At 37.9% G+C, this 144,179-nt stretch overlaps 5 protein-coding genes, 2 long non-coding RNA genes, 1 other non-coding gene and 1 pseudogene across 11 annotated transcripts in view; 5 read left to right on the forward strand and 4 right to left on the reverse strand.

Annotated features, from left to right (window-relative positions):
* The first annotated feature begins 39,158 nt into the window (after positions 1–39,158).
* On the forward strand, positions 39,159–42,979 carry LOC103964303 (U-box domain-containing protein 52-like). The gene is made up of 8 exons (XM_048576758.1): positions 39,159–39,392; positions 39,612–39,733; positions 39,928–40,140; positions 40,578–40,851; positions 40,966–41,067; positions 41,141–41,563; positions 42,011–42,769; positions 42,890–42,979. Exons 1-8 carry the CDS (start codon positions 39,159–39,161, stop codon positions 42,977–42,979), a joined length of 2,217 nt encoding a protein of 738 aa, XP_048432715.1.
* A 1,069-nt stretch (positions 42,980–44,048) lies between these two features.
* LOC103964290 lies at positions 44,049–90,331 on the forward strand (annotated as a pseudogene).
* On the reverse strand, positions 65,200–65,307 carry LOC125473655. Its single transcript, XR_007255477.1, has one exon. It is a non-coding gene; the product is annotated as a small nucleolar RNA R71 (small nucleolar RNA).
* Positions 69,457–70,865, reverse strand: LOC103964289. Its single transcript, XR_007255465.1, has 5 exons — positions 70,607–70,865; positions 70,424–70,502; positions 70,226–70,293; positions 70,028–70,130; positions 69,457–69,645 (listed from the first exon to the last, which is right to left on the reverse strand). It is a non-coding gene; the product is annotated as an uncharacterized LOC103964289 (long non-coding RNA).
* Positions 83,374–87,120, reverse strand: LOC103964296 (FT-interacting protein 3-like). The gene has a single exon (XM_009377217.2). It carries the CDS (start codon positions 85,874–85,876, stop codon positions 83,570–83,572), a length of 2,307 nt encoding a protein of 768 aa, XP_009375492.2. The 5' UTR covers positions 85,877–87,120; the 3' UTR covers positions 83,374–83,569.
* Positions 90,332–130,134: 39,803 nt separating the features above from the next.
* LOC103964291 (chaperone protein dnaJ 8, chloroplastic-like) lies at positions 130,135–132,731 on the forward strand. Of its 2 annotated transcripts, XM_048576721.1 has the most exons (4): positions 130,135–130,671; positions 130,876–130,944; positions 132,368–132,574; positions 132,689–132,715. In XM_048576721.1, the coding sequence occupies exons 1-3, from the start codon at positions 130,456–130,458 to the stop codon at positions 132,551–132,553; spliced, it is 471 nt and encodes a 156-aa protein (XP_048432678.1). In that variant the 5' UTR covers positions 130,135–130,455; the 3' UTR covers positions 132,554–132,574; positions 132,689–132,715. The 2 variants fall into 2 exon arrangements, with proteins under 2 accessions (XP_048432678.1, XP_048432679.1); XM_048576722.1 differs by having other exon boundaries at positions 130,136–130,671; positions 132,368–132,731.
* A 2,091-nt stretch (positions 132,732–134,822) lies between these two features.
* LOC103964292 (magnesium transporter MRS2-1) lies at positions 134,823–139,675 on the forward strand. 3 transcript variants are annotated; one of them, XM_048576762.1, is made up of 7 exons: positions 134,824–135,107; positions 135,217–135,270; positions 135,617–136,235; positions 138,100–138,228; positions 138,330–138,662; positions 138,790–138,837; positions 139,208–139,675. In XM_048576762.1, the coding sequence occupies exons 3-7, from the start codon at positions 135,636–135,638 to the stop codon at positions 139,436–139,438; spliced, it is 1,341 nt and encodes a 446-aa protein (XP_048432719.1). In that variant the 5' UTR covers positions 134,824–135,107; positions 135,217–135,270; positions 135,617–135,635; the 3' UTR covers positions 139,439–139,675. The 3 variants fall into 3 exon arrangements, with proteins under 3 accessions (XP_048432720.1, XP_048432719.1, XP_048432718.1); XM_048576763.1 differs by lacking the exons at positions 135,217–135,270; positions 139,208–139,675 and adding an exon at positions 139,022–139,192 and having other exon boundaries at positions 134,823–135,107; XM_048576761.1 differs by lacking the exon at positions 135,217–135,270.
* Positions 139,676–140,305: 630 nt separating this feature from the next.
* On the reverse strand, positions 140,306–141,726 carry LOC103964293. The gene is made up of 2 exons (XM_009377215.3): positions 141,460–141,726; positions 140,306–140,817 (listed from the first exon to the last, which is right to left on the reverse strand). Exons 1-2 carry the CDS (start codon positions 141,638–141,640, stop codon positions 140,723–140,725), a joined length of 276 nt encoding a protein of 91 aa, XP_009375490.1. The 5' UTR covers positions 141,641–141,726; the 3' UTR covers positions 140,306–140,722.
* A 1,489-nt stretch (positions 141,727–143,215) lies between these two features.
* LOC125473632 overlaps positions 143,216–144,179 on the forward strand; it is a 2,228-nt gene continuing 1,264 nt past the window's right edge. Inside the window, exon 1 of the long non-coding RNA XR_007255464.1 lies at positions 143,216–143,667. This is a non-coding gene — a long non-coding RNA (uncharacterized LOC125473632). The remainder of the gene's footprint in view (positions 143,668–144,179) is intronic.

The raw sequence follows: 144,179 nt of genomic DNA on the forward strand, positions 1-144,179 counted from the left end.
GATAGATTAAGACTAAACAAAATATGGGGGGGGGTTGAGGTTTTGACGAAATTAAACTAAAATGCACAGATTGTAATTAAGGGCAAAATGTAAATATGAATGTGATGAAAATATGGATGAATGCTAGCTAGAAGGTTCTTCTCCACACATGTTACACTTGCATACAAGATGATTTTCGGTTGGTCCTTCGATGAATTATGAAACTCAACACCCCGGGTTAATTAGGTCCGCTTAAATCAACCGTCAAGTTTTCCTTAAGTTAATGAATTGGATGATTGCATGCGACAACCCAAAGCATTCCCCACAAGTTCCCTACATGAATTGCATAATAGAGATACAAGCAAGAATCATTAAGCATCATGAAAACTATAAGTGTTGACGAGGCATTCGTTACTATGATGAGCATGAAACTAGTGCCAAGAATTCATTTAACGCGATTGTTTATAAGCAACCTCCACTACTTGTGAATATAAGTTCATAACTATTAGGTGAAACTCACTTATATTCTAGCGTCATATTCATGCATGAAAATTAAGCGTGCACTCTCAATAAACATACATAAATAAATTATTAATTAAACAGTTAAACAAATTGAATCCACAACTTATGAAATTTCAACCAAAGGTAGTCAATTCATATTGCAAGCATAAACATGGTTTCGAATCACCCCTAGCTAATGGGGGGTTTAGTTCCTCATACGTACAAAACAAAGATAAGTAAATTTAACCATTGAAATCAAGGAAAAGAAACACCTAAAAATTCCAACAACTCAAGCTTGAATTGTATGAACGTTTAGGCCCTTCTCTTCCTCTTTGTTACGGCACAAGGTCTAAAGATAGGTTTTGGGGTGGTATTTGTATGGAGGAATGGTTGTGTGATGGTAGGATAGTGTTTTGGAGGGATGGGGGGTGCTGGAAAATGGAAGGGGATGCTGGAAATGGAAGTGGGGTGCACGTCAAAGCTGGAAGTGTTTGTGTTTGTGTTGTGGTAATGAGAATTTCTGTGGTGAATGGAGGTGTGGAATGGTTGGATGTGTGATGGGATTGCATGGTTTTATAGGGAGAGAATGGGAGAGAATGTGAGAGAATGTGGCTGAATGATTAAAGAGGGAATGCATGTGGAATGACAGCTAGGTTGGTTGGTGGAAAGCTGGAATTGCAAGGGGGGGTGCACGGCAATGAATTTGTGTTAGGTGATGGGTGCATGTGTTGGCTGAATTCTTTGTTGGGAAAGCATGTGAGGGAATGATTATGGTGAATGATGATGAATGCATGTGGAAGTGTGGCTGAAATGAAGGAGTGGGAAGGCTGGAAAGTGGAAAGGGGGTGCACGGCAATGAATTGTTTTGGGTGCATGTGGCTGAATTGGTAGGTTATGCATGGGTTAGGGATTGTTATATGGCTTGGGTGATTAATCCATGGGAGAATATATACGGTTTAATGATGAAGAGTGCATGTGGTTGAAATGATAGAATGGGAAACAAGGCCCTTCCTTGCACGGCAAGGAGGGCAAACACGGCAAGGAGGGCAAACACGGCAAGGACTTTGATTATGCAAGAGACTTTGTTTTGTGACTTAGAATAGATAGGAGTCTTCAATGTTGCTCAAACATGAGGTCTTTTAGGATTTAACTTTCCTACTTCAAGTAGGAATCATCATCTTCAAGTCTTCAATTTCGTCCATCCTTTTGGCTCCAAGTATGATATCCATTCCAATCTCTAATTTGCTCCAAAAGGTTCCAAAATGCATCCTTTTGCATACTTTGCCCTTAAATCCTAAAAATACATAAAACTAGCTTAAAAGACTACTTTACTAAGGAAAAACACTTTAAATGCACAAGACAAGCTAAACTAAGGTGCATAAATATGCCCCTATCAGTAACTATGAATTGCATGATACTCTTGCCTAGAATTTACTTAATACAATCATGACTAGTGATTTCCATTACTTATGAATATAAGGTCATAACGATTACGTGAAATTTCCTTATATCCTAGCATCAAGTTCATGTATGAAAACTAAGTATGCATACTTAATCAACACACAAGAACAAGTTCTCAATAAATCAATTAAGTAAATCACATCCACAATTCAAGAAACAAAATCTGGAGGAAACCAATTCATATAAAACATATGCCCATGGCTTTGAATTCACCCCTAACTAAGAAAAACTTAGTTACACATGTTCATAACAATTGAAAAGTAAATTAAAATAAACATGGAAACGAAACGAGGGAAGGAAGAACTCCCAAGGTCTCCAATGGATGCAGGTTTCTTGCGGCACAAGGTCTCCTCCTCCTATGGAAGCCACGGCACTCCTTCTTCTCCCTAGGACTTGCGGCACAAGTGTATTTCCGAATGATTGGTGGATGTTGTGAATGGATGAATGAATTGAAGGAAGGATGGCTGCCTAGGGTGTCTCCTAGGGTGTGGCAACTTTAGGTTATATATATATATAGCATGGCAAAACCCTAGCAATCAGATTTAGGGTTAAACCTAGCCAATATAAGTGTTTAAGGCCCCTAAGTTGCGGCATGGGTTTGGGGAATTAAGTCCTAGCCCAATCAATCTCAGATATGGACTTATACAATCCAAATCCAAGAGAAAAAGGGCCAAATAAAATCAGAATCCAATCAGAAATAGGTTTAAGAATTTTCGTCCAAAAATAGGCCTTCTAGAAACTAAGTGTCTTATGGCTGATTTTGGGTGTTCTAGAAGGCATAAAAGGGGGGGAAGGTGTGGCACCCTTTTAGGGTCAGATAGGGCTTCTAGAAATTAGGTTTTTAGGTCCAATTGCAGCTAGGATTAAGGTGGAACAAGATTAAGTTAGGATAAGATAGGATAAGGTTTGGATAAGATAAGGTTGGATAAGGTTTTGGATAATGTTTCCTCTTCTCTTGCACTTTCCTTATCTTCTTTGTCATGAACTTTCCTTTTCTGATTCGTAGCATGTTTCTAACCTCTTTTGACTCCAAATTCATCCATCCAAGTTGCTCCATGTACAAGCTATCCAAAATAAGCCCAAAACTGCTCTAAAAGACTCAAAATTGCCTTTTCTTGCCAAGTTTGTCAATAGGACCTACAAACAAACGAAAATAGCTCAAAACACTATAATAAGTATTAATTAGCTCACTAAATGCAAGGAAATAACATAACTAAGTAGCATAAATATGCTTCTATCATGCATTGCATAAGCTGAAACATGTGCCTCATCAAGAATATCTTTCTTTAGCGCAGCAATATTCGGTACGTACATCCGTTTCTCCTGCATAAGCATTCCATTAGATTCCCGCACTTTGAGATCTTTCTTTTTCCCCTATGACATTGCCTGAATTAATTCCTGAATTTCTTCATCATTCACCTGAGCCTCGAGTATACGATCAATCAAAATCGGCCTGACTTGAAAGTTAGCAAGTAAGCTTTCTCCCGATCTTCGACCCCTAACTTCACTCCAGTGGATCTCAATCTGCAAGAATAGGAGCAAGAAAAGCATATAAAGCATTAACTTGACCTCGGGATTTTCTACTAAGCGCGTCTGCCACTACATTTGCACGACTAAGGTGATACTCAATTGTGCAATCATAATCGCTGAGCAACTTTATCCACCTCCGTTCTCGAAGGTTAAGATCTCTCTGGGTGAAAAGATACTAAAGACTCTTATGATCTTTAAAAATCTTACACTTTTCTCCATATAGGTAATGCCTCCAAATCTTCAAGGCAAAGATAATGGCTGCTAACTCAAGATTGTGCGTTGGATAATTCATCTCATGAGGCTTCAACTGTCACGAAGCATAAGCAATCACCCTTTCATGCTGGATCAACACACAACCTAAACCATTCAAGAAAGCGTCACTGTAAATCTCAAAATTACCACCGTCGTCTGGAAGTGCCAAAACAGGTACGTGAGTGAGTCAATACTTTAGCTATTGGAAACACTGTTCACAATTATCATCCCACTCAAATTTAACATCTTTCCTTATCAACCTTGTCAGTGGTAATGCTATAACTGAGAAATCTTTAACAAAATGTCTATAATAACCTGCCACGCCCATAAAACTTTGCACCTCAATGACGGTTCGTGGTTGCTCCCATTTTTCAACGGCAGTTAATTTCTGAAGGTCCACCTAAATACCCTAGGGCGATATTACATGCCCCAAAAATGCCACTTGATCTAACCAAAATTGGCATTTGCTAAATTTAGCATACAATTGGTGTTCCCTTAATTTCTTCAAAACCAAAATGAGATGTCGAACGTGTTCTGCCTTAGACTTGGAATACACCAAAATGTCATCAATAAAAATAATGACAAACCTGTCAAGGTATGGCTTGAATACCCGATTCATCATATCCATAAAAGTTGAGGGTGCATTAGTTAACCCGAATGGCATCACGAGGAACTCGTAATGACCATATCGAGTCCTAAAAGCTGTCTTAGGAAAATCCTCACTTCTGATCTTTAATTGATAATATCCAGACCTCAAATCAATCTTAGAAAACATGCAGGCACCTCGAAGCTAATCAAATAGATCATCTATACGCGGCAACGGATAACAGTTTTTAATTGTTACCCGATTCAACTGTTGATAATCTATACACAGCCTCAAAGTCCCGTCTTTCTTTCATACAAATAAAATTAGAGCTCCCCAAGGTGAAGTACTAGGTTGAATAAAACCTTTATCAACCAATTCCTGCAACTGGGCTTTTAATTCCCTCAACTCAGCAAGAGCCATTCGATAAGGAGTTAAGGAAATAGGATCAGTACCTGGAAGTAAGTCAATAGTGAATTCTACTTCTCAATCTGGCGGTAATCCAGGTAAATCTTCAAGAAATGCATCAGGGAAATGCCTAACTACTTGAACATCCTCTACTCAGACAAAAGTATCATCATTCAATACCACGTGAGCCAAATACGCCTAACAACCTTTCCTTAACAACCTTCTAACTCTCACGATAGAGATAATGTCATGTCTCAGTCTGCCACACTCGCCCACAAATGTAACCATAGGCAAGCCCGAACGATGGAAAGTAACCGTTTTCTCATAACAATCCAACTGAGCATAATTGTAATGTAACCAATCCATGCCCAAAATTACATCAAAATCCACAATATCTAGTGGAACCAGGTTAGCTGGCATGACAACATCCTCCACTAAGACAGGACATCCTTGATATGTCTAGCTAACATAACATGTCTCACCCCTAGGCATCGAAAACTCTAATTCATAACCAAGATGTGTAGGGTAGAGTTGTGCCTTCTGAGCAAATGTATGAGAAATAAGAGAGTGTGTGGCACCAGAATCAATTAATATCCTAGCAAAATAACCAAGAATGTTCAACATACCTATAATAAGATCAGGATTGTTCTGTGCCTCCTACAGGGTGATATGATGGATGCGACCCTGAGCCTATTGTCGTCCTCCATGACCTCTGTTAGCCTAATTCCCGCATCCCTATGAGCTACGTCCTAGACCAGACTGATTAGGCTGCCTCGATGATCCTGCATTGCTAGAAGCAACCTCTATGTTCTGGGTTTGTCCCCTAGAATACCACTGTGATCCACTAGCTGGATATGGTGGATATGGTGTGTAACCTCCTGAATACTGAGTGTAACCACTCTGCTGATACGGATTGTGTAGGTATGGATATTATTCTCCAGAATATGGGGCTATATCCCCCTGATAATGATATACTTCACCATAACTTGTCTGGTATAACCACTAAACCCTAAAATCTATTGGATAGGAACTGGTGGTGGTAAGGCAGATAACTGAGGCTTCTGCTGATTTTGTGGGCACTGAATAGCCCGTTGTCCCATTTGGCCACAAACAAAACATCCTCTACTACCCTGTCTACACTCTCCAAAATGTCGATTATTACATCTCCGCTATGCAGTGGAACTCAAACCCCCACTCGAAGAACTGGAACTAGTACCACCCATCTTACAGATTTGTTTGCTAGTCCCAAAGATGACTGGCATTTATCTTTACTATCATTTTTCTTCTGGCAATTATATTTTTCTTCCTCTACATCACTATTACTGGGCATATTTTCAGAATCCTCAATCCTCAGTAAAATCTTATAAAACTCTTGGTACATCAAACAGGGAGAGGTAGTCGCCATAGACCGTCATTTCTTTCTAGTACACAACTTAAATCATCGAAGTATCTCTATGGGATGCTCAGTAATCTCCGGACAATAACGAGACAAATCAGTAAACTTCTAATAATACTCATTAGTTGACATCTTCCCTTGCTTTAAACGCGTGAATTCTTATTGTCTATATACGATGGGGGTACTGATAGGAGCATATTTAGGCGACTTACTTAGCTTGTTTTCGTGCATCTATGTTGTTAATTCATAGTTGTTTTAGTAGTTTAAGCCATTTTCGTGTGTTTTTAGGTTCATATGGCTAAGGAAGCAAAAAGATGCATTTTGGAGCAAAATTGGGCTTGGAATGGATAGCATATGCTTGGAGCCAAAGTGTTGGACGAATTTGAAAGCCTTGTATGCACTTTGGACATAAAACAAAGGGCCTAGCCCAATCAAACAATCCTTTGAGCCATGCAAAACCTCTAGCCCAATCAACAACCCTTAACCACATGCATTCACATGCATCACAACCTCTAGCCCAGTCTTCTGATCTGGAACCAACTACCTGGAATCTATTCCCTGGTTGCTTACATAGCGTTGCTCTCGAGTAGTCATCTTCAAAGGTTGATACACTTCGAGAGAAGGGACCACATCGGCTTGGAGAACAGCTAAGACGAGTGACGAGGAAACATCAATCTTGTGGATAGTCAACAAACGCAACAACTGCATATGCTGAGTTATCCTCTAACCCTCTTCAATACGAATTGGAAAGATTGAACAAAGAAACAGGTCATCACCTCCACCTCGTGCTTGCCTGCCATGTGTCAGAATCCTCCAGCTCAGTTCAAGAGTAGCACAAAGGAAAATCAACGATTGGAGGAAACCAAAAGAATCTTCAGCCCAGTTCAAGAGTAAGCTTGTGGAATCACCAAGATCATGCCCATGCATTCAACAAAGGAAGGCCGAGAAAGCACTTCAATTCCAGATTTGCATCCCTAAACTCTTCTCTTTGTTAGATACATTCTGCCATGTTGAGTATGTTTAGTTGCTTTTTATATGTTTACTTTTGTTTGGTGTGTTTTAAGCTTAAAACATTGAGGACAATGTTTGATTGAAGTGTGGGGGGGGGGGGGGGGGGGTAACTAATGTTGATGCAAATTCGTTGGATTTTATCACCCATAACTTCAAGTGTTGTTCCTTGCTGTTTTAAAATGTTTTTAAACTGTTTTAGTGTGTTTTGACTTAAAAATTTGAAAAATTGTTTTGAAAAACCCAAAAAGAGTTGTTTTAAAGTTGTTTTTGTGTGTGTGTTTGTGTCTTAGGGTACCTTCCAACACAATGATAAGGATTTGGTTTATAAGTGCATGACTGTTAAAAACAGTTATAAACATAGAAATTCAGTTTTATTTACTCTTGGTATATGCTTGGTTATGGTTATAATGTATGACTTCACATGCAATCATAAAAGAAAAATTCGTTTTTGTAACATGCTTGAAGGAAGGAACTCAAACAAACGCTACAACCCTGAGAGACTTGAGCCTATAACGTTCTTTGGAGAGTATAATCTGTGATTTCTTGTTTTCTAAAGTCGTTGCATGATCTCATTATTCTTTGCTTGGTTACTACTTAGAAGGCGTTTCATCATATAGTTCCAAATGCTAGAACTCATGCCCATTTCATTCAAAGCATGTTATTGATTTGCATAACATATATCAAGATGAAGTTGTGTAGTTGCCACCATAGCCAAATAGCCTCACTTCCCATATTTCGTATATGTTGTAAGTTTTACCCCCGTTGAGCTTTGTTTAGCCTTTATTCTTTGTTAACCCACATTATCCTCACCTAGCCTAGTTTAGGACAATCCACACCCTTGTTCTTAAAAGATAGTGAGCATGACTTAAATGAATTCCTTTTGAGTTACATTATGCAAGAAAATGAGTGTGGGGGAAGGAATGCTTGTTCTTGAGTATGTTTTGAGATTCAAAAGAAAAGAAAAACAGAAAAGAAAAGAAAGAAAGAAAGAAAAAAGAGCTTGAAAAAAATGAAAGAATGAGTGATTGAAGAAAGGGTTCAAAACACCAATTCTAGCCCTAAATTGTCTAAATTCTCCCTTTTTGTTCAAAAGTTGAGTTTTCATTCAAAAGTGAATTCTAAGTTGATTCAATTGCCTTGCTCACTATTTCTTTAAGAACCTTTGTTTTCCATATCCCTTCTTTGTTATCCACATACCCCAAGCCCCGTTACAACCCTTGACTTCTATCTTGAGTGTTGTGCATTTCAATTGTGGAGTTTGAACTTGGTATGAGCATATGGTGTCACTGGTTCTCGCATCTAAGTCGTAGCATTCCATTCATGAGATCATATCTAAACATGCTTATTAACTCCAGAAATTGCTTTCTTTGTGATATATATATATGTGAGTGTTCGTTTTCATTAATCTTCTCACATATGACTAGATTAGGGTGTGTAGTTAGAAAATCTAAGTGAAAATCGAGTGCAAATCTTGTAAGGAATTGAGCAAATTCTCTAAGGCATGTTACTACATTCAAAACATGGTTTTAAATGCTTAATTGTGAAATAGTATGTGGTGACTATGATTAAGAATGTACTTAAGTGTGAAGATGACTAAAATCTGTGGGAATGATGATTTTTAACATGTCATGTGCATTGGAAATCCCTAAGACGGTTGTTGGAAGGTTTAGGTTGTGTTTTACTTGTTTAGTGTCATTTTGTTTATTTGTTATTATTTTGTTTTGCTCGAGGACTAGCAAAAGCTAAGTGTGGGGGAATTTGATAGGAGCATATTTAGGCGACTTACTTAGCTTGTTTTCTTGCATCTATGTTGTTAATTCATAGTTGTTTGAGTAGTTTAAGCCATTTTCGTGTGTTTTTAGGTTCATATGGCTAAGGAAGCAAAAAGATGCATTTTGGAGCATTTTGGAGCAAAATTGGGCTTGGAATGGATAGCATATGCTTGGAGCCAAAGTGTTGGACGAATTTGAAAGCGTTGTATGCACTTTGGACATAAAACAAAGGGCCTAGCCCAATCAAACAATCCTTTGAGCCATGCAAAACCTCTAGCCCAATCAACAACCCTTAGCCACATGCATTCACATGCATCACAACCCCAAAACCATCAAGAAACACCCATTGCCGTGCCTTGAACTCCCCCTTGCATTTTCAGCCATTCCACTTCATCATTACACCACCTTCTCCATCTTTATTCCACATGCATTCATTATAATTCACCCTAGCTACCACCATTCACACACACATGCACTTATTCTTTCATCATTGCACCACCAATTCAACACATGCATTCACACACCAACAACATCTCCCTTGTGTCGTGCATTCCCCCTAATTCCATCCATCTTCCACACCTTTCCAACCTAGCCACACCCTTTAATCATCCCCCCTTTAAGTTATGATTTTATTTCCTAACCCTACATGCATTATTTATTAACTCTTTATCATGCATCCACATTTTAAATCATCAAAAACATCCCCCATTGCCGTGCCTTCCCTTGCCATTTTCAGCCATCACACTTCATCATTGCAGCCACCATTCACCCTAGTTGTCAATCACATACTTTCCCATTGTATAATTCATCCACATGCATCTTTAATCATTCACTCACAAGCTTTAACCAAGAAACAAATCAGCCACAACACACAAACACACCCATGTCGTGGCCACCCTTGCATTTCTAGCATTCCCATTTGCATTTTCAGATTTCCACCAACCAATCTAGTTGTCATTACACATGCATTCCATTCTTTAATCATTCCTAGCTGCCATTCACATGTTCTCCCATCCATTCTCTCCCTATAAAACCATGCATTGCATTCATACAATGGATTCATTCAATTCACAACTCATTTTTCATACACAACACACCACAAAAACATCCATTCTTCCATTGCCGTGAGTCCCACTTCCATTTCTTGCATCTTCTCTTCCATTTCCATCACTTCCCATCCCTCTAAAACACTATCCAACAATCAACATATCCTTAGACCTTGTGCTACAACGAAGGGGAGGAGAAGAGTGCCTAAACGTTCATACAATTCAAGTTTGAGTTGTTGGAATTTTTAGGTGTTGCTTTTCCTCGATTCCAATGTTTAATTTCAATTCTCTTTGCCTTGTACGTATGAGGAACTAAACCCCCCTTGGCTAGGGGGGGATTCGAAATACATGTTTATGCTTGCAATATGATTTGATTACTTCTAATTGCGTTTCATAAGTTGTGAATTCAATTTGTTTAACTATTTGATTGATAACCTATTTATGTATGTTTATTGAGAGTGCACGCTTAATTTTCATGCATGAATATGACACTAGAATATAAGTGAGTTTCACGTACTAGTTATGAACTTATATTCACAAGTAGTGGAGGTTGCTTATAAACAATCGCGTTAAATAAATTCTTGGCATAAGTTTCATGCAATCATAGTAACGAATGCCTCGTCAACACTTATAGTTTTCAAAGAACTTAATGATTCTTGCTTGTATCTCTATTATGCAATTCATGTAGGGAACTTGTGGGGAATGCTTTGGGTTGTCGTATGCAATCATCCAATTCATTAACTTAAGGAAAACTTGACGGTTAATTTAAGCGGACCTAATTAACCCGGGGTGTTGAGAATTCATGGTTTATTGAAAAGCAATTAGAAATCGTTTTGTATGCAAGTATAACATGTGTGGAGATGAACCCCTTAGCTAGCTTCCCATCCATTCATTTCCGTCAAATTCGTATTTACAATTTGTTTTCTATGCAATCTATCCATTTTAGTTTAATCTCGTCCAAACCTAAATCCCCCCCCCCATATTTTGTTTAAGTCTTAGTCTTAATCTTTCTTATTTTTAGTTTTGCATTCTTCGCATCAAATAGTGTTTTAAACTTGTTTTTACGTTTTTGAAGTCAAATCCAAGTGATTAACAATCCCTCCTAATCCCCGGTCCAGAACGATCCCTACTTATACTTATACTACAATTGTCAAAAAGAGGGTTTAATTTGTGTGCGTATAATACTCGCATCAGGTACAAATCTCTTTTGGAATAACTGCTTAAAAACCTCCCAGTCAACAGCTTCCTCTGGTGACAACTGAAAAGATTCTTGCCTCCACCAGGATACAGGCTCCTCACCCAAAAACCAAATAGTCATCTCAACCCACTTATCATCAAGGATATTTCTCTGTCGCTGCATTAATCGAAAAGTTTTCTTCACATGATTGAGCCAACGCTCAGCTCTCTTAAGCCCCTTATTACCACTAAAATGATTCAACTTCAAATTATATACCACTTCCAAGGGAGTCCTCTGGGGAGGATGAAATGAGGACTGAATGGCACTAGCAATAACCTCCCCAAGTTGGGTAATATCAAGGAAATTAGACTCAGACATAACACGTGACTCTCTACGAGGTGGCATGGTTCTGACATAAGACATCAAATGATTAGAATATTCATAAAATATACAGGACTGCGAAACCTAGGCTTTGATACCAAACTGACACACCACGACCTCAATCGAGGCGTGCTGGCCGTCACGTGAAGGTGATGTAACCATGTGCGTTGTGCGAAAGTGGTAATGATATGAAAATGTGAATAAATAAAAACCACTAGTTATCTTACCTTAAACTAGCCTATAAGTACAAGTGAAAGTGACTAGAGTATAGATACACATAACCAGAGTATAGGTATTGAAGTGCAGTCCAAAAGACTAAGTAATAATTATATAGAACATAAAGAAACCCTACATTGATGGATGTCTGTCAGAACTGCTGAAGATTCCTCGTAAGCCACCAACGTCGAAGTTTACCTAGAACCTGGAGGGGCGCAAAACAGAAAATGAGAGTGGGCAAAAACAAAGCTTTTCAAAACCATTTATCTTCCCAAAAGTAATGACCCCTCACCATAAAACCCGTATAAGTTTCCCAAAAAATACCGTTGTGTGTGTGTGTGTGTATATATATATAAATTATGCTCGAGAATAACAAACCATGTGTATGCCATGTCAATCATCTCAACCATGAATAAGTGAGCCAAGTGAATTGTACTAATATAAAGTGACATATTAGCTGGCGTCACCTAACGTGACCTATATGGTTGAAATCTATAAGTAAACAATCAAATCAAATCCTGCACACGAGTCAGAACCACCAATGTGGTCTGTATGACAGGCTAGCTGGAAATAAATATGCTCAAGTACTACGATCACGTGAAGGCTGTATGAAGTATCGCAAGTCACCTACAAGTTGAAACCACCTAATGTGGTCTGTACAATAGGCTGGCACCTGCCTTGGATCCAAGGTGAGCATGTGGTGCGGAAGGTGAATGATCACGTGAAGGCTAGGCCCTAACATCGGGCGGAGCACTAACACCAGGGTGTAGGATATAAATCACTAAATGCAATCCAACATAATCATACACAACATCATCACTACCCATTAAAATATACTCACCTGAGGCTTACCCAAGCATTCGCAGCGTCAAGCAGTAATATACACAACTATACGAATACATATTCTAGTATGTAATGCATACGACATGGCATGTAAAATGTAAAAACCATTTAAATAGTTTCTGGGAAACATAAGGCGCGCGCGCACACACACACACACACACACATATATATATATATAACCAAAAGCCCACTCATTGATATGTAGCCGAGTCGTAACCCTCAAGTCTCACCTGGCTGCGCTTGTCCTTTGGAAACGTTTCACCTATATGTGAAACAACTATTTTAACGTTACATTTAAGCACATAACCAACACTTTGTAATAACTTCTCATACGTTGCTCAATTAGGGTGTTTGAATTTACCATCGTGGCCTACTCAACACCATGAGCATGCCTATATTTTTAGAAAAAAATTTCAACATCCCACGTGCCTGGCACACTGACGGATTCCCTAACGGCGTTGGGGAATATTCTGTTAAGTAATAGCATATACCATTAACTTTACCTGATGCCGTTAGTATATTCCAATAACTTTGATGGAATAGTCCCCCTTCTTCTTCGTTGGTTCGTCGGATTCCGACGCCAGCCTCCACTGCACTCTCCAGGTTCTAGAAAAACTTTAAACCTTAATATCTTCGTTTTTTCAACACCAAATTTGATGGAATTTGTACTAAAATGAAGCTCTCAACTAGGAGAACACATCCATACCTGTTTGAGGCCCTAAATTCAATGTAAAATGACTGGAAAAATCCTTCAAAAAAGCTGGCTATTCCTACACGCCCACTATCGAGCTTATTATGATGTCTAAACTTAAACAAAAGTAGTCTAAAACACTTGAGAAGTTGTAATAATACATTTTTAACTCTCAAAACTAGCTAAGACCTTCGTGATCACGTCGGAGAAATTACACTCCTTGTCGGGGCTTGGGTATCTCGAGTTTCCATGGTCATTTCGTCAAACCAAGGGTACGGCTCGACTCATGAGGTCGAGGGAAACACTATAATACCAACCTTACAGTCGATTTGTGAGTGTGTGACAAGATTCGAAGGTTAGGGGGTTTGGTTGTACGGACTCAAAGAGGATTCGAGAAAGGAAGAGAGAAATGGATTCGAAGGTTGCATGTGTGTGTAAAGTATGTGTGTCCTACAGGAATGATCATTTTAAATTGTCCTAAATCCTAATTGGGCTGCATGACTAAACTCATGCAATTTGGGTTCAACCCAATTTCCTCTTTTCTTTAGTAATTTTTCCACTGCAAACCCGACTTAGCCCTGAATTGTGTCGACATTCTCGTGACGTTGAGAATAATTTAATTATATCAACGGGAAAAATAAATTTAAAATTTTCTAGTACCACCACGTCACATGGCCCACGAGGTAAAAATAGTCATTTCCACACATTCGAGGATAAAATATATATTAATTCGGGACGGTTCGTCACAACGCCTATACACAATATGCACTTGTCATGTCAAGGAATTAAAAAAGTAGAAATAATAGTCAAGGATGGGTGTGATAGGTTTGGTGGTTGGGTCGTTTTCTCTAGGGTTGTGCTAATTATAATTTATGATAGTTGCATGCATGCTTGGGTAAGTTTTAATTAATTGATTTGGTTATTGTGCATGGATGACTTTTGGGTTGCATGAGAGGTGGTGTATTTGTTGAGGCTTCTCAAAGCACAAACCACCCCATCAAGTTGTAGAATGATGAAGAGAGGGAGGAGTATGAAGAAAGGAAGAAGTACAAAGAAACCTAGAGTGATTCATCAAGGCACAACCATCCTAAGTTTCATAAAAGCTCTTCCGGATTAGATTTTTTTGGAAATATTAACGAAGGTTGCTTCTAGGTCTTTTCATGACTTGTATTCAGTCAAAATGGTATGCAAGAAGTTCAACCAACTGGGCCAACATGATCGCACATTCGAAGAAATCAACATTCGGACTTTTGACAGGGTAACCCACTGACTTCATGGACCACAGATAAACAAGTGTTCAAGTTCTTCAAACGGTGCAAGGAGTGGAACAATTCTGAGGCCCTTATACCTATGCCATGGAATGCTACTTCGAAGACAATAATTTCTTATTAGGAATTGAGTATTTCAAGACGGCCATCTCTAATGGTCATTAAGCGTCAACATATGTCTATGGTGTGCTCATGGTTTGCCATGTGGGGAGGAAAAAGAGAATGGCCTCGAGCTTCTGCATTCTCGAACCATCAGAAATTGGTGATCGAAATGCAGTCTAAGGAAAGAGCTTAGCGATCTTTATCATTAATTTGCATGAAGAAAGAAGTTAGAGAAAGAAAAATAAAACTACACGAGGACAATGATGTTGTCAAAGCATGCACCAACTATGGAAGTGCACTGGGGCCGTTCACACTTCGATCCCATTGGGATTAATGGAGCTATGACAAATTTAGTACCTGTAATTTGCGCAGCTAGCAACATGAAATGAACAATTTTTGTGATATGTTAAATGGATATAATAGGGACTAAATTTTCCTGTTTTCCTTTACTTTTCTTCAAATTTAGTTCTGATGTACTTTTTATTAGTGAATAGGAAAGGGACCACTTTTTGGTAACATTAACAATGTTTGCTTTCTCCAAAACCCGATGTCGTAGGTTCAAATCCTACAACGCATGATTTTGTGTTCTTGTTAATAGTTCAAAATTAGATTCACATAAATGAGTAGAAACCAAAATTTGAGCTCCCTTAATGCGTAGAACATGATCAAGATATGCACATAGCATGTACCCACCATGCTCACATTATGCGCACAATATGCACATTTGAACTGTACAAAAAATAACACTTTGAAATATCACTAATCCTGCCACCATTCCTCATTGATAAATCAATTATAGGGGCTACAAAAGAGACGGAACAAACTGAAATGGACAGTAACACCCCATAAAAGAACCGAGTAGCGAATTTACAAAAGATATAAGAAAATAAACGAAAACATTCATTTGAATACAAACTTTTCAAAGTTTCTTCAGTACAAGAGCCTTTAACAAAGGCTACAACATTCAAATTGTCAACAATGTTTCCATAAAATTCTCGAAAGTTGTCTTTTTATTCTAAAATAACAAATCCATCTTGTACAATAATAAATGTGCCTCCTCAAGCTCAGACGGCTTACAAAGTCTATCAATAAGAACATTGAGTCCAAGGGCATAACCATCCCTCTTAAATGACCTCAAAGCGCATAAGCGTCACCAATAGAAATTTGTCTTACCTAAGCATCAAGTAAAGCAATGTAAGTAATCAAATTAGAACACCACCCACTTCCCAAAATCAAAATTCGTAAATATAAATCTCCTCAGTTCTTTATCCATAAACACATAATTACCATTTGTACAACGAAAACAAAAGAAATAATACTGAAGAAATGTACTATCAATCAAGGCACGTTATTGGATTTACAAACTGGATAGTCAATGCACCTCATGGAACAGTCAACGTGCATGATGAACTTAACTAAGTGATTATGATTATTTCACAATTCACATTGTTTCAGGAGAGTGGAAGAACTTTAGCTAGTCACTTGTAGCTAGCATAGTAGCTAGTATTAAGAAAACCCCTTGCATATGAGACATTACATGTCAACTCACTAACAAGAAAATAGTGATCCATAAGCACATTTGCACATAGTTTCCTAGTCTAACAAAGGCATTTTCACTTGGTGCCATGTCTACCTAAATTCATTTGAAACATCGAAACCAAGTTCGAAAATCACACAGACTAGCTAGCATACCTAGTTTTGGTGCATTAAATAGAATAAAAAGAAAAACTATCAAGTTGACAAGAGAAAGGACGCTATAGTTGATAAAAGCATGACAAACCAAGATGTAATTCACATAACCCTAAATAAGTTCCAAATCATAACAACCCGTATAAACAAGTTCCAATTCACACAACCTAAAATTCTTCCCTAATTCTAACGACCCAGAATTCAATTCCACATATCAACTAAAATCAACTTCTCTCTAACAAAGTCACATCTTGAAGAGTGCAACTAAACAAGAAATCACCATAAACTCAACCCCATTGCTACAATTCAAAACATCAAATTTCATTACAAATACAACAATTTGTTGAATTTAAGCCAAACATAAAAGCGAGATGTAGAAAGAAAGAGTGATAAAGATGATAAGAACCAAAACCGGGGAAAAATAAAAGATGGGTTTTACCTGTGCGTTGTGCAAGTCGCTGACACATTTCGTGAAGGCAACAGAGTTTTTTCTCTCTCTCCTCTCTGTTTTTCTTTTTGAAAAATGAGAAATGAGGGTTCGAATTTTTGTCCTGTTATTGTATATTGCGTGTGCATGGCTTGTGCATGGTCGGTTTGTCCTATTTTAGTCCTAAGATTAAGAAAATAGGTCATTTTTACAATTTCCTTTAATAATATCCCTATAAAAAGATATAAATCCAGACAAGCCATAAAAAAATTTCCCTTTATCAACTAAAGGGATAAAGTTGGAAATTAACATATAGTATTTTCATTTAAAAAACAAAAAAACTAATGACATGTAATAAAATAAATTTAAAAATGCTTCGGTGGACAAATGTTTAATAAAAATTTTGTAAAAAAGAGTGGGGAATTCTAATGTTCTCATATTTTATTTCAGGAGAAAATGAAGACAACTCAAACAAGAAGTTTGCCACAAGAGTACATTAATTACCAATGAAGACACACATTTTATTTTTAGGCTGATGAATAAACTTGTCACACATTTGATTTCCTCATATGTCATACAAGAACTTGGCAAATGATTTCATATGGTCAAACTGCGTGGAAATGGCCACTGATAAACTCCCATCACTTGTTAGACTTGGTAACACAAACGTCAAACCCTCGTATCCAATTCCACCAGGTCCTATAAACATAGGTTGACTCCAACAAAATCTTCATCATATATCAGCAATCTCCCCCAACTAATTATCCCAAGTTTCGAGCATCGAAAAGTATGAGCTCTGCGAACAAGGGCCAACATATCTGGATGAACCTTCAGATAGTCAAGAGCTGACCTAAGGTAATCGTTCTTCATGTGCACCATAACATCATGTATACGGTTTGTAGCATACCATGTTGGTTTTGATTTGAGATCCCCCGTTGTAGCAAATGGTGTGCTTGCGAAAATCACATTGCCAAAGAAACCAAGTGAGAGTGGGGGTTGTAGTCTGGACCGTCCATCAATTGTAATATGCAGTTTGGTCACTTAATCATTGGGAAGATTACGTGCCTTGGATGCACATCTCCAAACATGGCCTGCCAACATCTCATATATGCTATAGTTGATTGTGCTCCCTTCTTCTTTAGACTTGGCTTTCAAGATGTTAAGTTGCTCCCGTGTCAATCTAAAAATGGACATTCTCACACCCTTGGCATCTATAAATTTCCTAGCTTTTAGTTTCAATGTATTTTCATATATTCAAATGTACAAGTGACAAGGTATATATGAGAAAGGAGAGGGAAGAGATGTCCGAGTTGTTAGCTGCTGCAAGCAGCTAACTAGGAGGAAGAAAAGAATGATTTCTATCACAGCCAACTAGAGCTCACCTACTTAACCCAATTTGTCATCTTCCTTAGATCAAGGAAAAGCTTTATCTACTTTACACTAATCAGTCACTTCCCTTAAAATAAGGAAAAGTTGATTTACAACAATATAGCCTTAAGCTTACCCTAGAGATATGATAGGAGCATATTTATGCTACTTAGTTATGTTGTTTCCTTGCATTTAGTTAGTTAATTACTATCTATTTTGGTATTTTAAGCTATTTTCGTATGTCTTTAGGTCCTAATGGCAAAAGGAGCAAGAAAGTGCATTTTGAGGCTATTTGGAGCAGTTTTGGGCATGGATTGGATAGCTTAACTATGGAGCAATGTGGATGGACGAAATTGAAGTCAAGAGAAGCTAGGAAAGGCTAAAAATCTAGAGAAAGAAGTCCAAATGCAAAGAAGATAAGGAAAAAGCAAGAAATAAGGAACCTTATCCAAATTTCCTTATCTTATCCAAACCTTATCCATCCTTATCTTATCTTATCCTATCCTAATCTTTTCCTACCTTAATCCCAACTTCAAAGAGGACTCATTTTCACATTAAATCACCTAAATATCAAGTTCTAGAAGCCCTATTCTCGTGCATTAAGTTTATACCACATGTAACCCTTCTAGAAGTTCTAGAATCTGCCACAAGGACCATTCCTTGTCCTCCTTGGAATCTGATTGAAAGTGTCCTTGTTCTTTGGTGATTTGGAGTCCTAATTCCTCTCCTTTTTCAGCCTAATTTCGTGCCTCCCCTTCACCCTATAAATACATGATACCACAACACTCAAAAAACACCACCCTCTACCACAAATTCACACCACACCATCCACCACACCTCAAGAGCCTCAATTCACACAAATCCCTATTGTTGGCAGCAAGGAAGGAAGGAGGAGCCACCTGGAGTGTTTCTAGGTGTATTCTATCTTTGTTTTTAATGTTTAAGTTTAATTATCTTTGTTTTGCGAACCTGTGGAACTAACTTCTTTTTAGTTGAAGGTGAATTCGAAGCCATGATTATATGTTTTATATGAATTGATTTCATCCAGTTATTGTTTTTTAAGGCATGAATGTGATTTGCTTACCTAAGTTATTAAAACTTGTTTATGTATGTGGGTTGGGGGTCGACATTTAATTTCCATGCATGAATTTGATGCTAGAGTATAAGGGGGTTTCACGTAATAGTTATTCACATATATTCACAAGTAGTGGAGGTTGCTAGTCACAATCGCGTTAAGTAAATCCTTGGTATGAGTCTCATGTGTTTCATAGTGATGAATGCCTTGTCAATGCTTAAGATTTTCACAAAACTTAATGACTTTTGATATGTATCTTTATTATGCGTTTCATATAAAGAACTTGAGAAAGATAATTTGGTTGTGATGCGTATTCCATCTAATTCAATGAAATAAGGAAATCTGATGGTTAGTTGCGCGATGCAATTAACTTGGGGCGTTGTCATTCATAATCTAAAGGAATAATAACTGGAAATTGGTTCATATGCATACGTGTCATGTGTGGAGAAGGACCCTCTAGCTAGCTTATCACCCATAGTTTTCCCTAATTTCGTCCAAGTTGTTTAGAGTCTTTATAATCTGTTTGTTTTTACCTTAATTTCGTCCAAAATCCAATCCCCCTTTACTTTGTTGTGTCAAATTAGTTAGAATCTGTCCAAGTTGTGTTTTTAAGTGTTTTGAGTCAAGTTAAAAGTAATTTTCGTCCAAATCACCTTTAGAGTCTAGTTTGAGTCCTTTTGATTGTTTTGTGTTGTTTTGAGTCTTTTTAGTTTGTTTTGAGTCTTATAAGTCTAGTTAAGTGTTTTTAAGTGTAGTTTTGTGTTTTTAAGTCAGTTTAGAGTAGATGAGCATCCCTTCTAATCCCCGGCCTAAAACGATCCCTACTTTCATATACTACAATCATAGGGTTTTAATTTGAGTGTTAGAATATTTCATATCAAATTTTGGCGCCGTTGTCGGGGATTAGTAAACTTGCTAATCCCTCTGTTTGTTTATTTTTCTTTTGATATTTGATTTAGTTTTATTTCTTTGATTTCAGGTACTAGAGAAGTAAGACATGACAATTGCTAATCTTCAAGCTCAATTAGCGAATCTTACTTGTCAGTTATCACAGTATGCCGAAGGGTCCACAATGCAAAGTGTCCCTACATTTGGTGCTTCTTATAGGCAAGAATATCAAGCAAATCAATGTCCACAAAGAGATTGGAGTGATCATTCAAACTCTATGTGGTGGGAAACAAGTTGAACATAAAGGATATTGGCAGCCATATGAGGAGTTCTATTCAATGCCTATGCAGCCACCACAACCTCATATACAATATGCCCAACCAAACTTAGGCTCTTCAATAGATTATGATCAAATTCTTAATGAATTAATTTCTTTGGTGCAGGGCTCACAAAATCAAGCCAAGGAGGCTCAACAAGGAGGATATTGGCAGCCATATGAGGAGTTCTATTCAACACCTACACAGCCATTGATCTTCTTCAATTCATCATATCCGACGGCCGAAAACTAAAAAGGTGTGGGAGAAGTAAAAAAGGTGTGTGGATATCACACCCCTATATTGTAAGATTAAGTCATGCTCAAAAGAACTTCCCAAAATTGCATTCTAATTTTGTGGCAAAAGTTAGTTTTATAGTGATGATTTTGCTTCAAACGAATCTCCCACAATTATACACATTAATGGTATGAAGTTATCAATTGAAAAACTACTTTTTAATTTTAGAGAAGTTAGTCCCAGACCATCATGCGCTTGCACCAATTATATTTGACCTTAAGGTCTGAGAGCTATTTAATCTGCATTCACGCTCTAGCTCGTCATAGTATAAAATCTGAGGGTCTTATCTTTTTGGATGAATTTTCTTTTATGGCTTATTCAATTAATGTATCCATGATGAAATCATAGTCGCTGAATAGTTTTCTTTGGTGTCAAGACAAAGGTGCAAACAGACAAGAAAAGCGATACTGATCTCTCTCCCCCAGTAACCTTAGTCACCAATGTCTCTCAAACCCTCTCTAAACTATCTCAGACTCGTTCTCAACCCGTCTTCCACGACACCGTCGTGTCGTTCTCTCAAATCCTCTCCTAGTTGCTTTGTTCAAGTTGAGTTTTTCTGGCGAACCCTAGAAAATTAGAAATTGGGGTTTTTTTTTTCCTTTGTTCAAATTGGTCCTAAAATTTAATATTAGAAAATTAGAAATTAGATTTTCTGTGAACCTTAAAAAATTAAAATTAGAAGGTGGTCCTACTAATTATCTGCGGAAATATGGAAATATGCGTATCAGTGTGTGTGTGTGTGTGTGTGTGTGTGTGCTTATGAACTAAGCATTGTGATTACCTCGATCATAAGGATAAATAGTTGTTTTTGTAATTGGACTAAATTGTAATGGGTTAAACATTATGGGGAACTGTTTAATTAGTTTGTTAAGAATTGTACAGCTGGCACTAGAATGCCAACGAAAAGGGTATATCTTGCTCCGAAATGGTTGTGGCAGTTACATTTGAGAGCAATATTATATTCCTTATTTTCCAACTGCTGAGATTGGACCAATTTTATTGAAAAGTTAGCTTTCTGTGAGGTCTTAATAAGGAATTAAAGTATGATGTGAAGCTTTTGAAACCTGCAAATGTGCATGAGGCTATTGTTATTGCAGTACAACTTGATCCTAAACTCTCTGATTTTAAACCCCCATTCAGTAGACCAACTACAGTAGCTAAACCTCATAATACTATAGCTGCACCTACTACTCACATTGTGCCTAGAATTGGTAACTTGCCTATTAAGAAACTCTCACGTGAGGAGATTCAGAAGACATGTGAGAGGGGTAAATGTTGGTTTTGTTCTGATAAATGGGTTAGAGGATATAAATGTAATCTTAAACAATTGCTGATGTTAGATGTTGTGGAGTCTGATGGCCTTGAGGAAGAAATAATTGCAGGACAACCTGAGTTCCAACACATGAAGCACAGTTAGTCATGTGTTGTGGGACTTTCAGCTACTCACAATGAAGTTCACTAGGAATCATCAAACCTATAAATTGTCTCATAGTGTTTCCACTGAGCCAATGATTCCAACACCTAGAAAAGAAAATCTTCAATTCCAATTTAGGATTATTCTTGTATTCAATGGAGGACAAGAAGTTTGAGGCATGTGATTTCAATTCAATGCAACTCCAAGACCTTCAGAATTTACTTGGAGATTTTGAGGAGATTTTTGTATTGCCTACCAAGCTACCTTTATACACAGAGCATGACCACCATATTCCATTGGTGCAGGATGCCAAACCTCCCAATATTAGGCCATATTATTATGGTCCCTTATAGAAAACATGGATAGAAAAAGCAGTCTAAGAGTTATTTGTTGTAGGGTTTATAAGGCAAAGTCACAGTCCATTTTCTTTTCATATTCCTTTAGTAAGGAACAAAGAGGGCGTTTGGAGGATGTGCATAGATTACAAGGAACTCAATACACTCACTAAGAACAAGTAGCCCATTCCTCTCATAGATGACATCTTGGATGAATTATTTAGAGCAATTTACGTCTCTAAGCTAGATTGAGGTTTGGATATCACCAAATTTTAATGCAGCATGAAAATGTGGAAAAGACTACTTCTAGGACTCATGAAGGGCATTTTGAGTTCCTAGTAATGCCATTTGGCCTCACAAATGCTCTTGCAACATTCCAAAGTTTGATGAACGACTTGTTTAAACCATACTTGAGAAAACTTGTTCGGGATTTCGTTGATGATATCTTGATTTACAGTAAGTTATGGGAAGAACTTTTATCTCATTTGCAAGTTGTGTTTGAAATTCTAAAGGAGAATCAATTCTACGTCTAAAAGTCCGAAGTGTTAATTTGGGCAGAGAACTATGGAGCACCTAGGGCACATTGTGTCTTAGGAGGGTGTAGCAGTTGATCCCTTTAAGCTTCAAGCAATACAAGAGTGGTCTGCCCAAAGAATGTAAAGGAGTTGAGAGGATTTCTGTTCTAGTGCTCGACTTTCAAACACTCAAGCCCACTATGGTTTCTCTTCTAGTGCTCGACTTTCTAGATTTTTCAAAACCATTTGAACTTGAATGTGATACTTCAGGTTGTGGTATTGGTGTTGTGCTTCAACAAAGGGGTATACCAATTGCCTTCACTACTCAATCTCTAGGGCCTTAGAAATTAGGCATTATCTACATTTCAACTATTAAAAAGTGGCAAAAGTATCTTCAAGGCAGGCATTTCATTATCAAGACTGATCATAACAGGCTCAAGAAATTTTTGCACCAGAAAGCCATTACTTCATTCCAATAGAAGTGGATGTCTAAGTTGATGGGGTATGACTATGAAATCCAATACAAAAATGGATCTCAAAATGTGGTTGCAAATGCTTTATCTAGACGACAAGGTACACCACAGCTCCAGGAATCACCCTTTCAAAACCTTGATCTTTCTAAGGAGCACACTGCCATATTATATCCTTATTTTGGTTGGATAGATGATTTAAGGAGGTACAATGAACAAGATGAATGGATTTCAGAAAAGAAAAGATAAGTGATCAATTCTGCACAACATGGAATAGACAGTCCTCACTGGGAAAATGCTTCATTGACAATGGATTCTTGTGCTACAACAAAAAGGTAGTACGAAGCCCTTCCTCAGAATGGAGAAAGAAAATCTTGGAAGAACATCACTCTACTTAGACCTGGTTTGGTACTGAGGTGATTCTGAAAAAAGCTGCTATCAAAAAAAGCTGGGAGCTGTTTTTGTGTTTGGTAAACACTCAGCTTCAGTTTTTTTTCACAGTTTTGGATGAAAAAAAGCCAAAAACAAGAAGCTGCAAAACCTAGCTTTGAAAAACCAGCTTTTTTTCACATCTGTTTTACATAAAAGTTTACCAAACACTCTAATACTGCTTTTTTTTTTTCAAAAGCACTTTTACAAAAAAGTTTACCAAACACTCTGCTGCTTTATTTCACAGCTGCTTATTCTCACAGCACAGCAGAAGCAGTTTTTTTTCAAAGCACAGCAATACCAAACCAGCCCTTAATCTGCTGGTCATCAGGGAGTTAGGAAGACATATCAATGGATCAAGAAAAGCTTTTATAGGCAAGGAATGAAAACTGATATCAAGCACTTTGTTGTTGAATGTCATGTTTGGTTTGCCAATAGAATAAGATTGAAAGTATTTCACCATCTGGACTGCTGCAACCATTACCTATTCCTCCTAATGTATGAATTAATATTAGTCAAGATTTCAAAACAGGATTGCCTACTTGTAGAGGGAAGCTTGTGAATTAGTGGTGGTTCACTAATTATCCAAATATACACATTTTGTAGCTTTGGCTCATCCCTATATTGCATCCACAGTGGAACAGATTTTTTAGACAACGTGTTCAAGTTGCACGGCATGCCTATTTCAATTGTCAATGATAGGGATCCCATTTTCATCAGTGCATTTTGGAGAGAGCTTTTTAAATTACAAAACTCCAAGTTATGTATAAGCTCTAGGTACCATCCACAGAGTGATGGGCAAACAGAAGTAATAAATACGTGTCTTGAAACCAATCTCAGGTGCTTTGTAGGAGGGCAACCAAGGAAATGGGTTCAATGGTTTGCTTGGGCCGAGTAGCGATTCAACACCTACTACCACACTTCATCAAAATTCACTCCATTCGAAATGGTGCATGGTCACCCTTCTCCCTATGTAATTTCTTATGAATCGGGCACTGCAAGAGTAGAGTCTATAGAGTAAAGTTTGCTCGAAAGAGATAAGGTGATGTTTGTACTTAAAACCAACTTGCAGGTTGCTTAGAATAGTGAATTTACAAGGTAATAAGAAATTAACGGAAAGGCAATTTGATGTAAGAGACTTTGTATATCTGAAACTAGTCCCTTATCAATTGTAATCTCTAGCTCCTCATGGCTACCACACGCTATGATAGGGATTTTGCCACCCGCAAAAGTAGGGATCAAAACATTTAAAAATACTTGCAAGAGTACAAGAATGTCGTAGTACAGCAGCTTAAGCAAGGTCATTTTCCACAGGGATTGAATGAATAATTTATGTTAAAACCAAATTGTAATTAATTATTTGAAAACAAAGTTTAGAAAATGTTGATTTTATGACCTAAAATATTAAAAACCAATTTAATTAAAAAAAACAATTAAATAAATTGGGAAAGTAAAGAAAACAAAAGAAAATAGTTTTGAAAATAAATTTGAGTACTAGGGTTCCGCCGTCACCTAAACAATCCTATGTAGTTCTTTCAAATACTTATCAATTACACATGCATACTGTGAAGGTTAGGTTTTCCCAAAGTATGCCCTACTTGGAACTTCCAACACCTAATGTATATCTAACATGCAACTCATCCGTGGTGTCAAGATCGAATGTGAAAATGCAAGACTCATTAAGTTTTGTGAAAACCTTTGGAAAAACCACATAACCCTTAAGACGTGTCGTCTATCCAAAGAAGTTACACATATTAACCAAAAGAAGCCATCACCAATTTCAAGGATAGCTCTCCTCCAAAATTGCATCAAATTACTTTTCTAAATATCCTAATGGTGGCCAATCATCAAGACAAATAGATAGTTTAAAGCATAGTGATTAACAATTCAAAACCTGCATGCATAATATCATAATTAAATCGAAAAGAAACTACATATTCTTGCTAAGGCTTGTGGCCTCGCCCTAGCAAACGAAACTAGTTACTAACAACCATAAAACAAAATATTATTAAGAATATGGATAGAAAACATCTTGAAAATAAACTTGAATTGTCAAAAGCTCTCCAAAGCCAAAGTATTGTGTTCTTCCCCCCTTCCTAGAAAGGTCTTAGAATAAAACTAGGAAACTAATAAAATAATAAAACAGAAAATAAAAGTTTTCCTATTTAAAAAAAAAATTTGGACTTCTCATAAAATCACACTTTTGACTAACCAAATCAACTCTGATTTGGTTCCAAAAGGTTCTTTTTTAAAAGCTAAAGATGTCCCCTACAAATTCTCAGAAGGAATCTTCCTCAAAATACACCACCTTGACCTCCAAAATACCTAAAACGTCCAAAAATGTCAATCTGGGAAAGCTATGCGCTGGGCCTTAATTTCATTGCCATGGCCAAACGGCTTGGTAGAAGAATCTGGAATTTTAGACACAGTCATCTTGAAAGGCACACAAACATCCTCCAACTGGAATCACTCCAAATTCATCTGTTTGATCACTTTTTGCTTCAGAGGAAGTCAAATGTACTACATTGAAAATATAATCCACAGTATCAAAATTCTACCAAAATAACCAATAAATTAATACTAAGATTAGGGTAAAATATATAGTATAATATGGACTCATCACGCTACAACCACAGTACTATGGACCTTATGAGATAAGTTCAAGGATAAGAGTTGTAGCTTACAAGCTCAATTTAGGGTACAAAAATCCACCTAGTGTTCCATGTTAGATATGTGAAAAAGCAATTGGGTTCCAACATTGTCCCACAAGCACTGCCTCTAGTAATGGAAGATGGATTGGTTCACAACATCCCTTAGGCAGTCATAGCTAGAAGGAAGTACAAGCAAGGGAATTCTGCAGAAGTTCAAGGGCAAGATCAAGAAAGCAATGATGCCACTTAGGAGGATTTTGATGAATTCCTAGCCAAGTTTCCCGAATTTCTTCTCTAAACCTTGTGGACAAGGTTCTCTTAAGGAGCAAATATTGTTCTGAACTGAGAATTGTGATTGCTTCGATCACAAGGAAGAATAGTTGTTTTTGTAATTGGACTAAATTGTAAGTCATTTAGGACTAAATTGTAATGGTTTAGAAGTTTGTGGTTTATAATGGGTTAAAAGTTGTAGGGAACCTTTAAATTAGTTTGTTGAGAATTGTCCAGCTGGCATTCACACATTGGAATGCCTGTAAAAGGGGTATATCATGATCCAAAATGGTTGTAACGGTCGAAAACAATATTATATTCCTCATTTTCCAACTTCATCATCTTCCTTGCTTCACTGCCATAGCTACTAGCTCAGCAGCTAATTTAGGTTGATTCCGAGTAGAGGATTCGTGATTCTACCAAATGCATGATTTTGTACTGACTGTAATGCTTCTTAGTTAAACCGTGCAATTATTTTTATTTCGTGGTAGTCAAATTTCACTCAAGTTGCTCTCTTACAAGGAAATTTCATACATGGGTTGCCGAAATTAATTTGATGCCTTTAATCTGCAAGGAAGAGGCAGAGCTGGTCGTGTGTGTGTTTGTATCTGTGGAAATATGGAAATATGCATATCTGTTGCTTTTCAAAGGTGAATTGTATTTTTCATTATGAAATGATACAAGAAAAAGAAGATCAGTCTTATAGAGGATCAAGAGGAAAAGCTACCAGAAAAGTAGACAAAACACAATCCCTAAGAAACTGCCCTTTCACCCGTGGAAAAGCAAAACAACTTAATTAAGTAAAGAAGCTCCTACAAGCAAGAAGGTAGACCTAAGAGGTAAGGGAAAAGACAAGGTATGGGAAGACAAGAGAGTAGGGTTGAGACCATCACTTTAGCCCATGACTTAGCTAAAGTGAGGATGACAACCCATCCTTGAGATCCTTACAAAACACTTTAGGAAGCTAAATACCAACTCCTTGAATTAAGGGAGTCCTTGAATTAAGGGAGTTGACAACTTATCACAAGGAAACCGACCTCCACCATGTAGGAAACCCTAATATCCATTCGACAACTTCCAATACTCCCCCTCAAGCTAGATCCAGAAGGTTGATGGATCCAAGCTTGGACAGAAGCCGCTGAAACTGATGAGAAGCTAAGGGCTTTGTGAAAATGTCGGCCAGTTGGTCGGAGCTTCTTGTGTAGTGTGTCTGAATTACTTGCGATTACACCTGTTCACGAACGTAATGGCAGTCAACTTCAATGTGTTTCGTTCGTTCGTGAAACACGGGATTGGATGCTATATGCATGGCAGCTTGGTTGTCATAGAATAGGGACATAGGAAGGGTTGCAGGAAACCCTAAATCACACAGAAGACCCTTGAGCCAAATTAATTCACATGCTGTTGAAGCCATTGCACGATACTTAGCTTCAGCACTGGATCTGGCGATGACAGTTTGCTTCTTACTTTTCCAGGTGACCAAGTTTCCACCAACAAAGCTGCAGTAACCACAAGTGGAATTGCGATCGATGGCATTGCCTGCCCAATCTGCATCGCAGTACCCCATGATGTGAGTGTGGTCGTTCTTTGTCATGAGAATACCACAACCAACAGACCCTTTCAAGTAATGTAAGATCCTCTTTACAAGGTTCAAATGCTCGATGGTGGGAGTGTGCATGAATTGACTGACAATACTCACTGCATATGAGATATCTGGTCTAGTGATCGTTAGGTAGATCAACTTACCAACAAGCCTCTGATAGGAGCTGATATTCGAGAGTGGAGTTCCTCCCAAATTAAGTTTGAGCTTGCTATCGAGAGGAGTAATGGCAGGCTTAGCATCACTCATATTAGCATCCTTGAGGAGATCCATGACATATTTCCGTTGATTAAGAAATAAACCCTTATGAGAAGATGCCATTTCGATCCCAAGGAAATATTTCAACACCCCAAGGTCTTTAATCGCAAATCTTTGTTGAAGTGACTGTTTGAGTTTGGAGATCTCTGCAGCATTATCACCAGTAATTATTAAGTCATCCACATATATCAACACAACTAATTTTCCACCAGCTCTAGTGCGAACAAATAATGACGAATCGGCACCACTCCTTTTGAAACCAACACTATGAAGAACTAAACTTAGTTTAGCATACCAAGCACGAGGCGATTGCTTCAGTCCATAAATAGACTTATGTAACTTACATGCCAAATCAGGGTCCTGACTTTGAGGATGTCCGAGGGGCAATCGCATGTAGACTTCTTCTTCGAGATCACCATGTAGAAAGGCGTTCTTCACGTCCATTTGATACATAGACCAACCCTTATTGACAGCAACAGACAATAACACCCTAACTGAGTTCATTTTTGCAACAGGCGCGAATGTTTCTTTATAGTCCACCTCAAATGTTTGAGTGAATCCGCGAGCCACTAGCCTGGCTTTATGCCTCTCAATTGAACCAACTGAATTAAACTTGATCTTATAGATCCATTTGCAACCCACTGCCCTTTTTCCTTTTGGAAGTTTGGTGATGCTCCAGGTGTTTTGTTGATCTAGAGCTTTGAGTTCATCTCGCATTGCTTCTTGCCACACAACATGATTATTAGCTTCATGGAAGTTTTGAGGCTCACTGTGACTGGAGATGGTGTTAAGAAAGGCAGCATGTGATGGAGTCACCTTTTGATACGACACATAATTTGATATTGGATGCCTCGGTTTATATATGTCAAAGTCTTGAAACCTTGTAGGAGGCTGCGTATCACGCCAAGGATTGCATCGAGGTTCTGGGAGAGTTGGCCCACTATCGTTCAAATTTTCAGCCACACTTTGAAGGTTTTCTTGGTTACCGCTGTCATCATCATGCATGGAACCATCAGGGTGAGGGCATTCATGGTTATCTTCATTGAGATAAGAATCAGTGTTGACATGACTGAGCTCTCGTTGTTGCAGACCCTCAGGTTCGATTCTTGGTAATGGGAACAGGTCCAAGATGTCATCCCCTTGGTCTATGATTTCACTTGTCTTGTCAAAAAAAGGGTTAGTCTCTTGAAATCGAACGTCTTTGGACACAATCACTCTCCTTAGTTGAGGATTATAACACTTAATCCCTTTTGAGTAGATGAATAACCAATGAAGATACATTTAGCAGTTCTAGGATCCAATTTATCTCGGTGTTGAGATTGAACATGCACAAAACAGATGCAACCAAACACTCTAAGATGTGAGAGATCAATTTTCCTTCCTTTCAGGACCTCTAGGGGAGACTTGAATTCCAAGACTCAGCTAGGTAACCTATTGATGATATATGCAGCTGCCATAACACCTTGAGACCAAAAACTCTTTGGTACATTCATTTGTAGCATTAGTGCTCTTGTTTTCTCAAGTAGGTCACGGTTTTTACGTTCAGCTACCCCATTTTGTTGAGGGGTTCCAACGCAACTTGTTTGATGCATGATGCCATGAGTGCTCAAATATTGTTTCATGATATGGGACATGTATTCGGTGCCATTGTCAGATCGTAAGGTTTGTATTTGAGATGAGAAATGGTTTTTAACAAGGTTATGGAAGTCCTTAAACACTTCTACAACTTCACTCTTAGACTTTAGAAGACACAACCATGTGACTCGAGAGAAATCATCCACAAAAATCACAAAATACTTGTAGCCATCAAAAGATTCACTAGTTGGACCCCATACATCTGAATGAACTAGTTCAAAACACTTACTTGTCCTAGACAGAGAATAGTTAAAAGGTAATCTAGTGGCCTTAGACAAGTGGCATGTTTCACAAAAAATAGCATCATTTCCTAAGTTTGGAAATAAAGATGACAAAATGGGTGAGGAAGGGTGAGCTAAATGTTGATGCCACAATTGATTATTGTGAATTGAGTCAAACTTGGCTTGAAACCCTCTGGGATTGCTCTTTGACATGTAATAAGGACCATCTAAATAAAACCCTTCACCAATCATCTTTTTGGTGGCACAATCCTAAAAAATCACATTGTGAGGAGAAAAAATGGCTAAGCAATTCAAGGTATTTGTGATCCTTCCCACAGATAGAAGTTGAAATAGGAAGGAAGGAACATACAAAGTTACTGACTCAATTTCATCAGACGTCAACTTTATTTTTTCTCTTCCTAAAACTTTTACATGCTTTCCATTTGCAATTGAAACTTGAGAAGGCTTTGTCAATTTTTCAACTTTTGAGATTTAGACACATGGTTGGTCATATGATCTGTGGCACCTGAATCTACAACCCAAAAACCATGCAACATATTTAATTTGAGAGCAGTTTTAAAGGCTTTCATAATACCTTGCATATCCTCTTAGGGTACAGGTTTTGTGTCTGCCAAGAAACCTGTGAACTTGCCTAGCATTGCTGTTGAGGTCCCTTCTTCCATGTTATCTGTACGATCAATTCCAGCACCTCCTTTCTTGCCTTGAATGTACGACATAAACTCATTCATGAGTTCTGCTGGGTTTGCTGTGAAGTTCTTGAATGGATCTGACCTATTGGAGATGGAGGTAGACGCATGATTTGCTCGATGTAGAGTACGATTCACCCTTTGTATGCCCTTGTTGTCTTTCATGAAGTTAGGCTTTAATTTTGGATGTAAAATCTAGCATGTGTCTCTAACGTGACCTGTATTGTTGCAGTGCTGACACTTTAAGTGAGGATGCTTTCCTTTGTACCTTCTTTCGTTGGTTACATATGCCCTGGCCTCAGGTACATTAGACATTGTACTCATGTTCATGAATTTCCTCCTTACTTCCTCACGTTGAATCGTTGCACACATGCTTGTGAAGAAAGGCAGTTCAGTGTTCATGAGCATGTGACATCGTAGATCTTCATATGTTGAGTCAAGACTGGACAAGAGTTGGAATATCTTGTCTTCTTCTGCTCTCTTTTGTAGCAGTGCTGCATCGGTCGTATAAGGACGATAGATTTCCAACTCGTTCCATATGTTTTTCATGCTTCCTAGGAGTTGCACAAATGGCTTACCATCTTGTTACAGATCGGAGATGTCCTTCTTTAATTGAAAAAATCGAGTAGCATTATTCTGGCTACCATACATTTCCTTGATTGCTTCCCATAGTTGATACGAGGATTCTGAGTAGCTGAAAATTTCAGCTAACTTTCGTTCCATGGAATTCAAGAGCCATGACATAACTAGTTGATCCTTGCTAAGCCAGGATTCATAGTTTGGCGAGGAAGTATCAGGTACTTTGATGCTTCCATTTATGAACCCTAACTTGGACCTACCACCCAGCGCTAAAGACACAGCTCTTAACCATGGCAAGTAATTAAGCTCATTCAGTACGACTGAGCTTAACCTCTGATTTGGGTTGACATCCACCTTATGCACATTTACGGAGGAAAGCTCCGGGGAGCTATTAACTTCTGATGCTAACGTATTTTCTTCAGACATTTTGGAGATTGAATACTCTTGGAAAGCAGTATAGCAGAAGCAGGTTAATTTCCCTGCTCTGATACCATGTTGCTTTTCAAAGGTGAATTGTATTTTTCATTATGAAATGATACAAAGAAAAAGATCACTCTTATAGAGGATCAAGAGGAAAAGCTACCAGAAAAGTAGACAAAACACAATCCCTAAGAAACTGCCCTTTCATCCGTGGAAAAGCAAAACAACTTAATTAAGTAAAAAAGCTCCTACAAGCAAGAAGGTAGACCTAAGAGGTAAGAGAAAAGACAAGGTATGGGAAGACAAGAGAGTAGGGTTGAGACCATCACTTTAGCCCATGACTTAGCTAAAGTGAGGATGACAACCCATCCTTGAGATCCTTACAAAACACTTTGGGAAGCTAAATACCAACTCCTTGAATTAAGGGAGTTGACAACTTATCACAAGGAAACCGACCTCCACCATGCAGGAAACCCTAATATCCATTCGACAACTTTCAATAATATCAATATGTGTTCATAATTGTATAAGTGTATGTAATGTATCTCAGTCTCTGTGTGCGTGTTTCAGTGTGTCAGGGGTGTCAAACTCTTATGTATCAGTATGTGTGTGTTTCAGTGTGTCGGGGGGTGTAAAACTCTTATGTATCAGTGTGTGTGTGTGTGTGTTTTTTTATAAATGTATGTGTGTTTGTGTGGCAGCAATTGAAAATGGGCAACAATTGAGTCACATCTCTTATGTATCACAATATCAGTGTATGTGTGTCAATTACCAAAGCTTTTGTGTTTAATATTTTGGTATTGATTGTTACAGGCTTCACCGTGTAAAGGTTGATTTGTAAAAAAAATGAATCGATAGGAGCCAAAAGTGAGGTTGAAAGTGAACGAGGTCATGATGAGGTAAGTGATTCTTGTTAGGGATGGGTTCGAAAACTGAAAATCGAAAATAAATAAATAAATAAACTGAAAACTGAACTGAAACTAGAAAATCGAATCGAAAAAAAAATCGAACCAAAACAAAAAAAAACCCGAAACAAACCAAAATGGATTGGTTCGGTTTCAGTCTTCATAGTTTGGAAACCAAACCAAACCAAACTTATTAAATATCGTTTTTACCCTTAATCGATACAACGTGGTTTTAACAACCTCGTAACCCTACGTCTTTCCATTTCCATTTTTTCCTTCTTCGTTTTGTTACTTTTGTAAACTACGCATTCTCACTCTCATAGTCTCTCTTAAAAACTCAAGCCTCAGCAGCCTGACTCGCGCCTCATCCTTATCCTTAATAACCATAATGTACATGTGGCAATAGATAGAACATTTGGTTGCTATAAGTTGGTTATATGGATTATGCTTGTTAAAAACTGGTGGAATGTAAAAAGGGTAGTATTGTAATTCTGTTATAGTTAGTTTTACTACAAAAGCAAACTTGTAAGGCATTTGCCATTCATATTGTAACTTCTCTCAAAAGTATTCAATACAACAGCTTTCTCTTTCTCTCTTCTCTCTAAACTTCTCTGAGATTTCTCATAAGTTTTTTTCCCTTGATTTCCATAAATATGGTATCATCATCGAAAATGGTTCATCACCAATTCCGATCCTGACTTGTTCCATTGCTATTGATGCTTCAGTTATTCGTATTGGTGTTGTAGTTGCCGCGATTCATCAGAGTTGTTCTTTCTGTGATTTCTGATGACGTTGATGGGAACTTTGGAGTTCATGGGTAGATTTCTAGATTGTCCATGGATTCTGTTATTCTCTCAGGTGTTACTATTCTTAGCTTTTCGTTAGTTTCTTGAATTCGAAGCATATGGCTGATTTATGCAAATTCTTGATTTGGGTTGCTTTTCATGATTTGGGATGTTTTTGTTAATCTGTATATGTTAATTCATATCTGATGTGATTGTTTGTATCGTTCTTGTGAAAGTGTTATTCTTTCACGAATTCAAGAAAGTGTCACTCTAAGTCAAGAAGCTGTTTGTTAAGGAAAGTGTCATTCTTCCTTGGTTATTTACAATCAGAGTGACAATTTATGGGTATAATTCGATTTGGTGATTAGCTGTTTCTTTTTGAAGATAATCATGAGTACTTCAAACTTTAAAGTTGATGGACTTTTGGGTATGCTTACCATAAAGCTAAGAGATGATAATTTCGTCAATTAGGCATTTCAATTTTAATCTATTTTAAAAGGGGTACAAATTGTTAGTCATTTCGATGGTACAACTGTGTGTCCATCAAAGTATGTTGTTAGTGCGGAAGGTAGGGTTACAAAGGATATTACTGTGGCTTTTATGGATTAGGAATCTACATATATGGCATTACTAACTTCGTTACTTGCTACCTTAACTGATGAGGCAATGGAGTATGTTCTTTGTTGTACAACTGCTCATGAAGCATGGACCAATCTTGTTGATAGATATGCATCTGTTTCTAAGTCTAGTGTCAATCATCTAAAAATAGAGTTGCACACAATTCAGAGAGGAACTGATACAATTGATGAGTTTCTTTTGAAGTTGAAAAGTATTAAGGAGCAACTAACTCATGCAGGTGAATTTGTGTATAATAATGATATAATGATTGTTGGTCATGTTGGTTTACCTAAGGAGTATGGTGTCATTCACACAGTTATATTGGCTAGGGAGTCATTGATTACCTTGAAGGAGTTTCGAGCACAATTATTGGGTGCAGGATGGGAAATTGAAGGGGAGATTAATGTCTTATGCTTATATGTATATTCTCATATCACCTAGGGGAGTGGATCCTATAAGCCTTATATGTATATTCTCATCTCTACCTAGCATGAGGCCTTTTAGGAGCTCGCTAGCTTCGAGTTCCATCGGAACTCCGAAGTTAAACGAGTTCGCGTGAGAGCAATCCTATGATGGGTGACTCACCGGGAAGTTCTCGTGTGAGTTCCCAGAAACAAAACCGTAAGGGCATGGTCGGGGCCCAAAGCGGATAATATCCTGTTACGGTGGAGTCGAGCCCGGGATGTGATGGGGGCCCAGGCCGAGATGTGACATGGTTAGTGTTTTCTCCATGGCGATATAGATATGGAGATTTACATGTAAGTTCTTAAAGAATTACATGGACTGGATCAAATAGTTCCAAACCATGGAACACCCTTTTAACTTGTTTAAGGCGTTCATTTACAGATTGAAACAATTTAACGTATGTGGTATACCCAATTGATTATTTGATCAGTTAAGGATATGAATGAATGCCATTGCGTGCTAAACTGTGAAGTCTAATTCCAAATTACTAGAGTTACAGTTTATGTCATTGACATGAATCTCACTAAAACTCTAGAAGAGCTTGACAAAATTGCCTCGCACTTGAAGACGGAATTTGAGATGAAGGGTATTGGGAAAACTTGTTTATGCCTTGACCTGAAGTTCAAGCATTGTTCTAAAGGTACTTTGGTCTACCGGTCGAACTACACCCTGATGTTCAAGTATTGTTCTGACGTTATATACAAATAAGACCCTTGAAGAGGTTATGGAATCCAAAATTCCATATCTAAGTTCAACTTTGCACTTCGTTATACTTAGCTCATTGTATTAGATAGAAAATCTCCTTTGTTGTTGATCTATTGGTAAAGATGCAGCACCGCTTTTACACGCAACCACTGAATTGGTATTAAAGATGTACCCTGAAGGTATTACGAATTTGGGCAAATCTCAACGCATCTCAAACGGATCCGACCCCCCTGATCCTCGGAATGATGCTTGCCTTGTTTGTTATGCTGACACTGGTTACTTATCAAACCCACACAAGGCAAAATCCCTTAATGGTTATGTCTTTCCCGTTAGGGGTATCGCAATATCTTGGAGGTCTCACGATATGACCTTAGTTGTGAAATCTTCGAATCGTTCCAAGACTGACCTCACTTCACTACACCACACATGAGACATCGTTAGGAGTTCTTGTTGACCATATTTGAAGTATTTGCTGTTTTCATCCATCGTTAAGTCCCGACGATGATCCATGAAGATTATGCTGCATCCATCAACCCAACCAAGACATGATACATCAACGAAGTCAACACCAAGACATATTGTGTCTATATCTATATCAGCAAAGCATTAGGAGATTGAAGTCATGCAAGCCGATTCTAGACAACCTTGCCAACCTCTACACAATGTCACTGCCGAAGTCAACCTTCCAGAAGCTTGTCTGAGGAATTGGTATGCTTAACTATTCATATGCAATGCTTATAATTCTCATTTGGAAGTTTTGTCAAACTCAGGGGGAGTATCCAGAAGTATACTCACTTGATCTTAATGTACTCTTTTTCCCTAAGATTAGGACGATTTTTCCCACTAGGTTTTTGCTACATAACTAGGTTTTAACGAGGCACCCATCCTGGGCTGATCATACCATTGTGAGTTCTTCTACTTGTGTCCATAAGACATATAATTTTGACTTAATGCAACTTCTCACTTTTCTCCTTAGTATATGGGTTTTCCTCCCACCTTAGGTTTTACCATAGCGAGATTTTGTGAGTTTTACCTTTTATGCATTCTTCCGTTGCTTTGAGACTCGCATTCGCTCATTGTGCCAACAACTTCATCAACTGTACTTAGTTCATCACTGAAGACCTAATGCGCCATTTTTTTTAGTATTTACACACTCAAGGGGGAGTGTTGCAATCCTATTAGATTGGGACTGTGACTGTGTAAATCCTAACATATCTAGGATATCCTTATAGGATTCTACCATATCTCTTACACTAGATATTATCCTATTAGAGTTGTAATCCTATTAGGGTAAGGAATTAACCTTCCCTACTACTATAAATAAAGGCATAATAGGATGGAATAAAACACACCTCACAATTACACATCTCTCTCTTTCTCTCTACTATTGCCCCACCCCTTTCTCTCTAGCCTCCATAATTGTTCAAGTAAATTATGCCTACAACAAATACTATGTTTTGAATTATTATTTTATCTTTATAACTTAAATTGTTTTACTTGAAAACTCTAAATAAGAAAGAATTTTTTTAAATATTTTGAAAGGGTAATGCTAGGGAAACTAAATTTGGAGACTAAATTTGCAAACTAAATGATGTGTCACCAATAAGAATAAGCACGTTTATCAACATTTAAGTAATAAACCAATCATCAACTTACTTGTCTTTTAGTTTTCAAAACTTTGTCTACAAATTTAATAGCATTACCCATTTTGAAAACTTCACATTTTTTACCTTGTCACTATTATATTATACATACTGTTTGGGTATCACTGTTTCCTTTTAAAACAAAACCATGTTATATATACTTCAATTCCTCACTTTATATAATATTATTCTTTTCCAAAAATCACATATTACTCAATGTTATGTATATATTATAAAGTAAATTTTTTTAATTTATAAAAATTTATTCAAATCCGCCTAATCCGCCTAGGCTCGTACCTAGCCGTCTAGGTGCTAGGCCACAACCCATCGCCCGACTAGCGCCTAGTAACTTTTAGAACCTTGGTATTCATCAAGGGACGACTCTTTATCTTGTCTATTAGACTACTATATCTTTTCTTGTACACACCACCGTCTATGTGTAGACACGTCTATGGAGAACCCATCTGCTTAACGCCCCTCCATAGGTTATTCGCCAATGATGGTACACGATGTGTTGCTCATCACACCATTATTTCTTAGAACTACACCCATGGTTTGATTCCCCTTCCCGGAGATATCTAGGCTGTCTAATTTGGATTCAACCTCACCTCACAGTCAACCCCATTCGCCCATCTCTAGGGATCATGGGCAATTTCAATTGGATTTCGCCTCCATTCGTGGATCTGCGCGAATTTAGTTCCAACCATTAGTTTCTTGGTTAAGGTCCTTTTCTACCTAAAAGATCTCCCTTATTGATTGCTTAAAAAACTACTCGGTTAAGATTGTCACATCAGCAAATAACAGAATTTTGGAAAGAATTTTGACGGAAGGATCACCTTGATTTATGACACTCATTTTCAAGGACTACATTATTGATCGATTTTCAATTTCAGGAACTATCTTGATAAGTGAGTCAATTTCAAAGACCATTTGTGATAAAAACCCAAAAAATACCATATCTAATTACAAAAGAAAGTATTTTCTTTGAAGCAAAATTTGTTAATGTATATGTTCTATCAAGAACTCTAGAACTTGCTACCGAAAAAAAAAAAAAAAAAAAAAAAAAAAAAGGAAAAAAACTTCTAGAACCATGCAAATGCAATGACAACGAATAAAGTAGCTATTTTTGAACTTACCAACTTATAGATTTTCCTATTATGCAAGTCACAAAATTTGGCAAGACAAGACAATAGTTACAACGACTCAAAACAGTCCCTAAAGGATGAGAAGAGATTATAGTTGCTGATCATCATGTTAGTTGAATACATTATACTCTTCACTGGCTCTGATCTCATCAGACTCGTATCCGGCCTCTCTTTCCTCGGTCTCGGTGCTCGGTCCAGGAGAAGAGAAAGACTCGGATCCAGGGAGGAAAAAATACCGGTATCCCAGCTCCATTTCAAGCCTAAGCTCTCCCTCCGCTTCTCGATCCCCAGCTTCCGCTGCTAAGCAACCATCTTCTCTCTCTTCGTCTCCCACTCCTTACAGTTGATATATGTTTATAATTCATAAGTCGCCATGATAGTCGGTAAAAATAAATTTAACCAACGAGACTTCGTTCTACAAATTCAAGAAAATCAACTTTAAATAGAAGATACAAATTCGTCTTAAGGATGTTAGAAGATGTAGTTAATTGGTTTGAGCATTTATGTTTTTCTTCCAAGGCAATGCCAACCGATGCCAGCACGAATTAAGTATACTAGAAACTGATCTCTAAATTTAATAAGAAGCTTAATTGCTTAATTTCTGAGTTTCTTAAACCTAGTTCAGCAGCTGCTGAATTGTTAATTGGAGAGCTTTGAAAGAATTAATTTTTTATAGAAATAAATTAAGAGAGAGAAAAGAATAACTAAAGGTAATGTCGAGGATTGTTAGAGGCCAAGGAGAAAGGAGAGAGGAGTCGGTGGCCGTGGCCATAGACAAGGACAAAGGAAGTGAACATGCAATCAAATGGGCGGTTGATCATCTTCTCGCCAGAGGCCGGCCTCTCACATTGCTCCATGTTGATCAAACATCCTCCCCTGAAGGCTCCGACCCCCAACAAACCCAAGGGCTCTTTCTTTCTTTCCGTTCCTTCTGCTCCAAAAAGAATGTGAGTCCTTTCCTACTATATTTATGCTTCTTCATTAGTTTCTATTTCTATCTCCTACGTCATAATCATGCACCCGATATGTTTACTTACCTGGAATGAGAATAGGTTAGTAGGCGAGAAAGAATTTGGAATTAGTATCTCATCCAAGACTGAGAGACGAGATACAAGAATAACTTTTTCGAAATGTCAGTAACAACTTCCTTGTAATGTTTGAAACAGATAAAATGCAATGAAGTTGTAATCAAGGACAATGACATTCCAAACGCAATCATCGATTATGTTATGGTTAACACTATCGAGATTTTGGTACTTGGCACACCGTCCAAAAGCGGAATTTTCAGGTGATCATTAACTATTTCCTCATCATTTTCTTATACATCTGTTTGAGATTTTTCTTTTGTATATAACCTATACCCCTTAATCAATTCTAATATTCTTTTTGGGCAATATCAGTTCTAATATTGGAACCCTAATTGCATAAACTGCTTTTTTTTTTTTCTTTTTTTTTTTTTTTATACGTTCTGTTCCACAAAAGATTTAAGCTCACAGACGTTCCAAGCACAGTGTCAAAAAGGGCACCGGATTTTTGCTCTGTTTATGTGATTGGCAGAGGAAAGGTGTCGTACATGCGATATGCTACTTCCACACCCCAAAATTTTGCCCAACCTGGTCAAGTTCAACACCAACCAAGCTCTGTTTCTGAAGCCAGATCTTCAGGTTTATTTCCACCTCACGATAATCATATATCGTGTTTTTCATTAGTTGCTAATTGACTGAAGTTTTTTTATTAATGCAGCATCGGATAGGGTGCAGTACTGTTCTACTCGTAACCAGCCAGATTGTGACATTCAAATCAAGTAAGCCCTAATCTCCTAGTCCTATCGCATTTGAGTGAATAGGCATATCTATGTTCTAGAAATGCATATATGTATATATGTTGAGAGTTTATCCATCATTGGCAACTAATTGGTCTTGGATTTGGATGCTTTTATTCTCTGAATACAATGCGTACGTGGATGACTTCTTTTAGGGTACGCTGTAGATATACATATGCTATGCCTTTTTCGGTCGGAGTTCTAAAAGCCTATATCTTTGTGTGAACAACTATGAAAAAGGGAATACATGATCAATGAGAGGGGCTAACCCAACGAAAATGATTTACAGGTCACCGTTCGCAAGAGGAAGACCCTCAATGGACAAATCATATGAGCTTTCACCAGAAACTGATATATCATTTGTAAGTATTGGAAGGCCAAGCATTGATCGTATGTCACCTCGCTGCGACTTTGGTGTAGAATCAGGAATAAACTCTCGACTTTCAATCGGCTCGGACGGGGACAACAGAAGCCCTACATCATCTTACTCAAGACACAAGTTTTTAGATATGGGCTCTCTGCAATGTGAAATGTCATCATGTTCAGTTGACAGTGGAAAATCATCGTCATCATCACAAAATATGGTACTTCAGATAATTCCCAGCATATATTGTAAACATTGGAATCTGCAAGGCCTCCTACTATATAAACCTTTCGTCAAAATCTAATACCATTCTCATTTGCATCGACAATAACAGGACGATGTGGAAGCTGAGATGAGGAGGCTCAAGCTAGAGCTGAAACAAACAATGGAAATGTACAGTACAGCGTGCAAGGAAGCTCTGATAGCAAAACACAAGGTCTATACTTTACGATACCTTAATCGAGCATAGAATTTGTTTAACATATGTTCTAACCAAAAAATCATCACAGGAAAAAGAAATTAACCAGTGGAAAATGGAAGATGAACAAAGGCTAGAAGTGGCACGACATGCTGAGGAAGTTGCATTGGCACTTGTGGAGAAGGAGAAAGCAAAATGTAAGGCAGCCATTGAGGCAGCTGAAGCAGCTCAAAGGATTGCTGAATTGGAAGCACAAAAAAGAAGGGTTGCAGAAATGAAAGCTTTTAAAGAATCCGAAGAGAAGAAGGCACTTCAAGCAAGGTCATATGATCTTAGGTACAGGAAATACACAATTCAGGAGATTGAAAAGGCAACGAATGATTTCTCACAAGATCGAAAGATTGGTGAAGGAGGCTATGGGCCAGTATACAGAGGTGAACTAGACCATACAACAGTGGCAATAAAAATTCTACGTCCAGATGCAGCTCAAGGACAGTCGCAGTTCAAGCAGGAGGTCTGTGACATGGAACATGATCAATTTTTAACTACTATATATATATTCTAGTATACAACCCTCTCTTCATATCATAAACAATAAATTAACCATTAAGTAATTACTATGTTGAATCTGATCATGAATTAATTAAAGAGTGAACTTCATATTTGTTTCCAGAATGGGACCATATTGTTCGAAAATAAGACTGATCGAGTGGTTTTCCTGTGGCAGAACTAAAAGAAAATATAGATAATGTTAGAAAAATATTACGAAAGTAAAATGAGATGGAATATAATATGAACTTCACTCATGCGAGTAGTTTCTGATGCAGTGATCCTCTTAGGTCTCATTATTTAACTATGAATTCTAGGATTATTGATACTCATTAATTTAATCTAAATGGGGATTCAATTTGTTGATCATATATTAGTGTGGATATTTATCTGACTGACCTAAGTTGTTCAGGTTGAGGTATTAAGCTGTATACGACATCCAAACATGGTTTTACTCCTTGGAGCTTGCCCAGATTACGGTTGCTTGGTATATGAGTACATGGGTAATGGGAGCTTGGAAGATCGTCTCTTCCGCACAGGTAACACCCCAGTTATTCCTTGGCAAATAAGGTTCCGAATTGCTGCAGAAATTGGGACAGGGCTTTTGTTCCTTCATCAGACCAAGCCAGAACCCCTTGTACATCGTGACCTAAAACCCGGCAACATCTTGCTAGACCATAACTATGTGAGCAAGATCAGTGATGTAGGTTTAGCTAGGCTTGTCCCTCCATCTGTAGCCAACGCCGTCACTCAGTATCACATGACATCAACAGCTGGAACATTTTGCTACATCGATCCAGAGTATCAGCAAACTGGCTTGCTTGGGACAAAATCTGATATCTACTCACTTGGTGTCATGTTTCTACAAATTATAACAGCCAAGCCACCAATGGGGTTGACTCATCACATTGAACGGGCTATTGAGACGGGGACTTTTGCTGAGATGCTTGACCCTGCTGTTCCTGATTGGCCAGTTGAGGAAGCCTTGAAGTTTGCCAAGCTCTGTTTACAGTGTGCTGAAATGAGGCGAAAGGACAGGCCAGATCTTGGCAAGGTTGTGCTGCCTGAACTTAACAGATTGAGAGCACTTGCCGATGAGAGCTTGAATTGTGTCATGGCTTGTGCTACTGGAGTATTCTCACCGAGACAACGCTCGAATCCTTTGATACAAGTGAGTTGCATAACATAAAACCTGAACTGCATACATGCCATAACGCTTGTGTTTGTGCTTTTCTATTTCTATGTTTTCTTCAAGTTTATTTGTTTATTCATTCCTTCATTTGTGTTTAAGGATGTGATAAGTCAACCATCTGGAAGTGAAAGCTCAAGGAGCCGTTCAAGCACATCATCATTTCCTGGAAAGATGGAGTTCTCAAGTTGACAAAACATTCCTCATTCACAGGGAAACAAATTCACATGTACATTATCTTATTGTCATTGTCACTAGTCGGCATCGTGATCAGCTCATAATCGGAGTTGTTCTCTAGTACGTTGTAAAAGTTTTTACTGTAAGTAGTTTCAGGAAAAGAGGGAAAGCTTGTATGAAAGAGAAATCAACTGTGTGTTTGGAACTCACTGATTATTTGATGATATAGAAATTTGAATTTCGTTGACACGTCCCAATCCCGATATCCCCAAATATCAGGATAGGCACATGCTGGCCAACACCCGAGGGTGGCAAAGCCATTTTAACATGCATGCAAATTAAAATGTGTGATCAGAAAGAAATATACTAATGCAGAACCGTGTTCAGAGCATACAACTAATCAAGAATAATATGAAAGATTTATTATGAAAAGGTACGAACCAAGGAATGGGTCCTACACAGAGGAGACTCGAAGATACCTAAGCGGAAGTGCCCTGACGCCAGGATTGTGTGCCTCGAATCTAAATCCTAAAGGGGGAGCAAAACCAAAGAGTGAGTGGACCAAAGTTTATAATAATAGTACTAATAATAAGAAAACCATTTTCTTTATGAACATACTAACCCCCTGTTTTGAAAACACATATAATACTACATAATAGTTTTTCTGAAACTCTAGCATGCAATGCAAAACGTTCATAAAACGTGTGCGTGTAAACCGGTGCTTAGTAAAGGTAGTATAGCCATCCGAAGGTAAATCTGTAAATCTCATTCATCATGTACTCAACTAGGGGTATCATAGTGGCCTGAAGGCATAACCATCACCAAAGGTGAAGCTGTAAGACACTGGGTTACGCCAATGAAGAAACCATGGTCCATCACCTGAAGGTGAAGCTGTACCACTCTGGGTAACGCCAGAGAAGATGATATAACTTATATATGTATATGTAGTGGGTCCATCACCCGAAGGTGAAGCTGTATGACTTCGGGTTATGCTAGAGAAGAAACAAAACCACATGCCGAGATGAGTTGTCAGAAAGTTCGCCGGAAAAGTCTTCGGCGCCACTAAGGGTCACCGCCGTGGACAATGGCGAAGCATAGTACCTCCGTCAGAGGCACGTGTGCTCCACGCGCCGACCATGATGCGCACCTACTCGCAAGTCACGTGCCGACCCAGGAAACTGGAACTAGGTCCAGGTCGAGTCAGATCTAGGCTTGGGTTCCTGGGATAGGCCAAATTTCAAATCGGGTTATTGGGTTTGGATTTGATTTAGGGTGAATGGGTTGGGCTTGATACTGGTTTGGGCTTGGGTTACCTAGGCCAAAGGTTTGGGCCTGGTTTTGGATTGGGTTTGGTTGGATTCAATTGGTCTACGAGTCGGGTCGACCCGATTTCAGATCGTGGGTCAGCCAAACTCCACGAAGAAGAAAACCAAAGCTTCTCAAGCTCCGATCATCCGCAAGTCTTAACTAAAACTAATCATTCTATACACCAAAATGAAGCCCAAGGAACAAGGATTTGAAATGTACCATTAGTTTCCTCGACCGTGGCCGGCATTGGTCGGAAAAGGCCTCAAAGCCAATGGATTCCTTGCCGAAAAAATGGGGAAATTCCCTCGTGCCATTTCTGCATCAAACTCACCCATTCGTGCATGTAGGCTCATCAATCGCATAACAACGTCAAAATGAATAGAATGAAGGTGTCCCCAAGGCTTACCTAGGTCGGGATCGTGGAGAATTCGTTGGAATAATTTTGGCAACAATGGTGGTGCCACTGTGTAGGGAAACAGAAGAAATGAGGGACCTCTGTCAGCTCTGGGTTCATGATGGAGGGATCTCGAGGGTTTTGAGATCGCCGAGTAAGAGCCACAAAGGTGATTGGTCTAGTTGTCATTGTGGTGCTTGTGTGTGTGTGTTTATAGAGAATGAGAGAACAAGGTAGCTGAGAGAGAAAATATGAGAACTAAGGGAGGAGAGCCATGAAGAGAAGGTGATGAGAAAGAGGTTTCGAGAGAGTGAAAGGAGAGAGAGAAGCTCATGGGAGAGAAATAAGACGAAGAGAGTTCTAGAAGATTAGGAGGAAAGACATGGGGAAGAAGAACACCCCAAAAAGTGGGGAAAACTGCCATGGTGTCAGATCAGGGTGGTCCAAAGTGAAAATATCTTGATTTAGAAAATTACCAAAATGCCCTTAAGTTTCAAATTCCGTAAAATCTTTATTTTAGCTCCAAATTCCATTTTGCTTGCGTCCACGCGTTCGTAATGACGAGTACTATAAGGATACACCACGAAAACAAATCTTACCTGACACGACAAGGCATTCAACAAAAATCAACGTTTTAATCTCGAAGGGTATTTTTGTAAATTCACACTTTAAAATTATAAAACCTGTAATATTTAGGGACTGGTTGTCATAATCTACCCCCCTTAAGAAAAAATTTGTCCCCGAAATTTGAAATAATTTGCTATACGTAAATACTCAAACATAGAGAGAAAATACGTATATATATATATATACACACATGGAAGAAATCAAGTTAGAGCGGCTCCATAAAAGAGAATGTCATTCCGTCGCGAACGGATTGCAATGGTTCCTCTTTCATGCCTCCAAGCTCATACCTTCTTCCTTCCTTAATAGTCTAGTATAGTATAATACTTGTATAACATACAAAGTTGAAAATACTTATAATTATGTAATGGCATAAGTTCAAAAATATATATAGACATAAAATAAAATAATGTCGAATTAGATAGATAACATAAAATTAGAATACTTGTACTAAATTTAAAACCGAAAGTGGAAATAACTCACCCAGAATTTTTAGTGACAAAACACATATATAAATATAGTAATGTAATTTAAAACATTTGCACTGAAAATCAAAATCGAAAATGGGATTGGGCCTTGCTCAAGCATTCGTCATGTCATGTATTCTGAGAATGGGTGTGTGTGTGACATCCCACATCGCCCAGGGGAGTGATCCTTATATGTATATTCCCATCTCTACCTAGCACGAGGCCTTTTGGGAGCTCACTGGCTTCGGGTTCCATAAGAACTCCGAAGTTAAGCGAGAAGGAGGCTTGAGCAATCCCATGATGGGTGACCCACTGGGAAGTTGCTCGTGAGTTCCCAAAAACAAAACCGTGAGGGAATGGTAAGCCCAAAGCCGACAATATCGTGCTACAGTAGTGGAGTCGGGCCCGGGAAGTAGTCCCGCCCGGGCCGGGATGTGACAATTTGGTATCAGAGCCTAACCCTGGTCGTGGTGTGCCGACGAGGACTTTGGGCCCCCAAGGAGGGTGGATTGTGACATCCCACATCGCCCAGGGGAGTGATCCTTATATGTATATTCCCATCTCTACCTAGCAAGAGGCCTTTTGGGAGCTCACTGGCTTCGGGTTCCGTAGGAACTCCGAAGTTAAGCGAGAAGGAGGCTTGAGCAATCCCATGATGGGTGACCCACTGGGAAGTTGCTCGTGAGTTCCCAAAAACAAAACCGTGAGGGAATGGTAAGCCCAAAGCAGACAATATCGTGCTATGATAATGGAGTCGGGCCCGGGAAGTAGTCCCGCCCAGGCCGGGATGTGACAGTGTGTGTGTCTTGGGTCAAGTCCAAACCATAACTAATTACTAACTACTATCATAGACGGGCGGACTTGCCCACTTGCTTAGTGAACCCAACAAATAATTTGAAGATGCGTAGGGATGAACACTTGTCGTACAACATTTCCTTCGCGACTACCCACGATGATCGCTCTCCTGATCGAGAAGTATAAGATTCAAAATCTATAATAGAGGAACCACCACTCTGACCACTTCCTTCGAATAACGGTTGCCACTTTAACTCATTCATAGAAACTGGCCATACAATCTTTAGGCTCGGAGCCTACATTTCTACCTTCACCAATTCTACACTAAAAAATGGCTCAATTCTCAAGACTACTTGGAATTCTTCCTGGTAAGTATAGTAAACGTGCGAAGAGGTTGTACTCCTAATGTTCCTGTTAGAATCAATATGAAACTGGGTGCACATTTCAGCCAAGTCGATCCATCGTGAATTCCTCACGAACTTAGCAAGAAACCATGTCGAGAAGGCTAAAAGAACACTCAAGAGTTTAAGGGTCAAAACAATTCCATTAAATCTAGAGTACAAGATATATGGATTGAATATACAACTCTAATGCTTGAATACATGTAAATACTTAACTTGATTAGGTAGCAACAACTTGAAATGGTCGGACTTGAAAATTAGCTAACTCAGTTTCTTGATGGTCGAAGGTCATGTCACAAAAGTATTCAAGAGTTCCGCATAAGGTAGAAATATGACTGATTGAAGAATATTCGGGTATCAATGTGTCTTTCTATTGAGGTGCTTAGCAACTATGCTTGTACAATCGAGGTGGTACACGATGGTGCAGTCATAAACATTGATATATTCTATCAATCACCATCACCTAAGGCTTAGCTTATTTCGAGTGAAAATATAGCTAAAAAGTTTGGAGGTTGAACGATAATCTAATGAAAACTGACAAACGGAAATTTAGATTTTCCCTCAACCCAAAATTCACAAAATTTGTTACAACGGTAGTTCAGGGATTTTAAATCACCAGTGGCGAAGATTCGCTGGATAAAGTGCTGATTGGAGGACTAACAATCTCAACTAAAAAGTTTGACGTCAAAGTGGTCCTCCTGGACAGTTTGTCTACTTCAAAAATGATACGAAGAGCAGTAGGGTAATCCAAGATTAACTAAGATATCTTTTAGTACCAGGAGGTGAAACTGAGATTACGAATAGGGCCCACACAGATCAAAATGTCAGAGAGTCTGAAAGATTCGAGAATGAGGAATTCTGCCCAATGGTTCAAAGTATAGTCCCCACGGACTGATGGATAGTACACCGAATGAGATGGTCGACAAATATAGATTCATTACCAAAGTCTCCACGGAGGGGTGCCATCAGGTTTTCAATTAAGGGTGGTAACCGTTGACTGAAGGTTGTAGGTAAGATGGTTCAATTTGTGTGTTTCCAACCGTCGAGAGACAGAAACGTTACTTGGTTATGCCGCAACAGTGCACGATTATACGTTTGGTAGGACATCCCCGTATGTGAAATCTTATCCCCGGATTCTACTATTTAATAATTTGTACTTCGTACTTTCAGGAAGTTAATATTATTTTCTATTAATTTAGAAGCCTTAGCTAGTTATAAAGTTTGATTTTATTTAAAATCCATACACCTTATAGTGCGACACCAAGACATTTTGGATGTTTGGGTTTGTGGGGGCCCACGCCTTTTCTTTTGCCTGCTGCGTTTTCTCTCCAAGAAGGGGGAGAGAACTCTAGAGAACTCTTTCTTCCTACTCTATCTCATTTTTGGTGGGGTGTTGCATAGGGAAGGAGGTCGACACTTCTTACCACCTCTCCCAAATTCATCTCTCCGTCGATTACCATCACATCTTGCTTCCCTCCATCTCCCAACCCCATCTCCCTATGGTATAGATCGACTCTACACCCCTACTTAAATCCAATTGTATAAGTGGAGACACAGGACAACTAGAACTGAAGGAGGGAGAAAGGGTGACAGAGAAGGCAAGGATGTGAAAAGGAAGAAGAGGGTCGAAGAAGGTGGGTCTGAATCATGAAATAAACATGGTTTTGTATGTTGTTATCCAATGGGTGGAAAGCTTTGGTAATTATTCTCTTATTCTTAATTCCTTATATGGTCATTTATTTGGATGCTACTATGGGAAATTAGTCTTATATGCTGTTGCTGTATGTGTAAGTTTTTATATTAATATACTTATATGCTGCAAAAGCTAGTTTTATGTGCCAATACCTAAACCCTAGTTTGATATAATACCTGAAAGTGATATTTTGTATGACATCAATTATTGGGTGAAGTCAATTATATGTCATATGTTAGCCCTGTTTTTCAATACTAGTATTATGCATATGCTTGTTTTTATTTGTTATATATATACAAAAGCTGAATAGACTGCTTCGATATAAAAGTTGAAATGACTATTGGTTTAATTTATTTGATATCCATTTATAGTTCCTTTTGGATCAAAGTGATAATCTGTTCCTGACATACACTTGATTAAATGGTTTAAGAAAGAAGTAGCAGTGGTAGTTTCCTCCGAGATTGAGATGATCGGCTTTAGGGTATGGCACTGTGCTCAAATATAATTAACCAAAAGCATTCCATTCGAAGTATATATGGCCTCTCTCTCTCTATATATATAAATATATATAACATATGAAATCTTCGGATAAGATTGCATAATGTAGTCAGTGCTCTTTCTAATTGTCCCTTTTCCATTATATTTGTACCATCATTTATTAATTTATCTAGCATCGTGGTTTAGTCATTTAGTTTTCAAGATGGGATGTTTAAGAAACAGCTATGTGGTGGCACTTTCGGTGAAATGTACAAAAGATAAGTGATTCATGGGATTTCATGCTAAATTATGATTAATTATGGATTAATTTGATTTTAGTTTTTGAATTTATGTTGTTTGTTGGTAGTTTGGTGATTTGCTGTAGTTTAGAAGGAAATGTAACATATGATGATGGTATGTGTTTGATGGCTTATTTAATGCTGTTTTTGTTTGTTTTCCTCAACATTTTTAAGCAGTGAACTACAAATGGCTTGACTATTTAGGGTACGTAGGCAGTCTAACGAGGAGGTTAGATGCAGCCATAAAGCATACAAAAATTACTACGAAATTAGGACTTGAGTTGTGCTTTGTTCATAGCCCAGAGGCGAGGTACATTTATTGGTGTCATCGAAGGGTGTAAGAACAATGGTTGGTTAAGACAACATCTCGAATAAGAATGACTTGTTTCCTAGCCGAAGATGAGGGTTTAGGTTATGGTCAAAGAATCGTTGGCAACTGTAAATAGAAATCAACAAGACCAATGGTATTTTGTAATTCACGATACTCGAGAGTGTTTTCGGTTTCCAGCTGTCACAACCTTGAATTTGGTAAGAATATCTTCTGTTACTTTCATGTCTCCCAAGCAAGGTATGTAATCTACTCAAGGTCGACATTTACAGAATTTGATATAAAACTGGTTGTTGATGTTTAATAAACTGAACTCATGGTTTGAGTAGACATTGATATTTTCGGTGAACAGTCGCTGAGAAATTTTTTTAAGGTCCACACAGATTCCCTCAGTGGAAACAACAAGTCTGAGGAAGTTGATTTGATCCACCCCACAAATACCTACTAACTTCACCTATAACTAGTGCTTTCTTAAATTTTTTTTTTTTTTTTCTAACAAGAACTTCGGATGTCATAAGCGATCTCCAAACAAGTATGCCTCTGCCCGCCATTCCTAAGAAAAGCATGTTGCAAAGGACCATCATCATTTCCAATCTTCAACTAGTCCCAACTAGTCTTCATCCCTTTAAGATTTCTCTATTTCACGTCATTTCTATGTAAATCCAACTCTGCTTGCTATTCCTAAGGAACGCATGTCACAGAGTATTGGTCCGATGTTAAAAGTCGTCTATCAATCAATTACGTCAAACTTAGGTCACATATTTCTTATACTTCAAATAGGATATGACTACTCAGGCAGAATAAGGATTGCATAACCGTGCCCGGGACATCAATAAATAGAAGCTATGACATCCAAATGATATCAAGGTCAACACACTACTAGAATAGGAGAAGATCCTAAGTATGCTCTGAACGAACCGTTCTCTAATACCAAACTGACACGTCCCGATCCCGATTTCCCCAAATACCAGGATAGGCACATGTTGGCCAACACCCGAGGGTGACAAAGCCATTTTAACATGCATGCAAATTAAAATGTGTGATAAAAAAGAAATGTACTAATGCAGAACTGTTCAGAGTATACAACTAATCAAGAATAATATGAAAGATTTATTATGAAAAGGTACGAACCGAGGAATGGTTCCTACACAAAGGAGACTCGAAGATACCTCAGCGGAAGTGCCCTAACGCCAGGATTGTGTGCCTCGAATCTAAATCCTAATGGGGGTCCAAAACCAAATAGTGAGTGGACCAAAGTTTGTAATAATAGTGCTTATAATAAGAAAACCATTTTCTTTATGAACATACCTAGTTGAGTACATCATTGATGAGATTTACGGATTTGCCTTCGGGTGGCTATACTACCTTTACTAAGCATTGGTTTACACGCACATGTTTTACGAATGTTTTGCATTCCATGCTAGAGTTTCAGAAAACCTATTATGTAGTATTATATGTGTTTTCAAAACAGGGGGTTAGTATGTTCATAACGAAAATGCTTTTCTTATTATTGGTACTATTATTATAAACTTTGGTCCACTCACTCTTTGGTTTTGCACCTCCTTTAGGATTTAGATTCGAGGCACACAATCTCGGGGTCAGGGCACTTCCGCTTAGGTATCTTCAAGTCTCCTTTGTGTAGGACCCATTCCTCATTTGTACCTTTTAATAATAAATCATTCATATTGTTTTGTTAACTCTAAAAAAAACCAAAAACATCTCTAAAAAAAAGTTATGAAGATTTGAAAATCCAAAAAAATTGTGTTATTTTCTTTATTGTTTTGAATTAGATTTTTGTTAGTTTCCCGACCCAATGATATAATTGGATTGAATTTGAACCACGGTGATCAAGAACTTAGTAAGTATGTATTGTGTGAAATTCCTTATTCTCTTGTTAGTTTTGTGCATGTTTAATCATCTTTGAAAAACCAAAAGCACATAGCCTTGTTGATGTGAAGCTAAAGCATGATTTAAAGCTTCGTATGTGAACATAGTGGCCATATACAACCTATGTGAGTTTTTGAGCCTATTGAAAGTGTGTGCATTTTTCATACACTCCTATTCTTTCATGTGTGATGAACTTATGTGACTTACATCTCTAGAACTTGCGTAACGATCTTTCAAAATGTTTGTCATTGATTGCATGAACTTGAAAAGGATAAAGGCATTAGGTTTATCACCATGGCCCAAATAAGCATGTTTCCTAAAGAAAAATGATATTATTAGATTGCCAATTTGAGCCGTATATGTTGAGCCTTTTATTTCTTATCACTAAATATGTCTACCCTTATACCTTAAACATTTTTCCTTACCCTTTCCCAGCTATCTAGTGAGCAATGTGAGATTGTCTTATGAGAAATGTTTGTGAAGTACTTTGAAGAAGTTTGGCAAAAGAATAAGTGTGGGGGTATTTCATGTTTGTATTTAGTTATGTGCAAAAATTGGTTCTAAAAACAAAAAAAACAAAAAAAAAGAAGAAAAAAAAAAAAAAAGAAGAAAAAAGAAAAAAAGAAAAATTGTATACAAAGCAAATAAAAAGTTTAGGGGTGTGATTGGAGGTATTAGTAGAATGGTTGGAGAGTTTGAGTTCTAATAAATCTCAACAAGAGAATTGCTTGCAATGTAGCTTGGAACTTGTGTTTACCTATCCTTTCATTTCTATAACCCTCTCCCTAAGCCTCATTATATCCAATAAAGTCCTCTTGATTTTAGTTTTGCAATTATGATTGTGGAGATGAGATCTTTATGCAAGCTTATGGTAGATCTTTCACATTTGATTTTTTGAGCGAAACACGTTAAACTAAACATATGTGTGATTGAGTGTATGTCCCGTGAAAAGGTCACTAGTTTGCATGTGCTGTTTTAAAACAAAACTTGAAATTGCATTAGCATGGCTATTACACACACTACACTTCAAGGATGATTAAAAGGTCGCTGTTAACATTTGAATAAGGAAGATGAGCTTGGATTAGCTTGTTTGGTGCTAGCTAAGGTTCTTGATGATTTGTATTCTTGAATGAAATTCTATGAGGGTCACATAAGGGGAAGCTAATGTTTTTCATGTTGCTACTTTTTCATGTTTTCTTTGTTTTGCTCGAGGACTAGCAAAAGCTAAGGGTGGGAGTATTTGATAAGCTTATATTTATATAAATTTTACATCAAATTCACTTGTCTTTTCTTAGTTAGTTCCTTATATTTTTGAGCTATTTACTTTGTTTTTGTGTTTTGTAGGATTTGTCAAGTAAAGAAAAGAAAAATAGTGCAAGTGAAATTTTAAGTAACAAATTCGTCAAAATTGCCTGTGTTGGTCAGCTGACTTTGGAAGCAAGTTGTGGACAGCTCAAAATGAATTAGAGAATGAGCCTTATATGCTTGGAAAGCTACGGATGTCTATTTTCTGGAGAATTTACGGATTGTTAATATCATTTTTCTAGAAGAAGTTATAGCCGTTTTAACACTAAAAGGTTCCCAAGAGGCTGAGCAGTTTGTAACTGACAAGAAAGCATTGAAAGCAATAAATCCAATAAAACTAGCAGCCAAAACTGATGCAGCCAAGAACAAGCCAGCTGGCAGCTATTCAAATATCAGAGGAAATGGAAAATTAAGTGGGAGTAATGGGCATAAAGGCTGCCCAAAGAGTTACAATTGTTTTAGCATTTCCTCTCACTTATTGTCATCACTAAATGGCTATTAGTGGGGTGAGTTATGGAGAAAAAATTGTGGCAGAAGAAAAGAAGAAAAGGGCTGCAGGTTGCAGCGAAAAAGAGGGGGAAAAAAGGTGGAAAAAAAAGATAGAAGAAAAGGAAGAAAAGCAAGGTAAAAAGAAAGCTGCTGCGTTGGGGAAGGAAGCCCCGAATATGATTGCAAGTTTGTTATGACATTTCGTTTGAATTACTTTTATGAATGGATGAAAATTGGTTCACTACTTGTCTCATTGATGAATTCTTTATGTGTTTTCTACGGATACATACTTAGTAAGCATATCTAGGATTCTAATGCTATGAATATGTGTGTGCCTGCTCTTGTTGAATGAGGACCTACATATGTTCTAAAGTAGTACTTGTTAATTGCGATTAACATGTGAATTAATTTCTAGGATAAGTAAGACAACACTAGTACTTACGATGCCTTGTGATGACTCAAACTCTTTTCGTTCTTAATGATTTCTACTTGTTAAATCTATGAACACACAATTCTAGATTGCATGTTAGGGACTAAGTTAAGTTGAAAATGCCATTCTCTTAACATACTACATAAGAAAGAGTAATAGGTTGAGTTCTAACATTGAGCCAACTTGAGTATCTTCATCCGAAAATGAAAGGAATTTGAATGAAACATAACGTTTTTGCATGATTATTTGGTGGTGGATAGCAATTCCCTTAACTCGTTTTTCTTAATTTGCGAGCTACTTAAAATCTGTTTTTGTCCTGTTTTTGTTTGATTTAATTTAAATAGCAAATCAACTCCAAAAATCCCAAAAATTTGTGTGAGTGTAGCTCTATGTGTCTAGGAGCTTCATATAAAATTTTGTAGACTTTAGATAAGTGTAAGTGGGTCTAATAATTATTTTTCGGTGGCTGATCAGTAGGGACAACAGCCCAGTTTTTGTGACATTTTAAGTAGTTAGATAAAACAATCTTCTGCGGGAAAGACCCTTATTTTCATATGCTACAATTGACAAATTTTAGTGTTAATAAGGAAAATCAATAGGACATTTGTGTGCTATTTTGTGGTATGCTTTTAATCCTATCAACAATGATAGGGGCTAAACTTAACATCTCTTTGAGGTGATTGAATGCCTTCTCACATTCCTCATCAAACACAAATGGCACATCCTTTTGTAGAAGTTGACACAAGGGTGTTGAAATCTTTGAGAAATCTTTGATAAACCATCTATAGAATCCTGCATGTCCAAGAAAAGAAAGAACCTCTCTCACCAAAGTGGGAGAGGGTAAGTAGCATACGAGATCTATTTTAGATTTATCAACTTCGATTCCCTTTTTTGAAATTAGATGACCTAAAACGATGCCTTGTTTTACCATGAAGTGACACTTTTCTCAATTTAACACAAGGTTAGTTTCGATGCAACGTTTCAATATCAAAGTGAGATTAGTTAGACAATCATCAAAAGAATCACCAAAGACACTAAAATCATCCATGAAAACTTCAATAATCTTCTCAACAAAATCTGAAAATATACTTACCATTCATCTTTGAAAGGTGGCTGGTGCATTACAGAAACCAAATAGCATTCGACGATAAGGAAAAGTACCAAATGGACAAGTAAAAGTAGTATTTTCTTAATCATCTGGAGCTATAACAATCTGATTATATCCCGAATAACCATCAAGAAAGCAATAAAAAGATTGACCAACTAACCTTTCAAGCATTTAATCAATTAATGGTAAAGGAAAATGGTATTTCCTTGTGGTGGCATTGAGCTTCCTATAGTTAATACAAACACTCTAACCTATTTGGATACGATTGGGCACAAGTTCATTCTCTACATTCTTTACCATAGTTACTCTAGTTTTCTTTGGTACTACTTGAATCGATGAAACCCAACGACTATCCGAAATTGGATAAATGACTCCACAATCAAGAATCTTAATGATCTTCTTTTTCACAACTTCCATCATTGGAGGTTGAGTCAATGTTGAGCCTCTCGAGTTGATTTAGCCTCCTCCTCTAGAATATGTGATGCATGCAGGTTGTAGGACTTATTCCCCTAATGTGGGACAAAGTTCATCCAATGGTTGTTTTGTACTCTTTCAACACCCTAACCAGTTTCTCCTCCTCTAATGTCATGAGTGTTAAAGAGACTATGACTAGCAAAGTCTCTTTGTCTCCTAAGAAAACATACTTCAAATGATTCAGTAATGGTTTAAGCTTAAGAGAAGGTGCATGAATCACTGAAGGTAACAACTTGTTAGTAGAAACGAAAATTGGAATTGGATTAGGAGGCTTACTGATATGTTGTAACAAAGACTCAAGGGCAGCCTTAATATCGAAAATTTCTAAAAGATTAAGCTCGGCCATATTGGTTTTGAGTCCAATTCCTTCGGCAATGGTTGTCTCAAGTGCATCGTTATTTAAGAATTCAAGATATTCCTGTGCCAAAGAACCAACTACATCAATAGAAAAACAAGAATGATCATCAATAGGATACCTCATAGCTTCAGAAATATTAAAGTCAATGACATCGCCATCAAATTCCATTGTTAATGTTCCCTTGAACACATCTATCTTGGTTCGGGCTATTTTCATGAAAAGGTCTTCCAAGTAATATTGGCAATGGTGTAGAGTGGGTTAAACCCTCCATCTCTAGCACATAAAAATCTGCTGGAAAAATCAAGTGGTTAACCTACACCAAAACATCTTTCAAAACTCATTTCGGGTATGCATTAGATCGATTAGCTAATTGAATAATAACACCATAATTTTTAAGCTCTCCCAGATTCATAGATGCATAAATGGAGTAGGGTATGACATTAATTGAAGCACCTTAGTCTAACATTGCACGTTCAAACTTAGTATTACTAATAACATAAGGGATCGTGAAACTACTGGGATCTTTGCATTTAGGTGGTAGCTTTCTTTGCAAAACTAAAAAGACATTTTCACTTACCCCTACCACTTCCTTGTCTGAGATCCGTTTTCTTGTTGTACAAAGATCTTTCAAAAATTTAGCATATTTTAGAACTTACTTTATTGCATCAAGAAAAAGGATATTAACTTGTACCTTTCTGAAGGTTTCTAAGATGTCTTTTTCACTTTCTTCTTTCCTAGATTGCATAAACCTAAGAGGAAAAGGTACATTTGGTGCAATGGGGTTAGAAAGAATTGAAACCTTACCTGAATTGGGTAGCGTAGGGGCTTTAGAAGCCTGCAACAAGGTTTGTTCCTTCCTTGTCGTTGCCTTGTCTTCCTCCTCTTCTTTGAGCAGCAGTTGTTCGTCCTCTTTTTGGCTTTGTTTAGACATTTTTGGATTAGTTCCAATCTCTTTACCACTTCTCAAAGTGAAAGCTTTAGTAGTTTCAAAACCTTCATTTGGATTGACAATGGTTGAACTAGTAAGTTTGCCTTGTTCTCTAAATTGTCCCATGAATTCTGCTATCTATCCAATTTAATTCTTCACATCGCCCATCTCTTTAGCTTCTTTTTGTAAATCTTGAGCCAAAGAAGTTAGTGTTTGAAGAATTTTATTATAATCCATTAATGAACCTAAATTTGGTTGTGAAGGTTGTGGGGGCGGCTGTGGTGGTGCAAATGGCCTTTGATAGAGCCCTAAAGGTGGCTGTCTATATCTACCTTGTTGTTGAGTTTGTTGAGGTTCCCTCCACTTCATATTTAGATGATCTCTCTAGCCCATATTGTAGGTGCTAAAGAATGGGTCACTCCTTGGTTGATTTTGGCCTTGATAACCTATGGCATTGGCACTGTCCCATCCCTCATTCTTTATTAATTGAGGACATTGATCAGTAGGATGTCCTTGCATAGAGCACACGCCACATGCAGCTACACTTTGCACTTTGGATCCTTCAACAACATGTGATATAAGAGTAAAGAGATTAGCCATTTGAGATTGAAGTTCTGAAATAGCACTTACCTCATTGACTTGGATTGGGCGTGCATGTTCTCTTTCCCCTACTCATTCATATTGTTGTGCATTCAAGACACAATTCGCTATTAAAATCTTCGCAGCAACTGGGGTTTTGTCAACTAAAGCACCTCCAACTGAAGTATCAAGCATTTGTCTCTCAAGTCGAAGTAGTCCTTCATAGAAATATTGAATTAAAACCTCCTCCTTCATTTGATGTTGTGGACAAGATGCAACCAAAGTCTTGAAACGCTTATAATAAGCTGGAAAGGATTCTCCTTGGCCTTGTTGAATTCCACTAATTCACTTCCTCAAAAGAATGACTCTTGAAGTTGGGAAGAATTTCTCTAAGAATTCTTTCTTCATGTTTTCCCAAGAGGTGACAGTTCCACGTGCTAATTCAAAGAGCCAATCTTTAGCCTTTTCCAAAAGAGAGAATGGAAAGGCTTTCATCTTCAGAATATTCCCATCCACATTCATTGGTGTCACGCTCGAGCACACCACTTCAAATTCCTTAAGATGCTTATTTAAATCTTCCATGGACAGCCCATGGTATTTGGGAATGTGAGACTTTAATTCAAACTTATCGGTTTTGCCTTGAACTACCCTAGGGTATTGGATGCAAAGGGGAGCAGTATTGTTCAATACCGAGGCTGAAAGTTCCTTGATAGTTCAACAGCCATGTCTTGTTCCTCTTCTGATTCCGTTTCAGTTTCAGCTTCAAATTCGGATTCAGAACTAGAACTAGGTGGATTGAATTTTGGCTGCTTCCTCTACATTCTTAACGTACATTCAAAATCGTCGTCAAATTCTAATATAGTCTCACAAACAGGTTGAGAACTTCAAGCTATAAATGAGTACCAAAATCAAAAGAAAAGAAAACAAAATCAAACACAAAAGAAAAGACACGAACAGAAATAAAGAGGAAGATTAGCAATTTTGCTAATCCCCGGCAATGGCGCCAAAATTTGATGTGGTAGAAACTAACACACAAATTAAACCTTTTAAATTATGCAATCGTAGTACGAGTAAATAGGGATCATTCTATTCCGGGGGTTAGAAAGGCTGCTAACCAACACCAATTAAAATTATAAAACTGAAAACTAAGTTAAACTAACAACAAAGCAATTGGGGGTGGGGGGGGGAGATTTTGGATGAATTTAACTAAAACAAAATTAAATGGCAGCAAGTAAATTAAGTTGTGAAAGAAATATGGATGAAAGGATAGCTAAGGGATTCTTCTCCACACATGAATCATATGCATACAAATCGATTTCCAGTTATTCTTTCTATAAACCATGAATGACAATGCCCCAAATTAGTTGTGAACAACACTAATTAACTCTCAGATTTTCCTAAGTTCATTGAATTGGACTCAACGACACAACCAAATTATTCTTCTCAGGCTCCCTAATTATGAAAAGCATGATAGAGATACATCTCAAAGATCATTAAGTTCTGTGAAAATCATAAGCATTGACAAAGCATTTGTAACTATGAAAAGCATGATACTCTTGCCAAGAATTTACTTAACTCAATCATGACTAGTGACTTTTACTACTTGCAAATATAAGTTCATAACCATTGGGTGAAATTCCCTTATATTCTAGCATCAAATCCCTGCATGCAAACTAAGTGTGCACCCTTAATAAACATACAAGAATAAGTTCTTTATAAAGCAGATAAGTTAATCGCATTCATGTTTTATGAAACAATAATTGGATGTAATCAATTTATATAAAACATATGATCATGGCTTCGAATTCACCTCTAGCTAAAAAGAAACTTAGTTACACATGTTCATCATAACTAAAAAGCAATCTAAAATAAACATTGAAACTTAAAACAAAGAGAGAAAGAACTCTAAAAACTCCAACAACTTCAATGCATGAATGGTAGGCGCGGCACACCCTAAATCGTTGTAGGAATTCATAAATATAGGGGAAAACGGCTAAATCCAAGGAGAAAAGGGATTAGGTGTTTTGAGTTATTTTAGGACTCTACGATTCAGGTAGAAAGTGTTGGAATAGGATTAGGATTCCTTCTTATAGCTGGAGATAGGATAGGATAAGATAATGTTCATCTCCAACTAGGATTCCTCTTTCTTGTGTAATTCCTTACCTTCCAAGCCCCAACTTTAATTTCTCCATATTTTAGCACATGTCTAACACCATTTAAACACCAAAAAGGTCCACCCCATATGCTAGCCATGCATGCTATCCAATCTAAGTCCAAAACTGCTCCAAATTGCTCCATTTTGCCATTTATTATCATCTTTACCAACTGGACCTTCAATAATACGAAAATAGCTTAAATTACTACAATAAATGGAAATTAACTAAGTAAATGCAAAGAAATAAGATAACAAAGTCGCATAAATATGTTCCTATGACAAATATCACTTTCACTAAACAAAATAAACCCTAGCATGAGTTCTTTGCATGAATTTATGTCAATTTAAACAATCTGATATAAGAATAAGAGAAGGAATAGAATACAAACTATCAGCCTAGTTCAATTATTTTTTTCAAAACAAAAGGCAAGCTTTTACTTCCACTGATTAAAAGAGTCAAAATTCTATAAATGCCTATACAACGAAACAAATACCTTTTAGATACTCTCACTAGTAAAGCATGAGTTGGGATCTATAATTATAGAATTTGTAAACTCAAAACACATATAATAAATTTTAAGACACCATCTTTATGCCAGATAACTACAGAGAAGTGGTTCTTGTGATTAAAAACTACATAAAACAGTCAGTAAATTTTGTTCTTCAAGCATTTGACAAAAATAGAAAACGTTAACTAAATGTTTTCTAATTGTAATTGTAACATCTCACATTGCTCAAGGGAGTAGATCCTGTAAGCCTTATATATATATATATTCCCATCTCTACCTAGCACGAGGCCTTTTGGGAGCTCACTAGCTTCGAGTTCCATCGAAACTCCGAAGTTAAGCGAGTTCACGCGAGAGTAATCCCATGATGGGTGACCCACCGGGAAGTTCTCGTGTGAGTTCCCAGAAACAAAACCGTAAGGGCGTGGTAGGGGCCCAAAGCGGATAATCTCGTGCTAGGTGGAGTCAAGCCCGAGATGCAGAGTGGGCCCGGCCGGGATGTGACAGCAACTATAACATAAGTCCATAATCATCTTTGGATATAAATTGATTATGTTAGGTTTGCATAACATAAACATAAAACGCAAGGGCAAAAGTATATAACTTCAACAATTTTGAGCGTATGAAGTATATACAATCTTGTCAATTCCATGCTTCAGTATACATTGATTTAGAGTTGAACTGAATAAGAAAACATTTTTCAGCATATTAATTATCTATCAGTAACGTATAAACCACAAGTTCAATTTCTTGAACAACTAAACAAGAATTAATGAGGAAAACACTTTTAAGCAGAATATACTCATTAACCTTTACTGAATGTGAATCTGGTGCTATGTATTTATTAGTTCAATATTAATAAGTAGTAAAAAATAATTTCAAATAACTAAAAGTGTTTAGACATCATTTGACATAACAAGTTAAAAGTGTTTTTAAGTATTAAAAATAAATAAATAAATAAAAAGCAACTGAAGTGATTTTAGGAAGAAGACTTCAATTGCATATAGAATTTTATTAAACTTTTTTGGTCTGCTTCTAATAGAAGAGCTTTCAATAAAAACACTCTTAAGCATAAGTGTTTTAGATAAGCATTTTCAAACGAGCTGGAGATGAGTTATTTTGATTGCACTCTCTACAACTATGAGTTTTGGTCACTTGTGATGAATTGATGATTGGTTCCTCCATGGTTTAATGAAAATCTTTAGTTTGAAATACTGAGTGTGATTCTTTATTTATTTGCATTTCTTTTTTTGGACAACATTTCTTTTCTTTTCTTTTCTTGCAACAGGAGCAATTGTTGCCTCTATGAATGGCGCGTGTCCGCCCGCTCAGTGCGAAGCGCCTATATACATAATATATATGTGTATATCATCAAATTCCACTCACTCTCGTGAGAATCATTCCTTTAATTCAATCGGATCTGTCTCGCGCTTCGAACAAATATACGCCCAAATCAAACCAATTAGTGAGTGTGCTCCCTTCGATCCCTATACCCTTTTGAATGTTGAATTTTCGAATCTTCTTGTCTATAAATAATTAATAATAACTGCTTCATTCAGCTGAATTATTGTCATTGTGCTTGTGACCCTGGAATCTGATTTGTTGAATTTTCCTTGTTTTTTAATTGTTTTTGGGTAATCTTTTATTGTTTGATCTGTTTGGTTCCCCAGAAAACGCGGGAAATTTCCTCCGTTTTCAGCTGCATTATTTGGATATGGTTGCTACATTTTGGAAAAAAAATTTCATTAAAGATGGTAGGCTTTTGTTTTACGGGTGTTGAATTGTTTTGGATCTTTTTGAGTATTGCATAGCAAGCAAAGGATCCATTGATAATTAATGCCGTCGTCTTCTATGCATTTATTATTCTCGAGCCGAATTAAGAAACTTTTGAATCTTGCAGTTTCTTGTGCGCAAATAGGAAGGGGATATATGTAATATTTGTCGTCACAACAATTAACAAAGAAATGCGTGTGTTTGTGTGCGTGTGGATTGAAAATGACTCTGTTGCTTAATGATATGTATGATTGATCATGAGTTTGATAATGTGGTTACAGATGGAGATGGGAATATATATATCTCAGCGCTCCAAAAACTGATAAGGTCTCAGAAGATGGTGAGAATGACAGACTTTGATACGGGTCATCCTCCATGCAAGGGTGGCGTTCAACCATGGAAGATGCTGTAAGTGGGCTTTATTACGTTATTCTTCTTAATTTGCATTCACTTAGATCGGGTTGCTTGAGTAGAGAGTGCAGTTTAGTTGTTTTGTTTGCTTTGGCTTTGTATGTGTGCAAGATTTACATTTCACTTACAATTGTCGTCGTATGAACAGGAAAGTGATATTCAGTTATTTATTTTGTATATAACTTACATCCATATATCTGTATAATATACAGTGAATTCAGAGCGAGAAGAGGATTTTGCTTGAGTAGCTGGAAGTCGGTAACTTAATGACTGCTTCAAGTTTAGGCATCTAGCTGATGACTGGAACCAAGGCTATTCAAGGAGCCGTATCTTTATGCAAATACAATGTTTCTTTTCAAACGTGCCATGCTAAATAGAGAAGAGAATGTTGTCTTTTATTCAGAGGGAGTGTCTAGTGAACAAGCAGCCCTCAAATTTGCCATCGATTAAATACTGTATTTCGTATTATCTACTAAAAGTACTTGACTTTTGTTGTAGCATGCTGCTTATCCAGATTTTGACGGTTCAACATCTTTCTTTGGTGTTTATGATGGACATGGAGCTTAGGTTTTTAAGTTCTGTAATTCAACATTTACTTTTTTATATTGTTATCTTTCTGTCATTTTGAGAAACTTTTTCCATTTGTAATTGGTTTTCATGTTCATAGAGGACTGTCCAGGTTGTTATACTCTCATAGATCACATACCTGCGAATCAACATTTATTTTGAGTTTTAGATAAACTACGAAACACTCCAAAAAACCTAATCAAATCTACTAAATAAAATAAATTCAAATCAAATTACGAAACCATGGGTGCGCGAATTGATGAGTCAATACTATATTATATATTTTACCCTAATCTTAGTATAATTTGTTAATTCTTTTGGTAGAATTTTGATACTTTGCTTTATTTTTTCAATATAGGACATTCGACTTCCTCTGGAGCAAAACGTGACCAAACGGATGAATTTTGGAGTGATTCAAATTGGAGGATGTTCATGTGTTCCTTAGCTTGTTCGTGTCAAAATTTCAGCAATTTCTACCAAGTGGTTGTTTTCTGGCAATTTAATAAAGAAGCAGTGCGCGTTGCTAGAAAGTTACGCTTTTGGGTTTCAATTGCGTTTTTGGAGCCCAAGATGACCTCATATGAGTTCGTGACCTTCTGGAGAAGTGTTCAGAATAGTCCAAGCTTAAAATCCAGCTATTCTGGGCCAGTTTGGAGCTGCTATGGGTCCAAAACATGGTTGTGCAGATTTCTAGACGAATTTACCAAGTTAATTTAGGATTATATTTCCTATTTTGTTTCAAGTTTTTAGGTTTCCTAGTTTTATTCTAAGACCTTTTACTAGGAGGATTTTAATTAGAGTTGTATAAATAAACCTTATGGCAAACCTAGGGTTTTTTGGGGTAGAATGTATGCAACTTTTGAGAATAATATTTTGGCTAAAGCTTAGAGATTTCAAGACTTATACTTTCAGGTATTTTCATTCTTTTTCTAGTTTAATACAACTATGTTGATTTTAATTATGATTATGCGTAACTAATCCTTTTTGCTAGGGTGGCCTCATGATCCTTAGCAAGAATATGTAGTCTCTTTTTAATTTTCTTAAATTTATGCATGCAAGTTTTGGATTGTTAATCACTGTGCTTTAAACTATCGATTTGTCTTAGTGATTCGTGACCATTAGGATATTTAGAAAAGTAATTTGATGCAAGTTTGGTGGAGGGCTACCCCTAAAATTGACTAAGGCTTCTTGTGGTTAATGTGTGTAACTACTTAGGATGGACGACACGTCTTAGGAGTTATATGGTTTTTCAAAAGGTTTTCACAAAATTTAATGAGTCTTGCATGTTCACATTTGATCTGGATGCCACGGACGGGTTGCATGTTAGATATACGTTCTATATTAGGGGTTCCAAGTAGGGCATACTTTAGAAAAACCTAACCTTCAAAATAACAAGTGTAATTCATAAGGAATTAGAAGAACTACGTAGGATTGTTAGGGTGACGGGGGAACCCTGGTGCTTTTCCAAATTTGTTTCTCAAAACCTTTTCTCTTTGATTTGTTTCCTTTTTAATTGGTTATTAGTTGCTTTCTCTAAATTACTTTTATTAAAATTCGTTTTTAATACTTTTAAATTCAAAAACCAACTTTTTCCAATCTTTACTTTCAGATAATTAACTAGGATTAGGGTTTTTCATAAATTGTTTTAAATAATCCCAGCGGAAAATGACCTTGCTTGAGCAGTTTATACTACAACAACCTTGTTCTCTTGCAAGTATTTTATGTGATTTTATCCCTACTTTGGCAGGTGGTAAAATTCCTATCAAGAAATTGGCGCCGCTGCTGGGGATTGTTTTTAAACAATTTGTGTTAATCATAATTCTTTGTTAATTATTGCTGTTAATAAAAAATAAAAAAATTTATTAACTCAATTTTCGTTTTTTTTTTTTTTTTTTTCTACAGATCGCACAATCTGGGCATATTTTGTATATGGTTTACACCAGATCCCAGAGAATCAGCAGCTGTTAAAATTCAATCCAGAATCGAAACGCATTTTACGACAAAGGCACAGAGAGCAGATTTTGGCATGGGAACCTTCATTGGAGGACACTTTTTTGAAAAATCTGTTTTCTGGAGTTTTGGACAGCAAATATACCATGGCTTTTGCCATACCAGCTGCTGGGCGTCCTTTGAGAGATACATTAGCAGCCTATGCTAATGAATTACCCAGTTGCATTGTTTATCTAGAAGAGGAAGGCGACGCGTTCAAGATAAGACATCACATGTTGAAGATTTTACCTACTTTCATGGATTAGCTCATGAGCATCCAAATATGCATATCACAGAGTTTTTAATGGGGTGCAGAAATATCATAGTGAGGGGGTTTACTGCAGAGTCAATCAAACTTCGTTTGTTTCCTTATTCATTGAAAGACAAGGCAAGAACATGGCTGCTTACACTTCCATCTGCCAGTATCACTTCTTGGGAACAGATGAGTGGCAAATTTCTTAACAAATATTATCCAGCTTCTAAAACTCTTGATATGAGGACTCAAATTTTATCTTTTGCCCAAAAGCCTAATGAAGAGTTTCACGAGGCATGGGAGCGTTTTAAGGAGCTATTCAGAAAGTGTCCCCATGCAAGCATTGATGGAGACACACGGATGGGGATAATTTTTAGAGGATTAAATTCAAACACCAAGAATCATGTTCATGCTTCATTTGGAGGTTCTTATTCAACTAAAAATGCACAGAAGGCCTATCAATTGTTTGACAACATAGCATCTGAATCTCAACAATGGGCAACGGATCATACACAAAATAGGGGCGTTTTTGAAATGTCCATGGGGTCTCCATATGTATCAACTCAAATTGAAAAGATCGATAGAAAAATAGAAAATTTTGATGCAAAATTTGACATGATCTTGCAGAAAATGGCAGCTCCAGTTCAACAAGTTGTTGTCCAGCAACCTGCAGCAGCATGTTGTGCAACTTGCAGCCAAACCACACGTGATTTTATGGGTTGTCCACATAGAGATGCATATCCAGATTTTGTTGCAGAACAAGTTAATGCATTCAACAATTATCCAAGGCAAAGAAATGATGTTTATTCAAATTTTTATAATCCGGGTTGGAGAGATCAACCAAACTTAAAATGGGGTGGTGAGCAGCAAGTTAAACCACCATTCCGACCACCAGTCCAGCAATTTGCCGCACCAGCTAGAGCTCTTTGGGAAATTGCAATTGACAAGTTGGCAGAGGCTACTCGCATCAGTTTTGAACAAAGCAATCAGAACCTGCAAAAGATACAGAAGACTATGAATCAAAACATGCAGAATATGCAGGCTTCCATAACTAATTTGGAGAGGCAATTTGGGCAGCTAACAAGTAATATCACAGAAAGAGAATAAGGAAAATTTCCCAGCCAAACAGTTTCAAATCCAAAAGGTACAAAAGATTGTTGTGCAATAAGGACGTTGAAATCTGGAAAGAGTTACGACAATCACGACAAAGAACAAATTGACAATGGGGACAAAGCTACAAAAAGTGCAGAAAAAGATGCAAAAACTGTTTCTGGACAAATTTCAAACAACTAAGAATCTGCCCCTACCTAGAAATCATAGCGTGTTTATAATCCTCTTCTTCACTATCCCGGAAGGTTACAACCAAAGCTCAAAGATCAACAATTAAGGGATTTCATTCAGACTTTGGCTAAAGTCCAAATTAATTTGCCATTGTTGGAGGCCATTAAAAGGATTCCTTCTTATGCCAAATTTTTTAAAGATGTTTTCAGTAAGAAAAGAAAGCTTGTTAAGTCAGAAAAAATTGTGCTAACAGAACAGTGCAGTGCGGTCCTATTGCATAAATTGCCTCCAAAGAAGAAAGATCCATGGAGTTTTACTATCTCTTGCACCATTGGAAATTGTGATTTTAGTAGTGCTTTGATTGATTTAGGTGCTATGATAGGAGCATATTTATGCTACTTAGTTATGTTGTTTCCTTGCATTTAGTTAGCTAATTACTATTTATTATAGTGTTTTAAGCTATTTTTGTGTGTTTGTAGGTCCTAATGACAAAGTTGGCAAGAAAAGGCAATTTTGAGCCTTTAGAGCAGTTTTGGGCTTATTATGGATAGCTTGCATATGGAACAAGGTGAATGGACGAATTTGAAGATCAAGAGAGGCTAGGAATGTGATTAACATCTTGAAGAATTAAATTGAAGACTTGGAAGATAAGGAATCAGCTACAAAGAAGGAATATTATCCAAATTACCTTATCTTATCCAAACCTTATCCAACCTTATCTTATCTTATCCTATCGTAATCCTTTCCTACCTTAATTCCAACTTCAAAGAGGACTCATTTTCACATTAAATCACCTAAATATCAAGTTCTAGAAGCCCTATTTTCGTGCCCTAAGTTTATGCCACATGTAACCCTTCTAGAAGTTCTAGAATCTGCCACAAGGACCATTCCTTGTCCTCCTTAGAATCTAATTGAAAATGTCCTTGTTCTTTAGTGATTTGGAGTCCTAATTCCTCTCCTTTTCAGCCCAAATTTCGTTCCTCCCCTTCACCCTATTAATACATGATGCCACAACACTCAAAAAACCACCCTCTACCACAATTTCACACCACACCATCCACCACACCTCAAGAGCCTAAATTCACACAAATCCCCATTGTGCACAGCAAGGAAGGAAGGAGGAGCCAACTGGAGTGTTTCTAGGTGTATTCTATCTTTGTTTTTCATGTTTAAATTTAATTATTTTTGTTTTGCGAACATGAGGAACTAAATTCGTTTTAGGAGGTGAATTCAAAGCCATGAACATATATATGATATGAATTGATTTCATCCAATTATAGTTTCATAAATCACGAATGCGATTTACTTATCTATTTGATTGATAACTTATTCTTGTATGTTGATTAAGGAGGCCTACTTAGTTTGCATGCATGAATTTGATGCTAGAATATAAGGGAGTTTCACGTAATAGTTATTCACTTATACTCACAAGTAGTGGAGGTTGCTAGTCACAATCGTGTTAAGTGAATCCTTGGCAGGAGTCTCATGCGTTTCATAGTGATGAATGCCTTGTCAATGCTTATGATTTTCATAGAACTTAATGACTTTTGATATTTATCTCTATCATGCGTTTCATATAGGGAACTTGAGAAAGATAATTTGGTTGTAATGCGTATTCATTCAATTCAATGAAATAAGGAAAATCTGATGGCTGGTTGTGCGATGCAATTAACTTGGGGCATTGTCATTCATGGTTTAAAGGAATAATAACTGGAAATCGATTTGTATGCATATGTGTCATGTGTTGAGATAAACCTTCTAACTAGCCATTCACCCATATTTCACCTAATTTCGTCCAAATTGTTTAGAGTCTTTACAATCTGCTTGTTTTTACTTTAATTTCGTCCAAAATCCAATCCCCCTTTACTTGGTTGTGTCTTTTAGTTAGAATTTGTCCAAACTTGTGTTTTTAAGTGTTTTGAGTCAAGTTAAAAGTCATTTTTGTCCAAATCACCCTTTAGTGTCTAGTTTGAGTCTATTTGATTGTTTTGTGTTGTTTTGAGTCTTTTTAGTTTGTTTTGAGTCATATAAGTCTAGTTAAGTGTTTTTAAGTTTTGTTTTGTGTTTTTAAATCAGTTTAGAGTAGATTAGCATCCCTTCTAATCCCCGGCCTAAAACAATCCCTACTTTCATATACTATAATCATAGAGTTTTAATTTGAGTGTTAGAATATTTCACATCATGCTTGTGTAAACTTAATGTCTTATTCTATTTTTAAACGTTTAGGTAAAGGTGAGCTAAAGCCAACTTCCAGCATTATTCAATTGGCTGACCGTTCAATTACCTATCTTAGAGGGGTCATTGAAGATGTTATTGTAAAGGTGGACAACTTATTTTTGCCAGAGAATTTTATGGTTCTAGACATGGATGAGGATTTGAAAACACCCATCATTTTAGACCGCCCTTTCATGGCTACAACCCGTACTCTTATTGACGTTGAAGCTGGAACTTTAACACTATGGGTCGAAGATCAAACGGCCATCAGAAAAGTAAGAATGCATGCGTGTTAATGCACTAGATGGTTTATCTCGTGACAAATTTATGACTAGATCAACTGACCATTTATCCATAAAGCCTCCAAATTTCATTCATGATTGCATCGGTCCAAAACAAAGCAGCAAAGAGTGCTGCATGATGTTTAGCCGATAGACATTAAGAAAAAACATAGAATGGTGTTGCCAGACAGCCAAAATTTTAAGAAAATACAACCTGGTGAAAAGGCGTGGCTATTAATTCCAGGGAAACAAGAGTCTCAGTAGAAAGGCCCTTATATGGTTAAGCAAATTTTTCAAAACGGCAACGTGGACATTGAAACAGAGGGCAGGGGTTATGTGCTCAAGGTCAAGAAGTATCTACTAAAGCCATTCCTAAGGAAGTTCAGTGCAAGTGAGTCAATGACTCTGAATGATCCAGCAACTTAATCACTGGGCTTCTATTTCGTCTAGCTACAGACATTAAATGAAACGTTTACTAGGAGGCAACCCAATTCTCTAACTTTTTCTTGACTTTCTTTCATTTTTATTACTTTCAGTTTCTAGCTGCATTTAATTTCTTGGGTTATCATTTCTTTAAAAGAAAAAAAAAATTGTTTTACTCGTTTTATTTTAGTTTACTGATAGTATTTTCTATATTCTATCTCTGCTTTCAACACTTCGGTATCTACCCTGGGTAGCGATCTACTTGTGTTAAAACTCCAATCGGAAAGTCAGAACGTAGTGCTAAGGTAATTGTTTGGACTTGCAAACAGCAAACAAGACAAAAAAGATCATCAACATCAACCACATCTGTGATTCACATTGCAGAGACAGAATGTTATATCTCTCTCTTTTGCTAAGCTGCCATTCTTCAGTGTATGCCAATAGTTTTGTCATCTAGCTTCCTTTACCGATCTGGGGTATTTTCCTGCAACAGAACAATCAGGCGTATGAGTTCCAATGGAAATAGTCCGTATATCACCCATTACTCTTTGGGATCTCTCTTTTTTACATTCAAGGATGCCAATATTTAAGTTTGGGGTTAGTTCTTTCTCTGTCCTCGGCACAGTTCGAGTCCAAATGGCTCATACACATGTTTTGGGGTTCTCAGATTTTCATGAAGTTCTATCACGGGGAGAAGGTGTCTACAGCCCGATGTCATCATCAACATTCAGATCAACATTTTATTGTTTTTAGCATTGACAAGTCCCAGTTATCAATTGTACAAGTATCCCAGAATATCACAGAAACAAAATGCGTTGAAGGCATACTTGTTGCTCAAAATAGGAACAGAGGGATGAGTTTTATACCTGTTGCAATTCTAGGAGCTTGACAGTTAATATTTCCTTTTTGACTCAATCGATCTACAGCTTGAGCATTCTTCATCTCGGATTTCCACTCGATCTGAGCCACCTACATGCACACAGAGACGGACATTTAAGCTATGTAGTCACATTGAACCATTCTTAGCCATATAGAGCTCAGCATTTCACGACATGAGTTTTTACCTTTCTTATGCTCGGGTCTGTGGGTTTGAGATGATCTGCTCCCGATTTCTACCTTTCAAGCGACAGATCTGTGAGCAGTTTACACACATTTTAACTCAAAAAAATGAATGGATTTTCGATTCCTTCGTCTTTTGATCCCAAACACAAATGACAGATAATTAACATCAGAACAACAGTTTAGGGATGAATGTGTTTTACTTGCGGAGCGAAGGAGTCCAAGATGATCAGCCATGGATTTGTGAACTTTTGGGGTGTTGGTACGTCTCTTGTTGTCGATCTAAGTATTCTCACCGAAAACAAATGCACGCATGTGTCAGTTCTTCAATTTTTCTGGGAAAATAAGTTTAATGGACCTAAATGGCAGCAAGGAAAGATTTTCACCTTTGGGATTCCGGGTTTCGCTACTAAGATCTAGTGCAGATGATGATTTCCATGAACGAGACTCAAGAGCAATGGAGAAAATGGCAAAGAGTTTCACGGATGAAGGCTAGGTTGTGTGAGGATGAGAGAGTTATGGTAATATTTTTCCTATTTTCAGATAGCACGGCAAGATATTGCTGTTGAACTGAGATGGAGGAGCGGCTTTGGTTCTCCATTGTAGAGAAATGAGGAAAAAGAGAGGGATGAGAGAAATGAAGAGAAGAACCTAGCGTTTCTAAATGCACCAAGACATGAAAGAAATGAGACATTTATGGCTTTTCATTTGGAATCATAAGGAGCTCAAGCACGGATACTTGCCACATGTACAAATCTGGGATCTCCAATGTCTGTTCCGAGATGGGTTTTTGAATTGAAGTGAGGAGAGCCGTTTGGCTCTGGGCTCGAGATGCATAGAATCCAATGTTTTTCACAAGCCGGTGCTTAGGTTTGGTGCGTGTATGAAGTGTACGTGTGCTATCTGTATGGTTTGCAGCTTTTGTGCTATTATTGGACCTTTCTTTTGCGGGTTATGCTCCACTCCAATTGCTACATAATAGGCCCCGTGTGTCATCTCGCCAAGGCCCAAGTTTGGTCTTGCACAATGGATTTCAATTTCAAACCAGGTGCATTCTTTTCTTTTCTTTTCTTTTCTTTTCTTTCTTTATTATTTATTTTGTCACTTTTCATTTCGTTTTTGTTGTTTGTCATTCGTATCTTTTAATTATTGTTAGGTTTAGTTAGGTTTCGTTTTCATATTTAATTTTCTTTGTAGGGTTGTTTCTTTATTTTCTTGTATTTTCTTTTATTTTCCACACCTTGAGGACAATGTGTGATTTAAGTTTGGAGGTGGGAATTAGAATTTTTAATTTTTAATTTTTGTGTCAGTTTAAAATTTTCATTCTTTTTAATTTAATATCCATAGATTAATCTAAAAGTTAGAACAAATGGACATGGTGAAGGTTAATCCACACTAGTCTTTTCTATTTATCTTTGCTTAGACACTAATTCATGAGTTATACTTTGACAATTTGCACATTCACATCAACATGGCTTGTTGGGAGTGAGATTTGAACACTTACTTTTTGTCACATCCCGCCCCGGGATGGATCACTTCCCAGGCCCGCTCCACCACCATAGCAAGATATTGTCCGCTTTGAGCTTACCATTCCCTCATGGTTTTGTTTTTGGGAACTCACGAGTAACTTCCCAGTGGGTCACCCATCATGGGATTGCTCTAGCCCCCTTCTCGCTTAACTTCGGAGTTCCTATGGAACCCGAAACCAGTGAGCTCCCAAAATGCCTCGTGCTAGGTAGAGATGGGAATATACATATAAGGATCACTCCCCTGGGCGATGTGGGATGTCACAATCCACCCCCCTTAGGGACCCGACGTCTTCGTCGGCACACACACGGCCAGGGTTAGGCTCTGATACCAAATTGTCACATCCCGACCTGTGACGGATCACTTCCCCAGCCCACTCCACCACCACAGCACGATATTGTCCGCTTTGGGCTTACCATTCCCTCACGGTTTTGTTTTTGGGAACTCACGAGCAACTTCCCAGTGGGTCACCCATCATGGGATTACTCTAGCCCCCTTCTCGCTTAACTTCGTAGTTCCTATGGAACCCAAAGCCAGTGAGCTCCCAAAAGGCCTCGTGCTAGGTAGAGATGGGAATGTACATATAAGGATCACTCCCCTGGGCGATGTGGGATGTCACACTTTTAGTCCAAGTGTATTTTAATTTTTGTTCTTAGTAAAGTAAAGTTTAGTATGTGTTATGAATAAAGTAATAATTGTTCCACCTGAGGCTTTGCCTAATAACCGGCCAGTCCTGCCTAATCAGCAATGATTCTCGTGTCAAACGGTAGAGCTTTGGCATGGGGCAGGGTGGTTAGTTGGTTTCGTAGCCTTTTCGGCTCGGGTTATTAAGTCCTTAGAGATGTTCTACACCTAGTGCCCTAAAGCCCTAGTGGTTTGGGAGTCATTGGCCTAAAGCTGGCTACATGGGTTCGATCGAAAGTTTAAGTGAACTGACATTGCACGACCACTACTGTTACTAAAAAAAAAAAAATCGAAAAGAAAAAAAAAATGATAGTTATGTTTCAAGTCGAGTTGTGTGAAGTGTTGAATAAAAGGACGAGGGTTAAGGTTTTAGTCGAGTCTCCTTGGCTATATTGGTTCACTTTACACCAAAAGAAGTTTGTGAATTCTTTTCTAATCAGTTCTAAATGGCTTAGACTTTATGGTGGGATTAGCTGAAACTTTTGAAAAGATGTTCTGATTTTTAACATTTTCTATGGATTGCAACTTTGAAGGTGAAAATTTTTGTCATTTAGTTTTAGTTAAGTTTTTAGTTTGTTAGTTTTTATTTTTGTTTTTGAGTTTTGTTTTGCTTGAGGACAAGCAAAAAGCTAAGTTTGGGGGTATTTTGATGAGTCAATACTATATTATATATTTTACCCTAATCTTAGTATAATTTGGTAATTCTTTTGGTAGAATTTTGATACTTTGCTTTATATTTTCAATATAGGACATTCGACTTCCTCTGGAGCAAAACGTAACCAAACGGACGAATTTTGGAGTGATTCAAATTGGAGGACGTTTGTGTGTTCCTTATCTTGTTTGTGTCAAAATTTCAGAAATTTCTACCAAGTGGTTGTTTTCTGGCGATTTAATAAAGAAGCAGTGCGCGTTGCTGGAAAGTGACGTTTTTGGGTTTGAATTGCATTTTTGGAGCCTAAGATGACCTCATATGAGTTTGTGGCATTCTGGAGAAGTATTCAGAATAGTCCAAGCTTTAAATCCAGCTATTCTGGGCCAGTTTTGGACTTGATATGGGTCCAAAACGTGGCTGTACAGATTTCTAGACGAATTTACCAAGTTAATTTAGGATTATGTTTCTTATTTTATTTCAAGTTTTTAGGTTTCCTAGTTTTATTCTAAGACCTTTTACTAGGAGGATTTTAATTAGAGTTGTATAAATAAACCTTATGGCAAACCTAGGGTTTTTTGGGGTAGAATGTATGCAACTTTTGAGAATAATATTTTGGCTAAAGCTTAGAGATTTCAAGACTTATACTTTCAGGTATTTTCATTCTTTTTCTAGTTTAATACAATTATGTTGATTTTAATTATGAATATGCGTAACCAATCCTTTTTGCTAGGGTGGCCTCATGATCCTTAGCAAGAATATGTAGTCTCTTTTTAATTTTCTTAAATTTATGCATGCAAGTTTTGGATTGTTAATCACTGTGCTTTAAACTATCGATTTGTCTTAGTGATTCGCGACTATTAGAATATTTAGAAAAGTAATTTGATGCAATTTTGGTGGAGGGCTGTCCCTAAAATTGACTAAGGTTTCTTGTGGTTAACGTGTGTAACTACTTAGGATGGACGACGCGTCTTAGGAGTTATATGGTTTTTCAAAAGATTTTCACAAAACTTAATGAGTCTTGCATGTTCACATTCGATTTGGACGCCACAAACGGGTTGCATGTTAGATATACGTTCTATATTGGGGGTTCCAAGTAGGGCATACTTTAGGAAAACCTAACCTTCAATATGCATGTATAATTCATAAGGAATTAGAAGAACTACGTAGGATTGTTAAGGTGACGGCAGCACCCTGGTGCTTTTCCAAATTTGTTTCTCAAAATCTTCTCTCTTTGATTTGTTTCCTTTTTAATTGGTAATTAGTTATTTTCTCTAAATTACTTTTATTAAAATTCGTTTTTAATATTTTTAAATTCAAAATCAACATTTTCCAATCTTTACTTTCAGATAATTAACTAGGATTAGGGTTTTTCATAAATTGTTTTAAATAATCCCAGCGGAAAACGACATTGTTTGAGCCGTTTATACTACAACAACCTTGTTCTCTTGCAAGTATTTTGTGTTATTTTTACCCCTACTTTGGCATGTGGTAAAATTCCTATAAGAATGTCCACATTTTGCACAAGGTTTCCATATAAAGGCTAGTCCTCAAAACCCTGGAAATTTTGTTGTATATTTCCTGTATTTTTCAGTTACGAACCTTTCTTGTTTCTTCCCACCTCGTAGCCCCACAAAAGAAGGGACGGAGGTGGTTTAATTAGTGAGATCGGATTCCTTAATGTTTTAAGTTTTTATAGGTTGGTACTATGTGATGAGGCCTTATCATCACTAGTGATGGGTTTGCAGGTAAAGCAGTGGCAAATTTCTGCGCCAAGTATCTCCATCGACAGGTACTCAAGGATGAAGCATATCTAGCAGGCGATTTAGGCAGTTCTCTGCAGAAAGCTTTTCTCAGGTTACTTAACCCCTTGTATTATTAATGTTCACTTTAGCAATTTCCAGCGCATCCATAATAAGTTGTAAACAAATTAGTAACTTCAAACCCGGTCACGTTTCAACAACAACTGCCAGTCATTGTCACTGCTCCATTCTGTTAATGCGCCTATGATAAGTCACCTTGCACATAATTCATACTGACATACCATGCTCGTTCTTTTTCTTTTATTATCATTGAGTTATAGGATGTTTGTGTTCATGTATTCTATTAAAAGTCCCAAAAATAGAGATGGCAACCACGATTGAGGGCATGCAATGATGGAACACAATCAGTGGAAGAAAGTTGTAATGAGGGGTAGGAAGAATTTGGATAGATATGATTATCTACGAGATACTTTGTCATATGAAATTGCTTTTAACTGAGGCAGGATGGATGAGATGATGCGCAGACAAAGAGGCTGGAGAGAATTAGCTGTACTGGGAGATAAGATAGACAAAGTTTCTGGTCTTATAGAAGGGTTCATTTTTTTCTCTGTAGAGTGTTGAAGCTAAGAGTAGTGCAGTCAATGACCATGTTGATCAGTGGTCTTCTGAGGAGGTACTCTTTACACAGCAGTTACTTAAGCTACATTTAACAATTGTACTATGTTCTTATGGACAATTTTATGTATATATCATGTATAAAATAGTTTACAAGATCAACCATAAATAGGAGAGGAATACAAGAAAGAAAGTGGAGGAATGGTGCGGACAGGGATGGCAGCACAGCAAGCTGAAGGAAAATTTGTGAAAAACATGTTCATTTAAGCAACATCAATAGCATGCAATTAACAATTAAAGGCGGAATCATGCTTGTATGCACTTAAAACAAAACATTTACCCATGAAATTCAAAGCCTAGTAGATAGGTGAATCAAGACTCAACTCAAAACAAAGTGAGTTGAGAAATCAATACCTTTGTAGATTCCTCTTTGCATAAGCAAAGGCTAATCACCCAAAGAGAGGGCCTTCATTCCTTGCATCTTAGATCCATGGATTTGGATGGATGAAAAGGTTTCTCCAAGTTCCCAAAATTGAGAACCTCTAAGTCTCCACACCAAGGTATATTGTAGAAGAAATGAGTGACCTAGAGGAAGTAAGATTGCTAGCTATTCCCCTCTAGATTGGCCAAAATTTTTGAGAGAAATGAGAGCTTGTGTTCTCATCCTTTCCCCAAAAATAACCCTTAGTAAATTTTAGGCTATAAAGTCCTTTATATAGTCCCTTCAAATAAGTGACCTAATGGACCAAAAGCCCTATTCTTTTACACATGGCTAGCCTATAGGTTTATTGGGCTTTCAAGCCCTTTGTTTTATTCAAGTTGTCATACAACTTGAGTTAATGGGCTTGACATTCAAATCCCATTGGGCCTTGCGGCCCAAAACTAACCCGAGGTCTTTAACGAACTTATTCGTTTGATTAATTAACATATTAATTAATCCTAGCCTTAGATAAATAATTAAACTATTTAATTATTCTTACTCATCTCCGTTGAATCTTCAATCTCTACCTTACACGATGTACGATCCATTAGGTTCCTTTTAGCGAGGCAGTGGGCGATTCAAACTCTTTCAAATTGATTGTGAATTGAAACTTACTTTCAATTCTCCCGTTAGTGATAATACACTTTTAGGGCTTCCACAAACCATGAGTGACACCTAGCAGCATATCATGGTTACCCAACCTAATCAGAAGAGGTGGAGAACCTATTCAGTTTAGGATTACAAATGCAATACGGTCTTTCTCTAATACAATACTCTTGACCACATTGTTTGGTTTGATAGTTTATTCATGTCTACTATCCAATGTGAATCTTGTACTTATATGATTACCTTGAATGTGATCTGGAACGCATTCCAACATCTCATTCATACTCTGGCCAGAGATTCTAAATCATATCATAGAGTATTCTCCCTCAAACAGTTTGAAGGTTAGAGATCCCTTGTTGCGCATTCACTTGCCTCCATGGCTAAGTGGCTTAACCCCAACGATGCCGTGGACACCCTGATAGAGTGACGTTGACATAATCAAAGATTAAGGACCTAACCACAAGACAACTGTGATGCTTCAGGTCAAAAGACTAATTTGCATTATCCCAACCATGAGTTCTCATGTGACATGAATATGAGAACTCTTCGTTGATCGTGTTCAGTGAACTCATTCTCTATTGAGCACCTACGTACTTGTCTTGATGTCACACACACCAATGACTCGAGACTAGTCACTCTCCCTGAGAGAAAACATAGCACGTACTGATCTTAACGGACTGTCAATGCCCAATTGACAATCCTATAATCAGGAACGTTTAGGATGTGTCAACGAAAGAATGGTCTCATGAATCTAACTTCTTTAGATCGCATTCTTCCAATCACATATTCCTTGGACTTATCGTTTAAGCATATAACATTTATATTAGACGGCTCAAACAATAATCTTTGCCCTTTAAACTACATTAGTTTGAAATGTCCGTAAAGTATCATCATATGATTGGTTTTAGGGCACATTTCCAACACAAGCATGAGTGAAGACCTGACCTCCACTATCTCTAACTTAAACTAATACCTAGCTTTTCATGATGAGGGAATATTGCTCTTAAATAAGCCTAAAGTAAACAAACAAGCAGCTAACCCTAGCCGAAAGTAAGATGACAATGAGTTGTTATCCATCACCAACTAAACAATGACAACTAGACAAACCCTACCACCAATAATAATAGATACTTCAATACTCCCCCTCAAGCTGGATTGAGAGTTCTTCTGGATCCAAGCTTGAAGAGAAGACGATCAAGTTGTGCAGAAGGCAGAAGCTTGGTGAACACATCGGCAAGTTGATCACTGGAACGAACAAATACAGTTTGTAATAGCTTGGACTGAACTTGGTTGTGAATGAAATGACAGTCAACCTCGATGTGCTTTGTACGTTCATGGAAGACGGGGTTGGCAGCAATATGCATTGCTGCTTGATTGTCACAGTGAATAAAAATTGGTTTGGAGGAGATGATTTCAAGATCACGTAGCAACCTCTTTAGCCAAATTAGTTCACATGCAGTCGATGCCATTGCACGGTACTCAGCTTCTGCGCTTGACCGAGCTACAACAGATTGCTTTTTGCTCTTCCACGTAACGAGGTTACCACCAACAAGAGTGCAGTAACCAGTTGTGGATTTGCGATCAAGGACATTGCCTGCCCAATCAGAGTCTGTGTATCCTTCAATGGTGAAGTGTTCGTTGTTTTGCATGAAAATCCCAGTAGATATTGAGTTTTTCAAGTATCGAAAGATCCTTTTAACTAGTTGCAAATGATGAGATGAGGGAGAATGCATGAACTGGCTGACAAAGCTAACAGCATAAGCAATGTCAGGTCAGGTTATAGTCAAATAGATAAGTTTTCCTACCAACCTTTGATACTCCGATGCATTTTCAAGCTGGATGCCTGAGGTTTCATCCTTGAAATTTGTTGGTAGTGGTGTTTTGGCAGGCTTGCAATGCATCATATTTGCTTCTTCTAAAAGATCTAGAACGTACTTTTGTTGATTTAGAAACAAACCAGTTGGAGATTGATCCATTTCGATTCCAAGAAAGTATCGAAGTCTGCCAAGATCTTTGATTTTGAAGGTTGAATGTAATGTGGCTTTGAGGGCAGTTATTTCTTCTGGATTATCTCCCGTGACAATAAGATCATCAACATAAACAAGTACCACCAATCTTCCATGCGTACCAATCCTAGTGAACATTGAAGAATCTGCATTGCTTCGTTTAAAGCCGGATGACATAAGGACAGAACTAAGTTTTGAGTACCAAGCCCTTGGAGATTGCTTGAGACCGTAAATAGCCTTGTGAAGCTTGCAGGCTATTCCTTGTTCCTTCTCTCGTTCATGACCAGGTGATAGTCGCATGTATACCTCTTCTTCTAACTCTCCATGTAGGAAGGCATTTTTTACATCCATTTGATATAGAGACCAGTTTGAATTGATAGCCACCGAAAGAAGCACTCTAACTGTGTTCATCTTTGCCACAGGGGCAAAGGTTTCTTTGTAATCTACTCCGAAGGTTTGTGTGAAGCCCCTTGCAACTAACCTTGCCTTGTGCCGTTCTATGTTTCCATCTGAGTGAAATTTGGTCTTATAAATCCATCTTGCCCCAACCACACGTTGACCTTTTGGCAGAGAAACAATGCTCCAAGTTTGATTTTCATCAAGTGCCTTCAGTTCTTCAAGGATGGCTTGCCTCCATACAGGAGATTGGTGTGCCTCTTCGAAGGATCGAGGCTCAGAATTTTGGGATAACTTGGTCACAAAGACAGCATGAGATGGAGAGCTCTTGTTATGAAAAACCATTTGTCCAATAGGATGTCTAGGCGTGTAGATTTCAAAATCATCAAGCCTGGCTGAAGGTTGTCTGTTTCGAGAAGGATTCATTCGTGGAGGAGGAGGTTGTTCAAGTTGAGGCTCTCTCCTTTCGAGAATGAATTCTTCATTATCTGCTTCCATACTTTCAGGAGCTGGCTCTATCTCAACAGCTTCATTTTGCGGTGTTGACAGCCTTGTATCATCAAGGAAGAGAGGGGTAGGAAACACTTCATATGAGAGCTCCCCCTGAGGTTCATCATCATGCATTTGAAAGAAGGATTGAGTTTCATCAAAACGCACATCCCTGGATACACATACCTTTCTGGTCTTAGAGTCGTAGCATTTGTATCCCTTTTGGGAAGTTGAGTAACCTACGAATGCACATTTGATAGCCCTTGGATCAAGTTTATCTCGGTGAATAGTTTGAATGTGCACATAGCATACACATCCAAACACACGGAGATGACTTATGTCAATTTCTCTCCCCTTGAGAATTTGGTAAGGAGATTTGAACTTCAAGATTCTACTAGGAAGGCGATTGATGATGTATGCAGCGGTTTGTATAGCTTGAGACCAGAACTTCTTTGGAACTTTTGCTTGTAACATTAGTGATCGTGTTTTTTCAAGCAAATCTCGGTTCTTTCTTTCTGAAATGCCATTTTGTTGTGGCGTTCCTACACAACTTGTTTGTTGCAAAATTCCATGCTCACTTAAGTAAGTTGTCATGATTTTGGAAGTGTACTCAGACCCATTATCAGACCTTAAGATGCCAATTTTAGAGTTAAAATGATTTTGAATTAATTTATGAAAATTTTTGAAACACTGGAAAGCTTCATGTTTGAATTTAAGTAAATACACAAAAGTAGTTCTAGAGAAATCATCAATGAACGATATGTAAAATCTGTAACCATCAAAGGACTCTAAGGTGGCAGGTCCCCAAATGTCAGAATGGACTATTTCAAAGGCTTTGGTAGCTCTAGAGAGAGAGTGGGGAAAGGGTAACCTGGTGAACTTAGATTTTTGACGAACTTCACAATCTGGAATCACTTTACAGAAACTAGGAAAAAGAAAAGACATAACATGTGAAGAAGGGTGAGCTAATCTCATGTGCCACAGCTGCTCCTTGTTTACAGTGCTTGAGTTTACGTAGAAACTTTTTGGGAAACTTGAAGAGAATTTGACATAGTACAGTCCATTGAGGAAGAATCCTTTACCAATCGTTTCCTTCGAAACTTGGTCCTGGAAAATCACATAGTGAGTTGAAAAAATTGCAAGACAATTTAGCAAATGTGTTATTTTTCCTACTGACAATAGTTTGAAAGGAAAAGAAGGGACATGCATGACAAGGGATTCTTTGTTACACGAGAAGATTTTGAGTTTCCCTCTGCTTACTATACGAACTTTGGTGCCATTAGCTACGGAGACAAAAGAAGGAGTGGAAAAGTTTTGAAAATCATTTAGTAAAGATGCATCGTTAGTCATGTGATCTGAAGCTCCTGAGTCAACTATCCAAAAATCACAACTACTACTAAGATCCAAAGCAGTGGAGATAGTTGCAATAATACCTGGTATGTCATTTTGTGACACTGAGTTTGATTGTTCGAGGAAGCCAGCAAACTTGCCGAGCATGGCTGAATGAGTTTCATGATTTGTTGCTCCTTGTTTCTGTTGCAATAAGTTAGCGAATTCATTTATGAGAGCAATGGGACTAGAGGAAGAGTTTATCACATTATTGGAGACATTGTCGCAAACAAGATTTCCTCTAGGAGTGTAGGCAGGCTTCATTTGGTTTCTTGGTGCTCTTCCATCGTCATTGAACCTAGGTTTAAGTTCTGGATAAAGAATCCAGCACTTCTCTTTTATGTGTCCAATACCTGTACGACCTATCTTCACACAGTGAGAACACTTTAAGTCTGGTCGTTTTCCCTTGTATGGTCTGGAGAAGGTGAAGGCTCTTGCTTCTGATGGCCTAAAATTTGATTCTCCAACGACCATGTCTGCGTTCATGACCTTCTTTCTTACTTCTTCACGTTGAATAACGTTGCAGACCATCTGTAAAGTGGGAAGTTCAGGTGTCATTAAGAGATGGCTTCTAAGGTCTTCATAATCTGGTCCAATGCTGGCAAGCAACTGGAACACTTTGTCTTCTTCAGCACGCTTTAGAAGAATGGTTGTGTCCGTGGTATGAGGTCTGTAGAGATCCAATTCATTCCGTTTGGCCTTCAAGTTGCCAAGATGTTGAACAAAAAAGAGATTTCCCTGTTGTAATTCCGTAAGATCTTTCTTCAGCTGAAAGACTCGCGCAGCATTGTTTAGATCTCCATACATGTCTCGTACGGAATTCCAAAGTTGGTGAGATGATACTGAGTAGCTGAAAATCTCAGCCATCTTTGGTTCCATAAAGTTTAACAGCCAAGACATGATAAGTTGATCTTGGGATACCCATGCTGCATAATCCGGTGCAATTGTTTCGGGGATGATGTCATCCTTTTGAATGAATGGGAGCTTTCCACGTCCTCCAAGAGCGAGAGAAATAGCTCGTGACCAGGGCAGGTAGTTGAATTCGTTTAGAAGCACAGAGCTCAAACATTGAATTGGATTGGTATCCATGGTTTCGTTTTTTGAAGTTTTTTCTGCTGGTATGGCCATAATGGCTCAACTGGTTTGGATTTGGTGGGTTTTTCGGAAGAACACAAAAGCAGGTCCAAGAGGAATCACTGCTCTGATACCATATGGACAATTTTATGTATATATCATGTATAAAATAGTTTACAAGATCAACCATAAATAGGAGAGGAATACAAGAAAGAAAGTGGAGGAATGGTGCGGACAGGGATGGCAGCTCAGCAAGCATGAGTGAAGACCTGACCTCCACTATCTCTAACTTAAACTAATACCTAGCTTTTCATGATGATGGAATATTGCTCTTAAATAAGCCTAAAGTAAACAAACAAGCAGCTAACCCTAACCGAAAGTAAGATGACAATGAGTTGTTATCCATCACCAACTAAACAATGACAACTAGACAAACCCTACCACCAATAATAATAGATACTTCAATAGTTCTCCATTCTTTTGGAAACCATATCACCAGATGCACAAATGTTTTAGTGGAGACTGGAGACAGTAATCTGAGAATCTTTTTTTTTTCTTTTTTTTCTTTTTTTTTGTATAAGAGTTAGAGATTTCTTCCTAGTCCTTCTAAATTTTTGGGTATTTGCAAATCGTCTTTATTAAATTATAGAAATGCTTCATATAGCATGGAAGTCATCATGGCAATGTTTTCGCAAGCTTTGACGTCCTTCACGAAAATTTTCATCTAATTTCATCAGTTTAACATGATTGACACTTATCAAACTTAAGATGAGGTGAATCATCTTTAACTACCTGTCATTGACAGTTCGAGATAATTAGCCTTAACACCATGTCAAATATATTTGGAATTTGATTGGTGTGCTTTATTCTTTAAAAATTTTACTATGTAACCCTATTTTCACAAAGAAAAGTATTTGGGTTTGATGCCAGGGGCCTCATTCTGATTTTGATGGACCAAATTCTGGCAGTTCAGCTTGTGTTGCTATTATCCGGAACAAACAAGTTCTTGTTGCCAATGCCGGTGATTCTCGCTCCGTAATATCCAGGAAGGGTGAGGTATGCTGCAGTTTCAATGAAATTTTTTACCTATGGAATATATTGTCGTAGTTATGCCAGTTCCCTGTCTGCGGATATCCCTATCGGTACAATTTTCGTTGGGATCAATGCAAGACCTGTAGTGCCATAACGTTAAGGAAGATTTATTTATATGCAATACTAGAGTAAAGTTTTCTCTTTTTCCGTATCTTCTTAAGCTCCAATCACTCTCATTCTCAAATCACCTTAGAGTCTTCTTCCTTTAGTTTGCTCCTTCAGGTATCCATGAAACCTGAGAATCTTTTTTTCTTGCTGTATAAGAGTTTGAGATTTCTTGTCCAGTCCCTTCTAAATTTTAGGGTACTTCGTCTTTATCAAATTATAGAAGTGCTTCATATAGCATGGAACTATGTAAGTCATCGTGGCAAGGTTTTCGACAGAGAAAAAAGAAGTGCTTCATTACAGAACATAGCTAGAAGTGTTTCTTATAGCATACAAATCATCTTTATTAGAGAACATGATCAACATTTGCCAACTGTTCCGTAAAGAAAAGAGAAAGAAGAAGAAACTAAACACAAAACAAATGTCCATAGATAAACTTCGACTGATTGAAATACAAAAGATTAAGGCTCTCCTCACAACATGCTATCTGATCTTGCCGGCATCCTCCTGATCAAGTTTTGCAGGAGCGAAGGGAATCTATCCCGACATTTTGGATGTCTCATTGCATAAACTCCTGCAAGCCAAACTATCAACTTCAACGAGCAGATATAAAATAGGATCATACCAATAATACAGAAGATCATAAATAAAGTTGTGGCTCTTGGATCCCTCCAACTCAGCAGAGACTGCACCCTTTCACCTTGTGTCGCTATGTCCCCCAACACTGCCTGAATCCTCCCTGCAATGCCTCGAAGACGATCATATCTTCGTTTCAGAACATCACCAGTCTTTTTTGTTGGAAAAGTATCAAACTCTTCGTCCAAATCCTCTGGATGTACGCCATATGCTTGTGACAGTTCTGTGTCTATGTGCACAATTTGTCTAGGCCTCTTCCGGTAATTCCAAACCCCTTTCAGCAACAGCAATAAAAACATTAAGCAAATTGTCGGACCGGGGAAAAAAAGCATGACCGTGAAGGCAACGTGAACAAGCACCGTGGTAATGGTGTTAGTCCATTTCCGTATTTTATCAAACCCTTTGAACATCATGACCAATCCATCAAATAGCTTGATGATCCTGACAAAATTGGCCTTGCCTCTTCGAAAACTCCACAGATGCGCAGTGGAATCTAACATGTAATCCACAACCTCTCTCCTAAGTGGTGGCTCAGCCCGGCTCAACCTCAACCAGAGAATCAATGCAGCTTGGTGTCGTAAACTAGCAAGCTGATATATAGACAGTGGGAGAATGTAGTGCATCTTAGGCAGCAGAGGCCGTGTGTATGTGTGAAGCATGTTAGGCAAAGACGGACATGAAAATCTCAGAGCCAGTTGGATTTCACCCATCTTTTTCACCCCAGTAGGTTGTAGAACCACAAGAGGATATGAATGCGTGTAAATCCTACCAGTTTCAAGGGTAGATAGACGGATCTTTACCTTCCCAATACTCAAATCCATGCCCAGTTTATCCCCACCCTGCAAGTTCCCATTGTCGAAAACTCCAATGGTAATGACAGTGCATGGATCATAGACTTCCCATGTGTATTGTTCGTTCCACTTGGGAGACAAACAATCAACAACCGTCCTTGCTCGCACCCACTTTGTCCCATATTTTGCTACACAATATGCGTCAACACGATTCTTAGGCTTCATTGGTGACAAACCATTTGCATTCAAGATTCCCAATTCCAAAATCCCGATCGGAGGCTTCCAAAGAAGCTTTGCAGTTGGCCTAAGATCACTAGTACTGTGAGCTGGCTCGTCAAGAACATGATATCCTCCATCCAAACTCACCCTTATTTGGATCTTACTCGCAAACTTCACCTCCTTCAGCACACCCTCAACTACTTCAACCGTCCCAAGATTATACCACTTGGGAGTAGCCGGAGTAGCGTCTATCCTCTTATCCACATCCCTCAAAGGAATCACAATCTGCCCGGCAGATTCCTCCTTGTTATTCGTTTTCTCCTGCACACTTACCACCAAAGGATCATCGAACGGTTCTGCAACAACAAACATTAGATCCTCATTCCAAGTAGGGTTGAAATTCTTATCCGTCGAGACTCCACTTCTCAAAACCACATTCCCGAACTGAGCCTTCACAAAAAACTCCGGTGCTTGCTTTCTGTTGTTGTCTTTTAACACAAGATCCTGAGCTTGAATCACATTCACTCTCATGTACCAAAGCCTAGGTGAAAGGTAAACCTTCGAACGAGTACTCGAAAGTCCATCCCCACTTACCGATGCAACATCAGCGTGCCAAGCATCTGGAAAGGCCTCATCTGCTTGCGTCCCAATCCAATAAGAAAGCATTAGGTCTCCTCTAATCTTGGCCTTATTTTGATCCTCCAGCATGTACCATTGCGGCGCCAATGGACTATCCGGCGGAACCCTACTAGGACACTCAGCCATAGCAAAACCAAACATCCCAATGGTTCCATGATCACCACCTTGTCCAACAACAGCCTTGTCCTTCACCAAAATCTCCATACTAACAGCTTGAATTCTGTCTTTCGAAAAAGCAAACACTTGGTTCCATTCGGGGTTTGGATTTTTTTTGAAAGGTGTTGTTACTGCCCGGTAGTTTCCGAGATTCAGTTCAACATAAGGGTCTGCGGTAGGTGGCAAATCTCTGGCTTTCACTATCCTGACATAGAGATACTGCATGTGCTCGACAAGATCAAAGGAGGTCATGGGGCCCGTGGAGAACCTCCGGCCAGTGATGTTCGGCGAGGTCTCCTTTAGGGAGAAATCTTCTTTTGCTGTGTTCTGCTTAGCCATTTCTTCGCACTGCAAGAATTTATGTATGTTTTAGAACCAAATGAATAACAAAAATTAATAATAATATTATACAAAAAACTAAATTACAAAAGCATTAGAAGCACATTGCAACATTAACAAGATCAAATCCTTAGAGGGTTTTGATTTCAAGAAACCATGAATTACCCAAAACCCTTAAGAATATCAGCGATGAAAACAACACAATCATTAATCATTGAGAAAAATACATAAAAAAATCATCAAGTACAAATTCTTGGTGAAAAAAAATAAAAATAGAAAACAGACTAGAAATTGGAAAATTACCGCAGAGGAGAAGGATTGTATTGAAAGCCAGGGAAAGATACAGAAGAAATAGTCTAGCCTCTTGAAGGTAGAGCAATGGATTTTGGTGAGTTAAAACATAAACCCTAAGGATTTTCAAAAATGAAAAAAAAAATAAAGAGGAGGGTTTTCAGGAGATTTGTAAATGGAAAATATAAGGCTAATTAAATGTGGGAAGATTTTTATAAAAATAGAAATAAAATTAAAGAATATGCATTGGATTTGGTTTTGAAAGTAGGAAGAGAGAGAGGGAGCGAATATCTGCTGCATGTATTCGTTAGTTACTGAATTAAATGTGTCGTGGTAATTTATGGTTTTTATTTTCTCTTAATTTTCTGTACATTTTGGTTTTTTTTAAATTAAATGATGGATATATATACCATTTGAAATAAATGGTGTTGGTAAGGGCTTCCTAAATTTTAATAAGGAAATTTTATTTAAACTCATCTAACATATTTTTACACCCAACTTACTCTTTGCACTCATTTGATTTTTAACTAAACTATTAATGTTTCTTTAAACTCAAATTTAATACCTAATATACCCTCATAAACTCAATTCAATACGTGGATTTATCTTTGCACCCACTTGTTTGCCCTTTAGTATCGTGCTTCAGGCATGCACAAAAAAAGTTCATCTGGATATTCAAAATCTAGTACAATAAGCACAATTTGTAGGTACAGAAAGTCAAGTATAGGACCATTGCATGTAGTCATGTAGTTGTTACCAAAATTGAACAACATTTAATACATGTTACAATGTATGTTTAAACGCAGAGTTTAATCTGAACTCAGAACAATTTTGTTGAGTAAATCCTAGCCTAGAAGCACCTACATCAAAATGTAGAAGGGTATCCACCAATTGATAACCCCCTATTACCATTGAAGTCTTCAAGTTCAAACCTCCATCCAAAAACCCTAGACACATAACTTCGTTGCACTTGAACCATCGAGTTTCTGCCGTGAATTCTCCACTTCACCAACTCAATTTGCAACACCAGATCGATAATCGGCACTTTTGGACCGATCAACGTGCCATCTTTTTTTCGTGAACTAAAACATTGCCCAAATGGTGCCACAAGGGAAACCCTAGTCATGTTCATAGACATTGCAACCTACTTATAAGCTTTAGTAAAAAAAAATTCACCATCTTCTGTGAAATTCAAATGAAGTCCAAATATATGTAAAAAAAATTTACCCCAAATTTGGACAGAACTTAATTAACACTAAACATTATTAATGACAGTAAATCATCTTAGAGTCAAATTGCATTATAATTAAAGTGTGAAATCGGAAATACTAGTTTAGTACATGAAATTTTAAGAGAATGTTCATGTTAAAGACTTGAAGCTTATTTTTGTCTTCCTCTCAAGAATCATTCTTGAGGGGTCTTGAGCAATACGTTTCGTGCATAATACACAAATTGAGGTCCATGGGTGTCGAAAAATACTTCGATGTTTTAATCATCTTGAAGATCCACAATATTATTAGTGGCTACATTCTCTAGCCCTCGAAGTTACTTAAATTGATCCACACGCCCCTGGTATTTTGAGTACAAGTTTTTCACTCTAATATCACTGCTCATTTAACTCTTTTTGTGCACATGGTAGAAATTTGAAAATAACTTATATTCTTAGTCCTAGTATCAAGGAAACAACTAAGCTAGATAATGCAAAGGAATCATGGTTTTCGCTTCAGAACCGTAAGAAAGGAGATCGTATCGAAGTCAGACCTGTATTAATTTAGAGGCACATCAAGGCTATTGGAAACAACCAAGGTTGAGCATAATCGTATAGTTTTCTAATTGCAATCAAGGCTAATGCAATTGCAGATCGTGTCGAAGTCAGATCATGGTTTTCTAATTGCAACTCTTGGTTTGTCAATTCAACCAGTTATTGGGTCCTTTCACATTGGACATTTTTCATTGTTGGATGCTTTCGTTGTATTTGTTGAAAAAAAATTACAGTAAAGTAACTTCTACACTCTAAAAAATTGAAATCAAACGAACAAAAAATTCATAAATTGAGTCATACCTTGGTTGGAGGATTCAAAACTTCAAAATCACCATCCATCAATAAAAAAAAATTATTTCTCTCTATGAGAGCTATTAGGATTTTAGCCAGAATGAACGTAGGATAAACAAAGAATGATCGTAGGGTTTAATTATAGTGTTTAGGTTTATTGATAAATTTGAGTTTTATTATTAATTTCATTTTGTACTTAATAGTAATTATACAATAGGGTAAAATAGACAATTAACATTTAAAATTTAAGTTGGATGATAAAAGAGGTTAAATGGGTTTAAATAAAATTTCCCATTTTAATATCAACGTCAGATTAAATCATCAAAAGGATCGTTATGATCCCCCGTCTGCCGCACTTTTCACTTGGGTAAAACTCACTTAACAAACTGCTCATGATGCAGTTTATTTTTCGTACATATAGTAGCCATTTAGGGGTTATTATTGTTGTCTTGTTTAAGCAAATTCACCTCCAGATCATTTTCTTGGTCACTGAAGTATTGTACCCAAATGTTACTTATGTATTGTTTGGGATGATTAATGAAAGATGAATCTATCGTTGCTTGTATAAAGAAACTGCTCCGACCCCAACTTTTGTACTCAAGCTTTTAGGAATTGAGTTTCTGCCATTGTGTTGCTTTACTGCCGACTTTGTCTGTGATTCCTTATTAAAGTTTTAAATGCAGGCATACAATTTGTCTAAAGATCATAAACCTGACATGGAGAATGAGAAAGAATTCTCAAGGCTGGTGGATTTATCCAAGTTGGGAGGGTCAATGGAAGTTTGAACTTGGCGAGAGCGATTGGTACGAAAAATTTCCTTACCCTTTGAAAGGAGAAACTGGGAAATAACCCTTTTTTTCATTTGAATTTCATGTATTTAAATGTTGTTGCTTGCAGGGGATGCGGAACTCAAGCAGAACAAACAGTTGCCCGTTGAAATGCAGATTGTGACAGCCAATCCCGACATAACTAGCGTATGCAGCATTTCATTTCAGAACTAAATGATGTGAAATTGGGATGAGAAACTTGAACCGTATATACTTACAACCAATCTTATAAACAAAACAAAGTGTTATTTTTTTTCGAGGAAAGGTATTCCTGTGATCCAAGTTATATAATCTAGATGCTAGTCAGACTTCCAAAGTTTTAAAGGAAGAAAGTTTCACTAATTTCTGTTTTTAATTCAAAATTTCCCTTTCATGTAGGTTGAGCTTTTTGATGATGATGAGTTTCTGGTCATAGCCTGTGATGGGATATGGTAAAGTTTCCTTTGTAATAAACTTTCCTATAAAAAAAATAACTTCTTGTTGATACATTAACGTAATAACATGCACACGTAGACTTTACATTCTGCTACTTTGTTGAAACGCTGATGCAAGCTCTCTCCAGGGACTGCATGTGAAGTCAACAACTTGTGGACTACGTTCGGGAACAATTAAAACATGTAAGTTGACGAACCTCACTGAGATTTCCAAATATATACCATTTGAGTGACATATCATATTCGTATGATAATGCAGGAAAGTAAACTGTCAGTGGTTTGTGAGAGAGTGTTTGAAAGGTGCTTGGCACCATCATCTGGTGGAGAGGGATGTGACAACACGACAATGATCCTGGTTCAGTTTAAGAAACCTGTTAATTCAACTGCATCTGTTGAGAACCAGCCAATCGCATCTAATCCGTCATCCGAGAAGGAAAAAACCACAGCAAAAGCTAAATAGATCTTCTGGTTGGTCCTACAGTGGAACTATATAGAATGACTGCATTTCTGCAAGTTGTGACTTTGGCCATCCCACGAATCATAAGTTCGTTCAAATTAGGATGCCGTTATCATGACAGTACACGTTCACGGTATTTTGTCAAATAGCAGTATAGCTCGAGTTATGTACATGTCCAGGAATTTGTCATTCGGTTCTCTCCTGAGTATGTCTTTCAGTTCTCTCCACGGTTTGAAGAGCTTGCCTACAAATTCTTTTAGGACGGAACATTTTCTTTAGATGCAACCTGACCAAACAAAGATCAAGAATGTTATTCGTTTTCTTTCGTATTGCTTGTGAAGTTTGATCGAGCAATAATTCATTGAATCAACACCATGCAGTGGCTATACTCGATTACGAACAATGAAAATTTTGAATTGTTGGATGCATCTCTAATAATTAATAAGTTCAAAATTCTTGTTACTGCTTCAGTTAAATTAAACATGGTAAATACCAAAAATAGGTACGTATAACAATATTTGAGATTTCTTGTATATTCATTAATCTCCAAAATGGAGTATATATAGGAGTTACATTTGGTATTACATATAGACTTCGTCAATGTCGGACAACAAACTACTATTTACACTTTAACCAATATATAACTCGCAACACTCCCCCTCAAGTTAGAGCAAAGATGTCATGCATGTCCAACTTGTCAAGCGAGTTGGAAAACACACTATTAGACACCGCCTTAGTAAGCACATCAGCAAGTTGATCTTCAAATCCCACAAACGGAAACATAATAATTCCAGCATCCTATTTTTCCTTGATGAAATGTCGATATCAATCTCCACATGTTTTGTTTTATCATGTTGCACTGGATTATAAGCAATCTGAATAGCAGCCTTGTTATTACAATAGAGTTTCATAGCACCCTTGGGTTTAAATCCAAGATCTTTCAACAATTTTTTCAACCACAACAACTCACATACACCATGAGACATACCACAGAACTCAACTTCAGCACTTGACCTATCCACCACTTTTTGTTTCCTGCTTCTCCAAGTAACTAGATTACCACCCACAAATATAAAATATCCAGATGTAGATCGCCGGTCAATGATAGAACCTACCCAATCTGCATCTGTATACCCTTCGACATTCAAATGACCATTCTTGGAGAAAACCAAGCCTCAGCAGCCATCTTCAATTACCTCAAAATATGGATTACTGCATCCATATGAGCTTCATTGGGTGAGTGCATAAACTAACTTACCAAACTAACTGCACAAGCAATGTCAGGGCAAGTGTGAGACAAAATAAATTAATCTCCCCACAAGCCTCTGATATTGTTCCTTATGGGTAAGAACTTGATCCAAAATAAGCCCAGACGATGATTCTACTCAATCAGAGTATCAACAGGTTTGCAATCTAACACACCTATTTCAGCTAACAAATCAACAACATACTTCCGTTGAGACAGAAAAATATCGTGCTTAGATCGTGCAACCTCAATTCCAAGAAAATACTTCAATTCATCCAATTCTTTCATCTCAAATTCAGTAGCTAGATACTTCTGAAGGCGTTGTATCTCCTTCTGATCATCACTGGTCACTATCATGTCATCAACATAAATAATCAATGCAGTTAGCTAACCATTTTGTCACTTTAGAAACAAAGTATGATCTGAATGACTCTGGAAATACCCAAACTTCTTTATTGAACTTGTAAACCTCATAAACCACGCTCTAGGAGATTGTTCCAAACCATACAAAGCCTTTCGCAATCTACACACAACACCTTTTCCAGGAGATATTCTGATACCAAGTGGGAGATCCATACAAACTTCCTCCTTGAGATTACCATGAAGGAAAGCACTCTTAACATCAAACTGCAATAAGAACCAATCATGATTTGCTGCTAAGGACAAAAGTACACGCACAGTATTAAGTTTGGCAACAGAAGCAAAAATCTTCTGATAGTCCATCCCATAGGTTTGAGTATAACCCTTAGCAACTAATCTGGCTACTTTATGCTTAATACTGAACACCTATCTACATCCAACAGCTTTCTTCCCTTTCAGCAAAGGAACTAAATCCCAAGTCGAATTCTTTTCAAAAGCTTCCATCTCAACATTCATGGCACTAACCCACTTAGGGTCAGACAAAGCATCCTACAATTTTGTTGGAACTGATACACTAGATAGCTGACATATGTAAGATGCATATGGTTTAGACAAACGATGAATAGACACAGAATTGTTGATAGGATACTTGGTGATAGGAGCATATTTATGCGACTTAACTGGCTTATTCTTGTGCATTTACGTTATTATTTCTTAGTTAATGTCGCATTACAACTCAATTTCGTGTGTTTGTAGGTCCTATGGGGTAAAGTATCAAGAAAGGGCATTTTGGTGCATTTTGGAGCAATTTTGGACACTATGTGGATAGCTTACATATGGGCTAACATGGATGGACGAATTTGGACTTCAAAAGGCTAGAAATGTGATAAGAAGAGGAAGGAATAAGCTTGGGACAAAGTGGATAAGGTAGGAGCTCAAAAGAGGAAACATTATCCAAAACCTTATCTAACCTTATCCAACATTATCCAAAACATTATCCAAATCTTATCTCATCTTATCCTATCCAAACCTTATCATGTCTTAATCCTAATTGCAAGGGGACCTAAATGGATAATTCTAGAACCTATTTCTAGAAGAATCCTAGTCTAGAAGGCCCAAATCAGCCACAAAACCCATTCTTTCTATAAGCCCTAGAAAAGTGGCGCCCCAAACCTTTCTAGAAGGCTTTGCCTTGCCTTGCAAGCCAAGCAACCCTCCCCCCTAAATCAGCCCCACCTTCCTAGGCCCAATCCCTTTGGGATTCTGATTTCCAAGGCCTAATCCTTGTGGATTTGGGTATACAATTCCTTTTATAAAACTATGTGGGCCAAAAACCTCTTCCTAAGTGGATTTGTCTGTTAAGTCTAACCCTAATCTACTTAACCCTAGGACCATATAAGCATAATTTCAGCCAAAAATTCGTACCACCCCTTATGCTATACAGAAAACACCTTGCTGCAACACCCTAGCCTCCATTCTCATCCTCCATCCACTCCATACACCTCCATACACAACCTGCCACACTCCACCACCATAATCAACCATCCTCCATCCCTCTAAACAAGGAAAAACCATCCAAAACCACCAATTCCAGCACCTACACTTTGTGCCGCAGCAAGGAGGGGGAAGAAGAGCCAATATGTGCATCGAATCCATCTTGGAATTGCTGAGCATTTAGGTGTACTCTTTCTTATGATTTCAATGTTTAAATTCAATACTTTTTGTTGTGCAAGCATGAGGAACTAATCCCCCCTTTGGCTAGGGGGAATTTCGAAACCATGGTTATATTTGCATGATGATTTGATTACTTTCAGTTGTGATTTCATGAATGGTGAATTCAATTTACTTATCTATTTTAATTAAAACTTGTTTATGTATATGAATTGAGAGTGCACGCTTGATTTGCATGCATAAACATGATGCTAGGGTATGAGGGAACTTCACCTAATCGTTGGGAACTTATATTCATGAGTAGTTAAGATTGTTGGTCACAATCATGTTAAGTAAATTCTTGGCATAAGTATCATGCGCTTTCATAGTTACGAATGCCTCGTCAACACCTATGGTTTCCATAGAATCTAATGATCTTTGATTGTCTTTCTTTTATGCGCTTTCATATAGAAAACTTTTAAGGAATAATTTGATTGCAATGCGCCAATTCCATTCAATTCAATGACCTAAGGGAAGTCTGAGAGTTAATTTAAGCGTACCTAATTAACTTGGGGTGTTGAGGTTCATGAATTCATTGATTAAGCAACTGGAAATTGTATTATGTGCAAGTATGCCATGTGTGGAGAAAAACCTCCTAGCCATCTCACCATCCACTTAATTCCATCAAATTCGTCCAAATCTGCCTAGTTTACTTTCTTGTTTTGTTTGTTTGATTTTCGTCCAAAACCAAATCCCCATTTATTTTAGAGTGTCTAATTAGTTCAAATATGTTTTAGATTGTGTTTTTAAGAGTTTTGAGTCAAGTCAGAACCAATTTTCGTCCAAGTTTGTGTTTAGGCTCAAAACTGCCCAGATTGTGTTTTTAAGGCAGTTTTGAGTGTTTTTAGCCTATTTTGAGTCTTGTGAACGTGTTTGAGTCTTTTTACGTGAGTTTAAGTGTTTGAAAGGTTAATTTTATTTATTTGAGTCAGTTTAGAGTGTTTAGCAATCCCTCCTAATCCCCGGTGTAAGAATGATCCTTACTTATTTATATGCTACAATTGTCAAAAGAGGGTTAATTTGTGTGTTAAGTTAATTTTCGCATCAAATTTTGGCGCCGTTGCCGGGGATTAGCAACTTTGCTAATCCCTTGTTATTTCTTTTTAGTTATTTTCGTGTGTTATTTGTTTGTTATTAGTTTTAGTTTCTGACTTGTTTGTTTCCTTGTTTTAGGTACTAGTGCATGACGTGGAGTTCTCAAACTGTGCATGCACATATCTTGGACTTTAACGACAATTTTGAACATGATTTGAGAAGAAAGAGGAGGCATCCCGAACCTAGTGAACCTAGTTCAAGTTCAGAGGCCGAATCTGAGTTTGAAGAAGTGGAAGAAAAAGTTATGGCAGCGGACAATCGGACCATTAAAGAGCTTTCGGCCTCGGGGTTGGCCAATGCCACACCATTATGCATTCACTACCCCGCGGCTGCCCAAGGCAAGACCGATGAATTTGAATTGAAGTCAAGCTTGTTGCACCACATTCCTAAGTACCATGGACTGTCCATGGAAGATCCAAACAAGCATCTTAAAGAGTTTGAAGTAGTATGCTCAAGCATGACACCCATCAACGTAGATGAGAGTATTTTGAAGATGAAAGCTTTTCCATTCTCTCTTTTGGAAAAGGCTAAAGATTGGCTTTATGAATTAGCACCTGGAACGGTCACTTCGTGGGAAAGTATGAAGAGAGCATTTTTAGAGAAGTTCTTCCCCACTTCGAGAGTTACTCTTTTAAGGAAGAAAATTAGTGGAATTGAACAAGGCCAAGGCGAATCATTCCCAGCATACTATGAACGTTTCAAGGCTCTAGTTGCATCATGCCCACAACATCAAATGAAGGAAGAGCTTTTGATTCAATATTTCTATGAAGGACTACTTCCACTTGAGAGACAAATGCTAGATGCTTCGGCGGGAGGTGCTTTGGTAGACAAAACCCCGGTGGCTGCAAAGACTCTAATTGCCAACCAAGCGCTAAATGCACAACAATATGAAGGACTTGGGCAAAGAGACTTCCCACGGCAGCAAGTTAATGAGGTAAGTTCTCCATTCGACATTCAATCTCAATTAGCTAACCTCACTTCCATTGTGTCACAGATGGCCGAAAGGATGAAGATACAAGGACCAATTGTTTGTGGCGTATGTTCTATGCAAGGCCACCGCAATGATCAATGTCCTCAACTAATAGAAAATGGAGGATAGGAGAGTGCTAATGCCGTGGGATTTGGGAGCCAAAATCAGCCACGCAATGATCCATACTCAAATACTTACAATCCGGGATGGAGGGATCATCCAAATTTCAAGTGGAGGGAGCCTCAACAACCCCAACAACAAGGAGGATTTAGGCAACAACCTCCAGGTTTTTATACGAAGCCATTCGTACCAAATCAAACCCAAATGCAAACTGCCCCAACCAATTCAGGTATGTCTTTGGACAATGATCAAGTTGTTAAGTTACTAACTACTTTGACGCAGGAGGTACAAACTCAAAACAAAGAGAGGCAAATCCAAGACAAAAGGGTGGACAATTTGGAAAAGCAAATAGGGCAAATAGCGGAATTCATGGGGCAAATTAGAGAGCAAGGCAGATTGCCTAGTTCAACCATCGTTAATCCAAAAGGAGGATTTGAAACCGCCAAGGCCATCACGTTGAGAAGTGGTAGGCAAGTTGGGGCTGATCCAAACTCATCAAAATCAAGTCAAATAAAGGATGAAAAGCTGCTGCAAGAAGAAGAACATGGAGCCCAACCCACAGAAAGGGTAGAACCACCCTTGCCACAACCACAACATGCCCCTAAACCATCTCAACCCGTCAAGGTAAGTCCAAATTCGAATTCTTCTAGTTCCTTTCCACTAAATGTGCCCTTTCCTGGCAGGTTTTTGCAATCTAAGAAAGAAGAGGAGGAAAAAGATGTTCTAGAGACATTTAGGAAAGTTCAAGTCAACATACCCCTTTTGGATGGAATCAAGCAAATCCCGAAGTATGCGAAGTTCTTGAAAAAGCTTTGTACAACAAGGAAACGGATTCGGGAGAAAGAGCTAGTACATGTAAGTGAGAATGTCTCTGCACTGTTGCAAAGAAAGCTACCACCTAAATGCAAAGATCCAGGTAGTTTCACTATCCCTTGCGTAATTGGTAATACAAGGTTTGAACATGCCATGCTAGATTTAGGTGCTTCAATTAATGTCATGCCATATTCTGTTTATGCATCGATGAATCTAGGAGAGCTTAAAAATGATGGTGTTATTATCCAATTAGCCGATCGATCTAATGCATATCTGAAAGGAGTTTTGGAGGATGTTTTGGTGCAGGTAGACCATTTGATTTTTCCTGCAGATTTCTATGTGCTTGACATGGAAGATTCGACACACTCTCCATCATCACCACTCTTACTTGGACGACCTTTCATGAAAACAGCTCAAACCAAGATTGATGTGGCCAAGGGAGCAGTCACTATGGCCTTTGGTGGTGATATGATTAACTTTAAGATTCCTGAATCGATTGAGAATACTAATGATGTTCGTTCTTGTTGTGCCATTAATGTAATTGAACCCATAGGGATGGAGTATTCAACAAAGATCAAGAAGGATGTTTCTCGAACTACCACCGAGAAGGAACTTGGAGTAGAGCACAAGGAGTGCACGGCTCCAACCTTGAAAGCACCACAATTGGCCATGAACAACCCTTGTGCATCCGTCCATTGTGCTACCACTTCTTTGCCGTACAAAGGTAAGCCACCTATTCCAAATTCGATTCCCATTTCAACTAATAGGTTGTTACCTCGTGTGGTGCAGGTACCTAATCGAATTCAACGTCGTGGGAGAATTCGTGTTGATGTAGAAAAGAAAAACACGACAATAAGAAAGGATCATTATCCCACTCCATTCAAGGACCCAAAGCATGAAGTGGTTCATCAGACATATTGTAGTTGCACCCCTCCATGCCGTGGGGTTCCATAAACCTTCAAGGGAGCATCGTCCGGCTGTACGACGTTAAAGCAAGCGCTTCTTGGGAGGCAACCCATGCATTCAACAAGGAGAAGATGGAACTTCCACTCCAAACCCAGATTTGCATTTCTAAACCCTTCTCCTTTCTGTTTATTTTATCATGCTTAGTTGTTTATTATTTGTTTGCTTTTATGTGAGTCTTTGTGTGAAACATTGAGGACAATGTTTGATTTAAGTGTGGGGGGGGGGGGGTAAACAAGTGTTTTTATGCAAATTCGTCGGATTCTATCACCTATCACTTCTAATGTTGTTTCTCACTGTTTTTAAGTGTTTTTAGTGCATTTTGAGCTGTTTTGGTGTGTGTTGAAGTAAAAATCCGAAAATTTGAAAAAAATCGAAAAAAGTGTTTTGAAAAAGCCAAAAAGAGTTGTTTTTGTGTGTTTGTTTGTGTCTTAGGGTACCTTCCAACACAATGATGAGGATTTGGTTTTTAATGCATGACTGTTAAAGAGAGTTACAAACGATGATGGAAGTTTGATTTGCTCCTTGGTTTATGCTTGGTTGTAGTTATAGTTTACGAATTCACATGTAATCACAAAGGATAAAATCAGTTTTTGTAACATGCTTGAAGGAAGGAACTCAAACTAACGCTACAACCCTGAAAGACTTGAGCCAAAACGTTTATTTGGAGAGTTATTAATCTGTACATTCTTGTTTTCTAAAGTCGTTGCATGATCTCATTATTCTTTGCTTGGTTGCTACTTAGAATGCGTTTCATCACTATAGTTCCAAATACTAGAACTCATACCCGTTTTACTCAAAGCATGAAATTGATTAGCATAATAGATAACAAGATGAAGTTGTGTAGTAGTTACCACCATAGCCAAATAGCCGAATCCACCCTTGTCATTTGTATTGTAGGTTTAAACCCCTTTGAGCCTTATTTAGCCTATTTTCTTGTTAACCACATCACCCTTACCTAACCTAGAATAGGACTTTCCATACCCTTGTTCTTGAAGTATAGTGGAGCATAACTTAGAAGGAATTCCTTTTGAGTGACATTTGTGCAGAAAACAAGTGTGGGGGAAGGGATTTTGTGAGTGTGTGTGTGCCAAAGTCTTGAAAGGGGCACGGGAAAAAGAAAGAAAAAAAGAAAAAAAGAGAACGAAAGAAAAAGAAAAAAATCGTGAAGAAAAAGAAGAAAAGAAAGAAAAGGAGTGAAAATAAGTGAGAATGAACTCACAATGTTGATTGTTGAAGAAAGGGTCCAAAAAGTTTGAATATGGCCCTAAGTTGTGTGATTTCCCCTTGGGTGTTAAAAGGTAGTTTTCTGCATTCTAAAGGGAATATTAAGTGCCTCTTTCATTACTTTGCTCACTATTGCTTTAAGAATGTTTGTTTATCCTTTACCTTTCGTTGTTAGCCAATACCCTAGCCCCGTTACAACCCTTAGACTTCTATCTTGATTGTTATGTGTTTCAATATGTGGAGTTTAGAATTGGTTTGAGCATATGGTATCCCTGGTTCTCGCGTCTAAGTAGTAGCATTCCATTCATGAGATCATATACATGTCATTGTCATAATGCTTTCCTTGTTATAACATATGTGAGTGTTCGTCTACATGTTTACATCAATCTCCTCACATATACCTAGTGTAGGGAGTGTAGTTAGAAAATCTGAGTGAAAACAGAGAGTATATCCGGTGAGGAATTGAGGGAATTCTCTAAGGCATGTTACTACATTCAAAATGTTGTTTTAATTGATTAAATGCGAGCTAGTGAATTGTGACTATGATTAAGTATGCTCGAGGGTAAGGATTGCTTAAATCTATGTGAGTGGTGATCTTTGACATGTCATGTTTCATTGGAAATCCCTGAGACGAACGTTGGAAGGTTTAGAGTTATGTTTTATTTCTTTTGTTTATTTGTTTTGCTCGAGGACTAGCAAAAGATAAGTGTGGGGGAATTTGATATGAGCATATTTATGCGACTTAACTGGCTTATTCTTGTGCATTTACGCTATTATTTCTTAGTTAATGTCGCATTACAACTCAATTTCGTGTGTTTGTAGGTCCTATGGGATAAAGTATCAAGAAAGGGCATTTTGGTGCATTTTGGAGCAATTTTGGACACTATGTGGATAGCTTACATATGGGCTAACATGGATGGACGAATTTGGACTTCAAGAGGCTAGAAATGTGATAAGAAGAGGAAGGAATAAGCTTGGGACAAAGTGGATAAGGTAGGAGCTCAAAAGAGGAAACATTATCTAAAACCTTATCTAACCTTATCCAACATTATCCAAAACATTATCCAAATCTTATCTCATCTTATCCTATCCAAACCTTATCATGTCTTAATCCTAATTGCAAGGGGACCTAAATGGATAATTCTAGAACCTATTTCTAGAAGAATCCTAGTCTAGAAGGCCCAAATCAGCCACAAAACCCATTCTTTCTATAAGCCCTAGAAAAGTGGCGCCCCAAACCTTTCTAGAAGGCTTTGCCTTGCCTTGCAAGCCAATCAACCCTCTCCCCTAAATCAGCCCCACCTTCCTAGGCCCAATCCCTTTGGGATTCTGATTTCCAAGGCCTAATCCTTGTGGATTTGGGTATACAATTCCTTTTATAAAACTATGTAGGCCAAAAACCTCTTCCTAAGTGGATTTGACAACCCATGGCCGAATTCTAGGGCCCTAATCCATAGAATCTGTTAAGTCTAACCCTAATCTACTTAACCCTAGGACTATATAAGCATAATTTCAGCCAAAAATTCGTACCACCCCTTATGCTATACAAAAAACACCTTGCCGTAACACCTTAGCCTCCATTCTCATCCTCCATCCACTCCATACACCTCCATACACAACCTGCCACACTCCACCACCATAATCAACCATCCTCCATCCCTCTAAACAAGGAAAAACCATCCAAAACCACCAATTCCAGCACCTACACTTTGTGCCGCAGCAAGGAGGAGGAAGAGGAGCCAATCTGTGCATCGAATCCATCTTGGAATTGCTGAGCATTTAGGTGTACTCTTTCTTATGATTTCAATGTTTAAATTCAATACTTTTTGTTGTGCAAGCATGAGGAACTAATCCCCCCTTTGGCTAGGGGGAATTTCGAAACCATGGTTATATTTGCATGATGATTTGATTACTTTCAGTTGTGATTTCATGAATGGTGAATTCAATTTACTTATCTATTTTAATTAAAACTTGTTTATGTATATGAATTGAGAGTGCACGCTTGATTTGCATGCATAAACATGATGCCAGGGTATGAGGGAACTTCACCTAATCGTTGGGAACTTATATTCATGAGTAGTTAAGATTGTTGGTCACAATCATGTTAAGTAAATTCTTGGCATAAGTATCATGCGCTTTCATAGTTACGAATGCCTCGTCAACACCTATGGTTTCCATAGAATCTAATGATCTTTGATTGTCTTTCTTTTATGCGCTTTCATATAGAAAACTTTTAAGGAATAATTTGATTGCAATGCGCCAATTCCATTCAATTCAATGACCTAAGGGAAGTCTGAGAGTTAATTTAAGCGTACCTAATTAACTTGGGGTGTTAAGGTTCATGAATTCATTGATTAAGCAACTGGAAATTGTATTATGTGCAAGTATGCCATGTGTGGAGAAAAACCTCCTAGCCATCTCACCATCCACTTAATTCCATCAAATTCGTCCAAATCTGCCTAGTTTACTTTCTTGTTTTGTTTGTTTGATTTTCGTCCAAAACCAAATCCCCATTTATTTTAGAGTGTCTAATTAGTTCAAATATGTTTTAGATTGTGTTTTTAAGAGTTTTGAGTCAAGTTAGAACCAATTTTCGTCCAAGTTTGTGTTTAGGCTCAAAACTGCCCAGATTGTGTTTTTAAGGCAGTTTTGAGTGTTTTTAGCCTATTTTGAGTCTTGTGAACGTGTTTGAGTCTTTTTACGTGAGTTTAAGTGTTTGAAAGGTTAATTTTATTTATTTGAGTCAGTTTAGAGTGTTTAGCAATCCCTCCTAATCCCCGGTGTAAGAACGATCCCTACTTATTTATATGCTACAATTGTCAAAAGAGGGTTAATTTGTGTGTTAAGTTAATTTTCGCATCACTTGGCTTTGGCATGCATATCAAGCTCATATTGTACTTTAGGTTTTCCATGATTAGCTTGTGGAGGCAACTGATAAGTAGAAGAATCATCAAAATTTACCTCATGTATGTAACCATCTTGTACCAAACCGTTAGAAGAATCATCACTAGATGAACCATCATCAGGCAACTCGTTAGATATACCAACAACGGGCAACTCGTTGGGCACATCTGACCGGTCGTCAATAGAAATAGTCTCAGGAATGACAGTTGACTGATAATTATCCATAGCCAACTGATCAGTATCACACAGTATAACAAGTCATGTCCCCAACTCAGCCGTAACACATCATCCATGTCATCCCTTTGAATCTGTACTTCACTCCCCCTCTCCCCCTAAAGTAAGGAGTCGAAAGAGGGCTTTACAAAATACGGAACTTCCTCGTGGAAGGTGATATCCATAGTAATATAAGTTGTCTAGGTTGGAGGATAATAACACTTATAGCCTTTCTGATTGTTAGCATACCCAATAAATACACATAGGATAGGACATGCATCAAGTTTACTCCACTGATAAAAGTAGACATGCACATACGCTATACGGCCAAACACCTTCGGAGGAAGTTTGGATACAGAAACAGGAGAAACATGTTTTTGTAGCACATCAAGCGATGTCTGAAAACCAAGAACCCTACTTGGAACATGATTTATCAAATACACAGCAGCCAAAATTGCATGTCCCCAGAAATGATTAGGAACATATTTATCCAACATCAAAGAGCAAGCAACCTCCATTATTTGATGATTCTTTCGTTCGAACACACCATTTTGTTGGGATGTAAACAAAGTAGTCGTCTAGTGAATAATTCCCTGATCACGAAAAAGCATGCCAAAGTGTGATTCACATATTCTCCTTCGTTATCAAACCTGACGACCTTAACTTCGGTCTACAATTGAGTAGACACCATTGCACAAAATTCTTGAAGAAGCAAATAGACATCACTCTTATTTCTTCATCAAGAACACCCAAGTTAATCGAGTACAATCATCGATAAAAGTAACAAACCAACAGAATCCATTAGAAGTAACTTTCGTCAAACCCCACACATCATAATGTATCAAATCAATGGCAAAATAGCTTTAGAATCACTTATGGAAAAGGAAGCACGATGACTCTTAGCCATGACACATGTTTCACACTTGAACTCTGAATCACTACAAGTGCAAAACAAAGAAGGAAATAAATGCTTCATATAACTGAATTATGGATGTCCCAAATGTCGATGCCATAACCAAATTTGATGTCTATCATCCACTTTATCACTTAGAACTTGATGATTATTTGAACCTAAAACAATAGTATCTTCCATAGTCAAGATGTACAAATCCCCAATTCTTTTACCACGGCAAATTATCTTCCAAGTTTGAATGTCTTGAAAATAACAATATGTGGGGTAGAAGTGAACGAAACAATATAAGGTATTAAGTAGTTTTCCTACTGACAAAAGATTGCACTTAACATCAGGAACAAGTAAAGCATGGACCAGTGATCAGGTCGGAGTAAGAGAGATAGTGTCTTCACCCTTCACAGGGGAAGGTGCTCTATTTGCGCTAGTAATATATGAATCACGAACATAGTCACATAACTCATCAAACACTCTAGGGTCACTGGTCACATGATTAGTGGCCCCAATATCAATTATCCATGTATTTGTTCCACCAAGATGCATAACAACACTATGATAATATTGAGCTATTTAGCTAAACCACAAACAATAAAGGCACAAAAGATAAGCAACAGAATTAAGACAATTCATCAGAACACTAGCAGATCATTGTTCACGGGCTTTTAGCATATCAATGTTCACGACACTGTAACGCGGCACTAAATCCAAAAGTTTCCAATGAACTCATTAAATCATGAAACTCCAACTTCAAAAATTCTTTGTAATCAGCATTTTTAATAATTAGACCAGATTCCATATCAACATTTCATTGTACCACACAAGAACTTTGACAACAAATGTGATAAGTACCATATGGAGAACAATCAAACTCTAGAGGAAGATCAAGATTTACAAGACAATCACCTGAATAATTTTCGCAACACATTAGACATGAACTATCCAAGCAACGATCAAATATTGGAGGAAGGTCCAGATTAAGATCTTCATCTAATGGCATCTGCGACATGCTGAATATAGCGTCACCCTTGGATCAAGCTGATGCTCAGATACCAACAGGGTGCAGCAGATAGAAACGAAATAAAACGAAAAGGAAAACTGATATATAGGGTCCACTATCTCCTAGTGCAAGGAGAGACCTGAAAACCCCAAAACCCTGTCTCTAGTACCAGCCTACAACATAAACAACTAGAAGAATAAAGTAGAACAATCTCATAAAGAGAAAGGCACAAACTGAGAAACAAATCTCTCTGAATATTCCATTCACCAACTAAAACGTTCCACTCCTTCATCTTACAAAAAGAGATGGTTTTTATAACCATTTTGTAACTTACATTCAGAAATTGAAAGACAATATGATTAAATTGACATAAAACTGAATTAAAGTCACATAAAACTGAAAATTACATAACTAAAGTAATGATATCAGCTATAAAATGTCCTGGAAGTAAACTTATCAGCCAATATGTATTAAACCACCCTCTTTATTCCAGCACATAAATTTATCTTCCAATAATTTATGTGCTCCACTCGAAATGCATCTGCTATTTTGAGTTATAATATTTTTATTTCACATCCTGCATCATTTTCCCATTCTCGAAAAAAACTCGTCCCCAAGTTTTGTTTAGTCTTCCTCGATCTTTAGGATGGCCGATCAACATTTTCCACTTCATCCATATTAGCAAATAAACTTCGGAATTTTCCAAGTGTTCTTTCCTACAAACTCATACAAGTTCCACTGCAGCCTTCCAAACCATGTATTGTTTAATCTAATCATAATGTAACTTGACTTCAAAGCATACAAGTACATTTTCCAAATAATTTCTAGTGATGAATAGGTTTCAAAGAGTAATCCAAGCCCAGAATCAAACTCAATAACTTTTTTTTCCAAAGGTTTTCTCATGATGTCACGAGCAATGAAATCTTCCCAAACATAATCTTGATACAAATGTGAAACTTTTACCTCTTGATGAAACTGGACATGGAAGTCTTCATCCATTGCTATGGTACTTATCATAAATTGGTGGAGAGTACCAATCAATAAACTTCTCATAGACTTCTAAATCTTCATCACAAACAAATTATAATCAACTTCGTCGATAAATTCCATATGTTCAACTTTTGTTTCAAATCTAGTGGCGAGAAGTTTTTCAACCTCAAAACATAAATCACCACAAATGTCACAAGAACCATTTGGACAACTATAGAACTTTGGAGGAAGATCAAGATTTATAAAGTTGTCATCTGAAAATTCCGAAGCAACCATTTCTTTGACTTCCATTTGTAAAACATGTCCAATCTCGGTTACTGGCAGCAGTGACATCCTTTAGCGCAAATATCGTTTTGCTTAAATAATGGATTGGAGAACCACTTGATGATTTGAAACTAGATTGGAAGGGATTTTCAATGATATATAGTTTGATGATCGAGTAATTCTTAATGAACTTGAAACTCAGCCCGCGACAGAGATGATCTACTGATTTCGCGCAGCAGCAACACTATGTGGTGTTTTGCAAATATCTGTTCACGCAAAACTCCGCTTGATGCATAGTTTGTTGCGTTAGAATTTAGACTCCCTGACCCTTCTGAAGATGTATAACTCGCAAAATAAAAGTAAAGGAAACTGAACCAGATTCGACAATCAATAGAGACGATGTGCCAATCCGAAGAACATCTCAATCTCTGATAACAACTGATGGGCACAGCGGGACAAAAAATGAAATAAAACGAAAAACAAAACTAAATGATTTCATAAAATGTCATTAACCTAGGAATTCCATAAGCCACAAATTTAAAGCTAGATACATGCATTATAACTCTAAAATTGCATGTATTATACTATAAAAATTAAATCCTAGCTGCCAGTAATTTTATGTAAGCCTTTAGATAATAACTCCTTTTCGTTTTATTTCGCTTCTGTTCGCTACGCCCTGCATCAGTTGGTATCAGAGCATCAGCTCAATCTAAGGTTGACACTATATTCAGCATGTCGCAGATGCCATTAGATGAAGATTTTAATCTGGACCTTCCTCCAATATTTGATCGTTGCTTGGATAGTTCATATCCAATATGGTGTGAAAATTATTCAGGTGACTGTCTTGTAAATCTTGATCTTCCTCCCGAGTTTGATCGCTCTCCATATGGTACTTATCACATTTGCTATCAAAGTTCTTGTGTGGTTCAACGAAATGTTGATATGAAATCTTGTCTAATTACTAAAAATGCTGATTACAAAGAATTTTTGAAGTTGGAGTTTCATGATTTAATGAGGTCATTGGAACTTTTGGATATGTTGATTTAATTGGGGTTGATGTCTTATACTTTATAATTTCCAAAGTTTTGGTTGACATTATAAATCAAATGAAAGAGAATGTCAAGGTTGCGAGGTATGCTATTAAGGGAGCTTTTCACACTTCAACAATCAATATTAAATGTCCAATATCTATTTGTTTGGACCGGTAGAGTTCAATTTTATCGCTCCAAATCAAATGATGATCAGAATTCGAGGACAAATTCTCTCCAACCCCACAAGAATGATGTAGGGCAAGGACTAAAGGTGTTATTACATTAAATTACTGGCAGTTGGGATTTAAGTTTTATAATATAATACATGCATTTTTAGAGTTATAATGTGTGACATCCCACATCGCCCAGGGGGTGATCCTTAAATGTATATTCCCATCCCTACCTAGCGCGAGGCCTTTTGGGAGCTCATTGGCTTCGGGTTCCATGGGAACTCCGAAGTTAAGCGAGTAGCGCGCGAAAGCATTCCCAGGATGGGTGACCCATCGGGAAGTTCTCGTGTGAGTTCCCAGAAACAAAACCATGAGGGCGTGGTCGGGGCCCAAAGCGGACAATATCGTGCTACGGTGGTGGAGCGGGCCCGGGAAGTGATCCGTCCCGGGCCGGGATGTGACAATTTGGTATCAGAGCCTAACCCTGGTCGTGGTGTGCCGACGAGGACTTCGGGCCCCTAAGGGGAATGGATTGTAACATCCCACATCGCCCAGGGGAGTGATCCTTAAATGCATATTCCCATCCTACCTAGCATGAGGCCTTTTGGGAGCTCACTGGCTTCGGGTTCCGTAGGAACTCCGAAGTTAAGCGAGAAGGGGGCTAGAGCAATCCCATGATGGATGACCCACTGGGAAGTTGCTCGTGAGTTCCCAAAAACAAAACAGTGAGGGAATGGTAAGCCCAAAGCAGACAATATCGTGCTACGGTGGTGGAGCGGGCCCGGGAAGTGGTCCCGCCCGGGCCGGGATGTGATAATTTGGTATCGGAGCCTAACCTTGGCCGCGTGTGTGCCGACGAGGATGTCAGGCCCCTAAGGGGGGTGGATTGTGACATCCCACATCGCCCAGGGGGTGATCCTTAAATGTATATTCTCATCCCTACCTAGCGCGAGGCCTTTTGGGAGCTCACTGGCTTCGGGTTCCATGGGAACTCCGAAGTTAAGCGAGTAGCGCGCGAGAGCATTCCCAGGATGGGTGACCCATCGGGAAGTTCTCGTGTAAGTTCCCATAAACAAAACCGTGAGGGCGTGGTCGGGGCCCAAAGCGGACAATATCGTGCTACGGTGGTGGAGCAGGCCCGAGAAGTGATCCGCCCCGGGCCGGGATGTGACATAATGCATGTATCTAGCTTTAAATTTGTGGCTTATGGAATTCCTAGGTTAATTACATTTTATGAAATCATTTAGTTTTTTAGGAGTTATATTGTAACCTTTATTTTTTATGTCTTTTCATATTTTTCACTTTAAGTTGTAAGTCTATAAATACTTGTATTTGTAAAGAAGAAGGGGAGAAGTTGTTTGAATTATCATATTGATATTTGAGTTGTAAACTCGTTTTTATGTGCCTTTCTCTTTGTAAGAGTTTGCTGATTTGTTCTTTCTAGTGTCTACATTGTAAGTTGGTACTAGAACCAAAGTTTATAGAGTATGATGCTTTGTTCTTTCTATCTATCATTTTAATTCGTTTATGTCCACTGCGCCCTACATCAACGGGCCTTTAGTAGATCACTGTTCACGGCACTGTTGCACGGCATTATTCAAGGCTTTGTAGCACGTCAATGTTCAACTTTTTTTTTTTTTTTTTTTTTGAACAAAGGAAATCACGTCAAAAGTGGGCACACAATTAAAGCACACGAGCCATCAAGAGCAAATTGCTCGGATGCTAAGTTAGATTAAACATGGTAAATACCAAAAATATATATATATGACAATATTTGGGAATTTCTTGTATATTCATTAATCCCAAAGTGGAGTATATATAGGAGTTACAATTGGTATTACATATGCACTTCGTTAATGTAGGACAACAGACTACTATTTACACTTTAGCTAATCATTTAGTTTTTTAGGAGTTATATTGTAACCTTTATTAAAATGGGACGTTAATCGGGGATGATATTCCTTACCTTGTATGAATGTCGGGGATCGATGTGGCACTCTTTGCTCCGTGCAAACATTAACCAGTCGGATTTCGATCATTTAGAGCCAGTCACCTGACATTCTATGGCCTTTGAAGAAGATTGTCATTAATTCAAGGTTCATTTGGTTGCATGTCTAGGCTTATAAGATGTATTATCTTACTCCAAGGTCGACTGGACACGTGTTTCCTGATATTACTTTGATTTTTTCTTATCACATACCTCTTACTAACTTTTTTGTCAAAATGATCTTTGAGATCATAACTCCTCACTTTGGTCATCATTTGAAATCGATACAAGTGGTCCCCCTGAGTTTGACTACCATCAATCATTTTAGTCCATACTCCCAGAATAAATATCTAAGAGCATAATGGGTAAGAAAAATTGATTCTGATTCCTCCATACTCCTGGAATTGGATAATGGGTAAGAAAAATTGATTATGATTCCTCTATACTTCCGGAATTGAATTACCACCTCCAATCAAGGAGTCCAATTCCTTCAAAATAAGGAATTGGATTCCTTATTTTGTAAGCATAATGGGTAAGAAAAATTGATTATGATTCCTCCATGCTTCCAGAATTGGATTACCATATCCAATCAAGGAGTCCAATTCATTCAAAATGTGGAATTAAATTTCTTATTTCATGTGGGTCCCACTTTTCTTCTTATTCCCCTAAGTTTACTAAACGAAGATATATCCCGTAATCAGAATCTAATTCCGCATTTTAATTCTGATTACGAGTTTGTAAACACCCAATTAATAGATCATATTCATTCATTTCAAATTTCTCCATCTAATGGTGCATTAAATCACTTGATACTCACAATTCCTTAAATTTTCTTCTTAAATAAATCGTTTGCCTCTCAACCATTCGAACCCTCGTAACATAAACTGATGCTTGTATTACTTTTAATATAATCATAAAATTACTATCATTTCATCTAAAAAATTGTTGGGTCTCCCATAAAATTGATTACACGTTTCTTAGCCATGTAAAACACTATTTCGTATACCCCTAATTCTGAAATTTTTGTGACATTTTGAGACTTCTCGTGGAAAGCTTTGCGGTTAATAAATTGTTAGTTCTTCACCTAAACAAAAAAAATTGATAGAACTACAACCGATGAATCAACTCGGTCAAGGACTGCAACTTTTCTTAGGCACTGAGCTATGCATGGACACCTTTCAAGCTTCGTTTGACCATATATACAATATCTCTTTGCACAATAATTTAAGCCTTAACTCAGAAGCACACATATGTTTGTTATTCATGAACCGCGTTGAAGCTATTATATTATAATTAAATATTGAAACATCTTGCATGTGGAAAACTTACTCATGATAATATATTAATTTTTTAACCAATTTATAAACCATGAGCTCAATTCAGCACCGCCTTCATTATCGCCACACATATGTTGCCACGTGTCCCAATGCCACGGTAATTTAATTTTATGCCCTCTTTGTTTGCTCTCCACGGGAATTGAATTCTATTCGGATTCATTTTATGAGGATTATAGAGATTTCCACATCTTAACTATTCATTATGTATTACATGGTCAGAAATTATTTGATTTTTTTATTTAAAATTAAACAAAAATAGTATTTGACGAAAATTGACCGCAAGATGTACGATAAACAGTTAAAATGTAAAGATTCATATGATTCATACAAAATGGATCCGGAGAGGATCTTTTTCCCTCCCCACGGGTTCTCTTTCTCAACATTATTCGCTCCCCACAATAATTGTGATTTCCTTTTACATTATTGTCTATAAATAAATTGTCAAATTCTCAAATAATACTTTCATAAGTCATGCATCAATTATATATATTGATTTCTCATTGAATTTTATTCGTAACTTTCTAAATAACTATTTAAGCAGTGTTACACTACCATTTATTTGTATCATTATTTGTACTTTTTCTCAAATAGAAGTTGAATCCATCAACACACGTGCGAATAAGGAACCTGGTGTCAACCCGTCACCGAGAATGGCCTATGTTCCAAGAACCAATGCTACCAATACGGTTAGCTAATAAAAATAACATTTTTGTAACTATTTAGGAGTTTCAGTCATATAATTTCCGACCACAAAAAGCCTCCAGCCACAATACAATTTGAAAAAAAAAAAGTGAACTTTACAAATTCTAGTTTTATTTAGACATTTGAATAATAAAATAAAGAAGAATTAAAATATACAAATAAACAGTGGTATGTTGATGTAACAATATTTTGGTCTACTCAACTCATAACGCCAAATAAGGATTCCCGGTCTTCGGAAAAGATAAATAACCGTGACTTGTCACAAGTTGCCTCTCTTTTTATAAAAAAAACAAAAAGGATTCTTTTTAATGTCAAAATTGTTGTCATTCAATTATATATAGTAATAGAATGGCGTTTGCAATCTCAAAAAACAAATAAAGTTGGTGAAAATAGTAAAAATAAGAAAGGTTGATGATGACACGACTGTGAAAGATTAGAGATGGACACATTATTATAATCGAAAGAAATAGAATGAAGAATCATACAAGGCTTCAGTCTTGACATATATTCTCTGTAGAGTTCTTTAAAGGAAGAGATTTCTATTATTTTGTAAAATTAGATTAATTGTGGGATCTACATAACATCGAACTTCAACAATCTGAACTGTTTATTTTTCAAGTTGCACTTTTTAGATCATACTTGCAAAATATTAGCCAAATTAAAAATATGTTAAATTAATTGAGTTTAAAGAAATTAACGAACATTATGTTCTATAAGAAACAAAAAAATTTCATTGTGATAATTAAATAAGCAAATGATTTCGGATTGAATTGAAATTTTGCGATGATGATCTATAAATCGAGACTTACAAAATAAATTGTTCGGATTGTTAGAGTTTGATGTAAAGTAGATCCCACAAATTAATTTCCATTTTTACAAAAAAAAAAAAGAAAATGAAAATTCCTTTCCTTAGGCCAACTCCAACTCATGGCCTAAAACCTAACCTATAATTCGCCTTCTATTCCCCCAACCCTGTGCCCCGGCAAAAATCCTGTGAACACGAAAGTTCCTTGAAACAAGAAACAAGAATAACGTGTACAAAATAATATTTTTTGGTTTGATGATTTTGGGGTTACGATCTCTCTCAAATTTGGTCCTCTGATTCTATCTTCGTAGGGTGTAGGTTTGTGGATGAGTTGTTGATCCAAAGGGCCATCGGGGCTTGATCTAAGGATGAACAGTTGATGAACGGATGAACACTTTCTTCAAGGGCCGTCGGGGCTTGATCTTGAATAATGGTTGTGTGGATTTCTTCAAGGGTTTTTGGGCTTGATCTTGAAGGTTGATGGATGAGCGGATCTTCAAGGGCCGTTGGGGCTTAATCTTGAAGAACGATTGGATGTGTGGATTTGTTGAGGTTGTTGATCCAAAGGGCCGTTGGGGGCTTATGCTTAGGATGAACGGATGAACACTTTCTTCAAGGGCCGTCAGGGCTTGATCTTGAAAGAGGATTTAACGAAGAACGAAGAGAGCTTTCTTGATCCTTCGGAATTCTTGGGAATTTGGATGGTTGGAAGCTTTGGAGTTTCAAAGCTTCAAGGATTTGGGGAATTCCTCTTCTAATTTTGGAGTAGAGAAATGTATTTGTGAATTCCTTGATGAAACGAACAACACTTTCCTTTTTTACTTCCCTTAAAGGGATGGCTTCAGCCCACTTGGAGAAGTAATCTGTTGCAGCTAGGATGTAAGCTTCCCCTGCAGATGACTTTGGCGTAATTGGTCCTACAACGTCCAATCCCCATGCGTTGAACGGCCATGAAGCAACTGTAGAGTGTAATGGTTCAGGCGGTTGATGTATGAAGTTGGCGTGGAACTGGCAGGCTTGGCACCTTTTGGCGTGTTCCAGGCAGTCCTTCACCATGCTCAGCCAGTAGTAACCCATTCTTTTAAGCCAGAAATGTAGCTTTGGTCCAGACTGATGTGCCCCACACACACCTGAATGTGCTTCTTCCATGGCTAGATTAACTTCTTCCTCACCTAGGCATCTCAGGAGCACTCCTTCAAAAGAGCGTCGATAGAGTGTTCCTTTGTAGTAAAGGAAGCGAGGTGCTCGTCGACGTATTTTGGAACGGTGTCTGAGATCATCTGGAAGCTTTCCGTGCTCTAAGTAGTCGATCAGCGGCTGTCTCCACTCTTCAGCATCGACTGGAAGTACTGAGATGACATTTGTATCATCTAGTGACATTTCATTAATGAGCGGAATCACCCATCTTTAGCAAACTGGCACGTCTGCAACTTCATCTTTTCCTAGTGTCATACTCGAGGCTAGATTGGCGAGAGCGTCTGCCATTTGATTTTCCTTTCTTGGCACATGTTCCAGTGTCACAGCTTCGAACTTTTGTAGCAGTTGGGTCGCTAGCCGGAAGTATGGGACGAGATCATCTTTCCTCACCTCATATTCAGTTAAAAGTTGATTGATTATGAGCTTGGAATCGCCATATACCTCAAGAGCTGTGATTTCCATGTTGATCGCCATTTGGAGCCCGATGATCAATGCTTGGTACTCAGCAACATTGTTGGAGCATAGCTCATTCAGTTGGAAGGATTAAGGTAGTATTTGCCTTTGTGGTGACATGAATACTACTCCTGCCCCCGCTCCATCTGCTCGTACGGATCCGTCGAAGAACATTGTCCATGTTGGGAAGATGTCGATGTAGAACACCTCCTCGTCAGGCAAGTTGTCTGAGATTTTCCAATCAGCCGGGATTGGATGATCGGCAAGAAAGTCTGCTAGCGCTTGTCCCTTGACGACTTTAGCTGGACGTAGATGATCTCATATTGATTAAGAAGCAAAGCCCATTTAGCGAGTCGCCCTGTCAAGACTGGCTTAGTCATAACGTATTTGACAGGGTCGACTTTAGCAACCAAGTGGATGGTGTAAGCATGCATGTAATGTCTGAGTTTCTGAATGGCAAACACCAAAGCGAGGCACATCTTTTCTATTGGGGAATAGTTCAACTCAGCGCCGGTGAGAGTTCGACTAAGGTAGTAAAGTGCTCCTTCTTTTTGGGATTCATTCTTTTGCGCCAAGAGTGCTCCAATTGAACTTTCCTGAGCAGCAATATACAATATGAGTGGTTTCCCGGACACAGGTGCCCCCAGGACAGGTGGACTTGACAAATATTTCTTTATGCTTTCAAAAGCATTATGGCATGCTTTGTCCCATACGAAAGGAACATCTTTCTTCATAAGGCGACTAAACGGTTGACAACGCCCTGCGAGGTTGGAGATGAAGCGTCTGATGAAGGCTAGCCGTCCTTGTAGACTTTTTAGCTCGTGCAGGTTTCTTGGCTCGGGCATGCTTTGAATGGCCTTGATCTTTGATTGGTCTACTTCAATACCACGGTGCTTGACGATGAAGCCGAGGAATTTTCCAGAGGTGACGCCAAACGCACATTTTAACGGGTTCATCTTGAGGTTGTATTTTCGCAACCTTTCAAACACTATTCGTAGATCCTTCAAGTGGTCTGATCTTTTCTTCGTCTTAACCACCACATCATCTACGTAACATTCTACGTTTTTGTGTAGCATGTCATTGAAGATTTTCTGCATTGCGCGTTGATACGTAGCTCCAGCGTTCTTTAGACCAAAGGGCATCACCTTGTAGCAGTAGATACCTTTTGGAGTACGACAGGCTGTTAGTTCCTCGTCTTCGAGGGCCATGCGAATTTGATTGTACCCAGAAGAGCCATCCATGAATGATAATGCCTCATGGCCAGTGGTTGCATCCACCATGATTTCAATGATTGGCAAGGGGAAGTCGTCCGTTGGGCAAACATCGTTGAGGTCCCGGAAGTCTACGCAAACACGTATTTGTCCTGATTTTTTAAGGACAATGACGATGTTGGAGATCCATTTGGGGTATTGCACTTCTCGAATAAAGCCTGCTTCGATTAGCTTGTCAATCTCGACCTCGATTTGTGGGATAAGCTCAGATCGATAGCGTCTTTGAGTTTGCTTTATCAGTCGTGTTCCAGGCCTGACCGCAAGATGATGAACAGCGATGATAGGGTCCAGGCCGGGCATTTCTTTGTAGGTTCAGGCAAAGACGTCTTTGTACTCTAACAACAGCTGATAATACTCCTCTATCTCATCTGTACTTAATAATGCACTTACGAAGATAGGCTTTGGTTCCTTGCCTGTACCTAAGTTGAGTTCCTTGAGATCATCAACCTTGGCTTGCCCCCCATCTTCGAGCTGTGGTGGTGCAGCAGTGACATCTTCCTCGGGGATTTCGTCTTCTTTACCTTCTTGAACCATGATGTGGAAAACATCTTGGATCTCCTCTTCAGTGCTGTCTTCTCAGGCTTGTCGGCATAAGGATTGTCTGGTGTTCTGGGAGAGGCGTTCCTCGCAATCTTCATAGGAAGAAGCCTTGACCGAGTAATTGAAGAAGTCTTCTAGGAAGAGGTCGCACATTGTGATGGGGATGGACGATCTTTGTGTCGAAATTTCATTATCTCCAACACTTTCACATTGTTCTGGAGGTTGACAAGAGCTGTTTTGCCCTATTTTCGACTGATAAACTTATGGACAAGATGGTTGCTGCTTGTCCAATTTCTTCGAAGCTTTCTTCGAACTGCATTCCTCACAATCTTCATAGCAATGAGCCTTGATCGAGTAATTGAAGACTTCTTCGAGGAAGAAAAGATCCCGCATGAACGATCTTTGTGTTGTAATTTCATCATCCTCAACATTTTCATGTAGCTTTGAAGGTTGACGGTAGCTACTTTGCCCCTTTTCCGATTGGTGCACTTGTGGAGAAGACATATGTTTCTCGTGCAGTTTCTTCGGAGTGACATGAGTCCATCCTTCAATTTCACTTGACTTGGAGCATGCCCCCAACAGTCGAGGTGAAGACTTTGAGTCGAAAGAGCCAGAAGTGACATCTTTCTTAGGGATTTCATCTTCAGTGCCGTCCTCTTGGGTTTGTTGGCATGAAGATTTGCCAGTGTGGACGATGATGCGCCTCCTTACCTTCAGTGGTCCTTTTGTGTCGACCTCTAGGATTGCTTGGCGCTTCATCCTTGAAGGAATCAAGCTTCGAACGTCGCATTTTTCTGCTAACCCATCAAACTTTTCTTCCTTTGGTGTTGTCTTCCTCTTTCTAAAAGGCTTCTCATTATCTTCAAATCTTTCCGAAGCTGATCGTCGCAGAGGAGAGACAGCTGTGTTGCTTTGTTTCTTAGGCTTTAACAACCTTTCAAAAACAGAGCTTTAGGATGTTGGCGTGCTAAGCCTCTTGAAGACAGAGGTTCGGTCTTGACTACCAATGGGATTAAGCACTGAAATTCTGGAGCTTGAATGGCTTATCCTATCGAAGACCGACGTTCGAGGGGCGGGTTTAGGATCTTTTTGGTCTTGTTCAATGCTCACGTTGATGTGTTGAGCGCTAGCTTTCTTCACTTTGCTTGAAATCTTCACAGGTGCATTTGGTGTGAAGCCAAGTCCGGCTTTGTTGTTGTCAACTCCGTAACCATGCTCCTTCAACTTCTTTTGAGTTTTGGTGAGGTTACGTTCTTTGTCATTGACAGTGTTTGAAACCTTCTTTCCAGCCGCCTCAGAGGAAGCGAAGTCGTACCCGGCCTTTGACATGAGTTTGTAGGCGTTTGGGTCGAAACCTTCCTCGGTCCTCTTGGTTGGAAGAAAGCTTGATTCCACCTTCTTTGGTAGAGCTTTTATGAAGCCTTGTGGTAGTCTTGCGGCCTTAGCACCCCCTAGTTGTGTCAGAGGCAAAACTGCATTCGTCTTGAGCAACTTTACATTATCCGTGTGCCACTGTGTATCGGCTTTTCTTGTTCCAGTTTCGAATGGAGATTGACCATTCTTTCTTCTTGACATCGAGATATACCGGAATATGGGTGCGTTAAGTCCTTCTGACGGCATCCTACTCACTTTGGTTGTTGCAGGTTTAGCAAACTCATCGCCGTCTTTGCTTGAAGATGGCACGGCCTGCTCTTTTTGCTTTTTAGGCATGGCTTGCCACTCCTGCTTTTTAGGTGCTGCTTTACCCGTGGATTTGATCTCTTCCGGAAGAGCTTCGGGTACCATGTCTTCGTCCATGTAGAACTTGGCGTCTGCAAAGTGTGATTCGGCTTCGGTGAATGGCTTAGTGTCACCTTGGATCACCTTCACTCCTTCTCGGTAAAATTTTAGGCATTGGTGAAGGGTGGACGGCACTACCCCATTTGTGTGGATCCAAGGTCTTCCTAAGAGCAAACTGTAGAAAGTTCTTGCATCAATCACGTGGAATATCGTGCTTGATTTGAGCTCACCAATGGTCATCTCTACTCGGATCATGCCCATCGCCCTTTGTCCTCCTTGGTTAAAACCCTGGATCAGCAGACGGCTCAGGGATAGTTCATTTACCTTGATGCCGATTATGCTCATTGTTGATTTTGGCATGATGTTTATGGCCGACCCACCATCCACAAGCATGCGGTTGACTTTGTATTCCCTTACGTACCCTGAGACGAAGAGAGGACGGTTATGAGGCTTTGATCCCAGCAGTAGGTCTTCGTCAGTGAAGTTAATTGCGTCATGGGTGGCACAACATGTGGCACATTCATGTGGCTGAAGCTTCGAGCCTTCGTCGTTACTTTCTTGCACTTCGTGGTCGCCGGGACCTGCCAGGACTGCTGCTAGTGCTCTTCGTATCTTTTTTGGCAATGGTAGCGTTTCCTCGATGCTAAAGTGTGTTGGTAGACCTTATTCGGGTGTGAGGGTCTTTTCTACCTCAGTGGCGATAGCTTTGCCTTTTGAGGGCTTTTCTATTTCTACTTCAACCATGTGACAGGCCACAGTAGTGCACTGTTGGAAAAAGTCATTCGGGAAGTATTCACGAAGGAAACGGGAATGCGTGGCTCCTGCTCCGTAGGTTCCCCAGCATATGTTGTCTTATCATGCTTTATGTTTCTTTTAGGCTTCGCATTGTTGCGGCCGTGGTGATTTCTTCTTTGTTCCACCTTTGGCTGTATGACTCGTAGTCTTGGTTTCCTTGTCTTTTTGTAGGTTACCAATATCCATCATTCTTCATCATCAGCATGTGTAGGAGGTGTCGTGCAACTTGAGCATTCACGGGAACGGTCAGGTGTCGTTTGGAGAGGCACAGGATTAAACGATCCAAACGCAATTGTAGTGGTATGCGTTGCGGCCGTGTCCTCAAGGTCGAGCTCAATTTGCCCTTGTTATACTAGCTTCATGATGAGTTCTTTAAGAACGAAGCACTTGCCAACAGGATGGCTCACGATACGATGGTACTTGCAGTACCTAGGATCGTTTGTGCGATTCATTTCTTCAGGACGCTTGCATTCGGGTAGCTCAATCACCTTTTTTTCCAGCAAGTCATCTAACATGGCAGCCATGTCAGAGTCAGGAAAAGGGTACGTTTTCTGTTCCAACTCTCTCAAAGTGCTCTTGTATCTGTCTTGGGTGCGAGAAGGCTCACTTGTCTTTATCTCCTTCGCTTTCTTCTTGGAGGAGATCTTGATGGGCGCTGAGGAGGTCTTGATGGGTGCTGAGGAGGTCTTGATAGGGGTAGTGTTGACGGTGAAAGCTTCCTTAGCGGGCTTCTTCCCAGTCTTGTCTATATTTGGGGCAAATACTTTATCCTTATTGAAGTTAGTAATCAGCTCATTTTTCCCGTGATTAGCGATACTCAGCTCCATGTCGTGGGAACGAGTTGCTAGCTCTTCGAATGTTCTTGGTTTTATGCCTTGGAGGATGTAATGTAACCCCCAGTGCATGCCTTGAACGCACATCTCAATGGCAGAGGTTTCAGAAAGCCGATCTTTACAATCCAGACTTAAGGAGCGCCATCTATTTATGTAGTCGACAACAGGTTCATCTCTCCACTGTTTCGTACTGGTCAGCTCTAGCATGCTTACAGTACGACGAGTGCTGTAGAAACGGTTGAGGAATTCCCTTTCTAGCTGGTCCCAACTGTTAATAGACTCAGGTTCGAGGTCAGTGTACCAGTCAAAAGCGTTACTTTTCAGCGAACGCACGAACTGTTTGACAAGGTAGTCTCCCTCTGTCCCAGCATTGTTGCAAGTTTCAATGAAATGGGCGACATGTTGCTTCGGGTTGCCTTTTCCATCGAACTGCATGAACTTTGAGGGCTGATAACCCCTTGGCATTTTCAAAGCATCAATCTTCTTGGAGTAAGGCTTTGAGTACAGTACGGAGTCATGCGAGCTTCCTTCGTACTGTGTCTTTATAGTGCTTGCGATCATCTCCTGTAGCTACTGGATAGAGAGAGATCCCATAAATGCCATTGCTTGGTCTAGCTTCGGCTTCTCTTCAATTTTCTCCGCTGGTGGCTCCTCTTCTTCGTCGACTTCTTTCTTTAATAGGCCAACATTTGGGTCGACTTTCACGTCGGGCAGCGCATCTAGTTGGTTGACAAGTGCGGCAATCTGCAAGTCCTTCTCTTCCACAGTCCGTGTGAGCTTTGCGATTGCTTCATTCATCTGAGCTAGCTGCTCCTCGATTGAAGTTGCTCCAGTGGTCATGACTTGCATGGTTGTACTGCCGCTCGAATCAGCGTCGGAGAGTAGGGACTCTGAGTATTTCCTCGGGCTTTCTCCCCTTGATGCCCTTAGCGAGGCTAGGGTGATCACAGGCTCGTACCTCAGGTGCTCTTGTTCCTTTGATAGAGTTAATGCAGGGGCGGAAGCCGCGGCAAAAAGAGCTCTTGCTTTACTTCGGGTTGTGATGCCCGAAATACCACCACTTGCGGCGATGATGTTCTTGTTCTTTGCTTTGATTGCAGGAACAGCTTGATCATTTCTTGATGCCATTTGCGTTTTTTCGATGTTTTGAGGATAAAGATGAGAGGTAGAGAGATCCCACCGGGCGTGCCAAATTTGGTGAACACGAAAGTTCCTTGAAACAAGAAACAAGAATAACGTGTACAAAATAATATTTTTTGGTTTGATGATTTTGGGGTTACGATATCTCTCAAATTTGGTCCTCTGATTCTATCTTCGTAGGGTGTAGGTTTGTGGATGAGTTGTTGATCCAAAGGGCCGTCGGGGCCTGATCTAAGGATGAACAGTTGATGAACGGATGAACACTTTCTTCAAGGGCCGTCGAGGCTTGATCTTGAATAATGGTTATGTGGATTTCTTCAAGGGCTTTTGGGCTTGATCTTGAAGGTTGATGGATGAGCGGATCTTCAAGGGCCGTTGGGGCTTAATCTTGAAGAATGATTGGATGTGTGGATTTGTTGAGGTTGTTGATCCAAAGGGCCGTTGGGGGCTTATGCTTAGGATGAACGGATGAACACTTTCTTCAAGGGCCGTCGGGGCTTGATCTTGAAAGAGGATTTAACGAAGAACGAAGAGAGCTTTCTTGATCCTTCGGAATTCTTGGGAATTTGGATGGTTGGAAGCTTTGGAGTTTCAAAGCTTCAAGGATTTGGGGAATTCCTCTTCTAATTTTGGAGTAGAGAAATGTATTTGTGAATTCCTTGATTCTTGATACCTTGATGGAGAAGCCTATTTATAGGCTTTGAGAATGAATCACCACCACAAAAATATTTTTTCCTTTCCAAGCACCATTGCCTAATTTTCCCACTTAATGCAATATTGAAATTGAAGTGGTGTAACTTATGGCCTAATTTCCCACTTAACACCATTTTAAACTTGAAGTGGTTTAACTTATGGCCTAATTTCCCACTTAACACCATTTTAAACTTGAAATGTGTATGCTTTGTCATTGCCCAAATGAGAAAAACTTGCTTTGATCCGTAATGGATTGAAGTGTGCTTGCCTTGTCATTGCCCAACATGAGAAGAAAAACTTGTTTTGATCCTCAATGGATTGAAATGTACTTGCCTTGTCATTGCCCAAAATGAGAAGAAAAACTTGTTTAATCCTTCAAGGGTATTTCTTCCTATTTTGTTGAGTCACACGCCATGTGTACAATTTGTACAACACGTGGCGTATGCCATGTATGCCTTGACACGTCAAAACTTTAATGCATTGGTGAACATTTGTTTTACTGAAATTTCGATGTCTACAAATCCATTCCAATCCAAGTTCTAATTTGGACCTAAAACCTAAAAAAAGGCTAGATTTAGGCCAAGATTATTGGTGGAGCCCCACCCACATGGGTGTGTCTCCCACTTGTTTGCCAATAAAATTAAGTCCAACGGCTCTTTTGGTTGTTCAACGGCTCACATTCAAATGGGATGTTGGTTATCCAATGGTCCACATTTAATTTAGTTAATATTTTTGTTTTATGTTTATAAATTTATTGAATCCAACGACTGAGATTGAATATGATTAAATCTAACGATAAATGTAACAGCTCGTTCCGGAAATTTTAAAACGTACTCGTGAAAAGACGATTTTGCCCCTAACGTGATTTTTTCGTTGTGTGGTTATTCTTTTTGGTTTGGTGTGGCTGGTTTTGCACCACACACTCTTCCCCACACTCACCCTCACCTTTTCTCTGCCTTGTACCCCCCTATCCCGAGCCCTCTCTTTCCCATTTCCCTCTCCATTGTACGGACACAAACACAAACACACCAAATCTTCATAGATCGAAGAAACAAAGTACATATATATGCTCGTGAGGCCCGTAGGAGTCCAACCATACCCATTTCAGGTAAGGTTACCTTCGTTTTCACGTCGAACTCGAGATACCCGATTTTTGGCACTGTTCATGCACACATAATTCCTTATGTTTTTAGGAATTTCAAGCTTGTAGGAAGCTTGGTGAGGTCCCTAGGAGGCTCGGGGTGGTTCGTTTGAAGGTTTTGGACGTTGAGATCGCGAGTTTTGAGGTTGGCCGGAGTTGGGGGTGTTTTCCCGGCGAGATTTCGTGGATTTTAGCATTTGAAAGTGGTATGAACTTGTTCCTCTCGTTGTAAGCTTCAATTTGGTACCAATTTTGTGAATTTTGGTTGAAAAACAAAGAAGATAGGACGATTTGAAAATTTCACGATTTTAAGGCGCCGGCAACGGCGCTGGAGCCTCGCCGGAGAAGACGACGGAATATTCCATCAAAACTGACGGAATATTCCTAACGCCGTTGACGAAAACCGTTAAGGATAATGGAATATTCCTAACGGCATCAACTGACGCCGTCAGCGTGCCAGGCACGTGCCTGCGCGTGTGGCCGTGCATTGGCCGACGCGTGAGGGCGCGTGTGGCGGTGAAATTTTTTTCTAAAAATATGGGGATGTTCCTGAGGTTGAGTAGATAACGTTGGTGTATTCATACACCCCATTTGAGTATTGTATGAGAAGTTATTTCTAAAGGTTGGTTATGTGCTTTAAAATTAACGTTTTTATAGTTGTTTCGCATATAGGTAAGACCTATCCCGAGGACGAGCGTGGTCACTCGAGGCAAGGGGGTTACGACCCATCTACTTATCAGTGAGTGGGCTTTTGGTTTTCCGTATATACCTATATACTTATACTTTTCCCAGAAATTGGTTTGAAACATTTATTCGTTTAAATGCCATGCTTTATATTGCCTTTTTGCTTATACATTATTAGTGCATATGTATATATATATATATATATATATATATATGTATGTGGGTGCTGTGGACGCACAGGTAAGTGTCAGGTGAGTATGACTTATGTTATGTTTAGTAGTGTTTTGAGATGCTTAGAGAGCTCATAACCTGCACCCCCGGTGTTAGTGCTCCCGCCCATAGTTGAGCACAGTCCTTCACGTGATGTTCACCTCCCGCACCCACGCTCATCTTGGATCCAAGTTAGGTGCACAGGCTTGTCGTACAGACCACTTTAGGTGGTTCCGACTCGTAGGTGACCCGCGATTATTCGCCCAGCCTTCACGTGATTGTAGCACTTGAGCGTATTTATATATTACACCCAGGCCTGTCATACAGACCACTTTAGGTGGTTCCGACTCGTGTGCAAGTTTAGCTAGTGAGATAGAGATTTGAGCTCTAGATTCAACCGTACAGGTCACGTTAGGTGACTCCGGCTGACAGATTATATGACATTGATGTGACATTCCCTGAGCACTTGCATTTCACTTTGAGGTTTTGGCATAGCATATTCCTGAGCATGACTTATATATATATATATATATATATTCTATTTTCTGGGAAGTATACAGGTTTTACGGCGAGGGGTTAGAACTTATTTATTAATTTGGTTTTCGAAAAGCTTTGTTTTTGCCCACTCACGCTTTTGTTTTGCGCCCCTCCAGGTTCTAGTTGGCTAGCGCATTTGGTGGCTTCCCTAAGGATTTCCTCGGCATATCTGACAGACCACCACCATCGTAGGACCACCTTCGGGTGTTCTTTTGTTGTGTCGTTTCCTTTTGGACTGCATTAGGCTTCCATGCTCTGAACTTAGGGTTCACACTTACGCTTGCACTTGTTGTTATTACTTGGTGTAAAGCTAGTTTTTATTTATTCGTACGATTTACGTTATTATTTTATTAGCTTCCGCACTGTGCACATGGCTACGTCACTTCCACGTGGCGGCCAGCACGCCCTGATCTTGATCGGGGTGTGTCAATAAAAACAGAGATCTAATGGCCCAAATTTAAATTCAACGTTTAAAATAATTATAAAAAATTATTTAACTCAAAATTTACCCAAAAACTCTATAAATACATATATATTTGTTGAAACATCCACACAAAACTCTCTTTTCTCGTACAATTCTTCCAATTTTCCTTTCCGCCATCTTCCAAAACCATGTTTTTGCTCATGTGTCTTGTGTTTATACATCTATGTCATGTGTTTTCATATTCTTCTAGTGTTTCATGTATCGATTTAGTGATTTTTCAATGTTTATCGGAATTTAAATATTTTTAGGTTAAAATGTTCATAAAATTAATTTAGGATAGTCTACATAATTTTTTTTTTAAAGTTAATTTAAAAAAAAAAGCCTAAATTCATTCATTAATAATCTGGGGCTAAAATTTTAGGCCAGAAAGGTTGGAGCAAAAAAGTTGTTTCTTGGTTAAAACCTAAATTTTCTGGACTAAAAATTTTAGGTTTTAAGTCAAGGGTTAGAGATGGTCTTAGAAGTCTTGTTACTTATAAACATAAATCAAAGAAATAAAAGCATTTCAATCATCTGAATTATAAAACTAAAGGTCGTCCATTACTAATAGATAAAAAAGTTGAATTAGTCAATAAGATGTCGGATAAAATGCAAAAAAGGTCAATAAATCAATTGTTGGTAAGAATTAATTTCAAGAAATTCATATTATATAGATATTGGGACCTCTGCCGAAGTTTAGCTCTTGTTTCCCTGGTTACAAAGTTATGATTAAGTTGTTGACATGTTCGGCCTGTCGGGTCATCCTGATAAAATTTAAACTAATTTTAAATGTCACAAAAAATCATAACTGGAGCACAAATAATGAAGTTGAATAGACTTTACCATGTGCGTTAGAATTATAGTCACATCCTCATCTACCCATTTAAAAACAAATTGAAGAATCTCTTAATTAGAAACGATATTTAACGAGTCTCGCACCTGCCGATTCATAATAAAATATCCATCTGTGCTTGAAAAGAAAAATAGACAAAGAAAAGTTGATGATGACATTTTTTTGGAGTCGATGAATAGCAACCATTATTGAAATCGAAAATAAGGAAAGGGAAATGTAAGAATGAGACTTGTGCTTAGTCATCATATTAGTATTTAAACATCGTAATCGTAATTGTTTCTTTTCTATATTATATTTAATAATGATATCTGAAGAAAAAAAAAATCAATTGAAGAATATTTAGCTATGTATGCATGTCAAACAAATTGACGATCTTTGTAATAAGTAGTATCTTTATGATGAATCATTTATTTTTTGTGTACATGTGGATAACTAAACGATCTCCAGTTAAACAGTATTTTACAGAGATTATAACTTTAGATGATGATAAAGAGAATGAATGATAGGAGCATATTTATACGACTTTGTTAGCTTGTTTCTTTGCATTTAGTAAGTTAGTTTTTATTTATTATAGTGATTTAAGCTATTTTCGTGTGTTTGTAGGTTTAAATGGCAAAAGAGGCAAGAAAGTGCATTTTGGTGTATTTTAGAGCAATTTTGGGCTGGAATGGATAGCTTGCATACGGAGCAAGGTGGATGAACGAATTTGAAGTTCAAGAAGGGCTAGGAATGTGCTTAACATCTGGAAGAATCAATTCAAGACTTGGAAGATAAGGAATCAGCTATAAAGAAGGAAACATTATCCAAATTACCTTATCTTATCCAAACCTTATCCAACCTTATCTTATCTTATCCTAACCTAATCTCTTTCCACCTTAATTCCAGCTGCAAAGGGGACTCCTCTTTACATTAAAACACCTAAATATCAGGTTTCTAGAAGCCCTATCCTTCTCCTACATTGGTGCTGCACCCTTTCATCCCTTTCCTTCTAGAAACCTACCACAATAACCTTTCTAGAAGGCCCATTCCCTGTTGCATGTTCTAAATCCCTTTCCCCTTTGGTTTCTGCCAAACCCTAGTCCTTTTTTTCTTCTTGAATTGTGTAGTCCTTTTCCTTTCAAAAATTGTGTGAACCCTAGCCTATAAATACATCATTATGCCGCACAATTCAAATCAACACACCCCATATATTCACACCATAATTCGCACCACATACACAAAAATTCCTCAAGTGCCGATACAAGGAAGGAAGGAGAGGAAGAGTGTCGTGCCTGCTACCATCCAAGGGAGTGCCACTGCCTACTTTGGAGTGTTGGAGCGTTTCTGGGTTCTTTCTATCCTTGGTTTTAGTTCGATGTTTATTTTAATTTGGTTTTCAATTACAATGAACATGAGGAACTAAATTCTTTTTAGTTAGAGGCGAATTCAAAGCCATGAACATATATGTGATATGAATTGATTTCCTTCAGTTATTGTTTCGTAAAACATGAATGTGATTTATTTATCTGTTTGATTGATAACTTATTCTTGTGTGTTGATTAAGGATGCATACTTAGTTTGCATGCATGAATCTGATGCTAAAATATAAGGGAATTTCACTTAATCGTTATGAACTTATATTTCTAAGTAGTGGAGGTTGCTAGTCACAATCGTGTTAAGTAAATCCATGGCAGGAGTATCATGCAGTTCATTGTTACGAATGCCTTGTCAATGCTTATGATTTTCATAGAACTTAATGATCTTTGATATGTATCTCTATTATGATGTTCATGTAGGGAACTATTGAAGAATAATTTGGTTGCCGATGCGTTATCCATCCAATTCAATGAATTTAGGAAAATCTGAAAGTTAATTTGTGCTTTTCACGATTAATTTGGGGCATTGTCATACATGGTTTAAAGGAATAATAACTGGAAACCGTTTTGTGTTGCATATGTGTCATGTGTGGAGAAAGACCCTCTAACTAGCCTTTCACCCATTCATTCACCTAAATTCGTACCCTTTTACTTTGTTTCTGCAAGTTTGTTTGTTTTAAGTTTAAAATTCGTCCAAATACCCCCTTAGTTCTTATTTGTGTTAGTTTAGTTTAAATTCGTCAGAATCTGTCCCCATTTAGTATTTTGAGTCTTTTCAGTTTAATTTTCGTCCAAATCACTTTCTAGTACCTGTTTTGAGTCAATTTAACTTAGTTTGTGTGTTTTGAGTCTATTTAGCTTGTTTTAAGTCATTAGAGTCTAGTTTTCTGTTTTTAAGTCTAGTTTAGTGTTTTAGAGTTTAAATTGCGTAGATTAGCATCCCTTCTAATCCCCCGCCTAGAACTATCCCTGCTTACACATACTACAATTATAGGGTTTAATTTGTGTGTTATTTTATATCACATCAATGAACACAACTTAAAATTTGAGTTCGTCTGACTCAATAGCTAATGGAACACTACTATTCGCCTCCAAAACCTACACGTTAATCCACACGATTTGATAGCCATACAACTGATTTGGAAGAGATCTCTCAAAATGTATTTAGCTAGGTTCTAAAAGCACTAGGCGTTAGTCGAGCGACGAGTAGGGGCTAGCGCTTAGGAGTCTGGGCGGGGGCCTAGATTTTTTTAATTTTAATTAAATGTATTATATAACATATAAATAAATGTCTACTTATAAGTAAAAAAATACATAATTGTACTCAGATAGGTTTATGTGTCATTTCTTAATTTTCAAACACCTTGAGATTAATCGTGGCGATGACCAACGGCTTAGTGCCTAGGCAGGGCCAAAGCAGGGCTAGATGGATTTTTTTATAACAATGATATTTTATGATCATTTTGGTCAACTCCCCAATAATGTTGAGCAAAAAAGGGAAATTTGGTTTATTTGTGGCTTTCACAATTCATTTATTATTGGACATAGCTATTCACGATGCATGATACGAACATTTGCTGACGACAGGAGTCTTACATTTGAAAGGGAAGAAGTGTATAATTTCATATGATATTTCAAAATTTTCCGAACAAAAGAAAAGGGGCGATGGACATCATTAAAAGATTATATTAAAATGAAAGGTACCCATCAACAATAAATGGAAAAGTTGGATTTAGTCAATGAGTTGTAGAAGAAAAATGGAAAAGTACTAAAATTAGGGGTAGCTAAAGAAGAATAACTCAAAAACAGAAGAAAGAATATCCTCCCTTTTTTTTTTTTTTTCTGAAACAAACAATGTCATTTACACTAAGAAAATGATGTGGATTTAGCCTCACAATGAGTTAGTAATAATGAGGTTCAAATTTATTTTTGATGAGAATTGAACATAAAATTTCTTACTTTCAAATAAAAAAGAATATCTCTAAACTGTACAGCTAAGAAGTAGGGGTGGTATTGGTACGATTACCGTACCAAAACTCATGTACCAATTACCATACCAAGCTTTTGGTATGACAAAATCTATTATCATTACCATGCCAAACTTTCAGTATACCAAAATTTGGCATGCCAAATAATTCATTTGACATGGTATTGTAATAGTAATTACTACTTTGTTTTGGGCCATTCTTTTAGGCCAAAATTTAATTTTTTTTTTCAACCCAATTCAAGGCCCAAACGTGTTTTGACCACTCTCTTTGAGTTTCTAAAACTTTTTTATTTAATTATGAGAATTTTATAAAGATTCATTTAAGAAACAAGAAGTAAATAGATGGAAGAATTGCTGAAAGAACCTAACATCTCTAAAAAAAATAGTAACAAGATTCCTAAATTTCATCTCTACATTCTTTAAAATTGTACAAAAATTAACTTGATAGACAAAGCCAGGGAGAAAGACATCACAATTTGATGAAGGAGAAGATGAGATGGACTGTGGAGAGAGAGAGAGAGAGAGAGAGAAAGTTGCCGGAACAAGAGCAACATAGATGAAGCCGATGGCTAGATGGGTGAAAAGATGAAGAGTTGCAGCACAAGAAGGCTTAGGTTTTTTTTATTGGGAAAGTAAAGGTTAGAGGGTGAGATGATTGGATAAATGACTAGAAAAATATAAAGTGCATATATAATGATAATAATACTTAGCGTAAAGTACAAAAAATTACCTCAACTATTGGAGTCACGACAGTTTCATACCTCATCTTTTAAAATTGACAATGTCATACCGCATCTTACGAATTTGTGACAATGTCATACTTCCATCAATTTTTCTATTAACTTCTAACGTGACTTGATTCGGGACCTACTTTCTATTAAAAAAATTATTAAAAACTAAAAAACAATTATTTAATATTTTTTAAATATTAAAATAATAATAAAAAGTAGAAAAAAAAAACCTCATTTCGTCCCTCCCCTCCCCCTCATCCCCCCTTCTCCTCTCCCCATCTTCATCTTCTTCCCCCACCTGCAAATCCCAACAAACAAATAAAAAAAAAAAAAATCCAATTTGTCTTCCCCCCACACCCACACCCACACTCTTCTCCCTCCTGCAACCCAAAAAATAAAAATAAAAAACAAATCCCGTCGGCGGGAAGATGGGTGTGCAGAGAAGGTGGAGGATAGATGCGAAAGAGGATGTGGAGAATGGATGAGAGTGGTGAATTTGGGGTTTGATGGGTTTTCAAAAAAAAAAATTTCATTTTTTTTTTTCCATCCTCCTTTTTTTCCTCTTCTTCTTCCTCCTTCTTCTTCTTCTTCTTCTGCAGGGGAGTTGATGGTTTTCAAAAAACAAATTTGGATAAAATACAAAAAACTACCTTGACTATTGGTGTTACGACACTTTCATACCTCATCTTTTAAAATGGATAATGTCATACCTCATCTTTAGAATTTGGTCTAATGTTATATCTTCCGTTACTTGGCTGTTTACTTTTCAGTTAAATACTGACGTGACTTGATTTAGGGTCCACTTTCTATTAAAAAATCATTAAAATATTATTAAAAACTAAAAAAAAATATTTAATATTATTTAAATATTAAAATAATAATAAAAAGTTAAAAAAAAAAAAAAAAACAACCATCAGTTCTCCCTCCCCTCCCCCTCCCCCTGCCCCTCCCCCCTCCTCTCTCTTCTCCCCATCTTCATTTTCTTCCCCCTACCTGCAAACCCAAAAAAAAAAAATTGAAAACCCAACAACCCCCTGCGAAAGAACAAGAAGGAGAAGGAGGAGGAGGAGGAGGAAGAAGAGGAAAAAAAGGAGGAAGGAAAAAAATATTCCACCCCCCCCCCCCCCCCCCCGCGCACCCCCCTCCCGGTCGGCGCGGAAGAAGAAGAAGGGAGAAGGAGAAGGAGAAGGATGAAGAAGAAGAAAAAGAGGAAGAAAAGGAGGAGGAAGAAGAAGAAGAGGAAGAAAAAAAAAAAAAAATTGAAAACCCATCAACACCCACTTGCGGAAGAAGAAGAAGGAGAAGGAGAAGAAGAAGAGGAAAAAAAGGAGGAAGGAAAAAAAAATAAAAAGATTTTTGAAAACCCATCAAATCCCAAATCCCAAATCCACCACTCTCATCCATTCTCCACATCCTCTTCCGCACCCATCGTCCACCTTCTCTGCGCACCCATCTTCCCGCCGATGAGATCTGAGTTTTTTTTTTTTTTTTTTTTTCTGGGTTGTAGGAGGGAGAAGAGTGGGTGTGGGAGGAAGACAAATTGGATTTTTTTTTTTTTTTTTGTTGGGATTTGCAGGTGGGGAAGAAGATGAAGATGGGGAGAGGAGAGGGGAGGGGAGGGACGAAATGAGGGTTTTTTTTTTTTTTCTACTTTTTATTATTATTTTAATATTTAAAAAAATATTAAATAATTGTTTTTTAGTTTTTAATAATATTTTAATAGAAAGTAAGTTCCGAATCAAGTCACGTCAGAACTTAACAGAAAAATTGATGGAAGTATGATATTGTCACAAATTCGTAAGATGCGGTATGATATTGTCAATTTTAAAAGATGAGGTATGAAATTGTTGTGACCCCAATAGTTGACATAGTTTTTGTACTTTACCCAAATTTTTTTTTTCCTTCCTCCTTTTTTTCCTCTTCCTCCTTCTCCTTCTTCTTCCTCCTTTTCTTCCTCTTCTTCTTCTTCCTCCTTCTCCTTCTCTCTTCTTCTTCTTCCGCACCGACGGCCGCGCCGGGGCCCCGGGGGGGGGGGGGGGGGAGAATATTTTTTTTTCCCTTCCTCCTTGTTTTCCTCTTCCTCTTCTTCTTCTTCCTTCTCCTCCTCCTTCTCCTTCTTGTTCTTCTATAGGGGGGTTGTTGGGTTTTCAAAATTTTTTTTTTTTTGGGTTTGCAGGTAGGGGGAAGAAAATGAAGATAATATTTAAATAATGTTAGCATTTAAATGAAAAGTAAACGACTAAGTAACTGAAGGTATAACGTTGGATCAAATTCTAAAGATGAGGTATGATATTGTCAATTTTAAAAGATGAGGTATGAAAGTATCGTGACACCAATAGTCGAGGTAATTTTTTGTATTTTACCCTAATACTTAATAATATATAAATGAATAAATAAAAATAAATAAATGATATAATATTAATACTAATAGTACGGTACGGTATACTACTGGTAACGGTTTTGAATACCATTATCGTACCGAAAATATATGATACCGTACAAATACCATACCATTACCAATGGTATAAATTTTTTGATACAACTTTAATATGATACGGTTGATATGGTAATTTGAAAAAAGTTCCACCCTACTAAGAAGTGACCCGATATTACTCGGAAGACTCGGAAAAATTCAGATAAGCATTGCAATTTGCGAAGGAGGACCCTCTATCTCTATATAATTAGGACCTAATCCACAAAACAACACAATACATGTCACCCCGTGGATTGATTGATAACGAGTCGGACACTCCTCCCTCTCACTTCCCTTTTCCCCCTATAAATCCACAACCCCTACCTCCTCCCTTTTGAAAAAGCAAGTCCTCGTCCACCAAAAACAAAATAATAATAATAATAAACGAGTCCTCTCTCGCTGATATCTCTATTTTTCTGTTCAGCAAATTGCAATCATTGAGTTTCAAGGAAAAAGCCCTCTGATTTGAGTTAAAGGGTCTCATTCCAATTCCAAGAAAATCATTGGGGTTTTTTTTTTTTTTTTTTTGAATAGCCAGAGGATTATTGGGTTTTATGAGATTTTGGGAATGGCGTGTGTTGGAGCAGGTGTGATTGGGGGCAATGGGTCGTCCTGGAATCTGTTCAAGGACAAGGCAAGGAAGAAGAAGGTGGTGAATAATAATAAGAGGGTGATGGTTTCTTGTGTTGCTTCTTCCGTGATCGATCCTTACCGGACTTTGAAGATTCAACCCGGTGCCTCTGAATCTGAGGTCAGGAAGGCGTTTAGACAACTTGCCTTGAAGGTTTGTATTTTTCTTCTAAATCTAAATATAAATCTCTAATCTATGTTCTTATTAATTTTAACTGATCTGGAGTGCTTTTAACTTTTCTCTTTTTAGTTGTTTTTTATAAAATCACAATTAATTAATTTTTTTTTCTATTTATTTATAGAATTTAAGTGATATTTGTGGGACTTTTTAGGCTGATTGGGTTATGTTGAATTGCAGTATCATCCAGACGTATGCAGAGGAAACAATTGTGGAGTTGAGTTTCACCAGATCAATGAAGCCTATGATGTATGTAATTCTATTCCCTCCTCTCTTTTTTTTTTTTTTTTTTTTTTTTATATTGAACATTTTTGTGTCATGTTTCCTTCTAATTTATTTTTAGATTATTTTTAAAGGTACGGTATTCATTAATATAATTTAACAAATACTTACAAATTGGAGGACAAAATCTGTTTTTTCTTTTGTGGTTGTTAAATCTTAATTCAAGTGCATAACCAAATATGCTCCTTATATCTCTAATTTGCAAAACAAAAGCTGGTGAGCAAAATTATTGGAAATTTTTTTTTCCCCGAGAAAGAGTAGGTTAACTCACACTAATTTAGGGACGGGGATTTGAACTTGGTGAAGAGAGGGATAAGCCCATATAATATATATGACATAGACTGTCATTGAAAACTAAATCGTACACTAATAAAGTCTAATGACTGCTTAAACACTAGTTACTGTATAAACACTAATTGATAGGACATATGTCATTAATCTCTTGGCATTTGTCTGAAATTGTTTTCTGATAAATAAAACTTTGAAATTTAATAAAAATATGCAGCAAAATGGTGACTTGTGTGTGGGTATGAAGTTTGAATGATGTTGATGTAGATGTAATGGGGTTACTCTCACATTGAATTATATAAGCATCTCTCGAGATATTCGGAATTCTTTGTGGTATTAGGTATTGGACCTGGGTTATCTGCCCTTCCCATCCCTTCTTATTTTTTTTTTGTCACGGTTATATCACGTCAATATTTTAAATTCCTATTACTTTTTGTACATTTATTTTTATAAAAAAATTAATATAAAATGTTGACATGGCTTAACCGTGACCACAGAATATAGCAGGGGATGGGAAGGGTATGGGATGGGGAGGGCAGACAATCCACGGACCTGGATTGTCTGCCCTCCCCATCCCATACCCTTCCCATCCCCTCCTATTTATTTGGTTACGGTTAAGCCATGTCAAAATTTTATATTCCCATTACTTTTTGTCTTAATATTTCTATAAAAAAAAAGTAATATAAAATATTGACGTGACTTAACTGTGATTATAGAATATAGGAGGGATGAGAATGATATGGGATGAGGAGGGCAGACAATCCAAGTCCTTAGGTATTAGGTTCCGGATAAGGATTAGGATCCCATCTTGAGGATCCTAAGGATGCTCATATCGAATACGTTCATCGTGATGTCAAAAATCATTTTGAATTTTTTTCATTTAAAATTAAACACAAACAGTACCTAATGAAAGTTGGCCGCACAATGTACGCTGAACGGGTAGGAAGTGAAGATCCTAGAAAGAGGATCCTCATCCCCGGGATAAGCCTCTGATTATGATGTTTTATCAAATGGTATGGTCCCAATACAATGCTGTGTGCTCCCTGAGACAAGACACCAGAATATTTATCTGATTTACCTCTTTGTTGATGTGTCTGCGCAGATTGTTATGAGCAATTTGAGAGGAGAAACGACGACTCCATTGCAGATGTATGAGACGTACGATGAAGGGGATGAAGAGCCGATGAGGGGAATGAACGATCCGGATTGGGACATGTGGGAGGAATGGATGGGATGGGAAGGAGCTGGAATTAGAGACTACACATCTCACATTAATCCTTATATTTGAGGGAGAATTGTAATTAATCAGGTGAATACATGGGTTTAAGTTAAGTCCAAATTAATCCCATTGCAACCTAAAGAAGGTTGTTCTTGTATGTATATAATGCAGACTGAGGATCTAATTGTCCTTTTATGTACATAGCTCTCTGAGGTGCCTCGGCAAATCAAATGAAGAGTGTCAAGATTACTATTGCAAATTGGGGTTCTCCTTAATTTTCTTTTATCATTACGAGTAATATTACTACCCCAAGCTTATGGATGGATGGAACATGAATATGCTGTTCATAGCGGTAATCCGCTAAATTTTTTCAAAAGTGAGGAATTTGGTGTTGGAGGATTGATGACTGGGAAAGGGTTGATAATGTGTTCGTTTGTTTTAACAGGTATATTGTTATCAATGAACATATTATAAATGTAGAATGTTAAACAATTTCGTCATGTGTTACAAATTAGATGGTAAACACAATTCTTACTAGTTCTCCACACTACTTTTCTGCAGTTGAAGACTATCATACATTTAAAATGAAAATTGGCTAGCTCTGGCCCCATCCTGCAGTTGTGATCCTCCTCACCTGATTGCTCCGGCTCCGGCTCTTGTCCCTGAAGTGGTTTGTTCCGGTCGCGGCCAAGAGGTCTTTTCCTCTCTCTAATGGAATCTTACGTAAATCCAAAGCTGATAGAAAGCTCTGGAAAAATTAAAATCTATGATAGTTGACAAGTATCTATCATCCACAAAAAGAGGTTTTTTTTTTTTTTTTTTTTTGGGATATTACACAAAACTACTTCAACAATAGGTCGAATCATAATCTCATATCTTATGTTTTATAATTGTAATCTCATACTTTAACTTATGAATTCGTTGTCATGTCAGACCTCCATTATATTTTTTGTCAATTTGATTGTTAAATGATGACGTGGCAGTAGCGGGGTCCACTCCTTTATCAACTGAAATAAAAAAAAATTAATTATAAATTATTAATTTTTTATTTAATAACTATATATCGAATCACAATCTAATATATCATGTATTAATAAATTATTAATTTTTTATTTAATAATTAAAAAAAAATCTCTCTCCTCTCCCTAGATTGCTGATCTTCTGCTCCCTAGATTTCTGATCATCTCTCCTCCCCTCACTCCCTCCTCCATCCCTCCCTCCCTTCGCTCCCTCCTCTTTGTACCCTCCCATCCCAAACCCAATCCTACTCTGACTCGCAACCTCCTTCTTCTTCCCCCCCACTTCCCGACCCTAAACTCCGATCGTCGACTCCTAGCCTCGATAAATTACTTGAGCCCAGCGTTGACCCTTTGTCACCCATAAGCCCAAAAAGGCTTTCATGCGGAAACGGTCACGATCTCTTCTTTACCCTATTCAACCCTAGCAACAATGTCAGAATGGGAGACACCGAAGCCGTCGGCTCCGCTGTCCCTGATGCGGACGCAGACAATTTCTTCGTAGTCACGCAAGTCGAACTCTCGGACTCTGCCTACTTAATTCAAAGCTTGTATCATCTTTTGAACTACATAAGTTTCATACAATTAGAAATCATCAAAAGAGAAAAAGAGCAATGGTTTTGGTTCAATTGTAGGAGGGCATAACTTTAACACATCACTCATCAAAAGGACGTGCGGCAGTATGAACAGCAAAAGAGAAAAAGAGCAATTGAAGCATGCCATGAAACCAAAACCCCACAAAATAAAGAAACATAGAGCATAGCAGAATACCTCACCTTCCCAGAGAAAATCTCAATCCTTACTAACTCGAGAAGCGTAGAGCGTGTTTGATAGAACTTCGCACCCCACTTTTACTCACCCAACTTAGACTCCGCCATGACCAATCACGCCCTGCTTAATTACAAACCCACATTAGTAGTTTCGATTCACTCACGTTCTTTTCTACTCTTGTACAAATCAAAACCTAAATTAATTGCTATTTAGTACTTTAATTTAGTGGTATTCTTCTTCATTTGTAAGTGAGAGGTTTTAGATTCGATTCTCATCAAAGACAAATTTGGACCACATTATTGGTAGTATATTGTTATGTTAAGCTTATCTTTAATGTAAATAATATTGTTTGTTAAAAAAAAAAGAGAAAAAAAAATTCGCGGTACTGTTTACTTTAACGAAAAATCATATTTTTACACTAAAAAATCAAACCTAATACTATTCACTTTACTTTTTATTTTGTTGTTACGTTAAAACTCAAAGTTTTCAAAATTTTCATTAGTTTTCTTAAAAAAAAAAACCAACCTAAATTAATTATTATTAAACCTTTTGAAAGTGAAGGATTTTGTCTCCAGGACATTACCCTTCCCGTGATTCTTTTGGTTCCTCCTCCAACGAACCAGTAGACAAACCACCTGATACGCCCGCCGCGAATTTCAATTAGCAACTTGGTTGGGCATGCCGAAATCCTCTCGATTCCTCAATCTAGGGCTGGGATTCTTATCCAGGCCAATCGATTCTTCAATTTTGTCCGCAAGAATTGTTCAGTTGTGAGCTGAGCTTCTGACGATCATCAAAAACCACCAGCTGTTAGCAGCAACCAAGATTTTATCTGGGTATGCCGTTTATGTGTTTTTATATTGTGGAAACTGGGATTGTGGACTTCGAGCCAAGCTTGTAACTTTTGGATTGCTGATGCTTTCGTTTTTGTTTTGGTGGAACTAGGATGGGATTGGGATTGGGATTGGAGTTCTTCAAGTTTTGGTATTGGATTTCCATGTATGGTTTTGGTTTTGTTGAATCATATGCTTATATCCCATAATTTATTCTCTTGGAATTTTGATGATGTTTTATTAATTGGGTTTCTGTATTTTCCTTTAAGATATAATCTTTCAGCAGATAATTATCATATCTAGCAGACACGAACTACAGAATGAAAGTGCTTTCGTTTATGGCGGAAATGGTTCCTCACACCTCTGTGTATTTCTGGGACCGAAATGGGCGTGAGGAATTTGTTTCCCTTTGTTCAATCAAGAAGGCCTGGCAATCATTGGTCCCGGTACTTGTATGTATATAGACAAGTGTAATATTGCAATTAAAGTTTTTTTGGTTTTTAATGTTGCAGCACTGAGAGCTCATAGGTAATGGAGGACCTCAAAGAAAGGCTGCTTCCACCAAAAGTCCCAAAACCTGCTTCAGCTGTAAACCTTCGCGAAGCATCTTATCGACCATCCGCACTTGGAAGGCAACCTTTTCAAAGTGTGGATGTTCTGGGGCTGAAGAAGCGGGGCCAGGGTCTTCGGTCCTGGATTCATGTTGATACGTCTGGCAGTTCTCAGATCATTGAGGTTGATAAGTTCACTATGATGCGTCGTTGTGATCTTCCTGCCCGTGACCTACGGCTGCTTGATCCTCTATTTGTTTATCCTTCAACCATCCTTGGAAGAGAGAAAGCTATTGTAGTTAATCTAGAGCAGATTCGATGTATTATTACAGCCGATGAGGTTCTACTTTTGAATTCCCTTGATAGCTATGTATTACAGTATGTGGTGGAGCTTCAGAGAAGATTAACAACAAATGGAGTAGGTGATGTTTGGCAGTCTGATGGTTCTGACTTAAATCGGCTGAGGGGAAATAGAAATTTTGATAGTGTGTTTGGGAGCACATCTCCTGATTATTTGCCCTTTGAGTTTAGGGCTTTAGAAGTTGCTCTTGAGGCTGCCTGTACATTTCTCGATTCTCAGGTATTTAAAGGAGCACAAGAATTTAGGTTCGCTATCTCTCCTTATTACTACATGTGGATGATGACTATTTCTTTGAGTGCATATTTCTAAAAGTATTTGGATAATAACTCTCCTTATTACTACATGTGGATGATGACTATTTCTTTGAGTGCATATTTCTGAAAGTATTTGGATAACTTTGCTTTCTAAAAATTGATCGGATTCTGCATTATAGGTGTTTTAACCGATAACTATGCTATTACAGAAAAGTTGAGTGCATACCAAAATAACCATATCTGTCACATTTTGTTTAGCTCAAGTATATATCGTCAATCTTTTACGTTATATGTCATGTTTTGGTCATTGAAATCTGGTGCTGTCCGTCAAATGCAAAAATGTTCTCTGTTTTAGTGGGATACTAGGTTATGTTGAATCATACTTCTACTAGCCTTTTATTTTACAGTGATAGGTCAAGGGTTCTGTGTACCCTTTTGTCCAGGTAGAATTGTAATACCAAAGATTGTTATTATTTAAGATAAATTTTTTGTTTTTTGTTTTTTCCGCTTTTCTTTGTCTCTACTGGATGCCAAACAATATTATGGTTGTACTTGTTCACTAGTTGAAGAGATGAAGTTGCTGAGGATACCGAAAGTCAGTGAACTTGTAAAGACAGTCCATTACATAACGATGTATATAGTTTTGAGGTCGGTGCCTTATTGGTGACTGATAATGATACTTGCCGAATTGCCACAGCCGGTTATGTGCTTAAATTTTTTTGTGATGATTGGAGCTAAGCACTTGGTGCTTGTTACTTTGATGACCTTGCATGCCTTGCATTTTATTCATCAAGCACTCAACATAGCGCTATCTGTGGTGTGTTGTTTCAAAATGAAAACACGAGGCTTTAGACAGTGAAAAACAATGGTGATTTGAATAATCTTTTGATGATTATGATTATGGTCATCAAAATAGTGTTCCATTTATTCACAGTTGTTTTGTTTGGTTATCCTTCTACAATCCATGTATACTTATGTGATCATATTGGAATTAAGTAGAAAAATATCTGCTGTGATATCTGAATTAATAACACAACTTGTATGATTTTGCAAGTCTTGGATGGGATTATAGGACCAAATAATTATCATGCCTGATGTACCTGTTACATGTAGTTATGCAATTACTGCTCACGTTTTTATAAATAATTAGTAAGTTACGGGAGGTAGAGTGAGCCTTTTCAAATTAAATCAGCACCACCCTTCTCTAGCATTGGTAAGTGGGCATGAGACAGTGCAGACTTAGTTGGGAAACAAGAAATGAGTTATTCATTTGTCCCCCTGTATTTTACTTGTAGTTTAACGTTTAGCATCTCCTTTTAGATATACTTCAGCACTCTTTAGAATTTAGAGTTGCAAACTTGGGGAAATTCCACAGGGAGTAATATACCAAACATTGACGGATGCTATTAATTACAAAGTTTCTTTGTTTATTGTTGTTGATTACAGCAATTTCCATTTCGCTAAAAGAGATATTGCATTTATTTGTACGTTGATGTTTTATTTTTTCAAATTTTTGCATCGTTTTTAATCTTTCAGAGTTCAAGAAATGCCAATTATTGCTATTTTTCTGCTTGGAGAGCTGTTTTTGTCAAAACAAAACTACTTGTTTTTGTTTCTCAGTTTCTAGCTTTAGTGTTCAACGGACTTACTGTCCTCTGTTTACATGGATTTGTTATATTTCCAGTATGCTCATTGATCATTAATGCTCTACACAATTTTGGAAGACACCATCTGTAGTTTGAAGTATGAACTTGGATCGTGTCCTTGACTCCTTGGTGGCTAAACGTTCTCCGAGTTAGCGACTCATTTATTAATGGTGTATTGTATAGGCAGCCGAATTAGAAATTGAAGCATATCCATTACTGGATGAGCTCACGTCAAAGATCAGTACACTGAACTTGGAACGTGCTCGTCGTTTGAAAAGCAGACTTGTTGCCTTGACCCGGAGAGTTCAGAAGGTATTGCGTCGTTATCTTTATCTCACTTATTAGCTTCATCATGCTTAAGCCACCAAATGTCCCCAAAACTTCATTCCGATGTTTGAGTTGCCTCTGTTTAGGTTCGTGATGAAATAGAGCAGCTCATGGATGATGATGGAGATATGGCTGAGATGTACCTGACTGAGAAGAAAAGTCGCATGGAGTCGGCATTTTATGGCGATCAATCTATGATGGGGTACAGATCTACTGATGGTGCATCTCTTTCTGCTCCTGTTTCTCCTGTATCTTCACCTCCCGGTGGCCGAAAGCTTGAGAAAAGCCTCAGCATTGCAAGGAGTAGACATGAAAGCATGAGGAGTTCAGATAGTGCTACAGAGAGTATAGAAGAGCTTGAGATGTTGCTGGAAGCATACTTCGTCGTCATCGATAGCACCCTGAATAAGCTGACATCGGTAAGTATAGAACTTGTTTAAGTGAACTTGACACTACTATATATATCAATGACTAAATCTAATCATTCTCTTGTCATATTAACTTGACAAGGTTACAAGCTTATATCATTTCTCTGCCATGTCTCAGTTGAAAGAGTACATTGACGACACTGAAGATTTCATTAACATTCAACTGGTACGTGCCTTGTTTATTTATTTAATTTTTTCTTGCGGATAAATGTCTCTCAATATTGCCTAAAACATTGTTCAACGTAACCTGAACCTAGGAGGAAGAGATAAAAAAAACACAGAGACACACACACATCGAGTATTACAAATATTTCCGTTTGAGGCAATTATTTACTGAAACGTTTCTTCAGAATGTAGGCGGGTTGAATACTTGAAATTGTTGAGCAACTCTCTATCTGTTCTTAGTCATTTAACTCTGCTGCTCCTTGGCCGAAGATAACAAAGATGTTGGATGCTTAATTTCTGCCCTAGTTTCCTCAAATTTTGTTTGTATTGGGGGAACATAAATTTAACAAAAGAAAGGTTTTTTCTGTCAGGATAACGTTCGAAACCAGCTGATTCAATTCGAGCTACTGCTCACAACTGCGACGTTTGTTGTTGCAATGTTTGGGGTTGTGGCCGGAATCTTTGGGATGAACTTCACAATACCGATGTTTGATGAGCCTGCTGCATTTGAGTGGGTACTTATAATTACAGGAGTAACCGGCTTTTGCATATTTTCTGCATTTGTGTGGTTCTTCAAGTATCGAAGATTGATGCAACTATAGATGTAAAATTAAACCTCAATCAAGGATAATGGAAAATTCAATTTATTGCTATTCTCTATGTACGTTTCTCTTATTAATCGAAAGAGAAATTTTGTTCCGACCCAACATTTCAATTTACCTTGAAATTTCTGTTTTACGCCCATGTACTAATTGTGTGTAAAAAGAAAAAACCATAACCTACCGATTATGATACTAAGTCCACTTCATTTCACTTAGTATACATAATATCGTTTGTTTTCTAAATAAATAAATAAATAAATAAATCCCCAACCTCGGATTACCCCATACCCACACCTCCATTAAAACAATCCCTCTACAATCCTCGACTGCAGAAACTGTTGTCATTCCTGTTGAATGATTTAAGCTCACCGAGTTTCAACCTCAAATTGGTTTGTCACAAAATAGTTGAATTTTTGTGAATAGGCAATCTGAATAATTTTCAACAATAAGATCGAATAATTTGATGAAGATTGTGACAAAAATTAACAAAGGGCGTGTGGAGGTAAACGGAGGTGTGTTAACGGCACCGCCCCAAACAAATTGGCTTAATTCGATTGTATCTATTAATTGCTCTATTGTTATGATGTTGAAGTACTGCTTCTATATTCTAGTGGGATGAGGTGAGGCGAATGTCTGAGGTGACTTTGGCTGGGTTTCTTTTTCGTTTTTTTTAATTCCTTTCTAAATGCATTTTGTATGTGGGATAAAACAGAGATTCAACGTAAAGAAAGTTATAAATTGGGTTTAGAAAGAGAAATTTTGTCCGAATAAAATTCCCGAGTAAAAAACCAGTTTCCATTCCCTTCGCGACGTTAAAAACATCAATTCCATCAACCGAACGACAAATTCGACACCCACACCTCGGAGTGCAAGTCAACAAAATTAATAAAACTGATGCATGAATTCTTTGTTTTGGTTCAACAGTCTGGAAACTCGAGTATTTAACCCAAAGTTAACATAAAATGCAAGCTCCATATGAGAACAAACGGAGCCTATTGCTTGCTAGTTAGAAATCAAAGGAATTCCTGACATGGAAGGATCATGGTGCACCTCAACATGACAAGAAACACAACCTAATTATTCATAACGATTCCTCATAACCGTAAACATGTATTTATCAAAACAAAAGTAAACAGAACAGCCATTACTCCTCAAGGATCATGAGAAGCCACTCTTCTGGAAAACGGGTTGAGGAAGGCAAAAAAACCTATTGCACCTTCCAAGTTGCAACCATTATGAAAAACCAGAGTAAAGTTACACACCTTCAACATAAAACTCGTGAAATCATTTAGCAGCGGCGGGTGTCCCTGAAGAAAGTCTTTCACTCCTTGCCTTATCAGCTTTTTCTAAGTAATCTTGATGAGATTGGTGCTTTGCCCCTACAGGGAGGGAGAACACAAATGGAATTAGACTTGGCCGATAACAAAACACATGGTTAACAATATCAACAGGTAACCGAAACAAAATCCGATAACGGAGTCTGAAATCACTCTTGCAAGGCACATCATGAGTTATAACCATTCAATCAAAGCTTTACAGATATCAACAAAAGAAACTGCCATGAAATCGTTAACGTGTATTTCGCGAGAATATGGTGAAATCAAAGTGGCATACTGCTATGGGAAACAGCCCTTTCTTTTCACACAACAGACGAGCAGAACAAAATGCTAATGAAGTTACAGGAGCCCCAAATTTTTAAGAATAATTGCAAAAATTAATTCATAAATGCAAATTAATAGAAATTTCCACTGCTCAGATAGCGTAATCCAAACCTAATTGTTAACTGAATACATATCAAGGAGACTCGACCCGCGTATGCGATTAACAGGAACCAACGAAACTGCTACAAATTTCAAATGATTCCAGGAAAATTGATTTCAAATGATCCCCAATTTACACATTTCCAGTGTTTGGTTGCCAAGAAAAGGTAGGAAAATTCGAAAAACTAAATTCGTAGTTGTAATCACTAGAACCCAACAACGGCGGCGTATAAATCGAAAGAGAAGTAAAGAGATACGAACCTCGATTCATGAGGTACCAAGGAACGGCAAAGACGGCGCTGATAATAACGAGGCCTGCAAATACGTGCTTCTTCTCACCGCTGTACAAGTAGTGCTCCATCTTCGCCCTAAATCCCCTTCCACCACCGCCTCCTCCTCCTCCGGCGGCAGTTGTGCCACTGGTTTTGGCCTCGCTGCTCATTTTCTTCTGCTTTCTCGCACTCTTTCGTTCCCTTGCGGTTTCTTTTGTTCAACGCAGGCTCGGCTGTCTTCTCGTGTTTGGCCGCGGGGCTTTAAGTCCCAAGGCCATCACCAAAAAATAGTAAAAGAGATTGCTTTAGTCATCTGGCTCTCCAAAAAATTAATATTTTAATAAATAATGTAGGATTATACTTTTTATTATATCCAACCAATGGTCAAAGGGTCATAGGACTCGTTTTAGCTCTATCATAAAAAACTGCCAAATGATCATAGAGCTAAACATAATTTATTATTTAAATTTAAAAATCACAACAACTTTAATTTAAAGACTACAACTAAAATTTAAAAACTACAACAATTTAAATTTAATATCTAAAATCATCATTGTCTTCATCATCCGTCATTATAGGTGTATAGTCGGAGGTACTTACTTTAGGTTGAGGTGGATCTTCAAATAACACTCATTTTTTACAAATTTCCTAACAACCGTAAAACTGAAAGGGTTTCGAGCTACCATCCATATACAATTTCTCCGCTTGGCGTACCTAAAAAATATAATTACAAAAATTAAAGGAAATTAATTTATGAAATTAAATATTTAAAATAAACTGTGAAAATACTTACTTCGTCGTAATAATTAGCGCTGCTTTCATGTCTACTTGCAGTTGCTAAAAGTGCTTGATGCCATTTGTTCAAACTCGGCTGAAGATGTTTCTTCCATCTTGAAAAACAACTCTCGTGGTTTCGGGTATTCGATGGAGTGGTGCCTTCGTAGAACTCTAAGTATTTTTTGGACACACAAGTCCAAACACCTTCACTTGTTTGAGAACTCCCCCTCACACTATCTTTCGACACTCATCTATAAGCCCTGCAAAGAGCTTCAACTTCTTTCCGGGTCCAAGCCCTAGCTTTCATTGCAGATGAGGCCGTTTGAAAATTATTGAAAAAATTGAAGGAAATATCATTAGAAGAGGTAAGAAAATATGAGAATTGAAATGGTGTAGGAATGGTGAAAATTTTTGTGAGGAATGGTGTAGGAATAACTTAGGTATTTATAGGAAAAATGGGAATTTTTTAGAAATATTTTGGCCCAAAAAAAAATATTAAAAAACCAACAGTAATTAACGTCAACTAGCCATTGGGGTTCGAATGGGAGCCCGACCCAGGGCCAGCTGGCTAGCTGCTTTGGGCCGGCTAGTTGGCTTTTTGGTCCTTTTTTGTCCAGTGGAGCCCACAAGCTCCTTGGCCTGACCCTCGGTTAGAGACGGTTTCAAGTTATTTTTGAGTCTCTGACCCTCTGAATCATTTGGTTGGAGATGACCTAAGCCGCGTGAATGATTCGTAGCCACTTTTATACAAGTAAAAAGAGTAGGGTCTTTTATGCAAGTAAAAAGAGTAATGCTAGAAGAAAAAGACTAATGCTATGCTAGGTATGCAAATGTTTTATATGATGTGTTAACAATAAAAATAAGAAAAATTAATGAAAATGATTTTAATACTTTGAATTTTAATAAAAAAAAACATATTATAACTTTATTTAATAATTAAACCAGTTCGATTAAAATAGGCCAAACAATGAGTTTTCGATTTTGCCTCAAACGGCAAGTCTTCTGTCCATCTATTATCCTTCCAAATCTCTCTGCTACGCTTTGTCACCCCCTCTCTTTCTCCTCTTCCGTTGCTCCGTTTCCCCAACAGTGACCACCTCCGCCATCTCATTCGCTCTCAATCATCATCAGGTACTACCCTCACTCATGTCCTCATTGTCTCTGCCCATTGACGTCGAACAGCACTGCATCAGCGTCTACAACAACACCACTGGAGTTTCCCGTCAAGATTCACCAAGAGGAGAGGGTCTATGTCTCGGAGTTGATCTTCGGACACCTCCTGACCAGTAGCAACTATGATGATACAGTGAAGAAGACCACCGGTGGAAGCAAATGCTACGGCGCCAAGCTTACGAACATCTTCTCCACCGAGTTCATCATTGAGACGGTGAACGAAATGCGATAGAAGAAGTATAAGCAGGTATAAAATTGTGGATTCCCTAATTTATGTGATGTTTGATTTGCGTTTTAGGGTTTTCGTGTTTTGTGGAATTTAGGAATGAGGATCTGGTCTTCTATTTTAAGGGTTTGGTGCGTATAAAATTGTGAATTATAGGGTTTCAATGTTTGGTGGAATTGCAGAATTAGGATTTCGTCTTCCATTGTGATTGTTCATTTGATATAATTTCTTTTTGTAACTTGTGATTTATTGGGGATCACTGTGACTAATTTTTATATGGGTTTGACTGATTTGTGATTATTCGTTTTATGGACTTAAAATTATGTTTATCTTGAGCACCTATAAGACGTCTTGAGAAGATGATGAACATGGAAATGGCATTGAAAGCCATCAGAAGGGAATTTTAAATAATTTTGAGATTTCATTTTAATGAATCCACACACACACACACACACACATATATATATATATATATATATATATATATATGCACGCACATTTAATCAGAAATATGAATATATACTAGCTAGTAT

The sequence above is a fragment of a genome, unplaced genomic scaffold (genome assembly GCF_019419815.1).
Source record: "Pyrus x bretschneideri cultivar Hongxiangsu unplaced genomic scaffold, Pyrus_bretschneideri_v1 Contig90, whole genome shotgun sequence".
NCBI lineage: Eukaryota > Viridiplantae > Streptophyta > Magnoliopsida > Rosales > Rosaceae > Pyrus > Pyrus x bretschneideri.

What these genes read in the sequence shown, in the direction of transcription:
- LOC103964303 (XM_048576758.1), top strand. Translation starts at nt 39,159, where the DNA reads ATGTCGAGGATTGTTAGAGGCCAAGGAGAAAGGAGAGAGGAGTCGGTG. An exon ending in TCCAAAAGCGGAATTTTCAG is followed by an intron (nt 39,734 to 39,927) that starts GTGATCATTAAC and finishes GTTCCACAAAAG; the next exon opens with ATTTAAGCTCACAGACGTTC. An exon ending in AGTCGCAGTTCAAGCAGGAG is followed by an intron (nt 41,564 to 42,010) that starts GTCTGTGACATG and finishes TAAGTTGTTCAG; the next exon opens with GTTGAGGTATTAAGCTGTAT.
- LOC103964296 (XM_009377217.2), bottom strand. Translation starts at nt 85,876, where the DNA reads ATGGCTAAGCAGAACACAGCAAAAGAAGATTTCTCCCTAAAGGAGACC.
- LOC103964291 (XM_048576721.1), top strand. Translation starts at nt 130,456, where the DNA reads ATGGCGTGTGTTGGAGCAGGTGTGATTGGGGGCAATGGGTCGTCCTGG. An exon ending in TTAGACAACTTGCCTTGAAG is followed by an intron (nt 130,672 to 130,875) that starts GTTTGTATTTTT and finishes GTTGAATTGCAG; the next exon opens with TATCATCCAGACGTATGCAG. An exon ending in AGATCAATGAAGCCTATGAT is followed by an intron (nt 130,945 to 132,367) that starts GTATGTAATTCT and finishes GTGTCTGCGCAG; the next exon opens with ATTGTTATGAGCAATTTGAG.
- LOC103964292 (XM_048576762.1), top strand. Translation starts at nt 135,636, where the DNA reads ATGGAGGACCTCAAAGAAAGGCTGCTTCCACCAAAAGTCCCAAAACCT. An exon ending in TGACCCGGAGAGTTCAGAAG is followed by an intron (nt 138,229 to 138,329) that starts GTATTGCGTCGT and finishes GCCTCTGTTTAG; the next exon opens with GTTCGTGATGAAATAGAGCA. An exon ending in CCCTGAATAAGCTGACATCG is followed by an intron (nt 138,663 to 138,789) that starts GTAAGTATAGAA and finishes GCCATGTCTCAG; the next exon opens with TTGAAAGAGTACATTGACGA.
- LOC103964293 (XM_009377215.3), bottom strand. Translation starts at nt 141,640, where the DNA reads ATGAGCAGCGAGGCCAAAACCAGTGGCACAACTGCCGCCGGAGGAGGA. An exon ending in TTGGTACCTCATGAATCGAG is followed by an intron (nt 140,818 to 141,459) that starts GTTCGTATCTCT and finishes CCCTCCCTGTAG; the next exon opens with GGGCAAAGCACCAATCTCAT.